The sequence below is a fragment of the Bos indicus x Bos taurus genome, chromosome 25 (genome assembly GCF_003369695.1).
Source record: "Bos indicus x Bos taurus breed Angus x Brahman F1 hybrid chromosome 25, Bos_hybrid_MaternalHap_v2.0, whole genome shotgun sequence".
Taxonomy (NCBI): domain Eukaryota; kingdom Metazoa; phylum Chordata; class Mammalia; order Artiodactyla; family Bovidae; genus Bos; species Bos indicus x Bos taurus.
This window is the reverse complement of record NC_040100.1, coordinates 41488939-41624269: the sequence shown is the minus strand read 5'-3', so window position 1 is coordinate 41624269 and position 135331 is coordinate 41488939. Positions and strand designations below refer to the sequence as shown.

Sequence of the window (135331 nt, the reverse complement as noted above, 5' to 3'; positions counted from 1 at the left end):
GTCTGCACCCACTCACCCCTCCTGCCATGTCCTATGCTCTGGGGTTGCCCTGCTGAGGGCATTCAGGTCATTTCCAGTGTTGGGCTTGAGTTTGCAGTCTGGATGTTTGTTCAGTCGCTAAGTCGCATCCGACTCTTTGTGACCCCGCGGACTGCAGCACGCCAGGCTCCCCTCTCCCTCACCATCTCCCGGAGTTTGCTCAAACTCATATCGGTTGAATTAGTGATGCCATCCAACCATCTCATCCTCTGTCGTCCCCTTCTCCTTCTGCCTTCAATCATATTTGTGTCCCCCTAAATTCACACACTTACACCTGATCCCAGTAATGGTGTTAGGATGTGGGGCCTTCGGGAGGTGATCAGTCAGAAGGGCGGGTTAGAGACTAGGCAGAGAAATGGAAATGACCAGTGAACCTGAAGACAGGTATATGAGGCTTGAACTGTGGTGCTGGAGAAGACTCTTGAGAGTCCCTTGGACAGCGAAGAGATCCAACCAGTCAACCCTAAAGGAAATCAACCTTGAATATTCATTGAAAGGATTGATGCTAAAGCTGAAGCTCCTATACTTTGGACACTTGATGCAAAGAACCAACTCATTAGAAAAGACCCTGATGATAGAGGATGAGATGGTTGGATGGCATCACCGACCCAATGGAGATGAGCCTGAGCAAACTCCAGGAGATGGTGAAGGACAAGGAAGCTGCAGTCCATGGGGCCGCAGTCAGAGACAACTGAGCGACTGAACAACAGCACATGAGACTCTGGAGAGCTCCCTCACCACCTCCACCCGAGGACACCGTGTGAAGCTGCCCCACCAGACACGGAAAACCACGCGTGCTGAGGTCTCGGGCTCTCGGCCTCCAGACAGTGGGCAGTAATTATGTCTGCTGTTAGTAAATGGCCCAGATCATGGTAGTTTTGTTCTGGAGGCCTGGGCCAACGGGGACTGGGAATTACGAGGAAGCTGCTGTGAACCTTCAGGCAAATCTTGGTAAGACTCACACTTCCATCTCTCTGGGGTAAATAGCAGCTGCAGAAAGATCAGACTACACAGTGTGAGCGCATTTAAGGAACAGCCAAAATCCCCCCGAGTGGTCCCGCCGCTTTCTGATCCCACCAGCAGTGTGAGAGCTCGGACCCTGCTCACCAGCCAACACCTGGTACCGCAGCCCACCTGACAGGGGAGGGTCTCTGCTGTGGCCGGTGGGTTGAGGCCGCATCCCCCCAGTGACCTGTGATGCTGGGCTTCTCCACCACATGCATGTCTTCCTTGGTGACGTATGTATTCCAGCCTTTGACCATTTCCAAATCGGGTTGTTGGTGTTGGCGTTTCTTCATCCATCCTGGGCTCGAGACTTTCCTGTGGACCACGCGAATGTCCTTGCCCAGTCTGCATCTTCCCTTGACTTCCTTTTGATGGACAGGTTTTAACTGATGCAGCTCAGTGTATCAACATTTTTAAAAACATTTATTTACTTGGCTGCGCCGGGTCTTAGCTTCAACATGCAGACACTTAGTTGGGGTGTGTGAGATCAAGTTCCCTGACCAGGGATTGAACCTGGGTCCCCTGCACTCGGGACGCGGAGTCCTAGCCACTGGACCACCAGGGAAGTCCCTCGACGTATCAGTTTTTCCTGTTATGGTTGTTTTTGTGTTTTATTTGAGAAATATTTGCCCACTTCAAAGTTGCATAGATACTCACCCAGAACTTCTACAGACAATCACAGTTTTAGTTTTTACTCAGGGGTCTCTGCTTCATTTCTGAGGTGGTGCTAGTGGTAAGCAACCCAACTGCCGGTGCAGGAGACCTAAGAGATGTGGGTTCAGTCCCTGGGTCTGGAAGATCCCCTGGAAGAGGGCACAGCAACCCACTCCAGTATTCTTGCCTGGAGAATTCCATGGACAGAGGAGCCTGGTACAGTCCACAGGATCACTAAAAGTCGGACACGAGTGACGCGACTTAGCACGCAGACACGCGTGCTTTGTTTCAGACCACCATGTGTGGGGGGTGAGGGAGGGTTGGAATGGTCTTCCTGCTGAGTCTGCTGGTTTTCCCGGCACCATTTGTCAGAGCGAGTTCCTTCGTCCCACTGAACCCACTCCCTGGCCCGGCTCCGTCGGGGCCACGTGCGCCCTCAGCTCTGCTGCCGGCTGTCAAGGTGCCCACACTGTGTCGATCGCTGAGGCTTCCCGGCCGACTGCGGGCGGCGAGTGTGAGTCCTCCAGCTCTGCTCGCCTTTGCCAGGATGGTTTCAGCCCTTTACTCTCTGCTTGTCCACGTGCATCTTGGATTCAGCTGGTTAACTGCTACCAAAAAAAAAAAAAGCCTCGGGGTTCATTTGGGGATCCCTGAATCTCACAGAGGGGCGTGGGAGGGGTGATGTCTTGGTGACGCCAAGGCTCCTGGTCCCTGACTGAAGATCAAGTCTGAGCCTCTGCCAGCTGAGGTCTGGACCTCTCGCATCAAATTTCTGCTACACTCAGTTCACTCCAGAGGTCGGCACATCTTCTGTTAAATTCCTTTCCATATATTTTATGTTTTGTGATATATATGTTTTAAAGTTTATTTATTTATTTTGACCACACTGCACGGCATGTGGAATCTTAGCTCCCCAAACTGGGGTCGAACTCCCGCCCCCTGCATTGGAAGCATGGAGTCTTAACCCCTGGACTGCCAGGGAAGTCCCTGTTTCATGATACTTTAAATGGAAATGTTTCCAACATTCCTCTGCCGTTTGGTGCTGGAGCACACTTCTGCCTGTGGTCCTGCGCTCTCGCTAAGCTCCATATTGGTTCTGGCTGATTTGGGGCGGATTCTGCAAGATTTCCAGACAGTCCTCATGTCTGTGTGTAAACAGTTTTGCTCTTTCCTTCCCAAACTTTCAGCCTTCTATTTCTTGTTCTTGCCTAAACGGGCTAGGCCTCCAGCACTGTACTGAGTGGCAGTGGCCAGGGTGGGTGTCCTCATCTCGGCTCTGATCTTAGGGGGAAATCTTCCAGCCTTTCGTCGCTGAGCGTGAGGTCAGCGAGGGGTTATAGACACCTCGGTCAGGTGGATGCATTCCCACTGTTCTGGCCCCAGTGGGAGGACGCCGAGCACCCGAGACTCCTGGAGGCCCAGGGTCCCCCGACCTCTGCGTGGGAGGCAGAGCGTCAGTGCTGGCCCGCCGGGCAGCTGCACACCCGAGAGGAGCCTGACGGGGACGAGTTCCATCCTCATCTCGTGATGAAGTCGCAGAAGACGCTATAAATCCAGGAAATTAAAGCAGCGGCATCTCCTGTCTCCTGCAGCCACTCCCCTGCCAGGTGAGGGGCAGGAGCCGGAGGAGGTTCCTGGCAGCCAGGCAGGGGGCTTGGCGAGGCCGTGTGGTCATTGCCCCATGCCCCTCCTTGGTAAGCCTAGCTGTGGGAGCCTCCTGGGTCCAGGGCCCTGTCCCAAGGCCCTGCCTGTGGAGGGAGGGCTTGCACAGGGCCTTGGGGATCAGAGAGGCACCCCGAGGGGCCGAGCTGCCAGCACAGGCGCGAAGCTCAGTCCTGGAGTCAGGCCCCGCTACACCCAGCACAAGCCCAGATGTGCAGACGCCCCTCCCCGCAGCGCAGGGAGTGGGCCGCTCTCAGCTCAGGGACCTTCCATTTCACACAGAGAGGCCCCTGGAGCCCCCTCCTTGGGTAGCCTGGCCCACCCCTGCTGCCCCTAAGCCCTCATCCCCTAAAAGCATCCGCAGGAGGCCTGATCCATTGGCTCTGTGGACCCGCTCTGCACCCCTGAAACAACCCTGCCTCCAAGCTGTCATGGGTCTCCCCTGGGGCCCAGACCTACGCCAATCCCGCCCTGCTGAGCCCCCAGGTCCCTCTCAGGCCAGCAGCACCTTCATGCCCTTTCCCACCTCATCTCGCCTCTGCTCCCCACCATTGTCGATGGGGAAGGATTGCAGGAACTCATTCATACTAAAATGTGAATGGTTGCTACAGCTCAAGACATAGCCCCTCCCAGACAATGTGGTCTTTGAAAAGATGAGCCCAAGGAGGGGCAGGCAATGCTTAACCTGATGCTGAAGCTCTGGGGGAAAGGCTCTCCAATGATCCTCTCACTCACATGAGTCCCTTTCTCCAGAGAGGATGAGACGCCCCTGAGTCCCGCAGGCTGGTGGCCTATGGGGGTTGGGTCGGATCAACTTCTCAGGGCCCGCTGCACGGCGGCCGGCCGAGTGAGGGACTGAGCCAGCTTGATGACAGACGTCCGCCTTATCACAGATGCTGCCAGAACACACTTGTTATAATGGCAAATGATACTGTTTTCCTTCACCTTCACCTGCTCTGACAACAGAGGATGATTTACTAGTAAACACAGGAGGAGAAAGCCTTGGTTCTCTCCTTGCTGTGACTAAAGGGCCAGCTGGAACCATAGCTTGGACCGCGTGGCTCCCCATCAGGGGCTGGCCACGTGGTGGGAGGGAACCCCTGACGCCCTGGCAGCCTTTTGGTCCCACCCCCCTGCCCTGGGCTCACGGCGCTCCCAGCTGAGGACCTGCTGGGTGCTGGGGAGGAAGGCAGGGCTCCGACCCCCCTCCCGAAGCCCTGGGTGCAGAGGGGGCACCGGGCAGGGTCACCAGCACTGACGTCTGCACTCAGAGGAGGCCCCGGGGCCAGGGCAGGGACACGAGAGCACCTGCTCAAGAAACAGGTGGGAGAGACAACCCAGGCTCGGCCGAGCAAGGCCTCAGCCAGCTCTTCAGGGAGGGGCCCCCGGGGGTGACAGGAGCGGGTGGACGACACCACCCTCCCCCGTCCCCCAGCGGATGATGCTGGCTGTGGTCTGCCTGACCTGCCGAGAGTCCCAGCAGGACTGAAGCCTGGCTGCCCGGGAGCAAACCCTCCTTTCAGCGTGGAGGCCAACTCATGGAAGAACCTGTCATTTCACGTGGCTTATTCTCAGCCCCTTCAGGCTTCAGGCCTGCCTCATCCACCCCGCACCGCCTTCGGCTCAGGGCTGCCCGCCCTTCCTCAGCTGCCCTGCGGCCTTGCTCACCAGGCCCGCCCTCCCTGCGCAAGTGCGCTTTCCAGGAAACAGACCAGGCCCCACACACACACAGCCTGAGTGGCCCCATTTCTCTGGAGGTACAAGACTCATTTGGGGCTTCCCAGATGGCGCTAATGGTAAAGAATTTCCCTGGCAATGCAGGAGATGTAACAGACGGGGTTTGATCCCTGGGTCGGAAAGATCCCCTGGAGGAGAAAATGGCAATCCACTCCAGTATTCTGGCCTGGAAAATCCCATGGACAGAGGAGCCTGAAGGGCTACAGTTCGTGGGGTTGCCAAGAGTTGGACACGAGTGAGCAACTGAACACACACACACACACACACACACAAGACTAACCTGGGCTTGCAGAACACGTCTGGGGACCCAGGCGAGCTGTATGGCCACCATCCATCCTGCTTAGGAACCCCTCGGGGAATAGCGGGGACCCGCCACCCCAAGCAGACTCTGGAGTCGGGGACCCTGGTGCCTTTCAGCTGAGCTGGGGTGGGGGAGGGGCCGGTGCTCCCATGGATAGATGGGGACACACACGTTGAGGGGGATGCTGCCCGCGGGCCCTGGGGCCACTCTGGACCTGGCTCACCCTCTCACCCTGGGGCCTGTGGCCGCCCAGTCTCCGGCGGCCCTCCCCAGCCTCCAGGTCGTGGCCGAGAGGCCTGCCTGGCTGGGCCTCCACCCCCACCCACGACCACTAAATCCCCTGCCCTGTACCAAGAAGGCAGGTCCCTGGGTCAGCAGCAAAGCGTCAAGGCTGTGGACGTGACTGGGGTTTGGCCCAGCCGGGCCTGTGCAGACCCATGTCTGGAAGCCAGAGAGTTCCAAAGTGCCCTCTTGGGGCTGGAGTCCTCTGGCTGCCGGCCTGTCCACTTCTGCTTCAAGGGCCCAGATTTGCAGAAGTTGATGTTGGGGAATTCAAGGTGCCCCTGGGGCCCACGGAGACACTTCCTGGCCCTGGTGGGTCCTGGCAGGTCAGCCTGCTCCTGGAGCAGAGAGGCCGGCCTGGTGGTTCTTCCTCCTACCCCCACTTCTGGGCAGAAATGGACCAAATGGGCCTTTCCACACTGTCCGCTTGTGTTTTCTCAGCCCCATCTGAGGGGCTGGCCCAGGCCCACTCAGCCCAGACGGCCACGCCGTGTGCCCCTGTGTGTCCCGGGCTGTCTCCTCGGGCCCTGGGTCCCCATGCAAGGGACCCGACAGCCATTTGCCAGGAGTTAGCGCTCTGCCACCGGGTCTGGGCACCAGGTTGGGAGCCCGGGCAATCTGAAACTCCTCCCGGGGGAGGCAGGGTGCCCTGTGCAGGGAGGGAGGCTGGGCATGCTGTGTGGCACAGGCGGCATGACTGCTCAGTCTCCCTGCTGGGCATGTCTCCCCGTCTCTGAAAACGTGAACTTCCTGCAGCATCTGGTGGCAGCCATGGAGAAGCTAGTATTAAGTGGAATCAAAGGAGCGTTAAACAAAGTGGGAGTAATTTACAATAAATTATGTAAATGCTGTCAGAGCCTCCACCTCTGTCAGGCCTGCTGGCGCCCAGGGCGCTACCTCTGCTGTAGGGTCCCCTGATGCTCAGCTGGGCGGCCCTGCACAGACCCCACAGCTGGGAGGGGCGTCCCTTGGAAGAGGCTGCTCCGTACGTGACACCTGACAACTTAATCCATTTAACCCAAAAGATGACATGGCCAGTGAAGGAACTAGTGGTACCTCCCTCCTCGCTGGGCTCCCTGAGGCCCGCTGACTGCTGACCACTGACCACCTGACCTGGGTTGACGCCTGATTTTCTCCAGCGAAGAACAGGTGCAAAGTCAGGGCTGCCGCAGTGCACAGGGCAGCCTGGCCCCCAGGAAGCGCTTCGAGGGCAGGCTCAGATGTCACACTGACACCCCCTCCATTTGCTCACCTGTCGGTTCAAGGGTCTCTGCCCTGCTGCGTCCAAGCTCCAGCGCTGGCACATGGGGGAGGGAGGGGGCGGGTCAGGGAAGAGGCCCCTGGCACCCAGTGGGCGGCCTTGTCTGGGTTTCAGGGAGAACGGGAGCCCCCCGGGGAGTCACCAGTGGGCAGGGAGGCCGTCTGAGGACGAACTCAGGGTCTGTGGGCCAGCAGATTCAGCCTTTCAGGGCCTTCCTCTGATAAAGGCCCTGGGAAGCCCCCGTGAGCAACCGCCTGCAGGAGGGGGTGGTGGAGCTGGGGGGCTGTGCAGAAAACTGGGTTGTGGGGAGATGCGCTGACATCTGCCTCGGGCTTCTGGCTTGCCCATGGCCCCTCCAAAGTGCTCAGGACCACTGACCGGCTCACAGCCTGCTTCCTCCCCAGGTCAGCCTCCCTCCGGGGGAGCGTTCTCCGTGGGGGACATTCAACGGCTCAGGCAGGGGGAGCCTGCATCCCTGGATTCAAGGCTGAGACACCCCACTTGGAGGAGGTCCTGGAGGCCTCCCTGACTTATTGGGCAGAGGCTGCACTCCTGTATGTGACCCTGTGCCTGGCTGGCCATGATGCTGTTGCAAGGTGGCCGCCCTGGGCCCTTGATACCTGAGGACCCTGGGGGGCAGACGAGCTCCCTGAAGGCCACCAAATCCGCTCCCCCAGGCCCCCCATCCTGGGGCAGCTCCCCTCCTGCCCCCAGGCCCGGGGGTCATTATACACGGCCGCAGTCGTGGGAGTTCACCCAGCACCACGCCCTCCCTGTGGGCTCCCAGCTCACCAGGATGGGCTTCCCACACCACAGGGTTCCCAGATGCGCGAGGGTCTCAGGAGATTCAGGGTGGGCCACCACCCCAGTCAACGTTTAGGACATTCTCGTCATCCCAGAGGACACCCGCTGCGTTCCCCTCCTCCCCCCGTGGCAACCTGGGGCCTCCCAGGTGTGGACACCCCGCGTCTGTGCTTGTCTGGCCGCTGTCACTCAGCATCACGGTTTCAAGACTCGTCTGTGTTTCGCTCACTCCTCTCTGTGGCCGAGTGGACTCCGCCGTGCGCACGCACCACGTGCAGCTCGCCCACATGTCTGCCGACACTGGGTGGCCTCGCCGTTTGGCTGCAGCGAATCTGGCTGCTGTGAACGTTCGGGTAAGTGTCTGGATGTGGATCCTCACTTCTCTGGGTCATGTACCCGGGAGTGGAATTGCTGGTTCCTTGGTAACGCTGTCCTTAGCCGTTTGACAGGAGCAGCCAATTCAATATCACTTTTCACCTGATGCAGGTTTTATTTTTCAGAGGAGACCACTTAAGGCTAAGTTGCCCAAAGCCACACTGCCAGTGTGTGGCAGGCCTGGGATCAGAACCCAGGCCCTGTGGTTGCAGAGCCCAAGAAAGGCCCTGTGATAAGGTGGGAGGATTCTGCACTCAGCACCACTAAGGCTTAGGCACTTCATGCTAAAACTTTCAAAGTGCATTGCTGCTCAGTTAAGATTCCAGGCAATACCTGAGGTCCCCGGAAAAGGGCAGCCCCCTCTGTGAGCTGGGGGCCGGGTGCCCACCACTCGGCCGTCACAAGGCCCCTGTCTGTGGTGAGGTTACCCCTCCCAATACAACCTGAGCAGCTGTGGTTCCCCAAATAACTTCAAGGCAAGCACAAGCCCCTGCATGACATGTCAGCACACACTCATTTAGCACCTACTGTATGCCAGGCACTGAGCAAAGAAGACCCCCAACTCCTGCCCTTGTGGGCCTTGTGTCCAAGGCCCCATGGAGTCATGCAGTTGGAGATGAAGGTCAAGAAGCCTGCGTGTTCCACGGTGACCCACCACACTCTCTTCTGCTTTTGGAGTCCAGGGCTCGAAGGCCCCAGTCCTCAGGCCCTTTTCCTTCCCACATTGACCCGAGGGAAGCTGAGCTGGCTGTCCTCTGGTGGGGACTGAACCCTCCGACCCTCATGGGGAGAGGGCAGCCTGCAGGGTGCTGGCCACACAGACATACACACTCGGGGTGCTCCCACCCCAGTTTAAGACCCACCCCCCCCCGGGAACCTGGCTCAGCTGGAACCGGCCCCTTTCCTCCCCTGCTCCCTTCCTCCCAGCCCTTTATAGACCCACCATGCTGCCCGAAGAAGGGGCCCTGAATAGGATATAATGCATGCAGTTAAATTTGAATTTCAGATACAAACAAATGTGTTAAGTATAAATACATCCCAACTATCGCACTGGACCATAAAGACGGTTGCTGTTGTTCAGTCACTAAGTTGTGTCTGACTCTGCCATCCCATGAACTGCTGCACACCAGGCTTCCCTGTTCTTCACTGTCTCCCAGAGTTTCCACAAAGTCATGTCCATTGAATCAGTGATGCCATCCAACCATCTCATCCTCTGTTGCCCCCTCCTCCCCTGCCCTCAATCTTTCCAAGCATCAGGGTCTTTTCCAATAAGTTGGCTCTTCGTGTCAGAAGGCTGAGTGCAGAAGAATTGATGCTTTTGAACTGTGATGCTGGAGAAGACTCTTGAGAGTCCCTTGGACTGGAAGAAGATCAAACCAGTCAATCCTAAAGGAAATCAGTCCTGAATATTCACTGGAAGGACAGATACTGAAGCTGAAGCTCCACTACTTTGGCCACATGATGTGAAGAGCCGACTTATTGGAAAAGACTGTAATGCTGGGAAAGATTGAGGGCAGGAGGAGAAGGGGATGACAGAGATGAGATGGTTGGATGGCATCACAAACTCAATGGACATGAGTTTGAGCAAACTTCGGGAGATGGTGAAGGACAAGGAAGCCTGGCATGCTGCAGTCCATGGGGTTGCAAAAAGTCAGACACAACTTAGCAACTGGTATTGCCATGGGATATACTTCCACTAAACATTATTCGTGTTTGTCTGAAATTCAAAGTTAACTAAGCAAGCTGTGTCTTTATCTGCTAAATCAGAGGCTTCTGTGAGTAGAGTGAACAGTGCCCATTCTGTGGCCAGAGACCAGAGGGAGCCCAGAGGCCCAGGACACCTGCTCCTCCTGGTCCCTGCCCTGTGGGGACCCAGAGGCGGAGGAGCCGGGGGGACATGGGGGGCCACAGAGCAGCTTGTCTGAGTGGGCTGATTCCACAGGCACAGCTCGAGAAATAAACAGGACGCTAAAGTGCAAAGGAGACCACTGAGCGTTACACAAACAGCATCTCCTGGACACCTGTGTCGACCAGAGCTGTGAGTACCAAGTAAGAATTTAGAAAAGCCTGGCCTTTAGCTGCCGCCTTGTGCTGGGGCCGGGGGTGGCACTGTCCACGGGGCAGGCAGCCCCCAAATCGCCCTTGAGCTGGGATGATGGCCCAGGATGCTTGGGCCCGGGCAGGCGTATGGGCCTGTCACTGGAGGCATTCCAGCCGGGCAGGGGTCCAGGCCTGTGCTGGCCCTGCTGCCTGCCCTGAAGGCCACTCCCTGCAGAGCCTGGCCTCCAGCCCCACGCACACCGAGGGAGGCATCTCTGGGTTCAGTTTCCAGGCAGCGGGGCGCTGGGTCCTGCTCCTCGGAGACGGTGGCTAGTCCAGGCGTGTTGGGTGGGGGGCTCAGCGCAACTGGGGGTGGCTGAGGGGGATCGGCCACCTGCAGAAGGCCCAGGACCTCTCCTGTGCAGCGTGAGCCCCCACAGTGGTGGGGGCAATCAGGGCTCAGCCTCCGCCCCTCCGGTGACCAGCACCTCACCTCTCCCCACCCCTGCTCAGGTCACCACTCTGCCACTCCATGCCAGCCAAGTGTCTCCTGGCCTCCCCACCCCCAGCTGCTAGGCACCACAGGCACATCAGACATGATGCAGTGGCTGCCCCAGGAGCCCCAGGCCGGCCTGAGTACCGAGAGGTGAGTGCTGTGGGGGAGGTGTCATGGTCAGAGAGGCCCTGGAGTGGCCACCACTGGCAGGAGGGCACTGCTAAGTTCGGGCCAGGCGAAGCGTCCCAGCAACAGGCAAGGCAGGGCCAGGGCTGGGCCTGGAGGGGCGCTTGGATGGTGGGTCTGCAGTCCGAAAGGACAGTGGGGCAGGACAGGCTGGACACAGAGGCTGGAGGCAGCTCCTGCTGACTCGAGGTGGCTTGACCTGGGGCCAGTGGGGGCTTCTGGACGGAAGGGAGTGTGTGGCGGGGTGGGGGGGAACCTTTGGAGAGGAAGGAGGCCACGTGACAGGTAAGAGAAGGGACCAGTGTGGTGTGACGGGCCCTGGGGGCTTCAGCCAGCCTGAAGGTGGACAGGGTGCCTGGACACGGGGCAGAGTGGCCGGGTGGGGGTGGTGAGCTCTCAGGCACTCATAGGTTAGACGGAGGTGACCCTGCTGCCCACTGCCCAACACCCAGCCTGCCAAGGTGGAGGGCCCCCAAGGCAGCCTGATGGCCATAGTCGAAGCCATGTGCCCCCAGGGTGCGAGTCCTCTCCTCGGGGGAGATCTGGTTTCTACCTCCCACTGGCTGAACCAATAGGCGGTTCATTTCCCCCCATCTTTGTCAAGAAAAAGCTTCGCCCTTAAAAAAAAAAGGAAATAACAAAAAGCAGAACTAAATTTTCCAGAGGCCAAAAGGATTAAAAAAAAACCTGAACACTCTGTACGATTTAATTAAATACTTTTAATGCCAATTTCCAAATTGTCCTGTGTTTCATCTCTCCAACATTCCTTTCTAGCGATGTGAATGTATTACGGCCTCATTGTTTCTAATGCTATTTTCTCATCTCCTATCACTCCACGATCTGTTCTTCATTTCCTGGCTGCGGGGCGAAGTTGTCCCCCACGCTGTGCAGTCCCCCCTCTGGCTGGAGAGCTCAGAGTCAATACCATCAAACGCCACGCACATGGTCAGTGAGTATCATCAGCTCAGGGGACTCGGAGCCCTCGAGGACAAGGCTCTCGGAGGTGCTGGAGGGAGCCGGATGTGGCGGGAGGAGGTCTTCTTCTGAGACCTTGAGGTGGTCGCTGCCTGTCCAGTGTCTGTGCAGCCTCACCTATCTATAAATGGGCCACGGGGCTCCTGAAGGCTACAGGCTTTGTCAGCTTAGAGATGCTGTCTTTAAAAAATAATGCCTACTTAAAAAAAATCCATGCCCTGTCCCTTCTGTGGACGTCTGAAGGACAGAGTGTGCAGACGAGGGTGACAGTCTGTCACATTAAAATTCCCTGCTCCTTGGGGCCCCGTGGGAATGCCTGCCCTGCCCTGCCCTTGCCCACCACCCGCCCCCACCACGTCACAGCAGGGCCCCTGCATGGGCATGCTAGGCTGTCTCTGGTTCTTCCTGCTCAGCACTCTCTGCCTGCCACAGTGCCTTTGCACAGTCTGCTCTTGCAGCTGGGAAGATCACCCTCCACCCTGCCCCTTCCAGCTGCTTTCTTGTCCTCAGATGTATCTTCTGCCCCCTACCTGCCCCTCACAGCTCTTAACACAGCCTGTAACTGTTCGCTTCCTCTATCCACCAGTTTCTTTGTGGCTGCCTCCCCACTGGAATGAAGTTCCAAGGGACAAGGATAAGGCCTGGACCGGTCACCACCACTGCCTCCCTGGTTCCACACTGTGGGCCTCCCACTGACTTTTGTTCAGCAAATCACTCACAGTTCCCCAGCCAGAGCCAATCTTCAGCTTCACCTTGACCTTTGATGATCCGGCCAGTGTGAAAGGATCAGGAGGTCCAGGTGACCCCTGCCCAGGATGCTGCTGAGGCTTTCAAGTCTGCCCCACCCTTGCAAGCTCCCCTCAGGGCTCTCCCAGGCCCTCTCCTAGGTAACTGGGGCACTAATTGCTCTTTGAGGGCCTTAATTACTGGTCATGGCCCTCCATCCCTAAGTAGCAGCATTAAAATAGAGTAAATGTTTTCATTTTCTTGAAAAGTTCACATATACAAGAGGAAGTGCTGCTGAGCAGGGACAGGCCGCGCTGGACACCCCCTGGGCCTTGCCTGGGAACTGCCATGGTCCTGCCTTCCTGCGTCTTCCTTCCCCCAAGGCCCAGCGGTGGAGCAGGGCGCGGGGCCTCCCGGGCTTTCCCTACCCCCGCACGGCCACCCCATTCTGGTTGCATCTCTGCAGTGCCATCGCGCAGCGCAGGTGGGGAAGCCCTGGTTGAGTGACCTTGCCAGGGTCGCTCCAGATCTGGGGGTCCCCACGTGGGTCCTCTCACCCACTCGAGTAACTGCTGAGGCCCAAGGCCGCTGGAGCCGCCCGTGTGGACCAGCCACCCCGCTCTTTGTCCAGCGCTGAGTGTGGGCTTGGAAGAAGGGAGGTCGCACCCGGAGCCACCAGACTGGTGGTCGTGGAAAAGTGAAAAGCTCGTGAGGTTTTCAGTTACCAAGGGGTCCGAGTGGGACCTCGGAGCACAGGGGGCAGTGTGTCTCAGTGTGAGGCTGGGGGGCTGCGGGAGGGCCTGGGCGCTTCCCCGAGGTCCCACGCGGCTCGCTCGGTCCAGGAGGAGGCTGGGCGAGGGACAAGTTCGCAGAAAGCCGTAGGTGCGCTTGTGCGCGCGCGCGCGTGTGTGTGTGTGTGTGCGGGGGTGCGGATGCACGCGCACCCAGAATCCCACCCACGGATACAGCAGCGCATCACACGCGCGGTCACACCCAGGACACACATGCAGAGGGGGAGGGGCGCGCCCGCCGCCGTCCCGGCCGCCGCGCGCCGCCCACGCCCGCAGCCCCGCCCCTTCGCCGACCCCCGCCCGCGGCGCCGAAGGGCTGGGTGCGCGCCCCGGCGGGGAGGGAGGGCCCGCCTCCGCGGCTCCGGCCGCCCCCGCAGTTGGGGGCGGGGAAGACGCCGGCGCCGCCGCCCCGCCCCCGCCAGGCCTCCACGCGAGCGCCCCCTGGCGCCCCGCGCCCCGAGCGAGAGGGTAGGGGCGCGATGGGGGGCGCGGGCGGGCCCTGCTCCGCCTTCCCGGCGGGGGCGGGGCGCCCTCCGCGAAGGAGGAGGGGCGGCGCGCGCGCCCCGGGGCGGGAACGGCCCCCCGGCGCCCCGGCGCCCCGGCCCGGCCCCGCCCCCGCCGCCGCGCCCCGCCCCCGCCCCGCCCGCCGCTCACTCCGAAGTTTCCTGCGCGGAGCGCGGACGGGATCCGCGATCGCTCGCCGCCTCGCCGCCCCGCCGCCCGGTCCGCGCCCCCCGCGCCCGGCGCCCCGCGCCCGTCCGCCTCGCGGAGCCCTCTGCTCCCGGCGGCCGCCGCCGTCGCTGCCGGGCCAGCCGGAGCGGGAGCCGGAGCGGGAGCCGGCGGGCCGGGGGCGCGGGCTGGGGGCGCGGGCCGGGGGCGGCGGGGCTCCAGCCGGGGCCAGTCGCCGCGCCGGGTCCGCGGTGACCGCACCGCCCGGGCGATGCCCGCGGGGACGCCGCCGGCAGCCGGAGCGAGGTGAGACGCGGCGAGGACGCGCGCCCCGCTGCTCGCCGGGACCCTCTTCAACTTGAGGCGGCCGGCGGGGGAGCCCCTCGGGCGCCGGCCCCCGCCCCGGCGGTGGGGGAGGGGCCGCCCAGCCCTCGCCGGCGGGAGGGGGCGGGGGGCGCATTTGTCTCTAATGAGAAAAGACAAAGACATCCCGGCGGCCGTGGCTGTTTCCGCGGATCCCGCTTCGCCTGAGGCGGGCGAGGGTGTCGTTCCCGGAACCTGGTCACCGCCTGTCCCCTGCAGGTGCTGCCAGCCGCTACCATGACCGAGGGCGTGCAGGCGGCCGACGAGGTCCGCGTGCCCCTGGGCGCGCCAGCCCCGGGCCCGGCGGCGGCGGCGGCGTCCCCGGCGAGCCCTGGGGCCCCGGGGCCAGAGGCGGAGCGGGGGTCGGGGCCCAGTGCGTCGCCCCCCGAGAGTCCGGCGGCCGAGCGCGGCGCCGAGCTGGGCGCCGACGAGGAGCAGCCCGTCCCGTACCCGGCGCTGGCGGCCACCGTCTTCTTCTGTCTCGGGCAGACCACGCGGCCGCGCAGCTGGTGTCTCCGGCTGGTCTGTAACCCATATCCTTCCCGGGCCTCCGGGGGTGCGGGGATCCTGGGCATGGGACTCCGAGGCGCGGGACCCCCTCCCGCGTGTGCCTCCCACGCCGGGGCTCTTTGGCCCTGGCGCGGTCTGGGTGCGCGGAGGACGCGGTACAGGGGCGCGAGGGGAGCGCTCCTCCGAGAGAGGCGGCCCCGGGCTGCGCTTTGTCGGGCAGCGGCCGCGGCTCTCTTGATCCAAAACGGGGTGTCCCCGCTCCAGAGCCAGCTCCGGACAAGAGAGGGTGGAATAGAAGCGGCGAGGCCATCGCGGGCTTGGTGGCCGGGAGGGAAGTGGGCACTGCCTGCGCCCCCATGGGTGCCGGTCAGGACGGGAATTCCTCCCTCCGGGTTTACAGGACCTCCGGCCTGAGGCAGGATCCTCACTGCGGTGGGGGATAGGGGGGGCCGGCGGGACCTCAATAAGGGATCAAAGTTTTCTCCCTGTCCCTTGCGCTTGGGAGAGTCTGGGAGACCCTGGGGGCCGGGAAGCCCTGCTCTCTCGCTGGTCCTTTTCCGTGGGGAGAGGCGGTGACGTCGGTTGTGAACTCGCCTTTCCAGGCTGAACTCGGTGTTGGGGCCGATTTAAGTCATGCGCAGCTGGGGGTGGGGGGCAGGGAGGCAGCTGGCACGCGCTCCGCACCCTGGTGTCCCTTCTCCCGGTGCTTCCCTGACCCAAGAGGAAGGGGCCTCTCTTTTTGCTCTTGGTGAGAGCGACACAGACTTTCAGAGAAGGTTCTAGAGCAGAGCTGGGTCAGGCAGGGGGCATTTCTGGGACACAGGTAGCAGAGCTGGGGACCCCCAGCAGGTGGCCTTTGGGGACTGTCAGTGGGCCCTGGCTCGCTGTGTCCCGGCCAGTTCTCCTGCGGGCCCCTGGCTGCCAGGTGGCTGGGCTGTGGGCACCAGGCATTCCCTCCCCTTGGCCTGGAGGGATTGGGTGACAGCAGGGTGGGGGACTGAGGAAAGGAGGCTGGTGGAGGGGAGACCTTGCACGTGAACTTTCCCTGTCCACGTGAAGGAGACAGGCCGCATGAGCGATGCGTGTATATATTTTTCCTACCTTGTGTGTCTAACTGTACAAACATCACATAGGAAAGAGGAATGTGTAGCAGGAAAGTAACAAACCCTGTCTTTTTTTCTTTCCTGAAATCCAAACGTGGGCTGAGTCAGAGTAGCCAACACCCGCCGCCCCCCCCCCCCCCGCCTCCAATGCCGGTTGTGCAAGGGGTCCGTCGTGGCCTGTGTTGAGGGCCGTGGCCACTTGCCGCCCTAGCATGGCAGCAGGCTCCCCTGCCTGCCTTTGTCCCACAGCTCCTGGGTGGGCTTGGGGCCCCCCTCAGCCCCCAGCAGCTGCCAGGCTGAGCTTGCAGAGGAGCTGTAGGCTGGTCTTCCCTCCAAAACCCTGGGCATCTCCAGGCCACCTGGTTTGGGTGGGAAGGTGGCCCGGCTGGGTGGGGTGCTGGGGGATACAGTGGGCACCATGAGGCCCTGGGAGGGGAGGCAGCCCCCCTGCCGTGTCCTTCATCTGCAGGCACACGTGGGGACCAGTCAGGGAAGGATGGGAGCAGGGCCTGCACTTTCTCTCTCCTGACAGCCCCCGCGTCTGGCCGCCCTGTCCCTGTCCCGCCTGACCCTGTGTTCTGGATGTTCCGGGCGGGCTGCGTCCTTCGGGACGTCTGACAAGGTTGTTTGTGTTCCTCAGTGCAGGGGAGGGGGGGTGCTCCATGCGGGTGGGGGGGGCCCCAGGGGGTGGGGGGTGGGGCTGGCAGGACCACCTGCCCGTGTGTCTGTCCCTGGGCTCCTGGGGACTCCAGGAGCAGGAGGGTGTCAAGAGGCGAGGAGGAGCCCTCCGCCGGGTCAGGGGCAGGGAATCTGGGAGTACCCTTCCGACTGGCAGGGTGTGGGGGAGCTCAGGTCCTGGTATCGTCTTTCCCAGCCTGGCTGTGGAGAGGCTGCCTGTGTTGAGTGGGGTGGGCTTGTCAGGCCCCTAGCGAGTAGGGATGGCTGTGACGTCCTGCAGGTGCCAGGCCCTGGTGCAGGGGTGCCTCAGTGCGCCCGGACTGGGGGGCCCGGTCCCCTCGGGGAAGCCCCTGGGCCTCAGCGAGCCTTTTCCGAGCGCTTCAGGTTCCTTGTGAGAGGCTGGGGTTCGGTGGGTGGCCTGCTGTCTGCCAGAGCCCACGTGGTGTCCATCCTGGGGCCAGAGGACACCCCTTGGCCTTGGTTCCCTGCCCTGTAGGTGGGTGTTATGCTGGCGGCTCCCAGCGTCCTTTCCTGGAACCTCTTCTGCTGCGGAGGGTAAACTTGGAGAGGGAGATGGGGTGACTGGGTTTGCTCTGGGAACCCACATGCCATGAAGCCACTCGATGCTCCCCAGAGGCAGGCAGAACCCCAGCCAGTCTGCCGAACTCAGCCCCGCGTGGGGACGAGACCAGCAGTGGGAACACAGGCAGGGGCCTTCCTCAAGCCTGGACTTTCGGGAGCCCCTGCGTGGCGTGAACGGCCCCCCACACAGACGAGCACGTGTGTCCTGTCTGCCTTGAAGGATGTTGGGTCCACAGCAGAGGAGCTCCCAAGGGCGGCCGGTGTCCTTATTAATTTCCTTCGCTTTTTGAAAATATAATGGTGCTGGAACTTTTGGGTCGAGTGCTGTGTCTCCTACACAGGTTTATTTATAGCGGAAGGTGGGTGGGATCTGTGTTGCAGCCCGCGCCGTGGGGCTGTGTTCCGCCCGGGCTCCCCCGGGGTTCCTGACTCGCACTGCCTGTGCTGTGGCTGCCGCGTCCCAGCACCCAGGCCAGGCGGGGCCTCCCAGGGGTGCTCGTCGGCTGGGAAGGGGGCCCTGCCACCACCTCCCCGGGAGCTGCGGAAGCCGGCGCCGAGGCGCTGGGGGGTGGCCGCGGGGGCACCTGGGGGCTCAGGGCCGGTGGACGTGCCCAGGAGGTGTGTCCCAGGGGCCCGGCAGCGGACGCCCCAGGCGCAGGGCTCAGAGGAGACAGAGGACGAGGCAAGGTCACAGGGCTGGCTGAGGACGGTGCTGGGTGAGCCCGGCCTGGCTCCCGCGTCCGCGGGTTTGGCAGGGCGCTGCCCAGCAGGGAGGTGAGGCCCAGCGTCCAGGCCCTTGACGGTGTCTTGTGGACACCGCTGTCGCAGGCGTCCTGCCGCTCCCCTGTGCTCACTGCCAGCACCTTGGCTCCCCGCGGGCATCCCAGCGAGACACGCGGGGCGTGGGGATGCGGATGGGAGGGGACAGGCCCCCGTCTGCCCCCTCTGGCCCCACGGACTGGCCGTGAGTGGACGGTCTGTGTCCTCCCCTTCCTGAGCCCGTGGCCGCTGAGCGCTTTGTGGCGCCCAGGCCGGGGGGCACTCCGGCTTCTGAGCACCCCCACCCCAGCCCCTGGTCCTGGGTCCTCATCCTGATGCCGCCGTGTGTTATTTTCCCGGGGCCTGCTGCCCCTCGGCCGGTGGGGCCCGGGCTGACGGAGCTGCCCCAACTTTCTCTGACTTGGAAGGAGCCGCCATGTGTGTGTCCGAGTGTCTCTGGGTCTGCCCAGCACCCCACCCCGGGCTCTGAGGCCATGTGTCCTGGGGTGGGGAGGGCAGTGGAAATAGAGACCTTGGTGGCAGAGATAGGGCTTCGTGGTAGGGGGGTTTCCTGGGGAAGGACATTTCCCTGAGAGCCGGTGGAGGGGGGCGCAGTGGAGAGGCAATCTCAGAGAACCTGCAGGAGGTTGGGAGGGGAGCCCTGTCCCTGGGTGCCTGCTCCTGGGACCCCTGGACACGGGCCTGAGCTCCCGTGGGACCCTGAGTTTAGAGCCGAGGTGTGATAGTCTGTCTCTTGGCTGGTGTGTTGAGGAGGGCTTCCTGGAGGAGGTGAGGCTGGGCTGGGCTCTTCAGGTGAGTGCAAGGTCCAGGAAGGCAGGGGGCTATAGAAGGGGAAATTGGGGTGAGCTGAGGCATGTCTGCCCAGGAGGGCCTGGCTTGTGTCTGTGTCACTCAGTGCCGTGAGACTGTGCGGGAAGGGTCCTGGCTGACCCCCAGCCTGAAGGGGCCTAGACTTCTAGGCTCGCCCTGTTCCCCACCTGGGCTCCTTCGGGGCCCTGACGCGGGCAGACGGTTGGTGTCGCTTCAGCTTCTGGCGGCCTGATTAGTCGGCAGACGCCAGGAGCACTGATGAAGTGCCCGTGTGTGGCACGGTGACACATGGTGACGTGAGCACGGCCCCCGCCCCCACACCTGCTTCCCAGCTGGGCCTGGGGGTGCCCTGGGGGGTGGGGCTAGGCGGCCTCACTGTGCAGACCCCCCTGGGCCCTGTGCTGGGCCCCGGGCCCTCCCGGCAGGCCACTTCCACTGCGTGTCGGCCTCTGGCCTGATCGTGCTGCAGGTCCTGGGGCAGGCGGAGTCAGGGAGCCCCCTGCTCACGGGGACCTTGTGGGGAGGAGGGGAGGGTGGACGAGGAGCAGGGATGGCCCAGGCAGCCGAGTGACACGTGCAAAGGCCCCGAGGCGGACCGCACACAGCCCTCAACAGGAGGGGTGGCGGGTGTGCTGAGGTGGGGCAGGAGGGGCCGGGCAGCCAGAGAAGCCTGTGAGCGTGGAGGGTGGGTGTGAGCTGGCCCAGGGTCTCAGGCTGTGTCTTGTTCTTGGGCAGGGGCCGTGTTGGGACCACTCTGGGGAGAAGTGGAGCACAGGGCAGGTGGAGGGCGGTCTGGGGTTCGAGGGGAGGCCATGGGCGCCCCATGGTGACCACCCAGATTCCGTCCTGCTGCAGGAGGCTGCGGGCACCCTTCCTGGCATGGTGCAGTGCTCAGAGGTGGTCCGGGTACCCCCCTCACCCTCCTGGAGCTGGCGAGACGCCCAGCTCCAGGGTCAGGATGGGAAGGAATGCGGGGGATGGGCCGGCCTGTCAAACATCCACAGGGTGAGTCCGTGCAGCCTGTGTGCAGCTTGGAGTCCAGACCTTAGCCCGGCCGTCAAGGTCGGGTGGAAACGCGTTATCTCCTTTCACGCGCGTGTGCCCGCCCTCCCAGGCAGCAGTGGCCGCCCTCCCAGCTAGCCAAGTGGGCCAGTTTCCCTTTCTCTCCTCCTCGCAAGGGGCATGGAGGACCAGTTGCTTCCTCCTCCCCGCAGCGGTTCGCTTTGACAGAAGCGGGAACACCTCTGAGTCACGTGGGGCCCCGCTGAGTTTCCAGGCGGGCGCCCATCCTGGCAGCCACGTGGTGATTTAGGGCCCAGCTCCCCGGCAGGGATGGGGGGAGCCGGGCAGGACGGGTCTGGGAGGCAAGCAGCCCGGCCCTGGCGAGCTGGCAACGAGTTTGGGCAGTGTCCCCAGAGCCTGCGCGCCGCGCCCGCCTTGGATGACAGATGGGGCTGTGTGGCTGTGCTGTCTTCACGGAGTGAGTAGCGGCTTGTCGTTTCGTCAGGAGGGGCCCCGCCGAACGCACACGCGCACACACGCCGCTGGGGAGGCGAGGCCGTGCTGCTCTGCATGGCCTCTCGGGCGCCAGGGCACCCGTGCTCCCAGCCCCGGGGCGTGGGCTCCTCTGGTGCCGGGGCGGGGCAGAGTGTCGCCGGTGCTGGCCGAGCCCAGAGCTCCGATCAGTGGGGACAGCTGATGGATGTGCTCAATTAGAGCGTTCCAGCGCGGACGCTGCTCCTTCTGTGCCCCCAGGACCAGAGCGGGCAGGGAGCCTCACGGTGGGGGCCGCCCGCCTCTGTGGCCCCCAGGGGCTCCCAGATGTGAGGGGGGCTTCAGGGGTCCCGGGAGCACCCCCTTTCCTGAGCGTGATGCCGACAGGAGCCAGGGCCGTGTCCTGGGCAGCCTGTGTCAGCCTCACTCTCGGCCGGAGTTGGAGGCAGACGTGGTAGAGGGCCGAGGCCTCCCACAGGGGCTGTCTGGCTGCCACCAGCCCACCTGCCCCGCTGGGTCTGGGACGGTCCAGGTGGCCCAGCCCTGTCTGGTGTCAGCTCTCCCTCCCGCGTGGAGCTGCCTGAACCGTCATAGGGAGCCGATGTTAGTGAGACGCTTGCATTCTGGAAGGGGGAGTGGGGCTGGGGGACAAGCCAGTCCTGCTGGGTGGGCACAGCCCCCGTCCGCTGCCTGAATTGGGCATAGCCCAACCTGACGCTGGTGCCAAGAGGCCTGGCAGGCGGTGGCTGGCCCGCTTGCTCATGCTGGCCCCTCCCCGCTGCCCCCAGGTGGGGTCAGGGCACTGGGGCAGCGGGGACAGCACCCCTTTTCCGGGCTGCAGGGGCCTCTCTGCTGCCCACCTGCTCACTGGCACCCAGCAGGGGCCCTGGCCACGGTGGTCACGTTTCGGGCTGTCGCTCTCCTGGGGATGCTTGTGGGGGCACCCTGACACCTCTTCAGGGGCCACAGCCCCTGACATCCCCACGGCTAGGCTGGGGCCTCTGGGACCCTGGGGAGGAGGGTCTGGGGACCCCTCCATCAGCTGGGGTGCTGGCCTCTCACGGTTCCTCTTTCTTCTCCCGTCACTGACAGAGTGGGGTTTGTGGAGCACCTTGGTGTAGGGGGTGAAGGCTTCGTCCAGCTCAGAGCAGCTGCTCAGAGGGCTGAGCCACAGAGGCTTCGGAGGCCTGACCGGAGGCACAGCCACCTCCCTGCTCTGAGCGTGCCGGGGTCCCCCGGCCGCAGCCTGCAGGGAGAGTGGGCAGCATTGGGCGTTGAAGCGGGGAGGGGCTGGGTGACGTCCGGGAGGCGGTGGGGCCTCTCAGGGGGCCAGGTCTGTGTCAGTGAAGGCCGATGCAGTGAGGGCTGTGGGCTCGGGCCTGGGGGCCGGGGCTGCCTCCTGGACCTGGCCTTTCTGTGCTGAGGGGCAGGCGTGTGCTGGAGGGGTGCTCCAGCCCCACCTGCCTGGGGAGGTCAGGTAGCCGGGGCCCATCTGCTGGGCTGGCTTCAGTGCCGGCCACTCCCCTGGGAGCAGGCCTGAGGAGCCGAGCGGGCGGGCCTGGGCTCACGGTGGGGCCTTCTCGGCCCCCCTGGCCAGGGAAGGCCTCTTGGGCAGGGCCTGTGGGGCCTCCCCACAGGTTTCAGGTGCCAGGCCCAGGCCGCCCACTTGGCGCCACCAGGTTGAACTTTGAGCCGCTTGTGGGCACCCCGGGGGGTCTGGGGCAAGCCCAGCTCATCCTGGGACTCAGTGCTTCCTGTGACTATGCAGGTGGCCACCTGTCAGTTGGGACACGCATGTCCCCCAAGCCCCATGTGGAGCTGTGTGCATGTTCCGGGATCTGCCCTCTGTGCTGGCCGTGGGCAGAGGGAGGGCAGGCCCTTGAGGGCCCCACGGAGCCTGCAACAGGGGTGGAGAAAAGCAGACGGGAGGGCAGCAGGGTTGGGGGCCCCTGCCCTAAGCTGGGAGCGTCGCTGCAGGCCCAGACAGAGTGACTGGGCCAGTGGGGGTGCTGGGGCGGTCGGAGTGGGCAGGCTGGGCGTCAGCGTGGCTGTGGGCGTGCCCTTCATCCACAGACCGACACGGGTAGGCGAGTGCACTGGCTGGAACGTATCCCTGAATTCATGTCCACCTGAATCTCAGAAAGGGACTTCGTGGGGAAGTGGGGTCTTTGGAGACACGGTTGTGTTAGGATGAGGTCAGACTGGGCTGGGGTGCACTGGACCCACTGACGGGTGTCCTCTAAGAGGAGTGGACAGAGATGCTAGGAGATGCCACATGAGGCTGGAAGCAGTCGCTGCGTGAGGCGGCCACACGCCCAGGATCGAGGTTCCTGCAGCCTCCAGGGTCTGGGAGGGGCCTGGACAGGTCCCCATGCGGCCTGCTGACCCCTCATTGCAGACCCCCGGCCCCTGGACTGTGAGAATTCCTGCAGTGTGAGCCCAGGGCTGTGGTGCTTTGTTTGGGAGGCCCTCCCCAGCTCGTGCACCTGGGCTCACGCACCTGGGCTCACGCACCTGGGCTTGGCTCTGGAGGCAGAGGCAGGTGGTGGGGACAGGCCGGTGGGAGGTGGCCCTGCCAGGTACATCGCACCATCCACCCCAGGTCAGCCTCCCCTCTCCACGAGGAGCTTGGCCACCCGGGGAAAACCAGCCGTGAAATCGGTCATTTGGAGGCCTCGTCACCAGGGAGGCCCGGTCAGACCTCGAACGGTTGTGTCTCTGGGGTTCTTGGGAGGTCGCCTGCCCGGGGCGGGGGGGTGTCCTTGAGGAGGTGTCCATCCGGGATGTTAGGCCTTTAGCTGCGTTTCCACCAGATGGAGCCTGCAGAGATCCTGTGGGCGTCTGGGACCCTCGCTCAGCGAGTGACCTGTGTTTTGGGCTTTCCACTGCCCGCTGTGGCTGGAGTACAGTGGCCGTGGTGGGAACCCCGGTGTCCAGCCTCGCCTGGCTCCCTCCTGAGACTATGGCCGCCGTGGGTGTCCCAAGGAATGCAGTGTGGACGGCTGGCTTCCGGCTGGGGTCCCACTCTAGCTGCAGGGGCTCCGGGGGGCGTCTGGCTCTGGCTACTGCCACACCCTCTCCTGCCAGGCGCTGCCCCAGGTAGCCAGGAAAGAGGCAGCCTCAGTCCTGGAGCTGGACTCCCCCGATGCCCCCCACCTGGAGCCCAGCCCTGGGCTTCCTCAGCCGGGGCCAGGGCCCTGCCCCAGGCCTGGCTCTCCCGGTCCCCAGGGCTCTGGCTCAGGCCAGCTGGGCTCCCTCGAGGCTGTGAGGCTCTTTCCCAGTGGGCCGGGGCTCAGGGGCTGTGCTCAGCTGAGGGGGGCAGGCCAGGGCAGGAGGCAGAGGACACACTGACAGATGAGACCCAGGCCTCGCTGAGGCTGAGGACGACCACGGCTGGTCCTGGGTGGACAGTGTTTGGGGTGGACCTGTGGGGTAGTCTACCAGGACTAGGGTGTGAAGGCCTGAACAGTGGGTGTCCCAGGGCTGCTGGGGGTAGCTGAGGCTGGGTGGGGGGGTCCCTGGGTGCCCGGCTGGAGGCCAGGCTCCTGGCGTGGAGGCGAGGAGACAGGTGTGGGGACATCTGACAGTCAGGAACCTCAGGGCCGGGGGGCCTCCGTGCTCTCCTTAGAAGGGGCGGCTGGGACGGCCCACTGAACGTTGATCTGTGTCCACTGCTTTTTGAAGCTGCCACTGGCACACGTGCCTCGGGGCTGAGCGAGCCGGGGGGGAAGTGTGAGGGGGTGACCGGGAGGTGCGGGGGTGACCCCTCTCCTGGCCAGGTGGCGGCACGCTGCTCGCCCTGCGCGTCCCTTTGTCTTTCAAGCAGTCTCCTGGCCACAGTCTGATGAGTCAGCCTGCATCAGCGCCTCATCGAGATGGATGAGGACGCGTCCCGAGTCCTGCTGGCAGGGGAGCCACCCGGCTCTGGCCCCAGAATGGGACCTGGCCTGCTGCGCCCCCGTGACTCTGCACGGGCCGCCGTGTTTAGCTGGCGCGTGCTGTGCCTTGGGTGTGGCGGGCCAGGCGCTTGGTTCAGGCAGCTTGTGTTCCGTGGACACATGGGCTCGGTCGTGTGGCTCAGTGGGCTCCAGGACGTGAAGCACACCTCTTGCGGGGTGCAGACGCTGGGAGAGGCAGAGTGGGCCCCCAGCAGGGGCACAAGGCTGCGGGTGGACCGCCTGGGGTGCATTGGAGGCGGAAGGAGATTGGTTGAGCGTGGAGCCTCGGGGTCCCTGGGAAGGACCCCAGCAGCCCCTCAACGCCCCAAGGGGCACTCTAGGAGCCAGGGGCAGCGTCAGGATTGCCAGCCAGCGGGGCCTGGGGCGGGAGGCTCAGGCAGCGCGTCCCTGGTGTGGGTCTGCGTGTCAGACACTGGGCTTCCCGGAACTCCTCAGTGTGGTTCCAGAGCCACTGAAATCTGGGTCAAGGGGACAGGACGGAGAGGTGAGGAGAACCAGCTTGGAGCCTGAGGGGAAGGAGACCCTGCGGCCGCCCCTCAGCCACCCTGCAGACACCACTGGGCCACGTGTGCACATGTCCACTTGGCCCGTTTGTAGATTCACATCCAGCCACCCGGACGGAGTGGCAGGGCCTCTGCATTTGTGTTTTCTCACTCGGGTGTCACCAGGACGTGGGCGGGCAGGGGGCAGGCCGCTCAGTGTGCCGGGTCCTTCCCGGGGTGTCCCTCGGCCTGGAAGGCCGTGCTGGGCTCTGTCTGGGTCACGTTGCTACATGTCCCTGTGGTCCAGGCACCTGCTCACCTCTGACCTCAGGGCGGAGGAACAACGGTAACCAGGCTCACCTTTGCCGCGGGGTGACCCTCACTGTGTCTCAGGCCTGGGGGCACTTCTCACCCAAGTCCTGTCGGCCGATGAGGAAACAGAGGGTCAGAGTGGGTCCCTGCACGTCCCCAGGATTCAGAGCTCAGACAGCCCCACCCAGGTGCCTGCTTTCTCTCAGCATCGTTGCGACGTAAGGCCACGCGCTGTGCTAGTCACACACGGTGGACTGCTCTCTGCTGTAGTCACAGTTGTGCAGCCATCGCTGCAGTCAGTTCTGGGGCTTTGTTGCAGGAGACCCTGTCCCTGTCAGCAGTCAGCACCCGCACTCCTGGGGCCCCCTGCCCCGCCCCCGGCCTGTGTTTTATCTCCGAATGTGCCTCCTCTGGGCATTTCATAGGAGCGGAACCGCACGGAAGTGACCCATGTGTCTGGCGTCTCTCTGAACACGTGTTCTCTGGGCTCATCCAGGCCATAGCAGGAGAGTGCGCCGCTCCTTTCGGGGCTGACATGGTGGGACATTGTCTCCTCGTTCACCACCGGTGGGCCTGGCTGTTTGCATCTTTCCACTGTGAGCGGTGCTGCCGTGAGCGCTTGTGTCTGAGTTGGGCATGCGCCCTGGAGCGGAATTGTCCGCGTACAGGGAGCTGTGTCAGAGTGCACTGTGAGCGGTGCTGCCGTGAGCGCTTGTGTCTGAGTTGAGCATGCGCCCCGGAGCGGAATTGTCCGCGTACAGGGAGCTGTGTCAGAGTGCCTGAGGTGCCAAAACATCTTCCGAAGCAGCGCCTATCTCCTACCCCCTTGTGCCCTGGACCTGGTCTCGGAGCCTGTGGATCTGCAGCAGTCTCGGCCGTAGTCCCTAGAGAGAAGGCTGGAGAGCAGCAGAGACCACACCGCGCCCCGCCCCGAGCCTGAGCCCACCGAGGAGCAGGGCTTGCCCACCTGCCCTCCTGCAGATGCTTCTGGGGTGTCTCCTGGGTGGTGGGCAGCACTGTCTGGTCAGGGTGAAAGAGGGTCTTGGTAGCCTCCAGGGTCGGGCAGCCCTTCTGACCCGGGTCTCCCTTCAATGGACCTTCCAGGCGCAGCCGTCGGAAGCGTGCGGCCTGCCAGGCACCGCACCCTGGCGCACAGGCAGGCACATGGGTGGGGTGGTGCCAGGCTGTGGGGGGAGTAGCTGGCGTGTGTTTGCCCGGATCTGTGCCTCCATCAGCCCTCTGGAGGATTTCAACACCCACACTAGGAATAAAAAAAAATTATTAATGAGCTTGGCGCGGTTGCCATGGGAACCTGTTGCTAATGAATCTCTGGGGTTTCCTTTTACCTCTGCAGAGCAGCGCCAGGCCCTAGGACGACACGTTTCCGACTAATCAGGTTGCCGTGGCAACGCCTGTCACTAATCCCCAGCCGGGCTCCTGGTTTACCGGCCTGGCCCGAGTTACATAAAGCGATTTAGCACGCCGAGGACTGCTCCAGGCCTGGCGACCCCGGGGCTCCTTGGCCAGTTTGCCTGTGACCAGGGCGTCCCCACCACTGGCCGTCCCACCTCCTTCCACGGGCCACACCTCGGGCTCCCCAGACTCAGGAATCGGAGGCGCTGGGGCCCTTGGAGTGTGGCCTTTTGTTGGAAAGACAAGCCCTGAGGGTTGCCTCTTTGCTCGGTCCAGCGTGTGTGGTGCCTGGGGCGGGGGTGAGATGGAGGCTGGCACCAGCCGGGGCTCAGTGCCCACGGGGACCAGCGGGTGGAGCGCTTGGGGCGGGAGCTGGCGCGTTCCCGGGCAGCCTGGGGCCTCTGTCCCTGGCCTGTAGCTGCTGTCTTCCTGTGGGGCCGCTGTGTGTGTGTCTGTCCTGGTCTTTTCTTATAAGGACGTGGTCTGTATGAGGGTCCAGCCCGGCGACCTCATTTTACCCTCTGTACCCCTTTAAAGGCACCGTCTGCAAACACCACACAGCCGCGTTCTGAGGTCCAGGGTCTGAGCCACTCAGCCCATGGCACCTCCCCAGAGCTGTTGGATCCCAGGGTTGTCCCCTGGAATCCGTGGCTACCTGGGCCTGTCACACAGTGGCCCTCTGACCACATGCTCCTGCCCTGCTCCCCGAAGTCACCAGGCTGGACAGGTTAATGCCCGGGGTGACCTCAGCTCTGCACAAAGCCAGGAGTCGTGGGCCACCAACACCCACTACCCAGCAGTGCTTTGGGTGTGCGGGGCCCCACTCCTCTGTGTGGCCACTGAGGTCTTAGTCCAGCCCGTCCAGCAGTATCAGGCTTCCCTCTGGAAGACTGTCCTCTCATCCTGCTGGAGACAATGACCAGAGGTAGAAGGGCTGGACAGCCCTGCGTCCTCATGGCCAGAGTGTCCAGGCAGAGACATTGTGCGAACGGCATGTGAAGCGGTGTCTGCAGGGGGCTCCATGGGTCCTCCCAGCCCCCCGGGGGACAGGTCAGAGGCGGCTGGGCTGTGTTTGTGATCAGATACCAGTGTACACTCTGGCCATCTGGGCTCCGTGGGTCAGCCCCCCAGGCCCTTTCTCTCTCTGTCTCAGTGGCCATGGCCTGAGGTATGGTCAGACTTGTGTCTGTTGACTCTTTGTGGCTGGGATTTGTGACTTGGGGGCTGACAGGTCCAAGGTGCCCCCACGCCCAGCCAGTGGCTTCCTCTATAAGCTGCTAGAGTAGGCTCATCTCAGCCACCATCCCCCAGAGTCGTGGTCCATGTGGGGGTGTCAGTGCAGGGGTCAGAACAGGGCCCCCAGGACAGCTGACACCCCGAGACTCATCTCCTTCCAGCCTGGGGCAGCCCCAGATGGCAGCCGTGCAGGGGGCCCTGTGGGGGGAGGGGCTCTCGGGGGGCCCCCTGTGTTGCTGATTCAGCCTTCCCAGCGCCCAACGCACCACCCTCTCCCATCTGCACCGTGGTCCTGAATCATCTCCCCACGCCCCCCAGCGGTGGCATCCTCTGGACCAGCCTGGCGGCCCATGGGCTGATCCGTGGTGGAGCAGGCATCCTCCAGCCGGAATTCAGGGATGACCCTCCAGTTCGTTGACGCCTGGAATTCCTCCACCAAGTGCTCACTCCCAGGGCTGTGCCCTGTTCCAGGCCGCCCCCTGCTCCCCTGGGAGTGAGAGGGCAGGAAGCTGGGGGAGGGTGGGCCCTGGAGCCCGGAGAGGAGGAGCTACAGCCCCATGGGGCCCAGGACAGTGCCTGAGGGCGGACATCCTTGCCCAGCACCCACGGAAGCCTCTCCTGGGGCGGGGCGGGGGGGGGGGGCAGGGGGGAGTCGGAAGGGCATTCCCAGTGCCACCCCCGCCCCCGTCATTGATGCCTGTGGGGGTTCCCGGCCTCCTCAGAGCCTCTTGGGAGGCCCCAGCAGAGCGCGTGACTCTACGGTGGGCTGGGGTCCCGGCCCTGCTCTGAGCCTGCCGGCTTGGGGAGGCCCCCGTCGGGCCCCAGCCGGGGTGGAGCAGGCTGTGCTGTGCTCGACCTTGACCTTGACCTCTGCCTGCCGACCCTGCAGACCCACACTGGGAAGTCTGGGGCTCCGGGAGGGGCCGGGGTGTTTCTTGCACGTTTGAAATACGGCTGGCCTGCCTGCTGGTGGGAGCGAACGATGTTTTAATTCCTAATTTAGACTGTTTATCTGCAGAGTTCTGGAGGCCGGGCGAGGAGAGTCAGTGCCCCCCCGCGCCCCTCCCAGGCGCCTCCCACCTCCACTGTGCTCCAGCTGCCTGGTGGGCACCGCTGGGGGCTTGCCTCCGGACCCCCAGCCCTGCCAGCCCCGCAGTGGCCTCCTGGATGGGCGTCTCTGGGCTGCCAGCTGGCTGCCACCCGCCCTCCATAGGGGGCGGCCCCCTCCCCACGCCTTCCGGGCCTTTCTCTGGGCCAGCACGGTGTGGAATCTGAAGCTGGGTAGACTCAGCTGTGGCCTGGTCTGAGTTTTACCTTAAAAGAGGGACTGGAGAAGGCAGGGAGGCTCAGGGGGCGGGGGAAGAGCCTGGTGGGAAAAACAGGCCTGCATCGGCCCCCTGCAGGTCCCCCGCCTCATTAAGGACCGACCCAGGATCAATGTCGCCTCTCCCACTTTAATTAGAAAATACGCCTCGCTCTCTAGCCATAATGGTCTGGCTGAGGTCGGGCTGGCTTCCTGGTTGCCATGCCAACCGGGTATGCCCCCGTTTTGCCACCCCTTCCTGAATGTCCTCTGGAGGGGGCTGGGCAGGGTGTCGGCAGGCCAGGACCCTCTGCTGGCCGGGACCCTCATCAGCACCCGCTTCTGTGTGAACCTGTGTACTTCATCTTCGTCCCCTGATGCCCCCTTGCCTTTAGGGCGACATGCTTTGAATTGCTGGCCAGGAGGGAACTGGGCTGAGTGTAGCCCTCACGCCACAAGAGGCAGCGTTTGGTCACTCTGGGGGCCTGTGGAGCTGTGTGAGCGTGTTTGGGGCGTCAGGCATCCGGGGGGCCCCCAGGGGGTATGAAGGTGAGGCCCAACCTGGGAGGCTGGTGGCAGCTTTCCTTGGCAGAGCCACCTGGGCTGGGGGGCTGGTCCTGGCCGGCTGGTGGCTTTGCAGACCCCACGACCCCCCTCTGGGGAGCAAGCCCCCCTCAACTCATCTGCTGGCCCAGGCCCAGGTCCAGGAGGGGCCATCGGTGGGAAGGGTGGGCTTTGTTCCTCAGAAAGGGTCCTGCTGAGCCCCGAGTGACCCCCAGTCAGGGCCTTGTGGGGCAGAGGTACATCCGGCCCGGCCAGCCCAGGGGTGGTCCCCTCAGGCCTTGGCAGATGCGGGAAGGGGGCATCTGGGAACACATAACATGGGGACCCCCGGCCAGCACTGGGTGTGGGAACCATGTTTGTGTGGCCAGAAGTGCTTTGGTCCCCTGGGGGTGTTGGGGTGTGTCCACTGGAACCCAGGGGGACCTGGGGAGGCACTGGCTGCGGACTGGGGGTTCTTGAATCGGGCCCAGGAGGAAGGCCCCTGGGGGTGGGGCCTCGGGCGTCCGGCAGGGCAGGGAGGGGTCATCCTTCTGAGGCTGGGAGCCCTGGCACAGTTGAGCACCCAGACCCTGTTCTGCCACCTCTGAAACAGGTTCCCGAACCCCAGGGCATGATGGATTGAGGCCCCAGGAGGTCTCTGCAATGGGCCTCTGTTCTGTTGTTTATCTCCTTGGAGTTTAAGTTGAAGAAATTTAGAAATCGTTCTTTAGTCATTAATTTAAAACAATAATAAACTCATTAGGTGTTGCCATAGCATTGTCTTTTATGAAAAACGTTTGTATTTTCCAAACCATAAAAATTCAGCTGGAAAAGGGGCATTGTGGGGTTTTGCCAGTCTATCGCCCTGGCCTGATGGAAGAGCTGGAGACAGCAGGGCCCTTGGGCGCCAGTGAGGGTGGGGTGGGTCCTGTTCCCCGCCAGGACCGCCAGCCTGGGACAGTAGCACTCGCCTGCCGGAGAATTCTCCAGGCTCCCCCTAGGGAGGGAGTGCCGCTGGGGTCGCTGCTTTGCAGATGAGATGGTGCTCCCGGGCCCTGGCCGCCTGCCCTGGCCCATTTGCTCAGCCTGCTTGGAGGCTGGGCCCGAGGTCTGCTGGTCACCCTGGCCCTGTGGGGGCTGCACCCCAGAGGGCATGTGCTTTGAGGAGCTGGGAGCCCGGGAGACTCGGGTGTAAATTCAGCTTCTGTCCATTGCTGGGGTGGGGGGTGGACGGTCTCCCTCCCAGAGTACCAGCGAGTGACTCCTCCACGAGGGCCCACATCCCGGGCCGGGCTGGACTCGAGGGGAGAGCTGGACGGGGCCTAGAGCCCTGGGAGGGACGGTGCAGCTCTGGCCAGGCCGTCGGGGCCCCTTCCCCACGAGGGGCACAGCGAGGGTGGACAGCCCGCGACAGTGGCGAGGGGAGAGGCACCCTATTGTTAGTTTAAAAAAAACGACTCAGACCGTTCGCAGAAGCCTTCCTTTTCCTGCCGGTTTCCAAGAATCCTGCTCCGGCATAATGGATCGAGTTATTAGGGGATCGATGCAAAGGCAGGCGGCTGGAGGGGAGCCAGCATGGCTGCGAGCTCCCCGGGGCCCAGGGCTGCGGACAGGGGGCTGCCGGGCGGGTGGCGGCCAGGAGAGGTGCCCTCCCTCAGCAGCGGGCCTGCAGGTCCCGCCTGGTCCCACGCGTGTCCTGATGAGGCTGCCCTTCATTCGTGACTTGGGACAGGACACAGTTGTGCACACAGGCCAAATTCCCAGCCACACATAATTTGAGGCCTTGTAAATGGGTGACCTCATTTGAAGTGTGGCCCTACTGTGTGCACCGGTGTACCTACCAAGCGAAGACTGCTGCGTGCAGGGGTCCCCCAAGGGGCTGCCCTTATGCTGCGGGGGTAGGATGAGCAGTGCTCTGAGAAGGTCTGGCAGCCTGCGTTCTGCGCCTGGGTCCTGTCTACACCTGGCTGGGGCTCCCAGGCTTCAGGGGTGCCCTGGTGGCCATGCTGGGGGTGCCGCCCCCGGGGCCGGGCCGCTGCCCCTCTGGTCATGGGAAGTGCCCCGCTAGTCGGCTCCCATGCGGTGTTCTCCGCGTCCTGCAAATCGGCCGCATAATGGCTCAGCTGGGCTCTCAGCTTAAAGAATTTCAGCCCATTAAGCGCAAATTCTGTGTCATTTGAAATGTTTGTGCCGGCCGCCCCTCTGTTGCTGTTGAGCACGCACCACACGGGGCTCTAATTAGCGTCTGATGGAGCCCGAGGCGCCTCTGGAGTGTCTCCCTCCCTGGTCCTGGGCATGGGGGTCGTGGGCGGAGTACATGCGTGTGTTTTGGACACTCCCTGGCCCCCACCCACCTGTGGGGGACATTTCCTGGAAGCTCCAAGGGCCCAGCTCTGTGCTGCTTGCCTGGGTTGGGTCTCTGTTGGGTCTGGGGGCCCGTACCTGCCAGGCTGGCGGCTGGCCGCCCCAGCCCCCTGAAGCGCGGGGAGCCTGCTTCTGCGCGTGTGAGCCCAGCTGCTGAGACTTCCTGTGGGACGTGGCACCGGGAAGGGGCGGGGAGGGGTGAGACAGAGCCATGCCAGAGACAGCGGGCTGGCTGCTCCGGGAGGGCGGGGTCTGCGCTGGGGCAGCAGGAGGCAGGGGCTCCTGGGGGCCATCGGGCCATGTCGGATTCCCAGAGAGCGCGGGACCAGGGGCACAAGGGTGAGTGTCCATTGGAGTGTGGCCTGGCAGGCCATGTGCCCTGGGCCTTGGTTTATCCAGCAGGTAAACTGTGGTCTCAGGAGGAAAATGGGACCCCCGCACACACAGGGGAGTCACCAGTGTCCATCCAGCTGTACATCTGTCTGGGCAGCCAGACCCCTCCCCCCGAGCCACTCCCCCAAATCTCTTCACCCAACTGACAGGGCCCATGGGACAGGGCACTGGGGCCGTGCCGGCCCCTGGGAGTCCTAGCCCGGGTAAGGCGGGACTGAGCTGGGGGCAGGAAGGGTCCCCCAAGGACCTGGTGGCACTTGGGTGTGTTTGCACGGGGTGGCTGTGACAGCACCGCAGACGAGGCAGCTCAAACAGCAGATGTTTGTTTCCTCAACAGATGTTTATTCCCCCCCAGTCCTGTAGACTGGACGTCCGCAGTCAGGGCTGGTCTCTCCCGAGGCCACTGTCTGTCCTCACGTGCCCCCCAGTGTATGTCCGTGTTCTGATCCCCTGCGTCACAAGGCATTAGAGCCCGCCGTAGCCTCTCACTTGACCTTCAGCACTTCTTTAAAGGCCTGTCTCCAGATGCAGTCACATCCGAGGTCCGCGGGGTAGGGCTTCAGCATAGGACTTGGAGGGACACAGTTCAGTCCACACCCGGGAGGACGTGTCCGTGGGGGGCGGGCAGGGGGCCCCGGCCCGGGCCAGAGCATGACCCTCGCACTTGAGGAAGGCGTGGTCCTGGGCCGCGGTCTAAGCTGCGCTCCCACCTGCCCACTCCGCACTCCAGGCAGCAGGGCACCACCGGCCCTGAACCTCGGGCAAGACGTCCGAGCGGCGTCAGTGCTGAAATGTCAGGGGCACTGTCTGTGGCGGGGGTTGGGGAGCGGTGGCCGTGGGGGTGCGGGGAGACGGCGGTCCCGGGACGCGAGTCCAGGGCCAGCAAGTTTCACCTTGAAACTGGCATCCTGAGGGTCTGGACCATCCTTTTAAAATGTCACTGCTACTATTAACACAGGCAGGGCCGAGGTCATACCCGGCCAGAGGGCCTCGGGGGTGCGGAGGGGCCTGGGGGAGCAAGTGCGGCTGCCCAGACCTTCCAGAGGGCTGGGGCCTGGGGCCTAGTGCCCGGCTCAGCTCAGCAGTGTGGGCAGGGGGTCTGCTTGGGTGCGGGGGTCGCATCCCTGGGGGCTGCGAAGAGGAGACGAGGGGCTCCCGCAGGCCTTGAACTTGCTGCCCAACCGGGAGCTTCCTTCTCCAAGCCCTGGTGTGACATCTGTAAGGGGTGGGGGGGCATCCGAATGTGTGGCCTCCTGCCCCCCAGATGGGCTGAGTCCTTCCAGAGGCTCCTTGGCAGCCCCGGGGGCAGGCCCTAGGCCATCCGCACCCCCAGGCAGGGGGAGTGGGGGTGGGCAGAGGAAGAAGGATGCTCGGGCTGGAGAAGCCAGTGGTTCCAGAGGTGGGATCAGCACAGGGGTGAGGAGTACCCACCCAGGGGCTTCTAGGGCCCGCCTTAAGCCCCAAGGCCCTGAGAGGCTGAGGCTCTCCCACAGTGGCCTGGAGATTACCCTGTGCGGGGTGGTTGGGTCTAGGGTGCAGGAGGGGTGCCAGAGAGGAGGCCTGGACCCTCCCTGGGCAGAGGGCCCCATCCCCCGGTGGCTTCATCACTGTTGGAGCCGCATCCCTGATGGGGTCCCACCCCCTGTGCAGGGTCTTTCCTGAGAAGCCCACGGAGCCCTGGGGCTGCTCTGCTCTGGAGGGGGGAGGTCACCTTAGCTCCCAGTGCCTGCGACTCATCTGGAAGGTTCTGGACACTGCCTCTATTTTCCTCAGGACCCCCCCCCCCTTCCTGGGGCCCCTGCCTGGTGGTTCTGCTGCTGCGTCCTGGGGGCTGGCAGAGTGGAGGCAGTGGATGGCGCTCGACCCCTGAGGCTGGGCTCCCCAAACCTGCCTGGGGCATCAAAACAGCTGTGCGGGCCCCCAGCTGCTGTCCCCACCCCAGGGTGGGGCTCTGTCTTTACCCAGTGTCCGGGGGACTGATGGGGAAGGGGTGTGGCTCCTCTGGTGGAGGCTGGACTCTGGGGTCCCTGACCTCAGCCTCGAGCTGCCCTTCTCCTTTCCCCCATCCCAGGAGGGGGCCCGGCTGAGTCAGCCCTTGGGGTGGGGAGGCCTGACTGCGCGGGGATGCCCCGGGTGCCGTGGGAGGGCAGGCCGCCCCTGGCGGGCGGGCAGGCGAGGCCTGGCCTTTCTCCATCTGTTTAATAAATGCCCGGTTGCCCAGCAACACTCGTAGGGAAGCTGGGTTGCAGGGAGCCGCCCACGTAGGGCGAGGGCAAGGGGACAGTGCCCCTTGCGAGTTGCTGGCCCATGTCCCTGCCGTCTGGGTGACCAGGTCTCTCCTGTGCAGAGATGTACATGCACGTGTAAGCCTGTTCCCACCACAGTGGCTATGTGTCCCAGGTGTGAGCTGGGCCTTACCTAACACACGCAAGAGCTTGAGACCAGGTGTACCAAGGCCTGAAGAACTCCCCGCCTGGGCCCTGCACTTGGGGGACGCGGGTCTGGGCGCGGGGGGAGGCCCTGCGGGGGGCCCCAGGTGGGCTAACCCCAGTCTCCTGTGGGAAGGAGCCCCCTGCAGCCAGCCTTCTGAAGACCCTGGGCCCCTTCTCTGGGGACAGCCTGCCGGCTGTGGGGGGCGGGGCGGGCCACTCCAGGCTGCGTTCCCATGGAAGGAGTGAGCAGTCCCCTGGGGTCGCTAATTCAGGCCGCGGGCAGCTGTGCAGTGTCGCGGAGGCGGTTATTTCTGGCCTGGAGAATTCCTGCCCGGAGCGGGCCCCACGCTGGGCTGTCATCTTCCCGAGGGGCCCCTCTTGGCTCTGTGCCGCCTCATCCTCCAAGGTCCAGGGCTGTGAGGAGCCCCCCAGGAAGGACCAAGATGGGCAGAAGTGTGGCTGGAAGGAGGCCTCACCTGGGAAGGCTGGGCCCTCCTGGGCCCAGGACAGAGCCAGCGGGGCGGACTGTTCCAAGGCCTCCACTGCTCCCCGCGGGAGCCAAGACAGAGCTGTGACAGAAAGCTCTGTCGGGAAAGCTGGAAATAAGGGAGGGAAATAAGGCTGGAAGGGTTTTGGAGGGGCAGCTTGGGTGGCTTTACTTGCAGGCAGGAACATTCCTGGGCGGGGGCTATGGGCCACCAAGTGACTGGCGGGATCTCCACAAGGCTTGGTGGCCTAGACGTGGTGGCTTCTTGCGGGTGTGGTGATCGGCAGTGGAGACCAGGCACTTTTCCCTCAGTTATGCCTTGAAAAAAATCCCAAATCAAGCTCTTTATTAGGAGTTGAAGGGAACCATTAGCACCCTTCGTAATTAGCACAGTCTTCTGAATTGGGTGCTGGTACCAGGAGCTGTGGGCATGTGGTATGGTTCTTTGGTGTCCTGCAGTCCTGGGGGGGGTCTTCCTCCCGAGAAAGAGGAGTGCCAGGCCCCCCCAAGGCCACCACCTGCAAGATGCACACGTGGCAATTTGCACGAGCTTGTGTGTGTGCAAGAGTGCATGTGCGCGTGATGGGGTGTGTGTGCATGATGGCGTGTGTGTGCATGATGGGGTGTGTATACATGATGGCATGCACGCAAGAGTGCATGTGTGTGTGATGGTGTGTGTGTGCATGATGTGTGTGTGTGACGGGGTGTGCATGATGTGTGCGTGATGGTGTGTGTGCGTGACGGGGTGTGTATGCATGACGTGTGCGTGGTGGTGTGTTTGGTGTACAGATGTGTGAGCATGTGTGTGCACAGTCTTGCTTGGATGCACGCCTGGGGTGTGGATGGCTCTCAGGAACAAGCAGAGCACAGACTCGCACGTGCCTGGCACGCGCGTGCCAGGGGCGCAGGCCCGCTCTTGCAGGGATCTGGCTGCCCACCCCCTGGCCCCGCCTGGCTGGAGGCCAGGGGCTGCCTCTGCTCCTGTCCCCCTCCTCCATGGCACATGGGTGTGGACTGCCAGCGTGAGAACGGCGCTCTCCCGATGAGCTGAGTGAGAACTCTCACAGGCGGGGCGGGGGCGTCGGTGCCCCAGGCTGCTCAGGGTCTGGGCGCCAGCCCACATCATGCGGCCCCAGGGCGCTGGGGGAGGGGTGTGGAGCAGACTGGGGTCAGAGCGGGCTTCCGGGGAGCCTCTAGACTCAGCTCCGGAAGTCTTTCGGGGCCGCCGGCACAGGGAGGGGCTCTGAGGACACAAAGTTGGGTCCAGGGGGAGAAAGAACGTTCCGGCAGCCTCAGCAAGCCGCTTGTGGGGCGATAAGCACCCATCACTGGGCTGGGTGGGTAGTGGGCTCGCAGGCGCCCGGGAATGCGCTCTACCTGGGACAGTCCAGCACCCCAGTACCCCCCGCGTGACCTCAAGCCTCTCTGAGAACAAACAGCTCCATGTTTGGCCGGCTCTCGCTCCCCACCCAGCCGGCCGAGCAGACTGAGTGAGTCACACGGGCCCAGGCTGGGGCGGGGGTGGGAAGACCGGCCCCGTGCGCCGGGGTCTGAGCAGGCGGACAGTCGGGGAGGTCAGTGGGCACCATCCGGGCACCGGGACAGGGAGAGCTCACAGGTGCTTGCGGTAGGCTCCTGATCCAGACCCCTGCCCCGTGTGACCACAGCAGGCACCCGGGACGGAGCAGGAAGGAAATGGAGTACTGCTGCACCCCCGATGGCCAGGACAGGTCCTGCCACCCTGATGCTGGGTGAGCGCGTCCAGGGAGCTCTAGACAGGTGGGCATACCTGTGGCTCCAAGGGGTACAGGTGACCTGTGGGGACTGGTGGCCACTTGTCCCCACAGACGTGGACAACGGGCAACTTGGAGCTGCCCACAGAAGACAGGGCCCTGCCACAGGCAGAGCCGCTGGGGGCAGGGAGGGGGCCAGCGGGGCCTTTTTCTCTCTGCTGCTGCTGCTGCTAAGTTGCTTCAGGTGTGTCCGACTCTGTGCGACCCCAGAGACGGCAGCCCACCAGGCTTCCCCATACCCGGGATTCTCCAGGCAAGAACACTGGAGTGGGTTGCCATTTCCTTCTCCAATGCATGAAAGTGAAAAGTGAAAGTGAAGTCGTTCAGTCATATCAGACTCTAGCGACCCCATGGACTGCAGCCTAGCCTGCCTGCACCCGCCAGAGGCCGAGGCCACACACCCAGCTCCTCCCTGGTCTTGGGTCCCCCTCCTGCCTGCCCCACTTCTCAGACACCAACAGGATCCTCTGGGCTCCACCCCCTCCCCCAGTTAAAACTTGTGGAGCCTTCCTGTGGGGGAGACTGGGGGCAGCCCCTCCGTGGCCTCCTACACCTGTCAGCAGCTTGTCGCCTTGGCAATGGCCTGGGGGAAAGAATGGCTTCCTAAAAACATGGTCTCCATCGGCACCCTCCCTGAAGAGCCCCCCAGATGAACCCCCTTGCTCTTCCCTGGCATCAGGACGGCCGTGCTCAAGCCCCGCTCTGGGAGCCCCATGGGCACCGTGTGCTCCTGCGCTTTGTGGGGTTTCTCTCGCCTCCCCTTGAGATGGCTCTTGACGGCAGTGGGCTCGGGTCCCGGGCAGCCGGCTTTGCCCTGAGCCCTTGCGGGTGGACCTCTGCCCCACCTGGGCCCCAGGCCAGAGCCCGTCCATGCTGGATCAGCACACCCTCGGAGACAGGCCCTGCCCCCATGTCCCCGCTGGCAGTGGCCTGGGCACCCCTTGGGAAAGGGGGCATTTGGCATGATGTGGCTGAGGGTATAGCTACATAAATGTCTGGGTCCCCTTGGGGGGCTCCCTCACCACGTGGTTCCATTTTCAGCTTCCTGGTCTTGGCCACGGTGGCCTGTCTCCTCTGTCTGCAGCCCCGTGTGAGCAAGCACGTGCCAGGGGACCCACTTTGTCCCTCTGCCTGGAGGCCCCCAAGTCTGTAGAGCATTCCGTTCCTGGCTGGGCCCCGTCACCACAGTGGGAACCTTAATTAATGAATTACCTTGCTAATTAATTAATTATCCAAGAGTGCTTGTGGAAGAGGCATCTCCAGCCTCCAGGGAAGGTGCATCTGCCCGGGGTTGGGGGGGGCGCTGAATGGGGGCTGCAGGTGAGCCCAGACCCCCGAAGGAGGGGCCGGAGTGTTCGTTTTCAGGGGTCTGTCTCTGCCTAGACCCTCTGGCTGCACGTGGAGGCTGGCAGCCAGAAACTGGGCTGAAACTCACCCCACCCCAGGGGCAGGCGGGTCTACACAGGCCTCCGTCCACACCTTCTGCCTGCTCAGTGCTGCAGGGGGTCAGCCCCTGGCTCCCAAGCTGCTGCACACCAGAGTCCCTGCCAGGGCCCCAAAACCAGGGAGAAGACCCCTACCTGAGGGTCCAGCCCAAGTCCCTGGAGGTGTGGGCGTCACTCACAGAGGGGAGGATCAGGGCCTTGAGGCCATGGAGAGCGGGCCTGGAGCCCTGGACCCTGACAGAACCTGGGGGTGCACGGGGGCCAGGCCCAGCTCTGGGGGTACCCATGCTGAAGCCAGGGTGGATGCCACATAGCATGGCCTGAGTGCCACGTGTGTGGCTGCTGCCCGGCCTTTGAAGGATGCTGCCTGGCCTTTGAAGGGCACTGCCCATGCCCAGGGGCCCGGCTCTCATTTGGTGAGGCTCAGCCCCTGCCTGCTGGGTGTTACTGTACCCCCAGCCCATCTCACCCACACCCCCGAGCTGCTGAGGCCCTGGGAGCCATCACTGGATACCCCACCCCGCCCAGCCCCTCACACTGGCCCGCCCGCCCGAGGGAGGCTCATTTCAAATGGCATCTTCCAAGGTGAAGTTCACGTACTGTAATACAATCAGCATTTTTATAGCGAACGGTTCAGCGGCATTTAGTACATTCACGGCCTGACCGACCACACCTGCCTAATTCTGGAGCTTTACCTCACCCCAAAGGGACCCCGCCCTCTCTGCCAGCCCCTGGTGCCCAGTGGGTCACTGCCTGTGGATCTGCCAGTTCAGCACGTCTCGTAAACTGTAGATGGGATTGTACTGACGTGGCCCTGGTGTCTGGCCGCCCGCGCGTCGCGTGTTCAGGCTCGTCGGTGCGTGGCGGCAGGTGCTGCTCCACTCCTTTCCATGACCCAGTAGCGGTCCGGTGCTCGGGTGGACCATGTGCTGCCTGTCCATTTATCTGGTGCACGTTGGGGTTGTCCCCGGTTTTCGGGTGCTGTGAATGCGTGTATGAGCATGTGCTAAAGTCACTTCAGTTGTGCCCAACTCTTTGCGACCCCATGAACTGTATAGCCTACCAGGCTCCTCTGTCCATGGAGCTCTCCAGGCAAGAACACTGGAGTGGATTGTTGTGCCCTCCTCCAGGGGATCTTCCTGGCCTGCGGATCGAACCCGCATCTCCTGCGACATCTGCATTACAGGCAGATTCTTTACCACTGAGCCACCGGGAAAACCCTGAATGCATGTATGTATTAAGCTCCGGGTTTTGGGTCTTTTGGGTGTGACCCTGCGCTGCGTGGGGACTCGGGTTAACACTCTGAGGAATTTCCAGACAGCACCTCTTCATCTTCCTGCTTCCTGGGGGTCTGGAGTAGGGGCTGCACTTGGACGGTGTCCGTGGGTCCTGCCAGGAGCCCTCTGAGTTCCTTGTAGAGCTGGTGCTCCACAGATGGCGCTGCTGGCCAGCTTAGTCTCACCAGCATGCTGGCCCCTGAGTGGGGGCCACTCTCATGGCGTGTGAGCCACCGGCCCTTCTGCGGGGACGCTGCCAGGGCGAGGCTGGCGAGGGAGGCCCCCCTTGTTAGTGACGTGTGTCTGATCAGATGCTGGCAAGGGAGGAAGCTGCTCTGAGTCTGTGGCAACCTTGGGAAGTGCTGGTCACCAGCTGGGGGGCCGGGCAGGAGGCCTATGGGTTCTGGCTGCCCCACAAACACTGGGCTAGGTGTGTCTGCTCGGGTGGGTGGCTGGGGAGCCAGGAGTGGGGACCCCTCCCCAGCCTCACTTAGCCAGCAGCCCTTGTGGATCGCGGTGTCTGCACTTCCTAACACCCCAGCTTGGTCACTGCACCAGCGATGCAGCTCCAGTGACGCTCACGTCATGTGTGGATCGGACTTCCCACCTGGGCCCAGCCCTCTTGCCCGCCTGCCGGCGCGCCTGCACACGCGTTCTCTGTAACGGGGTTGCTCTGTTCCCCACCGCAGACTTTTCCCACTCAGCCGCACAGGACATGTTTGGAGCAGTTCACGCACCCGTCAGTGGTCTCAGGGTTGCAGACACTGCTGTCCAGTGGGGCTTGGGCCCCTGCACCCAGACCGAGAACGTCAGGGTGCCTCGCCGCCGTAGCGGGTCCTGGAACAGAGCACTCGGTTCCAGACGCTGTGCTGCGCGGAGCGGGGCGGGCCCTGGGGTCTCCGTGCTGCCCTGAGCCCTGCCCATGGGGTCTCCAGCGGGCTCTGGGGAGGCGCGCTCCCTCCCAGGCCTCAGGGCCCAGGTTGTTCTTCCGCAGGGCGAGGCTTCCGCCCCCATGAATAAACATATGCTTTTCTCCTCTGGCAAATAGGAAGCGCAAGGTTGAGTGCTCCGGGACTGGAGGAGACAGAGATGAAGGCCGGCTTGCGTGGGCGGCGTGCAGCTACGGGTGGGGCAGGAGCAGAGCCTTGGGGAAGGGGCGGCCGCCCCCGGGCCCCCCACCCCGCGGCAGAGAGGGGTTTCCCACCAGGGGCCGCCCAGAGGCGGTGCGTCTGGGCAGGTCCAGAGCCTCAGTAACAGCTTGGCGTCCACCCTTCAAGTCCGTCTTCAGCCGTTCATCTTCCTGCCCATCGGGCGGCTCTTCCACACCACACGGGACGGCCCGATGCTGGACCCTGGGGGCAGGGTCTGGAGGCCCCCGCACACTCCCCACCGCCGCAGGACAGCCTTGAGGGCTTCCCTACAGGGGTCTGCCTGCTAGGGGTCACAATCAGCTAGGGCCTGCTCTTGCATCTGTGTGTCCTGGACCCTGGCGTAGTGGAAGGACGGGGCTCCGGGGGCTGCCGCAGGTACAGGGCAGGCAGCAGGGGGGAGTTGGTCCCGGCGCGAGCAAGAGTGGCCTGGCCTGGGTGGTGGCCTCAGCCATGGTGAGGAGGGCACAGATGCTGACCCGGATGTCTGGCGTGGGCAGCTCTGGGCCACCCCAACCCAGGTTCCTTTTCCTGGTGCTGGAGCCCCTCTGCCTGGGCACGTGGACGTTCACGCTGAACAGTTGTGGGCTGGGCCTAAGAGGGTGAGTGAGCCCAGCAGATTGCTCTGGGGGCAGCCAGCTCAGGCCTTCTCATCCTCCTGGGAGCTTTGCATCTCTGTCCACGTGATCTCAACGTGGCCTGGGGGGTCAGGGCTTAGACCCCACATAGCAGCCACACCCGGGGACTCCGCCCTACAGCCCTTGAGTCCTGTGTTCCCCGTGGGTTTGTGTCTCTGGGGTCTGGAGCCCGGTTCTGCTGTCTGACCCCTGGTGATGGCGTCCCTCACCCTGACCCTCCCCCACAGGCCCCGCCCTACAGCCTCAGATCCTTGGTGGGGGGCAGGCATGATGTCCCCTCCCTCCGCATGTCCCAGGCGGCAGGGGAGGGGCCGTGGCAGCCTTCATCAGGATGAGGGACAGGATGGGGGGATCTGAGTGACTGTCCTCATCTGGAAAGTAGCTATCGTCACCACTGCTGTACAGGTGGGGAAATAGGCTAAGAAAACGTGAGAGGTGGGTGGTGGTGCTCAGTCGCTCAGTCCTGTCTGACTCTTGGCAACCCCATGGACTGCAGCACGCCAGACTGCCCTGTCCTTCATCATCTCCTAGAGCTTGCTCAAATTCATGTTCATTGAATCAGTGATGCCATCCAATTATCTCATCCCTGGTCATCCCCTTCTCCTCCTGCCCTTGGTCTTTCCCAGCGTCAGGGTCTTTTCCAGTGAGTCGGCTCTTTGCATCAGGTGGCCAAAATATTGGAGTTTCAGCCTCAGCATCAGTCCTTCATTCAGGGTTGATTTCCTTTAGGATTGACTGGTATGATCTGAGGCTAAAAAAAGGTGAGAGGTGGGTGGGGGTCATGAAGAGAACCTGGCAGTCAGGTTCTTGTCCCCAGACTCGTGGAACCAGCAGGTCTGGGTGGGCTGTGGGCAGCTGCATAATGCTGAGGATTTGGCTCAGGGGTCCGGGACCACACCATCCTGCGCCACCCAGGCCTCAGGGACCCCCACCCTGTGCCAGGACCCTGGAGACCTGTGTCCCTGGTGATGGGCATGGTGAGTCAGTACCCCCATGGCGTGGCTGCTGGTGGGTGGGCTGGCTGCCTCTGGTGTGTGCTGATCAAGCCTCTCCTGACCTCCCCAAACCCCAGCTCCCTACCTTGCAGCATCCTAGCACCTTTGGGGGTCACCCTGCTCCCCAGTTGTCTTCCAAGCAGCCCTTGATGTGCTTTTCTTAACCAGCTGGGAGTCTGGGAATGAGAAGGGACATGGAGCTAGACATTCTGAAGTGGCTCCACAGAGCCCGGCCCTGGGTGAGCCCAGCCTCTCAGCCCTCAGCTCCCCAGATGTGGACTCTTCAGCACCATGGACAGCGACTGCTGTCCACCTTGCCCTCCTTGCCCTCTGGGCCTGTCATTGGGTTTGTGTTGGGCGCTTTGCAGCTGTGGGCTGGGAGACCATGGATCCAGCACCAAGAGTCTTCACGACAAGACTGACTTCCTGCACTGCACCGGCTGGGGGAGGCGAAGCCTGTGGGCATGGCTGCAGGGGTGGGAAGGTGGTCCCCACCAAGGCTGCAGAGACAGAAGGGAGGAGCAGGGAGGAGGCTGATGCAGGGCCGGTGGATGCAAGGAGAGCTTCCAGACGGAGTGTGCGGCCCGTGGGGCAGGGTGGGGGCAGGGTATGGCACTTGAGGGGGTCCCAGGACAGACCAGATCCCTGCCCCCTTTGCTGACTGGGTCTCCGGGCCTGGCTCTGGGCCCCTCTTTGAGCCTCTCTGGAAACCCATTTCTCATTGCAAGCCCCCAGCCTGGGTGTGGGACAGGCTTCCCCAGGGAATGTCAGTCCAGGCCCCACCCTGCCCAGGCTGGACAGCAGGGCTCTGTCAGGCCAAGGCCCAGGGGGGGTCCGGGAGCATGGGTCAGCAGTCTGTCTGCCTTTGTTTCAGCCTCCAGGCCTGGACAGAACCTTCCTGGCTGTGGGGTCCCGTGCAAAAGACCCAGGCCCCAGCCCCTCTGCATGTGGCCAGGCCTCTTGCCGGGCTGGCGCAGCCGTCTCTGCCTAGCCACACGTCAGCCTGGCTTCCTTGGACCCGCAGTGGAAATTGACTCTGATTTGTAGAATTTGGTTCAAAACCTACAGGATTTTTAATTAAAACCCGGAAAATCCATCTGTGTAATTAAGCCTCCGGAAGTCAGCGGCTGTGAGATGAGAGTCCGGTTGGCACCGCCTGTCGTCAGCTGCCCACTGAGGCGCGACTCGGGGATGGCTGGCCTAGGGGGCTGATGGAGCCTCCCTCCAGCGGGTCTCCTCTCTGGACTGGGCCAGGGGGACCCTGTGCGTGGAGAGCCCTCCCCAGGCAGGGCGGCTTGCGTCTCCTGGGTGCGGGTTGCAGGACCCCGGGACCTCATCCCTCACATGGTGTTTAGGTGGGGGTGGGGAGGGTGTATCATAGGATGGTAACCACCAAGGGCTGTGCTTGTGGGGATGGGTGGGGGCCATACTGGCCAGGTAGGTCACCCCAGCTACACAGACCGTGTCTCCGCTGCTCACGTGAGCCTGTGCTCATCCCTCAGGGTCATTGCAGCCATGGAAGCTGTGCTGAGCCCCTGGGGCAGGCCCCAAGGTTGAGGGAGGCAGGCAGGGTCAGGGGAAGCTGAGGTTGGGGGTTTGTCTACGGTTTGGGAAGGTATCGAGGTAGGACCGCAGCCCAGGACCTTGAGCGGGACTGTCTTTACAACTTGCTGGGGACCTGGCTTGAAGCACCGGCGGGGGACTGTGACCCCCAGTGCCTGCCCAAGAGCTCTTCATGGGTCCCAGTCCAGACCAGCCTGGGGCTCCAGATGTACACGGCACTGTCGAGTGCCAAGGTCCTCAGCTCTGCCCTATGCCAGCTCCAGGGTCTGGGGTGACCTCAGAGCGAGAGTGGGTGCAGGCCCTGGAGGAATCAGGCTGGTGACATCAGTCTGAGAAGAGGGATGTGGTGATGGTGGAAGATGGGAGGGGCTGAGGGCTCAGGGGTGGGCTGGGCTGGGCACTTTGCTGCTCCTGGAGCAGGACGTTCACCACGTGGGAGGCAGGGCCAGCCAGGCAGAAACCGTTGGGGTAGAGGAAGAGCTAGGGGAATTGGGGCAGGGAAGAGGTGTCGCGCGAGACGGGTGCGCAGTCCCCACACCCCTGCTGCTGGGGACAGGCAAACCGAGGGCGCAGGCTGCTCTGCACTGCCTCCCTGCAGGGGTGGGGGCGGGAAGCCTGCAAAACCAAGGGACCAGCCAGGTCTGGGGAGCATCTGACCATCACCCACCAGGCCCAGCGCTGCCTGCTCGCGGTGGCCCGCCATTGCGGACCTGGGGGCCGGGCCCTCTGAGCTATCTTAGCGGGATGCTGATTTCTGTTTCTCTGCAGCCAGATCACAGCAGAGGCACTTGTTACTGCTGAACCCATTAAGTGTAATTATGGCGCTCTCAGCGGGAACGGGTAATTACATCGGTGGCCCAGTGCCACACTGCGAGGGGCGCCAGGGACCAGGGGCTTCAGAGAGGCCACTGTTGGCCCTGTCCCTGTGGGGCACCGGGGGAGAAGGGTCTGCCCCTTGTCCCGGTGGGGCAGGCTGCCAGCTCCACGATGGAAGGGCAGACAGACACAGCCCGGCCTTCTGCCCATCCGCCTGAATTAACACACAGGCCCTGAACATCCCCACGCCTTGTCCCTCCCTGACCCCGGTCACGCATAGCCTCTGCCAGTGTATCAGGTGACCTCAGGGTCAGAGACCCGCATAGGCGGGGCCACATGGACCCCGAGCCTAGCACCCACGTGCAGAGGGGCGTAGAGTGGGCTCTCAGGTCCCTGGAGACCGACCCACTTTGTGGAGCCAGGCCCTACTGCTATGGTCACCTTGTTGAACTGTGCAATGCGCCCTCCCCCAACTGGCGGACACTGAGGGGGCACAGAGGGGCACCAAGGCTCCAGGGCACACAGCCCGCATGTGCTGCAGGCGGTCCAGCCCATCATCCTGTCCAGCCCCCTGGGCGCCGGGGGTGGGGCTAGGGGCCTCGGTACTGAATTTCCCAGGCTGTCTTCCAACAAGCAGTGTGTTCCAAGTGCTGACTCTCTCTCTTTAGTAGGAGGCCCTTTCCACCCCACAGAGCTTGGGAAGGCTTCTCGGGTCCCCTGCTATCCAGCCCAGGGCGGCACAGGCGGGCAGCCCCACGAGAAGCCCACCCCGGGGTTGGCTATGTGTCCTGGTGGGAGGCGAGGTACAAGGAGTGCCCCAGGGCCCTCCCATCTGAGGGACACCTGCCTACACCCACGGGCTTGAGTGAAGCCCCACTGCCCCCACCGGGGAACCCCCTTCCTCAGGCCTGGCACTGCTGGCCCACCACTTGGCTGCCTTCCGGAGGAGCAGAGGGGGAACTTGGCGGTGCACTGTGGCTTCTGTGGAGCCGAGGCGCCACCTGGTGGCCACTCTTAGAATGTGCGTCCTCATTGAGGTGGCCGGTGGCCTTCCATCCTGAGGGCCAGCAACCCTGCAGGTGACCAGGTTCACACAGCACGGGTTGGTACAGCACTGGCTGCTGGCCAGGCACCCTAATGTCCTGACTGGACACCCTTCTGCCAAAGGGAGAGTCTCCTGGACGGGACCCTTCACGAGCCGACTAACTTGGGGGGTGGTCCTCACTCACCTGTCCTTCGTCCATGTCCCATCCCCCTTCATCCAGGTTCACAGTAGGACTGCAGGTCCCCTGGGCACAGGCACTGAGCTGGGCTAAAGTTCGCATCCCTCTTGCCTGTCGCTGTGGTCAGGGCATCCTCTGGGGTTACAGGAGGGACTCTTGCAGGGCCACGGAGAGGGTCTTTGAGGCTGCCTTTATGGCACCCGTAACAATTAGTGGGCATTTGTAGTACCTGGGGTCCCAGCTGGGCAGCAGTGGTGAGCCTGGCCACAGTTTAGGGAGCCTGGTGGAGGGGCAGTGTCTGGCCCCGCGCCTCGGTCCAGGGTCCTGCTGTACACGAGAGGTTGGTAGCGGTGTCCAGAGGCCGGTATTGGGGTCTGTTCCTCACTGCCCAGCTGATGGGCCGGGCACGGAATGGGGAGATTTTGAGACCCCTGTGGCATCTGGGGGGGTGCTGGGGGAGCGACCTGGGGCTCCTTAACTGTTACGTGGACCCTTAACTCGGCACCTGCCCCACGTGGTTCGAGCATGTCAGCATGCTGGTCATCATGCTCAACTGCGTGACCCTGGGCATGTTCCGGCCCTGCGAGGACGTCGAGTGCCGCTCGGAGCGCTGTGGCATCCTCGAGGTGGGCGGGGCTGGAGGGGCGGGGCCTGGGGTGGGAGGGGCGAGGCCTGGGTGGGGTCGGAGGGCAGAGTTGGGTGTGGGCGGAGCCTGGAGGGAGGGGGGCGGGGCCAGTCACCGGCGGCCCGGGCCGTGTGAGGGGCGCAGGCCCCACTCTCAGGCCCCCCTCCTGCAGGCCTTTGACGACTTCATCTTCGCCTTCTTCGCGGTGGAGATGGTCATCAAGATGATCGCCCTGGGGCTGTTTGGGCAGAAGTGCTACTTGGGTGACACGTGGAACAGGCTGGACTTCTTCATCGTCATGGCGGGGTAAGGCCCCTCTCCCAAGGGCCAGCCTGGAGCGACCCCAGTGCCTGGTCAGGCCCGCCTGGGAGCGGCCCCGCGGGCCCCCAGGATGAGAGATGGGGAGGTGCACTCAGGCGGGACGGGGCCCGGGGAGTGGCTGGGGGTGGGTGCCAGGAGCGGGACCTATCTGGGGCTCCCTGTGCCAGCACCAGGGACCGTGGGACAGGCACAGGGTGTCCGGGGTGGCCTGTGAGCGGCGAGGGTCCTCCAGTGCTGAGCGGAGGCTGTGCTTTCCCTGCCTCCGGGCAGCTGGGCTGGGCAAACGACATGGGGATCATGTCTCTAGCAAGTGCTCACCTCCTGGCCTCAGCCGCCAGGGTACCCTGGAGAGAGCCGGGTGCCTGCTGGCCTAGCTCTGATCTCCCCTCCCAGCACCTGCCCCCGCTGAGCATGCCCCTGCTCTGCCCCCAGTATGATGGAGTACTCCTTGGACGGACACAACGTGAGCCTCTCGGCCATCCGAACCGTGCGCGTGCTGCGGCCCCTTCGTGCCATCAACCGTGTGCCCAGTAAGTGACCCCCACCTGGGGCTGGGGTAAGTGTGGCCAGACAGCCCTGCTGAGAGCTCCTGAGGCCCCACTGGGCACAAGACCCAGAGGCCGTACCGCCTGTCTGGCTGCTGGGTACTGGGGTCCCAGCCCAGACCATGGTGCAGGCCTCCTGCCACTTACATAGCAGCTGAGGATTTGCCACTGCTTTTCGGGGTGGCGGGGGGCGGGTGGAGACGAGCAACCCTGTACCAAGCCGGGGTGTGATGGGCAGTCAGGCTGAATGGCAGCCCCATGTCCCCCAGGGCTGCTGAGTGTCAGGCCATTCGGAACCTCAGACTCATCATCCACACAGCATTTGGGATCATGTCCTGGAGCCATGCAGGACGTGGTGGCTTCCTTGTTTGGCCCGCCCCAGCAATCTTCCTATCTGAGCCCTGCCAAGGGGCCTGGTGCTCAGGGAAGCATGGAGAAACTTCTGGGCAGTCGTGTGGGTTTGGACGGTGTAGGTTTGGAAGCTTGTTTGGAAGGTGGTCTGTGCTGACCTTGGTCATGCCCACATGGGTCTGTGTGGGGATCTCCGTGTCTTCAGAGTTTCCAGTGTTCTGACTGAATTCAGCTGTTAGTTTTCCTGAGGGTATAGTGGGGGGCATTCCCCACATGACTGTCAAGTGTGTGTACGCACGCATACAGGTGGGTCTCGTGTACCACCTTGGTGTGCACAGCCTTTCTGGCTGCCTATCCTGGGTCCTGGTGGCTTCAGCACCGTGGCCCAGGGGATCAGGGCTTGTCCTGCAGCTCCTCCAAGAAGTATCCCCCCCAGGATGGGTCACTGTCTCCCCCTGAAGCTGTCAGCTCCACCAAAGAGCAGGAGGGTGAAGGGTTATGCTGTGGGACTCCTAGGCATTCCATCTAGCTGCCACTTGGCTCTACCCCTGGGAATCAGACAGGGTTCAGATGCTGTGTGACCTTGGGCAAGTAACTGTGCCTCTCTGAGCCTTGCTTTACCCACCTGTGAACATGGTACTCCTCAAGGACGGCTGTGAGGTGAGGTGGTTCTTGGCTCTGGGCCCAGCACCACCACACACTGGCATTGTTCACCTGGGTCCCCTTTCAGTGCCTGAAGTGACAACCCCTTTCACAGTACAGATCACTTTTCAGGCCAAATGCTGCCTTCAGCCTAGTTTCCCTGTGGGGTCAGGCCCTGGTCCCAAACAGGGTGCCTCCCCCACACTGGACCATGTTCCCCTCACTGTGAGCCCCCAGTGGGCATGTTCCAGGCTGCGTCTCACTCTGGCTGCCTGGGGTCCACTCTGAACCCTGGATCATCTGTGGCCTTGGAGCCAGTTGCAGTCTGGCAACGGTGGTGCTCTCAGACTTTGTCCCTGGTGAATCTTCCTCTTGGCCATTTCTGAAACTGCAGTGCCCCTCCCAGCTGTGATTACTCCTGTACCCCCAGGGGCCCCTCTGTCACCCAGCAGCCCCTGGGCGCTCTCCAGGGGGCCTTGGCATCTGCCCCAGGCTCTGCCTGCACCCTTAGCCTGGCCCTTGCTTGTTTCTGGAAGTGAGACATGTCCTTGCTGAGGTCTGGGAGCAGGGCAGAGCCAGGACCAAGCGAAGGGCTGGTGGGGCTGGCTGACCCACTCCCTGGATTAATCTGTGTTCATACACTCCATCGCACCCAGGAACGAAAGCTTCCAAACGCTTTCTCAAAAGCTGCCTCCTGGGACTTCCCTGGTGGTCCAGTGGTTGGGACTTCACCTTCCAATGTAGGGCATGTGAGTTCGAGCCCAGGTCTGCGGGCTAAGATGCCACATGCCTCGTGACCAAAAGTCCAAAACATAATGCAGATGCAGTATTGTAACAAATTCAATAAAGACTTTCAAAATGGTCCACATTAAAAAGAAAAAAATCTGTAAAAAACAAAAAACTGCCTCCTGTCCTGGGGTGCACACAGCCCCTACCTCCCCTCCAGGGCTCTGCTTCACATGATTCACATAGAGAGTGGGAAGAAACACTGGTCCCCAAACACAGTACCTGCTTCAAGACCCGTGGCTCCTGCATGCAGGAGGCAGCCCAGAGTCTGAGCTGCTGGGGCTCCCCCAGGCTGCTGCTCCCATGATGAGCTTGGGGCTGCGGGACTCCTGAACTGTCACGCTAGGGGCCCGCCTGGATACAGTGTGGTCCGGGCTGGCGTTCCTGAGGAGCAAGGACCACCTACCCTGAGCCTTTCCAGTCGGTGGCCTTATTTACTGCCCTCCGTGGGGTCTAACAGAATGTACAGGGGCCTGGGTCGTGTCCCCCGCAGAGGTACTGATGCCCACCTGTGAATGGCAGAGAGCTCAGGAGGGGCTGGGGCCTCAGGGATGCCCAGGAGGGCTCTGTTGCGCTGACCGGCTGCGTGATGCCTGCAGGCATGCGGATCCTGGTCACGCTGCTGCTGGACACACTGCCCATGCTCGGCAACGTTCTCCTGCTCTGCTTCTTTGTCTTCTTCATCTTCGGCATCGTGGGCGTCCAGCTTTGGGCCGGCCTGCTGCGCAACCGCTGCTTCCTGGACAGCACCTTCGCCAGGTGCGCAGGCCCTGCCCCTAACCTGCTCTTCCTGGGCCTACCTCTGGAGTCACCACCCCAACAGGCCCCTCCCTCCAGGCCCCGCCCCGGAGGCTCCACCCCAACAGGCTCCTCCCTCCAGGCCCCGCCCCGGAGGCCCCTCCCTCCAGACCCCGCCCCTGGAGGCTCCACCCCCAAACAGGCTCCGCCCTCCAGGTTCCTGCTCTCCAAGCCCGGTTTCCCCAGACAAGACCTGACCTTCCGAGAGCGGCACTAGCACTAGCGGACTTAGGTCTGCCTCTTACCTTTTGTTTTTTGTGTGTGTATACCTCTGTGTGTGTCTGTCTCGCCGTCTCTACTCCAGGAACAGCAACCTCAGCTTCCTGCGGCCGTACTACCAGCCGGAGGAGGGCGAAGAAAACCCGTTCATCTGCTCCTCCCGCCGGGACAACGGCATGCAGAAGTGCTCGCACATCCCCAGCCGCCGCGAGCTGCGCGTGGAGTGCACGCTGGGCTGGGAGGCCTACGGGCAGCCGCAGGCCGAGGGCGCAGGTGGCACGGGTCACCACACCTGCATCAACTGGAACCAGTACTACAATGTGTGCCGCTCGGGCGACTCCAACCCGCACAACGGGGCCATCAGCTTCGACAACATCGGCTACGCCTGGATCGCCATCTTCCAGGTGGGCTCCGGGTCTCTCCGGTACCCCACGCCCAGCGTGTAGGGCTGGGGGCTAGTGCCAGGCAGGGCTTTCCTGCCCCGCCAGCCATGCCACCCTCCCCAGGACAGGCGAGGAGGGCCCACTGCCTTCTCAGGGCCGTCCATGTGTCCAGCGTCCTGCCCGCCCCCCCTCAGGTGATCACGCTGGAGGGCTGGGTGGACATCATGTACTACGTCATGGACGCCCACTCTTTCTACAACTTCATCTACTTCATCTTGCTTATCATCGTGAGTGTGGGGACGTGGTGGGACATCCGCTGCAAGGGGTGGTGGGGTGTCCCTGCATTGTGACAGACCTGTCTCAGATCCTGAACTCCTCTGTTACTGACTGTGGCCCTGCCCCCGGGATCCATGGAGGTCCTGTGCCATCCTGGCCCTCCACAGGGAGTGTGATCCCCAAAGGTGGCACTCAGTTGGTTCTCTCAGTGGCCCTGGGGTCTGAGGCAGGGTCTGCATAGACCAGAGGTGAGTTGAGCCAGGAACCTGCCCTTTGTTGCTGCTGCTAAGTCACTTCAGTCGTGTCCGACTCTGAGCGGCCCCATAGACGGCAGCCCACCAGGCTCCCCCGTCCCTGGGATTCTCCGGGCAAGAACACTGGAGTGGGTTGCCATTTCCTTCTCCAGTGCATGAAAGTGAAAAGTGAAAGTGAAGTTGCTCAGTCGTGTCCGACTCCTAGCGACCCCATGGACTGCAGCCTACTAGGCTCCTCCGTCCATGGGATTTTCCAGGCAAGAGTACTGGAGTGGGGTGCCATCTCAGACCATAAACCCAAGCACAGGAGAGTGTCATCTGCTGACCCTGCCACAGAGGACAGTGCAGCCTTGGGGGCTGGGGGAGGCCTGACCCAAGCATGAGGATCCAGTTGAAGAATATATCTTCAGGAGGAGGGAATGAACCATACAAATGACAGGAAGGCGTCTCCCTACACGTCCTCCAATTGTCCACAATTGATAGCAGCCACTGCCCACCACCCATTCCAGATGCTGGGGCTTAGTATCGAATCAGCAGGGATCCCGCCTGTCCCAGGGTGCCCCGTCAGCCCCTAGATCGGGAAGCCCACAGTAGGGCTCAGTGTATTTCTCATCAGAGGCTTGATTGTGGTGTAGAAATCACAGCTGTTGTCCTGGCCTCCTGCCCCACCCAAGATGGATCCCAGTGCTCCCCACTTCCCCACCTCCCAGGAGCACATGGCCAGCAAGCTCACGGCTGGCTGCCCACCACAGGTGGGCTCCTTCTTCATGATCAACCTGTGCCTGGTGGTCATCGCCACGCAGTTCTCAGAGACGAAGCAGCGGGAGAACCAGCTGATGCGGGAGCAGCGGGCCCGTTATCTGTCCAATGACAGCACGCTAGCCAGCTTCTCTGAGCCGGGCAGCTGCTATGAGGAGCTTCTCCGGTACGTGGGCCACGTGTGCCGCAAGCTAAAGCGCCGTGGCCTGCGCCTCTACGCCCGCTGGCAGAGCCGCTGGCGCAAGAAGGTGGAGCCCGGTGGCGCCACGCATGGCCAGGGCTCAGGGCGGCGGCCGCGGCGGGCAGGCGGGCGCGCTGCCTCCATCCACCACCTCGTGTACCACCACCACCACCATCACCACCACCACTACCACTTCAGCCACGGCAGCCCCCGCCGGCCAGGCCCCGAGCCAGGAGCCGGCGACACTAGGCTGGTGCGGGCCGGAGCGCCAGCCTCACCCGGGCGCGGGCCCCCTGACGCCGAGTCGGTGCACAGTGTGTACCACGCTGACTGCCACGTGGAGGGGCCACAGGAGAGGGCGCGCGTGGCACACGCCGCAGCCACTGCCGCTGCTGGGCTCAAGCTGGCCACCGGGCTGGGAGCCATGAACTACCCCACCATCCTGCCCTCGGCTGCGGGCAGTGGCAAAAGCGGCCTCGGGCCCAAGGGGAAGCGGCCTGGTGGCCCCCCGGGAGCCGGGGGGCACAGCCCCCTGAGGCTGAGCAGCCCGGACCCCTGCGAGAAGATCCAGCACCTGGTTGGGGAGCATGGTAAGGACCTGCCCCTGTGGGGAGCGGTGGGGGGTGGGGCACAGGGCTCCTGGGACATCCACACCTATGAGCCCAGCCTTCTTTGGAGTCCTGGACAAGGGAGAGAAAGGGGGCCTGGGGGCCTCAGATGGGAGGAGGTGCCCCCCCACCTCCACCCATCCTGTGTTGTTGAGCAGCTGATGGCTCAGTGGGGTGCCAGTGTTTGCCACCGGGAAATGAGAATTCTGAAGCTAGCAAGCAAAAAAGAAGCCCCGGGGCCATGTCCCATGGCCAGTCTGGCCCCGAGCAGGGCGGCCAGTTGTTTCTCAGGAGGAGCACTTGGCCTGCACTCTTGGTGGGGAGACTGTGGCTGGGGCCGGGGCGAGAGGAAGCCAAGGTCGCAGAGCTCCCAGAGGCTGAGCAGAGGAGCCAGGGTGCCCCTCGGTACACCCGGTCCTCCCACCTGGGCCCCCGGCCTAACCCACCTGGCTCATGCAGGACCCTGGGGTCACACCAGGCTGAGGCCTCCAGGTGGCCTGCACTGGCAGGGGCACCTGGGGCAGGGAGAGGTGTGTGTGCCGGGGCCGCCCTGTGTGCTCACGTGGTGCCCGGGGTGTCACCGCACACGTGCCTGCAGCTCTGCACTGCGCCCTGGGGGAGCATGGCCCTGCGGGGCTCCTGGCTGCAGCGAGTCTAAGCCTCTGTGGGTGCAGAGTCACCTGGGCCCCAGAAACTCAGCCGGGGAGGCAGTGTAGAGTGACGATGGCTCAGGGCATCATGAGCCAGAACATTCACGGTCATGGCATCCCTTTACTGGAAAGTGGCTCACGTCATATTTCTGTGGGTGGTATGGCTCCTGCGGGGATGAGCCTCTGCCTCTTTTCACCCCTGAGTGAACAGAGAGCAGCTCTGCAGGGCGTATGAGTGTGCAAGTGTGTGCGTCTCTTCCTGTGCATGTGTTCAGCTGTGTGCCCAGGTGTGTATGAGAGTGCCCAGATGTGCACCCGTGCTCAGGTGTATGCAGGCATGCATGGTATGCTCAGGTGTGTACAATGTGCTCAGCTGTGTGCCCAAGTGTATATGAGTGTGCCCAGGTGTGTGCAGGTGTGCACATGGACACCATTCACCCCACAGCAGCCTCCGTGAGCGCCTGCTTCCTGGGCACCAGCTGAGCAACCTGAGGCTGCCTGCGTCCTTCTCCCCGCAGGACTGGGCCAGGCCCCCAGCCGCCTGTCAGGCCTGAGTGTGCCCTGCCCCCTGCCCAGCCCCCAGGCGGGCACGCTGACCTGTGAGCTGAGCAGCTGCCCGTACTGCACCAGTGCCCTGGAGGGCCCCGAGCTGGAGTTCAGCGACTCAGACAGTGGAGACTCAGACAGCAATGGGGTCTACGAGTTCACGCAGGATGTGCGGCACGGGGACCACCGCGACCCCATGCAGTCGCCCCCCGTGGCAGAGGCGCCAGGCGTGGGCGGCACACGGCGGAGGGGGCCGCAGCGGGCGGTGGCAGGCGAGCAGGGTGGGCTGGGCCACGTCTGGGCCTCCTTCAGTGGCAAGCTGCGCCGCATCGTGGACAGCAAGTACTTCAACCGGGGCATCATGGTGGCCATCCTCACTAACACGCTGAGCATGGGTGTCGAGTACCACGAGCAGGTGGGTGCCCCACACAGACAGCCCTCAGAGTGGCCCTGGGGCACGTCCCGCCCGCCTGTGTCTCCTGCAGGCTTTAGCCTCTCATGGGCTCCACAGAGGGCTCTCTCAGGTTGGGGAATAGGCGTGGCAGTGGGGCTGAAGGTCGATTGTGAGGGAGTTTTTACCGTTCACTCAGCGGATGCTCCTGCTGCTCATTGGTGGGCCTCTGCTGAGTGGAGACAGAGAGACTGTGGCTCCATCCGGAGGTCCTCTGTCTGGGCTGGGGCGTTGAGATCACAGACCCAGAGGCAGCAGGGAGCCGAGGGCACTTGCCAGGCCATCTGGTGCTTTTCAAGGTGGGACTCCCAGAGCCCAGCTTTCATGGACGGAGCCCCCCATATGAGCTGGGCCTTCAGGCTGGGATTCCCTGGGCGGCCCCAGAGGGGAATGTGGCAGTGGCACATGGTGCTGGCACGCGGCCCCTGCCCTGGACTGGGGCTTCCCCAAGGAGCAGCGGCTGGGCTGGCAGGGAGAGGTCGTCTTCCCTGGGGACCGAGGCCAGTTCACTCTTAATGACCAAACTGCCTTCCTCCTTTTCTGCCTTCTGGGCTTTTTAAGTCCCTTAAGCTCTGGTCTTTCATCCTTTAGCAATTTCAGGGAAAATGCAAGTGATATTAGCCTCCAGCTGGCGGCTGAGAGGTGCTGTCTGTGAGGGTGAGATCCAGGGCAGGAGCAACAGCAGGCTCGGGGATCCCTGGCCAGGAGGAGCCTCTGCACACACACACATGCACACACGCACGTACGCAAAGGTTATCTGTGCAGATGTGGGCTTGTGCACAGACACACACGTGGGTGGCGATGCGTGCACACAACACATGCGGGTACATGCAGACTCACGTGCACACAAGCAGACCACACACTGGCACACACACACCAGCATTTACACTGGCACAGGTGTGCACTTGCACACATAGGCGCCTGGACCAGCATATCCCCAGTAAGAAAAGGGCCTCTGGGGCCTTCTGCTGACAAGGAAGGGTGTGTGGGGCCACCAGGGCCGGGGCAGCTGCTGGGGGAACCACACTGTACTGTCTGCACCCCGGGTACCCACACGCCCACCCTGGAACAGATGCTCTAGGCTCTGTTCCCAAGGCCTGTGCTGTTGGGGTCTGGGAAGTGTCTGGAGCCCTGTTTCTCAGACATGCTGCTGGGAAGGTCAGGTGGGGCCTGGGGGAGCCAGGGACAGTCAGGGTGGGAGGGCCAGGCAGGCTGGGGTGCAGCTGGAGGGGACACCCCTGCGGTCCCTGTTTCCTCCTCTGGACAGCAGCCGATGGGGCTCCTCCTGAGATGTTGCCACAGCCCCTTGATGCAGCCTTACCTGCTCCCAGCGCAGTGGAGTGGTGCCCCACCCTGCCATGACAGGCAGTGGGGGCTGGGGGTGGGCCCTGACAACCACTCTGCCACCCGCAGCCCGATGAGCTGACCAACGCCCTGGAGATCAGCAACATTGTGTTCACAAGCATGTTTGCTCTGGAGATGCTGTTGAAGCTGCTGGCCTGCGGCCCACTGGGCTACATCCGGAACCCTTACAACATCTTTGACGGCATCATCGTAGTCATCAGGTAGGTCCCCTCCTCCCCTGGGGCCTGGGGAGGCTCCCATGTCCACCGCAGCCCCCGCAGATGGCAGAGCCCCTGCCACTGGGAAAGGCCCTGCCATCAGGGTGCAGAGGTGGGGTCTCCTGGGGCGGAACCCTCGCCCCTCCTCAAAGGCAGAGTCGGGTGCACACGACAAAGTCAGCTGCAGCTCAGGCGGGAGTTTCTAGAAGCTAGTGGAGCTGTTCCCTGCGGGAACAGAGCAGGCACTCAGTGGCTGTTAAGCCTTGCAGCCGGCCTCCACTGAGGGCTCAGCCCCTGCAAGAAAGGCCAGCTTGCTGCAGCAAAATCAGCACAGAAAGAACCAGGGGGATCTGGGGAAATTCCCTCCCCCAGGACAAAGCAGGGCCCTTGGGAGTCAAGGGGGCCCCCAGCCTAAGGAGAGCAGACAAGCCAGGCACATTGGAAAGGCGCTCAGTCGAGTCTTCAGAGACACCACCACCCCTCAGCCCCTCCGATGCTTTGATGCAGCCGAACCTGCTCCCAGGTGGGGTTGAGCAGAGGCCGAGGTGGCTCCAGGCTGTCGTTCCTGCCTCTGGGAAGAGAGTGTCCCAGAATCAGGGCGGGAGTAGGCCATCCTAACCCCGCCCACCCCACCCCACCCCCGACCCCCAGCGTGTGGGAGATCATCGGGCAGGCGGACGGCGGGCTGTCGGTGCTGCGCACCTTCCGGCTGCTGCGGGTGCTCAAGCTGGTGCGCTTCATGCCCGCACTGCGGCGCCAGCTGGTGGTGCTCATGAAGACCATGGACAACGTGGCCACCTTCTGCATGCTGCTCATGCTTTTCATCTTCATCTTCAGGTGTGTGCGCCGCGCCCTGCCCCGGGTGGCTGCAAGGGGAAGGCCTGTGGCAAGGAGCCCGCACGGGCGCTGGACGGGAGGCCCCGCTCCCAGCCGGGCCCGCCCACTGCTCCGGCCCTGGCTTCGGGGCCTTGGGTGCCCTGAGCCTCAAAGAGGAAGACAAATTCAGTTACTGTGGGTTTTGCTGCCAGGCGCCAGCACGCAGTGGGGGACTTGGAACTGTGCTCAAGAGCCAAGGGCGAAAGGGGCGGAGGAGGGAGGGGCAGGCAGGCAACCTGGGGCTCCTGGACCCCTGCTGCTGTCACTGATCCCAGGCCTCGGGGAGGGGTCTGGGGCAGAGAGCAGCCCACATAGGCCGGGTGAGACAGACACCCAGTCCTGGCTGCCTCCTGAAGCCAGAGTGGCCTCCCGTGTTTCCCGCGTTCTTGGCTTTGGTCTTACCACCTATAGAATGGAAACAGTTTGGCCATCGACCCTGGGCAGTCCTGCCCACAAGGAAGCCAGAGTTCAGGAAGGTGTAGAGGAGTGGATGGTGGGCGTGGGGTGACCAGGCTGGGTCCCCAGCCCCACACCTGGCCCTCTGCACCAGTCACTCACTGTACCCCTGCCTGTCGACCCCCCTAGCATCCTTGGCATGCATCTCTTTGGCTGCAAATTCAGTCTGAAAACAGATACCGGAGACACAATCCCCGACCGGAAGAACTTTGATTCCCTACTGTGGGCCATCGTCACCGTGTTCCAGGTACAGCTGGGCAGGCCGTCCCCTGCTGTGCACGGGTGGTTCCTGGAGGGCCATAGCCCTGCTCAGAGCTGGCTGAGGCCCCTCCGAGGCCACTGGGGGTGAAGAACGGTGGCCGGGACGTTGAGGTGGTGGGCCTGGTCTCACTCGTCCTTCTGGTCCTGAGACCTGGCGGCATTCCCCCAGCCAGGACCCCATCCTGGTGCCCCCTCGGCCCACACGTTGGGCCCACTCTGCCCGCCGCCCCTCCCCCAGATCCTCACCCAGGAGGACTGGAACGTCGTCCTGTACAACGGCATGGCCTCCACGTCCTCCTGGGCCGCCCTGTACTTCGTGGCCCTCATGACCTTTGGCAACTACGTGCTCTTCAACCTGCTGGTGGCCATCCTGGTGGAGGGTTTCCAGGCCGAGGTGAGGGGGAGCTTCCAGGGGAAGTGAGGGGGCTTCCAGGGGAGGTGAGGGTGCTTCCAGGGGAGTAAGAGATTCCAGGGGAGGTGCGGGGCTTCCAGGGGAGGTGAGGGGGCTTCCAGGGGATGTGAGGGGCTTCTGGGGGAGGTGAGGGGGCTTCCAGGGGAGGTGAGGGGGCTTACAGGGGAGTAAGAGATTCCAGGGGAGGTGCGGGGCTTCCGGGGGAGGTGAGGGGCTTCCGGGGGAGGTGAGGGGCTTCCGGGGGAGGTGAGGGGGCTTCCAGGGGAGGTGAGGGGGCTTACAGGGGAGTAAGAGATTCCAGGGGAGGTGCGGGGCTTCCAGGGGAGGTGAGGGGGCTTCCAGGGGATGTGAGGGGCTTCTGGGGGAGGTGAGGGGGCTTCCAGGGGAGGTGAGGGGGCTTACAGGGGAGTAAGAGATTCCAGGGGAGGTGCGGGGCTTCCGGGGGAGGTGAGGGGCTTCCGGGGGAGGTGAGGGGCTTCCGGGGGAGGTGAGGGGGCTTCCAGGGGAGGTGAGGGGGCTTACAGGGGAGTAAGAGATTCCAGGGGAGGTGCGGGGCTTCCGGGGTAGGTGAGGGGCTTCCGGGGGAGGTGAGGGGGCTTCCAGGGGAGGTGAGGAGCTTCCGGGGGAGGTGAGGGGGCTTCCAGGGGATGTGAGGGGCTTCTGGGGGAGGTGAGGGGGCTTCCAGGGGAGGTGAGGGGGCTTACAGGGGAGTAAGAGATTCCAGGGGAGGTGCGGGGCTTCCGGGGGAGGTGAGGGGCTTCCGGGGGAGGTGAGGGGCTTCCAGGGGAGGTGAGGGGGCTTCCAGGGGAGGTGAGGGGCTTCCAGGGGAGGTGAGGGGGCTTCCAGGGGAGTGAGGGGTTCCAGAGGAGGTGAGGGGCTTCCAGGGGAGGCGGTGGGAACCAGGAGTGTGGGGCAGACCTCGTCCTCGCCCTGCTGGGCTCTTCTGTCTACGCCCACCCCTTGTGGGCCTGACCTTTACATTGGGGGTCACCCCCCCACGGGGAGCTTCACGTTTGCTGTGTGCTCGTCGGGCACAGGGTGATGCCACCAGGTCCGACACAGATGAAGACAAGACATCCACCCACTTGGAGGAGGACTTGGACAAGTTCCGAGACCTCAGGGCCACAGGTGCGTGTGTGGATGGGGGGCAGGGATGGGGCGGAGGGGACACTGCCTCTAGGGTCTGGGCACAGCTGGGACTCCGGAGGGGGATCCTAGGCGGACAGGCGCTCCTTCCTGGGAGCCCTGCAGGCTCGAGTGGCCTCCCCTCTCCCCCCTCCCCTAGAGATGAAGATGTACTCGCTGGCAGTGACACCCAACGGGCACCTGGAGGGCCGGGGCAGCCTGCCCCCTCCCCTTATCATGCGCACAGCGGCCACGCCCATGCCCACCCCCAAGAGCTCCCCACACCTGGACGAGGCCCCTGGCCCCCTGGACTCGCGCCGTGGCAGCAGCAGCTCCATGGACCCTCAGCTAGGAGACCAGAAATCTCTGGTAGGGGACCCTGCCTTGGCCTCAGGGCACCTTCAGGCTCACCCCCTCAACACAGCTCCTTAGACCTTTCCCAGAGATGAGTGAGGGTCCCAAATGTGCCCCCTCCTCCCCAGAAATCCGTCAGGCCCGAGCGCTTTGTTTTCTATAAATGGAACTAGAAACCGCTGTTCTGATGGGAGGTGTATGAATAAGCAAGTAGAATAGCAGGCCAGAAGTTTATCTTCCAATTTGCACAATGTAAGATAAAAGCTGGCAGAATGTACAGAATGTACAAGAACACAGAATGTACAAGAAGGGAAAACAGAGAAGGATGGCAAAAAGGTGTAAAAGCTGAGCACACGAAACAGGTGATGGAAGCCGGGCGGAGGCTTCCATGCGTCACAACCAGCACCGCCCTGCGGAGCTGGGGCCCACGGTCTTTCCAGACAAACCCAGGAAGCACCACCCCAGACAGACGCAGCTAGGGCCGGCTCTGTGCATCTCAGAAGGGCCAGAAGGGGTGGGTGGAGCAGGACAGGCTAACTTGGGGTGGGGTGGGGGGTGAACCTGGAGGAAAGTCCAGGTGAACCATCGAGAGGGGGAGGGGACATCGAGTGTCAGTCACAGAACAGCTGTGGCCAAGCACATCACAGCTAAGCTGCTAGAGCCCCCAGGAGGAGGATGGAGCTGTTGGGCCAGATTCCAGCTCAGCTCCTGCTGACCCAGGAGGTGAAAACGGCGAAGGGCAGAGAGCATAGGCACAGCAAAGGTGAAGTCCTGGAGCACAGCTGAGTTTCTCTCCTGAGGGGGCGTGTGGCTTCTCCTGGAAGTCCAGAGCCTGCTAGCCAGAAGTTGATGAGCGGTCCCTCCCCTGAGATCCAGGTCAGCTGCTGGGCCGCATCTGAGGATGCCTGGTCTGTAGCTGGTCCCTGGCCCGTTGATGACCTTCGCCCACCCTCTGGTCTTCAAGCTGGCATGCGAGGCCCCCTCAGGGATCTGACACTTGCTGGCGGTGTCTCCAGCTCACCGTTGACCCACTGTGTGCCACAGGCATCTCGCTGAAGGCTCAGTGCCCCTAGCAGCTCCCTAGAGGAGAGGCCCTGTTTAGTTTACACATGCATATTAGTTGCTCAGTCATGTCCAACTCTTTGTGGCCCCATGGACTGTAGCCCGCCAGGCTCCTCTGTCCATGGGATTCTTCAGGCAAGAATACTGGAGTGGGTAGCCATTTCCTTCTCTGGGGGATCTTCCCAACCCAGGGATCGAACCCAGGTCTTCTGCATTGCAAGCAGATTCTTTACCATCCGAGCCACCAGGGAAGCCCATTAAAGGAGATGATCCATGTACGAATGTCACCCACGGGTGTCACTGGAGATCCTTTCACCAGGGAAAGGCCCGTGAGCCAGGTGCCCTGAGGCCAGCGTGTTGGGGGTGACTTGGGAGGGGTGTGACCTGCTCATTCCTGCCCTCACCCCACAGTCCAGCCTCCGCAGCTCGCCCTGCGCCCCCTGGGGGCCCAACAGCGCCTGGAGCAGCCGGCGCTCCAGCTGGAACAGCCTGGGCCGTGCACCCAGCCTCAAGCGCAGGAGCCAGTGTGGGGAGCGCGAGTCGCTGCTGTCCGGTGAGGGCAGGGGCAGCGGCAGCACTGACGAGGAGGCCGAGGATGGCCGGCCCGGGGCGGGGGCCTCGCCGGGTACGCGTGCCACGCCGCTGCGGCGCACCGAGTCCCTGGACCACCGTAGCACGCTGGACCTGCGGCCCCCACGGCCAGCCACCCTGCTGCCCACCAAGGTCCACGACTGCAACGGGCAGGTGCTGGCCCTGCCGAGCGAGTTCTTCCTGCGCATCGACAGCCACAAGGAGGATCCGGCCGAGTTTGACGACGATGTGGAGGACGTGAGTGGGGGTGGGCCTCACGTTGGCCCCTTGCCTCCCCGCAGTCGTGGGGGCAGTGTTCATGGGAGGCCCTGGGGGCGGGAGGGGCTGGGAAGCAGGACAGTCTGGGCCAGAGCGAATCCACAGGGAGCTCTGGAGTGGGATTCGCCCCAGGGTCAGCCCCACCTCAGGCTGAGGGCTGGTTCTGGGTTGGAGTCGGTCAGCCAGTGAGACGTCCGTGGGGGGAGGGTAAGTGCCTTCTTAGCTGGGCACCCTGCTGCCCAGGACTGCTGGGGCCACCTGGGTGTGGATCTGAGGGTGGCCACTCACTGGTCCCCCGGACCCCAGTGTAGCTCCCTGGCCCCGTGCCTGGGTGGGTGGACAGGGCTGAGCCTGAAGGTGGGAGGGGCTGGGGTTGGTCAGGCTGGGAGGGGCCCTGAACACCCCCCCCTCCTCCCCAGAGCTGCTGCTCAAGGCTGCAGAAGGTGCTGGAGCCGCATAAGCCGGAGTGCTGCCGGAGCCGCGAGCCCTGGGCCCTGTACCTCTTCTCCCCACAGAACAGGTGAGGGGCGCACCTGGGAACGCTGACCCTGCCCTGGGGGCCCCCTTCGTCCCTACCGGACGGTGAGCTCTGTGGACAGAAGCCAGGGCTTGGCCAGGACTGTCCTCAAAACCCCACTCCCGGCTCCCAGGTTCCGCATCTCCTGCCAAAAGATCATTGCTCACAAGATGTTCGATCATGTCGTCCTCGTCTTCATCTTCCTCAACTGCATCACCATCGCCCTGGAGAGGCCCGACATCGACCCCGGCAGCACTGTGAGGCTCTCTCCTCACCGGGGAGGGGTGGGTCCCATGGCCACGGCCGGCCTCTCCCATGTTCCTGTCTCCTGCAGGAGCGCGTCTTCCTCAGCGTCTCCAACTACATCTTCACAGCGATCTTCGTGGCGGAGATGATGGTGAAGGTACACCGTGTCCTGGGGGACCCAGGGGTCTGTCCATCTGGCCTTGCGGCCATGGCCACGTATACAGGGCGTAGGTCCACGAGCCCATCGTCTGTACTCACCAGGTGGTGGCCCTGGGTCTCATCTCGGGTGAGCATGCCTACCTGCAGAGCAGCTGGAACATACTGGATGGGGTGCTGGTCCTGGTGTCCCTGGTGGACATCATCGTGGCCATGGCCTCGGCTGGCGGCGCCAAGATCCTGGGCATCCTGCGTGTGCTGCGCCTGCTGCGGACCCTGCGGCCGCTAAGGTGGACTGGGCCGTGGGGCGGGGCCAAAGGAGGGGATGGATACAGGAGGGTGGGCCCACTCGTGGGGCGGGATCCGGGAGGGAGAGGGGCCCGGGCTGCAGGTGCAGGGCGGCAAGGTGTTTGCAGTGCTGGGCGCTCCTCCTGATGGCAGCTCCCTTGGGCGTGCCCAGCAACGCGTTCCTTCTGGCCCTCTTCCAGGGTCATCAGCCGTGCGCCGGGACTCAAGCTGGTGGTGGAGACTCTGATATCGTCCCTCAGGCCCATCGGGAACATCGTCCTCATCTGCTGCGCCTTCTTCATCATCTTCGGCATCCTCGGGGTGCAGGTGCGTGGCCTGCCTGCCTGAGAGACAGTGGGTGGAGTCGCCTGGGAGGGCCGCGGCCCAAGCAGGCAGGGGGAGGGCGGGGCCCGTGAAGGGGCGGGGAATGGCAGGGCAGGGCCTGGCCCTCTGAGTGACCGCCCCTCCCGGTCAGCTCTTCAAGGGGAAGTTTTACTACTGCGAGGGCGCCGACACCAGGAACATTTCCACTAAGGCCGAGTGCAGGGCCGCGCACTACCGCTGGGTGCGACGCAAGTACAACTTCGACAACCTGGGCCAGGTGGGCGGGGCTGGGGCGGGGCGGGCGGGGCTGGCGGGTGACTCACCCAGCTCAGCCCTGATCTAGAGGGCGGGAGCCACAGGGTCTCAGCAAGTTAGGAGGGTTCGAGGTGATCGAGCCGCGGCCGCGCGTGTGGCCCTGCAGGGCGCGCCCGGCAGGAGGCCACGCCCAGAGGTGCCCGCCTTGCTCTGGCCTCGCAGGCGCTGATGTCGCTGTTCGTGCTCTCGTCCAAGGACGGCTGGGTGAATATCATGTACGACGGGCTGGACGCCGTGGGCGTGGACCAGCAGGTGCGGCGGGCAGCCCTGCTGCTCTGCGCGGGCCTTCTCCCTTGGTCTCTGCTTATCTCAGAGAGCGCAAGGCCCCCAGAGACAAGGCTGCGTTTGGCCTCTGGGGACGTCCGCAGAGGTCCACATCGGGGGTCAGCGCCCATGGGCGGGGCTCAGCGCGTGTGGGCGGGGTCAGTGCCCGTGGGCGGACCGGCACCCACGCGCTCTCCTGTGCCGCAGCCCGTGCCCAACCACAACCCCTGGATGCTGCTCTACTTCATCTCCTTCCTGCTCATCGTCAGCTTCTTCGTGCTCAACATGTTCGTGGGCGTCGTGGTGGAGAACTTCCACAAGTGCCGGCAGCACCAGGAGGCCGAGGAGGCGCGGCGGCGCGAGGAAAAGCGGCAGCGTCGCCTGGAGAGGAAGCGCAGGAGTAAGGCCCTCCGGGTGGCAGTGGCCGGTGGCTACCTGCGCGTCGCCCAGCCCCCCCCCCCCTCCACCTGAGCCCCACTTTTCGCCTATAGGAGGGTGGCTGGGGATGGGAGGCCAGCCAGGGGCAGCTCCGAGACCGGGCTGCTGCCGCCGGAAACGAGGTCCGCCTCGCCCCCGGCCCAGGGCTGTGAGGACTGCATCTGGGCAGCGGCTCAGCACCCTGGCCCCGGAGCCCCCCGCCTGGCCCCACTCCTCTCGGCCCTGGCCTCTCCAGATGGCTCTGCACGCTCTGCCCTTTATGTTCTCAGAAAAGAATGGCTGCGGAGGAGGCAGGGGGCCCTTCCCAGGAGGCACAGGGATGAGACCCCAGCCCCCACACCCACCACTGCAGGGGCAGGCTCACGCCGCTTTTGTGTTCTCACGCCTCGGTGGGGGGAGCAAGCAGAGCCATTCAAGACAGAGAGAGGGTCTTAGGACACCCCTGCCCAAGCTGGGGAGCAGAGTGGGCTTCTTCCAGGAGGGGTCCTGGCCCCGCCCACCGGCCAGCTCAGACCATCTCCTTGTCTTTCCAGGCACTTTCCCTAACCCAGGTACCTGCCCCCACCCCGCATGCCTCAGCCCCGCTTCTGCCAGCCACTGCATGGGCCTGTGAACTGGCCTGATCTCTGCTCCTCTGCCCCTGCCACAGGGAAGGGTGGACATTGCAGGAAGGTGCCAGGCCCCCTGGGGTCCACCGCAGGGTCAGCACGGGATGGCTGTAGGGCGCCAGGTGCCAGTGGGAGGAGGAGGGATTGCTGGCTGGCCTGCCTGGTGTTCACGCTGCTGCCTCTGAGCCCGTGTGTACCTCTGCCTGGCTTGCACGCCTGCCTGCTGTGCTGGGACGCCTGCTGGCTGGTCGCTACCCCATGTCCTCAGTGCTGGCCGGGCCTCACTGGCTTCTGGCCCCCTTGGCTGCTGCACTGAGCTCTCTAGTGACCGCATGCCAGACCGAGGAGCATGTGGGCCCAGGGAGGGGTTGGTTCCCATTGGCCCCTGCTGTCCCTGGTCCCTGCCCACAGGTTCTGAGGCCAAGGAGGGCCCCTGTGCAGTGGGGGCAGCTGTGCCTTCACCTAGCAGGCACTGGTGTGCCCTAGGGAGTTACTGCAGGCAGAGCGTTTAGTGCAGACAGAGCTGCTGGGAGATGTACCCCCTCCCATCCCCCAGGTCATGGCCCCCAACCTCAGATGGACCAGAGGGCAAGCAGACCCCAGACAGCAGGCACATGGCCACAGGCCTCCTGGAGGACAGGGAGTGGAGGGACTCTGGGCTTGGTGGCCAGAATGCAGCACATGCCCAGCTGGGGAGATGGGGGTGTGGTGGGCCACCCTGCCCTGCCCTGCCTTGGGACTGTCCCTGCCCAAAAGCTCCCATTTGCCACTCCCTTCATCGCTGAGGTATCTCTGAACCCTGATGCCAGTCCAGGAGAGTAGACGACACAGGCCCTGGCTTGAGACCTTCTGGCAGGGTGAGGGTTCCAGACAGGGCTCCAGGGCAGGGCCCAGGTGGAGTCTCAGCTTCTATACCCACTCCAGGGATCTGCTCTGAGGCTGAGGCCCTCTTGGAGGAGGAGGTCAGTGGGTGACCTGCCTCGAGGCCCATGCGCGAGCCTGGCCCCTCCCCCAGCCCCCTGACTCCCCAGCACCTGGGAGGCAGCCCTCTCATGCCGCCCCACCTGCCTGCTCACCACTGTGCTCTCCCTGCAGAGGCCCAGCGACGGCCCTACTATGCGGACTACTCGCCCACCCGCCGCTCCATCCACACTCTGTGCACCAGCCACTACCTGGACCTCTTCATCACCTTCATCATTGGCGTCAACGTCATCACCATGTCCATGGAGCACTACAACCAGCCCAAGGTGGGGCTCGCTGCCTTGACACACCGGCCCTCCTGCCTCCAGGCCTGAACACTGGGGGCAGGGGTGGGGGGGTGTCGGTCACCAAGGGTGGGGTCTGTTGCCAGCCGGGTGGTGCTACCCTGAGAGCTGGAGGCCCCAGGTCTGCAACCTTGCCTGAGCCCTCGTAGGGGCTTGTGGGATACATGGAGGTGTGGCTTGAACAAAGGGCCCTCCTTCCTTTAAAGCCAGTGGACACTCCCTGGGCCACCTGTCCCAAGGGCATCCTTGACCCCGTGACAGGTTCCATCCAAAAACACTGGCTGGGGGATGTCCCCAAGTCCAGAAAGGTCAGACTGAGAGGGTGATGCTCTCAGATCCCATCTCCATTATTTCATCAAAGACGGGACGCCCCCTCCTCCCAGAACAGCTGAGAGTCTCTGATTCTGTAGCTGAAGCTGAGCCCGTCTGGCTGGCTGGCTTCTGCCCTGGGCTGTGGGTGGGACTGGTCCAGCCAGGGCTGGGAGTCTGGGTTCCCAGCAGCAGGTTCCCCGAACTGAGGGTCGTGCTGAGAATCCTGTGAGGGTTAGGCCAGGCAGGCCTCCCTAAGCCAGCATAGACCTCCATCCAGTAATAGCTGAGGCCTGTCCGTGGGCGGGCCTGGGGTGCCCCGGTCGGTCAGCAGAGCAGAGAGGTGGGGCAGGGTGGGCAGCGTTGCAGGGGGCCTGATGTTCAGGAGCCTGGTGCTCGCCCCCAGGCTCTGGACGAGGCCCTCAAGTACTGCAATTACGTGTTCACCATCGTCTTTGTCGTCGAGGCCGTGCTGAAGCTGGTGGCCTTTGGGTTCCGGAGGTTCTTCAAGGACAGGTGTGTAGGGCGGGGCAGATGGGCACCGTGGCCGGAGCCTGCAGAGGCAACGGTGCTGAGCAGGGGTGCCCCTGGCGATACCAGGACATTCCCAGGGGACAGGGAAGGGACTGCAGGTGCTCCGAAGGGCCGGGGTGCTGGGGGGAGGCACTGGCTGGCGCTGAGCCATGCCTGCCCGCCCACCCAGGTGGAACCAGCTGGACCTGGCCATCGTTCTGCTGTCCATCATGGGCATCACGTTGGAGGAGATCGAGATGAATGCAGCGCTGCCCATCAACCCCACCATCATCCGAATCATGCGTGTCCTCCGTATCGCCCGCGGTAGGCCACCACCCACCTGAGCCTCGCGCTGTTCAAGGGCCCGCCCCCCACCTCCTGCCTCACCTGCCCCAGTGGACCGCCTGGGGACCGGGGGGTGGGGGTATGCGCAGTTCGGGTCAGACCAGCCCCACCCCCCACTAATGCTCGGCTCCCCGTCCTAGTCCTGAAGCTGCTCAAGATGGCCACGGGCATGCGGGCCCTGCTGGACACGGTGGTCCAGGCGCTGCCCCAGGTACGTCGGCCGCTCAGGGGCCTGGCCTGGGTCTGGCTCCCCTGCTCCCAGGGTGGGCATCACAGATGCCCCCAAGAGGACAAGACTGCAGGAGGGCCTGGCTCACTGGTCAGGCATCATTCGTTCACGTGGTCTTTCTAGTCTCTAGACAAACACAATTATTCAAGCCCCTCCCCGCCACCTACAGGGAGTAATGGGCTGCTGAGCTGTGCTGTGAGGGGCGGCCCACCTGCTTTCCGGCCTCACTCTAGTCTCTCTGGGGAACACCAGGGCCCACTGCCTGGTGCAGTTCTGCGCTCAGTGGGCTTTGGGCAGAGGGCAGAGCCCGTGGCTGCAGCGGGCTTGTCGAGTTTGGAGGCCCACACCCGGGGCTCGGGTGTTGGCCAGAGGCCTGTCTCTCCTGAAGCCAGCTCAGGCCCTGTCCTCACATCCTGTGTCCACAGCCCCAACCCTGACCCTGTATGGCTTCTTGAGTTGAAAGTCTCATTACCCCATCTGTGTAGTATTCAGCCCCTGAGCCAGTCCACCCGGGCATCCATGTGTCCATCTGACCGTGACTCCAGCCCTCTTAACAAGCCATCCAGCCACCCAGGCTTCTATCCATCCATTCAGACAGTTGTCTGTCCCCCATCTACCAGATGCCCAGCTGTCCATCATCCAGCCCTCCTGGCCACTGTCCACCGGCCCAGCATATATCTATCCATCCGGCTGCCTTCCCAGCCGTCCACACCCTGCATCTTCAGCTGGCCTCCACTGGTCCCCAGCAGCCTTCCTCAGCCCCGAGTTATGCCCTTAGTGCTCCAGTGTAGCCACCCCCTGTCTGGGAGCGGCTGGATGGGGCGGTGGGAGGGAAGCCCAGGCCCCGGCCACCCCCGGTGCAATGTCTCTGGGGGCTGGTGAAGAGAGGGACCAGCCACATCAGAGTCAGGCAGGTGTGGAGGAAGGGCGGCAAGTTCATGGAAGAGCCACGGGCAGGGGTTGGGCAAGACCTGGCAGCCTGCAGAGCTTCCTCCTTCACCTCGCCGTGGGGACCCTGAGGCTGGAGTCCACCCAAGCCGCTGGGAGGTCTCAGGAGCAGAGGAACTGGATGCAGCCCCCTGGAGTGCAGGGCAGGAGTGAGAGCCAAGGAGGGGCCCTGGGCACCAGGCAGCCCTGGGGCCACAGGAGCCTCGAGGCCAGGAGGCCTGGAGCAAGAACAGGGCTCAAGGCAGGCCTGGGAACTGCTGGGCAGGTCGCGGGTGGGGGACGGGACGGGCTGAGCCCCCTGACCTCGCTCCGCTTCTCTCTTGTGTAGGTAGGGAACCTCGGCCTGCTTTTCATGCTCCTGTTTTTTATCTATGCTGCCCTGGGAGTGGAGCTGTTCGGGAGGCTAGGTGAGTGCGGCAACGCGGCGTTCCACTCCCCAGACTCCCCGAGGAGGCGCAGCTTCACGCATGCGCATGCGTTCAGGCTGCTGGCCCGGCCTCCAGCCCGGCCCCTGCCCCGCGGCCCTTCACTGTGAGGTAACTGTGGACGTGGCGCATGTAGACGCGCTGTGCAGACCCGCACACGTGTTAACACCCAGGCCAGGCCGACGGAGCCGCACATCAGTGTGAGTGCACGCACACACACACAGGTGTGGCCCCAAGTCTACCGGCCCCAGGGTTGTGCTGTAGCCAGCCCTTCCTATCACCCAGGGTCTCCTCAGACCTCCCGCACGTGCGGCTCTGTCCAGTCTAGGTAGGGGCCTGTGGGGACCTTTTGTGGCGGCCCAGGTCCTATGGGTGCCCCCTCCCACTGGGTGTCACTGAACGAACACTTAATGGGTTCCAGGAGCCACCAGTGGGCCTGTGTGGGAGGGGGTTGAGGTGGCTGTCACCTTTGAGGGTCTGCCCGGACCCCGAAGTTGGTGCCCCGACCCTGGACCTGGCGACTCCCAGGCCTGACCCCGCATCTGGGGCTCTCCAGTGCCAGGGCCTCCCGGTCATTCCGCAGAGCAGGGGACTTGCTGGGCCACCACCCTGCACCCCGAGGAGCATGGCTTTCTCCCGGGCGAGGGCAGGCCCGTGTGTGCCCTGGCCCCGTGGGGCGGGCTGACCCGGTCGCTCCCGGCAGAATGCAGTGAGGACAACCCCTGCGAGGGCCTGAGCAGACACGCCACCTTCTCTAACTTCGGCATGGCCTTCCTCACGCTGTTCCGCGTGTCCACCGGGGACAACTGGAACGGGATCATGAAGGTACAGGCTGGCGCAGTGGGCGGGGCGATGGGAGCCCCCAGAGTAGGGGGCTGCCGGCGGAGGTGGGAGCCTGCCCGCCGCCCTCTGCCCGCAGGACACGCTGCGCGAGTGCGCCCGCGAGGACAAGCACTGCCTCACCTACCTGCCGGCCATCTCGCCCATCTACTTCGTCACCTTCGTGCTGGTGGCCCAGTTCGTGCTTGTCAACGTGGTGGTGGCCGTGCTCATGAAGCACCTGGAGGAGAGCAACAAGGAGGCCCGCGAGGACGCCGAGCTGGACGCAGAGCTTGAGATGGAAATGGCGCAGGGGTCCCCCGCCCGTCCCAGGCCGGCGGCCCCTCAGAGCCCCGGCGCCTCGCCGGACTCCCCCAACGTGCTGGTCGTGCGCAAGGTGTCGGTGTCCAGGATGCTATCCCTGCCCAACGACAGCTACATGTTCCGGCCCGTGGCGCCTGCGGCAGCCGCTCACCCCCACCCGCTACAGGAGGTGGAGATGGAGACCTACGCGGGCGCGGCCGCCGGTACAGCCTCTGGCGGATGCAGCCTGGCCCTGGGCGGGCGGGGCCGACGCGGGGTGGCGGGGGGCCGGGGCGGAGCCAAAGGGGGGGATGGGTGAGGGCAGGGGCCAGGGCGGAGCCAGGGGGCGATGGGGGCGGAGTCAGGTGGGGCAGAGGGGCCGGGGCGGGGCCAGAGGGGCGATGGGGCAGGGCGGGCGGGGCTCAGAAGGGCAGTCGGGGCAGGGGTCAGAGGGGCGTGTGTTGTCGGGCAGGGCCCGCTGGGGGTGGATACACATTTCTGGCGTTTTCCTGCCGCAGGCCAGGTCACCGCTGCCCACTCGCCGCCTGTGGAGTCCTGCGCCTCCCTCCAGGTTCCGTCCGCCGTGTCCTCCCCGTCCAGGGGCGGCGACACCCTCCGTGCCCTGCCCCCACGGGGTGCAGCCCGGTCGCCTAATGTCGGCCGACTTCTCTGCAGACAGGTAGGAGGCGCTTTCGGGTCCTCAGCCGAGCCCTGGGGTCTCTGGGATTCCCTCCCCATTTGAAGCGTGAGAGACGTGGGCGCTGGGCCCTTGGAGTGTGTAATGACCACACCCGGCCACGGGGACCCATGGCCCCTTAAACAGCAGCCTGCTGCTAAGTCACTTCAGTCGTGTCCGACTCTGTGCGACCCCATAGACGGCAGCCCACCAGGCTCCCCCATTCCTGGGATTCTCCAGGCAAGAACACCGGAGTGGGTTGCCATTTTCTTCTCCAGTGCATGAAAGTGAAAAGTGAAAGTGAAGTCGCTCAGTCGTGTCTGACTTTTAGCGACCCCATGGACTGCAGCCCATCAGGCTCCATGGGATTTTCCAGGCAAGAGTACTGGAGTGGGGTGCCATTATCTTCTCCGAAACAGCAGCCTAAGCCCCCCAGAACCCCCCTCCCCAGAAACCGTGCCCACGAGCCTGGCTGCAGCCAGAGATCCTCTCCTGCCTGAGCCTTTGGTCCCCCTCCCTTCCCCCTCCCTGCTTGGGGAACCAAGCTGATCTAGTACCGCAGTCCAGCAGCGGCTGCAGCCGGGGTCTGTGCCCCTCAGGGTTTCCAGGGCCCTGGGAAGGCTCTGCCCACAGGAGCTTGGCCTCCATTCCTCCCCATACGACCAGAATTGGTGAGGGCTCCTCTGCTCCAGTTGCGGGGCAAGTGCATCCACACCAGCATCTTGCAGCCTCGTCTCACCCTGGCCCATAGCCTTGGGGGGTCACAAGGTCACCTGGCCTGGAGTGGGGAGGGGGTCCCTCTGGCTGGTCTCACCTGACTCCCTGCCTTTGCAGGAGGCCGTCCACACGGAGTCCCTGGAAGGGCATGTCGATGGCACTGAGGACAGCAGCCCATTCTGGGGAGAGCCTGGCGGGAAGACCCCCGTGAGACAGGCATCCCTGGGGCCCTCCTTGCGGTCCCCATCCCGGTCCCCGCGACCCTCCAGCATCCGCACCCGCAAGCACACTTCTGGACAGCACTGCATCTCCAGCCGGCCTCCTGCCCCAGGCGGGGAGGAGTCCGAAGCCCCAGACCCAGCTGACGAGGAGGTCAGCCACATCACCAGCTCTGCCCGCAGCCCTTTGGCCTCGCCCACTGCCTGTGGGATCGTGGGCGGCGAGCCAGACGTGCACAGGCTCTACAGCGTGGACGCCCGGGGCTTCCTGGACCAGCCGGGCCGGGTGGATGAGCAGAGGCGGCCCTTGGGGGAGCCAGGAGTTGGGGACAGCCGTCCAGAGGCCGGGGAGGCGAAGCCCCGGGTCCTGGAGGCCGAGCTGGCCCTAGGGGCGCGCAGGAAGAAGAAGATGAGCCCCCCCTGCATTTCCATAGAGCCCCCCGCTGAGGACGAGGGTGCGGCCAGGGCCCCTGCGGCAGAAGGCGGCAGCACCACCCTGCGGCGGCGAACCCCATCCTGCGAGGCTGTGCCCCATAGGGACCCCCTGGAGCCCGCAGACAGCACAGGGCTGGACGCTGCTGCCAAGGGGGAGCGGCGGGGCCAGGGCCCCTGCCGTACAGAACACCTGACTGTCCCGAACTTCACCTTTGAGCCACTGGACGTGGGGAGCCCCAGTGGGGACCTGTTCACAGATGCGGGCCATGGGGCCACCCCAGAACCCAGACCCTCCTCCTCAGGCACCGCGGCCCCTCCAGAACCCCGGGAGATGGAGTCCACAGTGCCCTCAGGAGACCCCCTAGAGGAGGGGCGGGGGGTGCACCTCACTGTCCCGGAGAGCCCACCGAAGAGAGCGTCCCCCCCGGCTGTGCCAGTCCCGGGTGACGACGTGGATGAGCCCGTGTAGCTTGGGTGCAGTGCCCACAGGCTTTGGCACGGGGGTTGAGGTGCGCCCAGCAGGGTGGCGGCCAGGACAGAGCTGTGTGTGGATCCTGGCTTGGGCCCCCCGAGGGCAGAGGAGCCAGAAGGATGTCAGTGCAGGGAAGGGGAGGCCCATGCCATTCTGGGCACGTGGAGCAGCGGAGGCCACAGCCAGAGGCCTCCGTCCTGTCGATTCAGGTTTGGGGTTTCCCAGTGTGCCGAGGTGGTCCCAGGCCGTGTTGGCGGCCCGCCCAGGAGTCCCAGGGACACGGGCCAGGAGGAGGAAGGCAGAGGCCACCCAGCAGAGCCCCATCCTCTTCTTTCTATAGGGAACACGCTTGGGGCTGCTCGCGCCCTCTGGTGGCGGCTTCCTGCCAAAGGCCGCCGTGGCCACGCTTTCCGTCATTCACAGTCTCGAGTTCTCATCCATGTCTCCACCACTCATCGCTGTCTCATCTCCCCTCCACACCCACTCCCTGCCGTTCCAACCCCTCAGGATTCCAGAGAGCACCTTGACTCTGGTCCCTGGGAAATGACCGGTCGCCAGGGAGTGGGGACCGTGCAATAAGCCCCCCACTGCCCGTGGGGCCTGGTTCAAGACTTTGAGCTGATGGCCCCATCGTTTCACTTTCTTTTATAAATTCAGGTTAAACGTTTGCAATAATCCGATGTGGAAAACTCGGCTTCTCAAGTCAAGGGGAGGGGAGGGGGGTTGCAAAGCAGAGCAGAATAAATATTAACTTATTTAAGAAACACGTTGGATTTCCACTGCCAGAATTGGTACGCCCCTCCCCCACGGGAGGGTGGCCAGCCTGTGGCCTTAGCAAGGGCAGACGTGGGTGATGCCACCACCAGGGCCACAGGGCTCCACAAAGCCCCCCTGCCCCTGTAGGTCCTCACCACTCCCCAGTTCCCCACCCCACCCTCACCACACTCCCCGGCAGATCTCAGATAGAAAGTTCTGCTGGGAAAAAGCCAAGCTCACCTTGGCAGCCAGAACCATATGGCTGGAGTCTGATCCGACCGGGAAGATTTTGCAAGGGCTCCCGGCAGGGGTGGAAGCAGGGGCGTGGGCCCCTGTGAGACAGCTTCCTAGCTGGGCAGTCGCTTGGGGCTGTGGAGGGCACTGACCCCCGCCTGCTGTCTCTCTACCTGTGTCCCTGCCTGAAGGCTCTGACCCCAGACCTGCCCCATGTCTTGCTGGCCTCAGCTGCAGCCCCAGTGCAGAGACCCTCTCCCCCCACGATCCCTTACCCCTGAGAGCAGGAACAGAGGGCGGCCAGGTCAGCTTAGAACCTGTGATCCTCCATGGTGGGCTGTGGCTGTGGCCATGGTGTGGGCCTGTACCCCGTGCAGGGTTGGCTCCCTGATAGCATTCAGGCACTGCCTTCCACTCAGCAAAGCAGGTGCCCATGGCAGCAGGACAGTGGCTGCCTCCAGGCTAGTCCAGGTGGTGGGAGGTGGCATCTGGGACTTACCTGGCTGAGGCCGGGACCTATTTGCTCCAACCCAGGTGGGCAGCGAGTCTCCAGTATGGGGGCCCTGGGCTGCAGCCGGCCCCTCCCCCGCTTCCCCACCTGCCTGGCCCTGCCCAGCCCAGATGTGGTAGGGTCTCCTTCTGGTGGAGATTCGAAGAACTGCAGGACTCCAGAGAGCAAGCAGCCCCCCAAGTTGGACAGAGGTGGACCCGGGGTGCTAGGGTCTGTGATCTTCCTGCCTATGATGTTGGCCTCAGTTCCCACAAGGAGAAGACGCTGAGCTGGGTCGGACCCAGGGCTGCTACAGTAGTTCTTGCCCCAGGCCCAGGCAGTGGCCCCCACTCTCTGTGCCAAGGACGGGTCGTGGGTCAAGGGTTAGAGGACAGGAGGGCGGGACAGTTGACCAGGCTGTGTGCAGAAGCAGGGACGTGGACCACAGTCCTCACCCAGCTCACCTGGGTGATGTATTGGCCCCTGGGGAACAGAGGTTCTCCAGGTCACCCTGGGGGACGGGGTGGGGTGGGGACCAGCGTGCCAGGGAGTCCGCATCCTCTGGCGAGAGTCTGGGGTCACTGGGCAGGCCTCCTAGGGGCTGCCTGCCAGGCTGGGTAGTCTGGATTGTTAGGACAGGGCCCTGGGGCGGGGACAGGCTATAGGGGATGATAATCTGATTCTTGACTCATTGCTGGGTACCTGGGGCCCCGAGAATCATCTCAATGACTGTGTTGCTTTACCTGTCGTGAAAGGTACTTTTTACCTCACCAAAAACACAAGCCAGTGTGCAGAGAGTGGCCCTGGGCTCGAGGGGCAGGGCAGGGCCACCCCCACAGCCAGGTGGGTGCCCAGGGGTGGGGGAACCCACAGAGATGGTGGCTGCACCCAGCTGGGCCCTGAGGCCCTCCCCTCCCTCGGCGACACCGTAACCAGAGACAGGCAGGACCACGTCTGCTCTCCATGCTCTTTAATGAGTGTCAGCAGCCCCTGCCGGCGCCCTGAGCTGAGTGGGGAGAGGGGTCAGCCAGGAGTGGGGTCATCAGGGGTGGGCACTGGGACAGGGGGCCGGGGAAGGTGGGGGAAGGTCTCCTCCTCGGCCGGAAGCAGCGCTGAGGGGACAGAGGGGGCCAGCTCCTCCGCTGACCCAGGGGGCGGCCTGGGGACCAGGCTCAGGGCCCCTGGGGGACGTACTGGTGGATCCAGTCCAGGTAGGAGGTGACGCGGGTGTAGATGCCGGGCCGGTTGGGCTTCGCGCAACCATCGCCCCAGCTGACCACCCCCGCCTGCAGCCAGGTGCCATTCACCTTGCAGACCAGGGGCCCTCCAGAGTCGCCCTGCGGGGTGGGTTGGGGGAGTCAGTGCGGCTGCAAAGCTGGGCGGTGGGGGCTGGGGGCGGGTGCTGACCCACCTGGCAGAAGTTCCTCCCGCTGTCCCCAGCACACAGCATGTCCTCCCGCACGATGGGGACGTTGTCCCCCGTGGACAGGCCAGAGTGGTACTTCCTGTCACAGACACTGTTCTCCACGACGGGCACCTTCACCTGCTTCAGGGGGAATGGGGGCGGCAGGCGCCCTGGGGGGAGGGGGCAGAGGGAGGCAGCATCAGGGGGAAGCAGGCGGTGGGGACCCTGGTCCCCAGAGGAAACACCAGAGCCTGGAGCCTGGCCCCGCCCCATCCTGGGGGCCCCGACACTCACTTCCATTGTCCACGTTGCCCCAGCCCGTCACCCAGCACTGCGTCCCCGGGGGAAAGGTCTCCGACTCAGGGGGCAGGGTGACCGGCTGGACGTGCCAGGAGATATTCACAAGCTTGTCCAGCTCCAGCAGGGCGATGTCCGCCCCGTTCTTAACGCTGTAGTAGTTGGGGTGGGGGATGATCCTGCTGATGGGCAGCAGCTGGTCCTGGTAATACAGGTGCTGCTCACGCAGCTGCACCCTGAAGTATGAGGGGCCATGGACTTCCCTGGGGACAGAGACGGGCCCCTACTCAGAGCTGAGCCACCCTCGGGACACCCAGGAGCCTGGGTGGAGCCCCAGGCGCACCCCGCCCGCAGACCCCCTGGAGACTCACGGTCCGACGCAGTGGGCTGCGGTCAGCACCCACTGGGGGTGGATCAGGGAGCCCCCGCAGTGGTGCCTCCAGTACCGACGGCTGACTCTCAGGCTCACCTGCCAGGGCCATCTGCTCCCAGGGGCCTCCTGCCCCCCGACGATGCCCGCGCGCTGCAGGGCCTGGCCTGGGGCCGGAGCAGGAAGCCTTCAACCTTGGGCTCCTCTGAACCCACCACCCGCCCCTGGGCTTGTGGGGGTGGGGGAGGGCAGAGACCCCGAGGGCCCGGGGTCAGGACTCACCAGGGGCTGCGGAGACCAGGCTCAGCAGGAGGGCGAGCGCCAGGAGATGGAGCATCTGGAAGGAGCAGGGAGGGGTCTGGGGGTAGATTCTGGGGGTGTGTGGTCTGGGGGTGTGCGGTCTGGGGGTGTGCGGTCTGGGGGTGTGGCGTCTGTGGTGAGGGGTCTGGGGGTGTGGAATCTGAGGGTGCAGGGGTCTGAGGGTGTGTTGTCTGGGGAAATGGGTGTGGGGTCTGGGTCTGGATCTGGGGTCTGGGGGTGTGGGGTGGGGTCTGGGGTCTAAGGGTGTGGGGTGTGGGGTCTGGGGTCTGGGGTGTGGGGTCCGGTGGCATTTGGCCCTTGATCAGGGGGTCTGTCCATGCCGGGGTTCTGGGGCCTCAGTGCTCGGCCAGCCAGCTGCACAGTGACACCCGGTGTCAGGGTCCTGCTGGGGGGCTCACCTTGGCAGGTCCAGGCTGCTCTTGCCCAGCCTGCTCTCTCTGCCCCTTTATCCTCACAGACAACGACAGGGTCAGAGGAGGGGGCGGGTCCTCCAATCCAGGGGAGTGGGGGAGGAAGTGGATGACTCAGACCAGAGCGAGTCCATCTGGTCAGGAAGGGGCCCTGCCGCCCCCGTTCACACCAGCAGACCCGATTCCTCCATGTGGTCCCATGTCCATCTCTGGCTGTTATCTGAGAACTTAACTCTACCATCAGGGGAGCCTTGTTATCTGGGGATCTGAGTGCCATCGCAGAGGGACAGGCCGAGGGATGTGACGGGGAGGGGACAGGAGAGGCCAGAGCCACCTTCCCTGGACGCTCCCCCACCAGGCCCAGCACCCCTGTCCCCCGCCTGCAGGCCGGGGTGAGCCCCATCCCTGTCCACCCACCCCACCTCCTCACTCTCCCCTGGGCCTGCTGCTCACCCGGTTCTGCAGCCCATCCGCCCTCCTCACCTCATGGCCTCCTGACCCCTGCCTCCCCTTCCCTACCATCCATGTGGCACCTCCTGTCCTGCTGGGACACCAGCCTGGCTCTGGGGCCCTCCTGTCCCTGGCTGGCTTTCTTGCACGCCTTAGGGGTGTACTCAGCTGGATTTCTCAGGTGAGCACCCCTCAAAACAGGCAGGGGCTGCCCAGGCCCCATCTCGGGCGTCCCTCCAGCAGACCCTGGTCATTGATTCTCCTGCCCCCACACCAGGCCTCCTGGGCCCTGGGAGGGGTGGCCTGGGCTCCAGTTCTCACCACCCCGGTGCCTCCCCGAAGGCCACCTTCCTAGGTGTATAGTCCCCGTGGGCTCAGAGCGTAGGTAGAGCCTCTATCGTCCTGATTTGTCAGCTGATCAAACGCGGAGTGCACACTGTTGGGCCAGGGCTCTGAGCCCAGGATTGGCGGGGAGGAGACAAGTCTGCCCCCCACTGCCTCTGTCCCCCACCGCCGTGGATCATCAAGCAGCTCCCCACCCAACCCCATGCCTCAGCTCCCCGACACCTAAGAAGGGGCCGCTGAGCTTTCTGGAGGACCCGCAGCCTGTGCTTAGGAGCTGGGCAGGGGGCTGGGGCAAGAAGGAGGGGCAGGAAGGTACCAGCCCCTCCCAGGGGCCTAATCAGCTCAGTCATCAGGCCCAGGCCAGGCAGAGGACGGTTAGGAAGGGGCTGCCCCAGGCTGGGCAGCTGGGGCTGTGCCCATCTGATCTGCGGTGGGGCCCACGGGACCCAGGGACGGGTGGGCACAGAGACGCCAGTCACAGGGCTGAGCTGAGCCTCAAACTCTATTCTGTATTTCTTTTTTTTAATGTAATTTTTTAGAACACGTTTAGATTTACAGAAAACTTTCCAAAGCGGTGTTGACGCACCCGTGAACTCCAGGGACAGTGACAGTGAGGCTCCTGGGTGCTCCCAGGGACACAGCTAGGGAACTGCACAGGGTCTCACACATGAGCACACACAGGCACACACATGCACACACGGACTGGCATGTGAACACAGACATGTACACACGTGCGCAAGGGATCACACACATGCACACAGGGGCTGATGCATGAGCACACACACGGGCTCACACCCCCTGTATTTACTGAACTGTATGGTTCAGTGTCTACACTGAAGCCACCAGCTTTCCCCAATCCCAGCTCCACACCTCGGGGTTTACTGCAGCCCCGTCTCCTATCTCCTGCCTTCTCCAGTGGGTAAAACCCAGTTCTGCCCCTAATCCATCGACTTATTTGGCCAATGCCCACATGTCCATCACCCTCCCATCTCCATTAGCCTTGCCTGAACACAAGCCCTTTTGCTCTGCTGGCACCCTCCTCTCTTTTCTGCAACACTGATCCCCTCTCGAGTGAGCGCCCACCCAACTGCCCAGCTCAGAGGAAGGGACACGGGGAGGCAGTGGGCAGAGCCCGGGGTGTCCCTGCGTTTCAGAGGGTGAGTGGCGGCATCTCCTCTGTGCACTTTCCTGATGAGGAAGAAGGTGCTTCACCTTTGAGGAAGCATCTACACAAGCTGTTGCCCCTTTAAATCAGTGGGGTGTCGTCTGAGGGGTTGTAAGCCTCCTCCTCTCCCCGCTTTACCTGGCCCTTGCCTCACAGATATCCTTCTCAGTGGGTGGGTTACACTTTCACTTTCTTAATGGTGTCTCTCAGAGTGTAAGTTTTCAATTTGGCAAGGTCCAGTTTCTTTTGACTCAGAAACTCACCAGCTCTTCTGTTTCTCTTGGTGGTTTCCGAGTCTCCTCGCCTTCCTCCAGGTCAGGGTTTCCCGCTATAGTTTCTCTCCCGTGTTTTACAGTTTTATTGTCTACACTGAGGCCTAGTGGCCACTGTGAACAGTTTCTCTGTGTGTGTTACAAGGCGAGCACCAAGGCTCACCTCTCTTCCCACACAGATGACACAGTTGTTCCAAACATGTGCTAGGAAGGTCCCCATCTCTGTCTCCTGAAAACAGGGGACTGTGTTTCTGAGTCTCTTTCCAGGCTACTGTCCTAACACTCTGGACATCACCCTGCACTGGTAACACCCTCTCGCGGCCACTGTGGGTGCCTGGCATCCCGTGTGTGGGTGACTCAGCAGCTCAGGGCTGCTGCCACTTTTCCCTGTAGAGCTCCCCCCGACCCGAGCCTCCCCCGCTGCCCTGCAGACCACCAGCCAGGATGACCTGACCCAGAAGGCAGCCCCTATAGACCGGCTGGACATGCTGCGTCCCCTGGACCCCCAGGAAGGTCGGGCAGGTGAGCCCAGGCTTGGGAAGTGGAGGACAGGGACTCCTCGGCTCTCTGGCCTCCTGGTCCTCACCCCATTCTGCCCACAGGACAACCTAGTGGACCTCTGGTCAGCCAGTACCTTACTGCAGGTGAGCTGGGTGAGGGCTGTGGCTGTCCTGACTGGCCCACATCACGGGCTCTCCAGGCTTCCTGCTCTCTGACCCTCGACCCATGACCCCTCCCTGGCAGGGAGAGCACAGGCCATAGGCTGGGCCTGGGGCAAGAAGCACTGGGTCCAGTCCACCTCAGCGTTTCCTCCTTGTGGGAACTAAGGCCACGGTCACAGACAGGAGAGTCCGTAGACCCCAGTGCTCCAGGTCCAGCTGTGCTCCCCACGCCCTCCTCAGAGGTCCCAGCCCAGAGCCACAGCTGCAGTCAGACCTCCACTCTGAGACCGCGAACTGGTAGGCAGGTCAGGGATGGCTGGTCAGCTGGTCCCTCCTGACACACACTCCCCAACTCCAATCTCCTCCACACTGCCCTGTCACTCCCAAGGACCACCCCCGGGGAGACCTGCCCCCAGGTCCATCATCCCCGGGGCAACAGGCCTCTCACCCGGGGTGGCCCAGCCCCACTTTCTCTGCATCACCCTGTCCTTAGCAGACTGAGGCTCTCAGGGCATCCCCCAGGCTCCTCCCTGGAGCCTGCCTCCTCCTGTCCTTTCTCACTTCAGGTCCCACCTCAGGCCAGTGGCTTGCGATAACTGGGGAGGCAGGACCCCCATCCCTGGCCCCAAAGACCACAGCCTCAGACAGAGACTTCCCCTGGGGCTACCCTAGGGGCTGAATGCACTGACCAGCTTCACTCATCTCTTATTCATTCCGCAGTTAGAAATCCACAGGAAGCTCAAGAGGCCACTGGTTTAGGGCTCTTGAGGACAGGATGCCATCAGCCAACAGCATCGCTTCTCCAGCTGGTGGGACACATGGGATGCATCCTTGCAACACCGGGAAGTGCATCTCAGAACCTTGCAAACTTGACCCCCAACATGATCGCCCAATTTATATCGCATTTTCGTTATTGCTGCTGCTGCTGTTGCTAAGTCACTTCAGTTGTGTCCGACTCTGTGCGACCCCAGAGACGGCAGCCCACCAGGCTTTCCCGTCCCTGGGATTCTCCAGGCAAGAACACTGGAGTGGGTTGCCATTTCCTTCTCCAATGCATGAAAGTGAAAAGTGAAAGTGAAGTCACTCAGTCGTGTCCGACTCTTCGCCACCCCATGGACTGCAGCCTACCAGGCTCCTCCGTCCATGGGATTCTCCAGGCAAGAGTACTGGAGTGGGGTACCATTGCCTTCTCCGATTTTCGTTATTAACTAGGTAGAATCTCTTTAGGTTAAAAATTAAACATTTCTTCATTGAATTATTTATTTATTTGGTTATTACTGATTTTGTACAAGGGGCTTAAACTTATTGCTGAGTTTCAAGAGGAGGAGGTGGTCTTTATGAACTAAGGATACTCAGTTCAGAAGGTCTTCGGGAGGACTCACGTGGGGTCTGTCCACACCTTCCCATCACCTAGCCTCGCCCACATCCCAGGCCTGACCAGGTATTGGTCCAATGTTAGCCAATCAGAGTAAGCACATGCTTAAGCTGCTGATTGGCCCTCTTCCCAGGGCTAAGCCAATCAGAGCCTCCTTTGCAGGTAAGGCTCTCCGGGGCTCCCTAAGCCTTGCCTGGTCCCCTAGCAGGCCCTGGGCACCAGCATGTCACTGTTGTCCCTGCTTCCCCCCCTCCCCTACCCCTGACCGTGGGCTCCTAGAGTTCCTTCTCCATTAACCTGCTGCATGGACCCGGATGCAGCACCTGGAAGCCCTGGAATGAATTGTTGACAGAATAAGTGACCAGGGTCGGCTGGAGGGACGCCTGAGATGGGGCACGGGCAGCCTGTCTTCCTGCCTGTCTCCAGGGGTGCCGACCCCCAGAAATCCAGCTGAGTACACCCCTAGGGCGTGCAAGAGAGCCAGCCAGGGACAGGAGGGCCCCAGAGCCAGGCTGGTGTCCCAGCAGGACAGGAGGTGCCACCTGGATGGTGGGGAAGGGGAGGCAGGGGTCAGGAGGCCATGAGGTGAGGAGGGCGGATGGGCTGCAGAACCGGGTGACCAGCAGGCCCAGGGGAGAGTGAGGAGGTGGGGTGGGTGGACAGGGATGGGGCTCACCCCGGCCTGCAGGAGGGGGACAGGGGTGCTGGGCCTGGTGGGGGAGCGTCCAGGGAAGGTGGCTCTGGCCTCTCCTGTCCCCTCCCCGTCACATCCCTCGGCCTGTCCCTCTGCGATGGCACTCAGATCCCCAGATAACAAGGCTCCCCTGATGGTAGAGTTAAGTTCTCAGATAACAGCCAGAGATGGATATGGGACCACATGGAGGAATCGGGTCTGCTGGTGTGAACGGGGGCGGCAGGGCCCCTTCCTGACCAGATGGACTCGCTCTGGTCTGAGTCATCCACTTCCTCCCCCACTCCCCTGGATTGGAGGACCCGCCCCCTCCTCTGACCCTGTCGTTGTCTGTGAGGATAAAGGGGCAGAGAGAGCAGGCTGGGCAAGAGCAGCCTGGACCTGCCAAGGTGAGCCCCCCAGCAGGACCCTGACACCAGGTGTCACTGTGCAGCTGGCTGGCGGAGCACTGAGGCCCCAGAACCCCGGCAGGGACAGACCCCCTGATCAAGGGCCAAATGCCACCGGACCCCACACCCCAGACACCACACCCCACACCTGCAGACTCGCACCCCAAGACCCCTCCCTGCTCCTTCCAGATGCTCCATCTGCTGGCGCTCGCCCTCCTGCTGAGCCTGGTCTCCGCAGCCCCTGGTGAGTCCTGACCCCGGGCCCTCGGGGTCTCTGCCCTCCCCCACCCCCACAAGCCCAGGGGCGGGTGGTGGGTTCAGAGGAGCCCAAGGTTGAAGGCTTCCTGCTCCGGCCCCAGGCCAGGCCCTGCAGCGCGCGGGCATCGTCGGGGGGCAGGAGGCCCCTGGGAGCAGATGGCCCTGGCAGGTGAGCCTGAGAGTCAGCCACCAGTACTGGAGGCACCACTGCGGGGGCTCCCTGATCCACCCCCAGTGGGTGCTGACCGCAGCCCACTGCGTCGGACCGTGAGTCCCAGGGGGCCTGTGGGTGGGGTGCGCCTGGGGCTCCACCCAGGCTCCTGGGTGTCCCGAGGGTGGCTCAGCTCTGAGTAGGGGCCCGTCTCTGTCCCCAGGGAAGTCCATGGCCCCTCATACTTCAGGGTGCAGCTGCGTGAGCAGCACCTGTATTACCAGGACCAGCTGCTGCCCATCAGCAGGATCATCCCCCACCCCAACTACTACAGCGTTGAGAACGGGGCGGACATCGCCCTGCTGGAGCTGGACGAGCCCGTGAGCATCTCTTGTCATGTCCAGCCGGTCACCCTGCCCCCTGAGTCGGAGACCTTCCCCCCGGGGACGCAGTGCTGGGTGACGGGCTGGGGCAACGTGGACAATGGAAGTGAGTGTCGGGGCCCCCAGGATGGGGCGGGGCCAGGCTCCAGGCTCTGGTGTTTCCTCTGGGGACCAGGGTCCCCACCGCCTGCTTCCCCCTGATGCTGCCTCCCTCTGCCCCCTCCCCCCAGGGCGCCTGCCGCCCCCATTCCCCCTGAAGCAGGTGAAGGTGCCCGTCGTGGAGAACAGTGTCTGTGACAGGAAGTACCACTCTGGCCTGTCCACAGGGGACAACGTACCCATAGTGCAGGAGGATAACTTGTGTGCTGGGGACAGCGGGAGGGACTCCTGCCAGGTGGGTCAGCGCCCGCCCCCAGCCCCCACCGCCCAGCTTTGCAGCCGCACTGACTCCCCCAACCCACCCCGCAGGGCGACTCTGGAGGGCCCCTGGTCTGCAAGGTGAATGGCACCTGGCTGCAGGCGGGGGTGGTCAGCTGGGGCGATGGTTGCGCGAAGCCCAACCGGCCCGGCATCTACACCCGCGTCACCTCCTACCTGGACTGGATCCACCAGTACGTCCCCCAGGGGCCCTGAGCCTGGTCCCCAGGCCGCCCCCTGGGTCAGCGGAGGAGCTGGCCCCCTCTGTCCCCTCAGCGCTGCTTCCGGCCGAGGAGGAGACCTTCCCCCACCTTCCCTGGCCCCCTGCCCCAATGCCCACCCCCGATGACCCCCCTCCTGGCTGACCCCTCTCTGCTGACCCCTCCCTGCCCTGAACCCCTGCCCCAGCCCCCTCCCCACTCAGCTCAGGGCGCTGGCAGGGGCTGCTGACACTCATAAAAAGCATGGAGAGCAGACGTGGTCCTGCCTGTCTCTGGCTGCGATGTCGCCGTGGGAGGGGAGGGCCCCAGGGCCCGGCTGGGTGCAGCCACCATCTCTGTGGGTCCCCCATCCCTGGGCACCCACCTGGCTGTGGGGGTGGCCCTGCCCTGCCCCTCGAGCCCAGGGCCTCTTCTCTGCTCCCTGGCTCATGCCATAGAGCACATGTGTCTTGCGGGGCAGAGGGTCCGCTGCTGTTGTCAGGTAGCCCCCAGGGGACCGCCCCCACAACTGTCCCGGTTCATCTCGGAGACATGCCTGGGCCCCTGCCTCCCAACTGTCTTCACTGGGACTGTGTTCCTGCTTACGCACAGGCTGCTCTTGCTGTCAGCATCCTAGCGCTGTCTCCTCATTGGCTGTTGTGTCTGGAGCAGATTCCCTACAACCCCTTGGCAACGCTATATCATCTCCAGAAAGGCTGGTCCCCTGTCTCCTCCCACCTGTGGGCATCACAGCGCTTCCCTCATCACTGCAGCCCCTGAACCTTCTCCTGGCCCAGCGGCGCCCTTCCTGGTTACACCCTACTTTACCAGGAACCTTGCTGATTCAGCAAGATCCCTGCCCTTAGTACCTGATCACCCTTGATATCTGATCAGAACCCTCACTCCCCACCCAAGGTTTCATCTCCCTGGGCTGTGTCAGGAGCCTCTTTAGGTTGGTTTAACCAGAATTCCCCCAGACATGCTGTCTCTGCCTAGAAATGCTCCATCCATCAACCCCTTGCTCCCTGACCCTCAATCCCCACTTGCTTCCTTCAGACTGGAGCCCAGTCTGTACTGGGGTCTCTGCTCCCTTGTTGCTCTGGTTTTCTTTGAATCCAACATCTTGACACAATGTGAGACATACCCTGGAAACAAACTTGAGACCTAACCTATCATGTCATTGAAGTGTAATAATGTAAACATGATGCAAGATACATAATATAATATATGTGATACACAAGATATAAAAGAAAATGTATCATACACTACATTGTGAGGCTTGCCCACAATGTAAGGGGTTTGCCTTAGGGCAGGTCTGCGCTTAGGTGGCGCTAGTGGTAAAGAATCTGCCTGCCGATGCAGAACGTAAGGGACACAGGTCCCATCCCCGGGTTGGGAAGATCCCCTGGAGGAGGGCATGGCAACCTACTCTAGTATTCTTGCCTGGAGAATCCCATGGACAGAGGAGCCTGGTGGGCTGCAGTCTGTGGGGTCACAGAGGGTCAGACACAACTGGAGCCACCTAGCACGCATGCACGCATACTACGTCGAGGGAGTAAAGGCATAATCAATACTCAGTGTTTTAAATCATTGTAAGGAGTAGCATTCTTTGACTGCTTCATTTTGTAGATAGCATTTATTTCATTGCTGGGGTGCAGGTTTTGCCTTAGGGCAGCTCTGTGTTTCCCTGGCAGGGAGGCTTGGAGTCCTTAGGTTCTTCCCGTCATTTTGAGGTTTTTGATGAAATGACTGCATTAACACTTTCGCAGTTGCTGAAAATTGTTTTCGTTGGCTTTGTACAGTTGAAGGTGTTTGTATTTACACATTGAAGATTTGAACTGTCACACATGCACACACATACACGCACGCACATACGTGTGTGTACTCACACATGCGGACATACTTTGACATTAATCCTCTAGGACTGATTTCCACATCAGGTGAGGTTCCAGAACCACGGTGACAAGACTGCCTTTGCATTTTCCAGTCCTTTCCTGCCCTGCCAGCCTCGGGCCCTGCAGCTCCGCCAAGGCTTGGGGGCCTAGGGGCACTGGGGTCCACCTTGCAGAGCCCCAGAGGTCAGGCCCTGGTCTGCAGCCAGACTCCCAACTTCTGACTCTGACTTGAAGCCACACACTGGGGGAGGTGCCAAAGCTGCTCATTCTCCATCTTAGTCTCAAATCATTTTTAATCATAAATGTAGCACGTCTATGTCTCAGCTCCCCAACACCTAAGAAGGGGCCGCTGACCTCAAGCATCTTGGAGGACCGACAGCCTGCACTTAGGAGCTGGGCAGGGGGCTGGGGCAAGAAGGTGGGCAGGAAAGTCCTGGCCCTTCCCAGGGTCCTAATCAGCTAAGTCATCAGGCCCTGTCCGGACAGAAGACAGTTAGGAAGAGGCTTCCCCAGGCCGGGTAGCTGGGGTTGTGCCAATCTGATCTGTGGTGGGGCCCACGGGACCCAGGGACGGGTGGGCACAGAGACACCAGTCACAGGGCTTGAGCTGTCTCCATGGGGCTCAGTCTGGGCCTCAAAACTACACCTTCCTGAGGAACCCCAAAGACTAGGGTCCTGGAGGATAGAGAAGGGGAGACAGTGTGCCCTGCAGGAACCAGAAGGGCTTCCTGGAGGGGGTGGCACTGGCTCCAATCCCTGCCCAGTTGGAGAAAAAATTCTTTGCAGCCAAGATGCTTGGGGTCTGACCTAGCCCTGCTGAGTCGGCCACTTGCTGCCACGTGACAGTGTCCACATGGGGACAAAGGGAGGTGACAGGTCCTCCCTGCCTCCCTGCAGGAGGAGGGAGCTCCCCAGGCCACACGGCAGACAGCAGAGATGTGGGCTCTCAGGGCCTTTTTCCAGGGATGGGACGCCAAGGGCAGGCCAGCTGTGCAGCTGCAGGAATCCAGGCTCTCCGCCACAGGTTTTAGGTTTGCTAGGGGATGGGGTCCTGGCAGGCTTTCGGCAATAACCCTGGACCCCTCCAGTGAGGAGACAGGCCTTCCCAGACCGGGACAGGCAGCAGCAGCGGAGCCTGCCCTCCACACAGGCGGCCTCTGAGACGCGGACAGGAAGCAGGGTTCCACCAGGCAACTCCAGGGCCACAAGACGCCCTCCAGGCCCCTTCCGGCCGTGTCTGCACCCAGAAGCTGGGGCCCTGCCTGCTCCTCCCCCTCTCCGGACAGAGGGAAGTCCCCTCGGACCCTCTTCCTAGCCAGGGCGTGGTTGGAGGGCAGGCAGGAGGAGGGGCTGGGAGCGCCTTCCCAGCTGGGCTCCCTGGACCCAGTCTGCGCCAGGAGCCACTCAGGGCCACCCCCTCCTTTGCCGACGGCCAGGACGGGAGGGTCTGGGGCATGGACGTAGGTCCGCTGGGCTCTCTGCTCCCTCCTTCTGGCTGGACAGTGAGACTTGGACTGGGGGTCTAGGGCACGGGTGACTTGGAGTCACATCACTGCTCACACCCTGCAGCCTGGATGGGCCAAGCCGTTGATGGGCTCACTCTGTGGGTGTCCCTGTGCAGAGAAGGGCCTGACTCATGCAGAGACTCAAAAAGAATGAAAAAGTCATTACCTGCCTTTTAAACGAGACACTGCCAGTTATGTAGCCTTCCCAGACCAGGGTGAGCCTCAGGCCACTGCTCTGAGACCAAACACTATCCACAGCCTTCCCCACCTCCCCCACCTCAGACACCCCCAAACCAGGGGTGCAGAGCCCCCCTGGGGATGTCCGCTTAGGACATGTGGTCCTGCAGCCCCCACTGCCATGACTGTTCAAATGAACAGGCCAGAGGAGCAGGCTACCAAGCATTTGGTGTTAGCATCAGGGTGTTGGCCGCCCCCAGTCCCCCAGGCCCCCAGGGCCCCCGAGGCCACCCGCAGGGCCCAGCAACTTTGTGCTTCCCTCCTGACCCAGCTCTTTGCTTTAAACAAGTCAAGCCGGCTGCATGCCCCGGCTGTCTTCCATCCTGGTCACGTGGGGGTCAGGGTGGAGAGCGGGACAGGCGGGGACAGGCGGGACAGGGAGCCAGAGCAGGGAAGGGCCCCACAGAAATGGGCAGCTCGGAGGAGATGATGGGAGAAGGGCAGGCCATGCCCCGGGGAGGGGTCAGCCCCCGAGCAGGTGTCTCGGCAGGAGGCCGAGGCGCGGATCCAGGGCTGGCAGGTAGAGACATTGGCGCACACGCCCGGGTGGCTGGGCTCAGCGCAGACCCCACTGAAGCTCACCACTGCCACCTGTGCCCAGCGCTGGTCCTGGAGCGGGCAGACCAGGGGACCTCCAGAGTCACCCTGGTAGAAGCAAGAAGAGCAGACAGGTCCGGGGGCTCTCTGGCCGAGGCTGACTTCAGGGAGTACAGGGACCGAGAGGGGCTGGGTGCCGGGGCAGGGGACGGGGGCACACAAGCAAGCTCTTTGGGGCTCCAGGTGTCCATGCAGCAGCTTCATCCTTGATCTGTCCTGTTGGCAGCCCTGCGTATCAGCTCTATCTGCCTCTTTTTTTTTTTTTTTTTTTGAGGCCTCTGAGGCTCAGAGAGGTTAAGAAACTCCCTAAAGATCACACAGCTAGGTTACAGCATCACTGAGATTCAGTTACTTTATTATTATTCCAAGCCTGGATGCTTCCCCTGATGCATGCTGCCTCCCTTACAAGTCACATGGCCTCTCTGAGCCTGGATTCTGACCCTCTGCGTCTTTGCAGCACCCGCTCACCTCCCTGCGGCAGCTGGAGCTCGAGTTCTCTGGCTGTTTATTGTCAGGTTGACTCCAGACTCATTCTTGTAACAAGCATCCATCGAGCTCCAGCTGCACCAGACGCCGTTCCACCTCGGGGGCGAGGCAAAGCCCTCCACCTCGTGGAGCGAGATGATGATGTCTCTCCCTGCCCCAAGTCCAGGACCCAGCCTGCCTCTTGGGGTCACTTAGGATAAAAGGGGACCTGGGGAGCCTGGCTAAGCACGGAGCAGGCATGTCACAGACTCCCTACGAACGGGGCTCTGCTTCCTCACCTCACTGTGCTGAGCAGGAAACAGGCCCGGAGGGGTCCGGTGGCTCCCCAGGCCCAATGAAGGACCAGGGCAGGAGTGCCAATGGGGGTCTGAGCTTGCAGAAGCCCTTCTGGCCCTGGCAGTGGCCAGCACCCAGCATCTCCTTGGTGACGGGCTCCAAGCAGGAGAGCCTGCGGCAGCTCTGCAGGCTGACAATGTGCACGTCCACCTCCTGAAGCCTATGGGGCTCTGGCAGGGCCACTGCAGGAGGCTGGGCATCAGGGAGGGAGGAGGGGCCCGTGGGTGGGGAGTACAGCCATGCCTGCCCTCGGGGGTGAGCCCCGCCCCGCACGGTGAGGCCGATACCTGACCCAAGTGGTCAGCGAGGTGAGTGGTGTGCAGGACCAGGTGCTCAGGGACAGGGATGCCAAGAGAGGCCACGAGTGACCCGTCACCCCTGCACGTGGCCTGCTCCACCTCGGGGCCGCCCCTTCCACCCCCGCCCCTGGTTCCTCACCCACCATCCTGCCTGATGTCCCCCCAGCCGGTGAGCCAGCAGAGGGTGCCCGGTGGGAAGGAGGAGCCTGCCGAGGCCAGAGGGATGGGCCTGACGGTTTGGGAGACGGGCACAGCGGAGCCAGCTTCAGCAGGCACATTCCCGTTGAAGGAGGGGTGTCAGATGACGCAGAGCACAGCCACGAAGACAGCCTGGGGGGCTGGTGTGCAGGACAGATGCTCCCAGCTGGACGGTCAGGCTCACAGAGCTGTGCGGGAAGTGGGGGCACATGATGGGGCGTGAGGAGGGAGAGTCTGGTGGCGTTGGCGCCATCAGAACTGGCTTCTGGGGGTGAGGGCCATGTGCTTGGGGGCTTCGTTCAGACCCTCTCTGCTCAGCCCTGACCCACGGGGCTGGCCACATCTGGGAGGAGACAAAGACTCCAGGGTCCACTCCAGCCATGAGGTTAGATGATTCATCTTTGTGCAGAGCCCCACATGAGGCGGGGCCTTGCTGCCAGGGGCAGAAAGGACTGGCCCCCACTCTTCCCAGGCCAGGCGGACAGCGAGGCAAGTGGTGCCCAGACGGCAGAAGCTGAGGCTGGCAGTGGGCGGCACACAGGTTCTGTGCCAGGAGGCAGGCAGGCGGCTGGCCGGAGCTCAGGGGCTCCAGGTGCAGCTGCGGGGCGGGGGGTGGCGGATGGCCCCTTCCCAGTGTTTGAGGACAGCTGAGCTGAGCCCTCTGGCAGGTAAGACACTGACCTGAAACGGGTCAGGACAGGGTCCCCTGAGGAGAGCAGTGTGCAAAAGCACACACAGGCAGGAATTTTTTTTATATATACACTCATTTTTGTTTATGTGGCTGCGCTGGGTCCTAGCTGCAGCGTGTGGGATCTAGTCCCCTGACCAGGGACAGAACCCGGAGTAACAGGGGCGGAGGCATCACGCAGCCCCAGTGAGAGGGAAGCAGGACTCACCTGCAGACGCAGTGGGCGGCGGGCAGCACCCACGGAGGCTGATGAGGCTGCCCCCGCAGACGTGGCGGCCCTGCTCTCTCGGGCTGACCTGCCAGGGCCACTGCGGGGGGACTCCTCGGTGCTCCTGACAACCCGGGCCTACGGGACGAAGCTGCTCGCTGGTCGAGGGGTGGGTGAGAACGCTCACAGTCAGCCCAGCAGCCCCCAGGTGGCCCCTCTGCAATAACAGGGCCTGGGGTGGGGCCAAGGTGGCTGCCCTCCTGAGTAGCTCTAGACTCCTGCCTGTGACCAACTTTCTGAACCACAAGCAGCCGCCCCCTGAAACTTTCCACGGTAAAGGGCTCAGTACTTCAGTTTGTGTGACTAAACTTTTCACCTAATTTTAATCAATTTAGACATAAGTGGGCCCCGTGGGTAGTGAGTGGCTCCCAGGCTGGAGACTGGGGAGGCCTCAGTCCCCCTGCTGGGACGAGAGGAGGGTCTCCTGGGTGTTGTTCTGAGGTTTCAGTGAGAAGGCCTGGGGGTGAGAATGGCTCCACTGGGTTCTGCGTCTCTCTGCTCCTGAGCCAGCTGAGCAGCCTCAGGGAAGGACTTCGAAAGTTATCAAAGCGGCAGGACCTGAGTGTTCTCACACAGACCCACCAGGCACAGGTGACGGCCTTCAAGAACCAGTGGGCGTGGGGGAGAAGGGCTAGTTAAGGACTTTGGGAAGGTCACGTGCACACTGCTATCTTTAAAATGGATAACCAACAAAGACCTACTGTAGAGCACAGGGAGCTCCGCTCATGTTGCATGCCAGCCTGATGGGAAGCGGGGTTTGGGGAAGGATGGATACATGAGTCCCTTCACTGTCCACCTGAAATTATCACAACAGTGTTAATTGGCTACATCTTAATACAAAATGCTTCTTGGTGTTAAAAAAAATAAAATTGGAAAAAAAAAACTGGTGGTCTTGGAAGTGACCCCACACATATCTCCCAGGGGTGGAGCCAGGAAGAAAAGCTAGATGTTGTGAGGGCCCAGGACAGACCTCAGAGCGAGCGGGATGCGTGTGGCCGGAGCCCTGCCTCGCTGCTGGGGAACACCCAGCCCACAGGAGCCGCAGCCTGCCCAGAGGGCCGGGGCCTGGGCTCTAGGGCGGCAGGACGCCTGCCTGGGCTCTCACCCCTGTCTCCCAGGAAGGGAAGCCCCAGGAGTGCCAGACGGAGCCACACCTGCGGGTGGAGGCAGGGGGACTGAGCGCCAGCACCTGGGAGGGCAGGGGCGGCCCCGGCCTCTCCCCGAGGCCACCGCCCGGGGTGCTGCCCAGGGCCTGGGCGCCGCCGCTCACGAACCCCCACCAGAAAGACCAGGGGTGCTGGAGAGCCCGGCCCAGAGACCTGCTGTGGGGCCACAGCACCACAGTCCCAAGAGGCCTGCGCCCCTTGCCCTCTTGAGACCCCCTCACCTGGAGGGACGCCTGCCAAGGGCCAGCAGCAGCTCCAGCCTCTCCTTCTGCCCTGGCCCCATCTGACACGGGCTTCGGGGCACGGGGTCTGGCAGCCAGCGGCAGCCAGGACTGATTCTGGGCAAGCCTCCCTCCCTGCCAGGCTGGGTTGTAGATAAGAAACATGCTCCCCGCCCCCCTGCCCGCTGCTGCGTGGGCCCTGCGGCAGGGTGAGGGGGAATCCAGGAGAATCCCAGGCATGACCTTAAGGGTCTGCCTGGTCCGGGCGCCAAGCAAACCGGAGGAGGAGGGCGCGTTCTGGGAGCACCTGGCCCAGAAGCCGCATCCCTGACAACTTGAGCAGGCGCCTGTGACTCAAGAGCCTCCCTCATCTCTGGGCGCCTTGGCCTTCGCTGCCCTGCCTGGACTTGCCCTTGCGGCCCTTCAGCCAAGAAGACAGTGGGCAAGACGGGGAAGGGGCCCTGTCCCTGTCCCTGGCCACTTCCCACCGCTGCCAAGGGGGAGAGAGGAGGTGCAGGCTGAGGACCACGTCTGCCAGGACCCGCAGCTCCCCTAGGGGGCCGTGGGACCTGCTCTGGGCACCCCAGGAAAGCATGCCAACCTTTGCCCCTTCCCACTGCTTGGGTCTTGCTCCCACCTGCCCCCACTACTGTCCCGGGGTCGAAGGGTCACCTCCGTTGAGACCCTGGTGCTTTGCTCGCCTACAGGCAGCTGGGACTGGTTCCCACCCAGAGACAGACCCTGCGGGAGCCAGTCCCTCACCTGAGCGATCCCCAGGGGAGCTAACATCTCCCCAGAGAAAAGGCAGTCATGTCATACCCGGGTCACATTCACATGGCGACTGGCTAATTCAGAGAACAGAGGCTGCCTCACAGGAGAAAGGGGTGGGTGGATGGGTGTCCGGGGGTGGGTGTGACACCAAGTCAAAATCGTTTGACTTGGATAAATTCCCTTTGGAACCACGCACAGTGTCATGTGGTGAATTCTGGGACAGGTGGACCAAGCTGGGGGCTGTGGCTTCAAGGTAGAGCTGACGCTGAGATCCCTGCTGTTCTCTGCCAAGCCAGGGTGGGCATTGGTCCCAGGAAGGGCACTGGTCCCAGCTCAGCCCTCTGCCCTCAGGGCTCGGGACACCTCCCCCAGGGGAAGCCATGCCATCCTGGTCAGTCCCAGCACCCCCGGTCACTCCTCGTGGCCTTCAATCAAGTAGAGGCCTGGGGCCCTCTCCCTTGCCCCCTCCACCACCACCAGCATCTCCCTGCTGCCTCCTCCAGGGTCAGGGGAGCCCTGGACACTGAAAGACCAGAATAGAAGGTCAAGGGCAGGGCCCAAGCGGCGAGTCTGGGAAGAAGAGGAGGAGGTCAGGTCCTCCAGGCTGGCCTAGGTTGAGGCCAGGGGACTGAGTCAGGGGAAACTCAGGATTTGCTGCTAGGTGCTCCAGGGTGCTAGGTCCCCAGAGTGTCACACGGGGCCCAGCCAGAGCCCCAGCTGGGCACCCCTGCAACTGCTGGAAGTCTCTCACCCTGCAGATGGGAGGCCGTGGGGTCACCCTGAGACAGGAAGGGTGGCTGTGTGGTGCAGCTGCAACAGAGTGGGCAGGACCGGGTGGGTATCTCACAACAGGAGACAGGAAACAGACCAGCGAGTGCCCGGTCGGGCACCTGGGAGGGAGTCTTACTGCGGAAGGAGCACCAGCATTCAGAGCCCCAGGAAGGGAGGCGTTTACTTTCCTTAATTCTGACCAATGCGCCCTTTTCTTTAATAATTAAAGCAGGTGCACAATGTGTGTTTGATGGCCACAAACAGCCTGAGAGTTAAGTTAGCATAAGATCGAGTTCAATCATGTATAAGACAGAACGACTTCCCCAGACCCCAATAAGTGAATACTTCTTCCATCCTGGGTCAACAAAATGTATTCCACTTGAGGATTTGGTTGTAAATCCTACAGCACCTTACAACCAACTGTTAGTTCACTTTTTTAAGCGTCAAAGAGTTTAGTGATCACTTTTTATTCCCTCAGCCTGTCATCAAGACATTCAGATCAGCTTGTCCTGCTGACACCTATGGTGATCACCACTTAGGCGCATCGACCTTGGACCCAATTTCACCGATCAGGCTCCTGTCATTGCTGCTACAAAAATGGGCAGGTCCTCCAATTGGCACAGAGTCTAAACAGTCAGCTGTCTGCCCAGTTTGTTTTCAAGGACTAGGAATCAGCTGTGTCCAGTTTGAGCTCAAGCCAGTTAAAACTAATTAGGACCCAGAACACTGTAACTGGGCCCCAAACTTCATCCTCAGAGCCCTTGGGTCCCACAGGGAGAGGGGCCAGAATCCATTCTGGACAGACGCCTCATTCTGTTCAGGAGAAGCTGGCTCTTCACATGGGTCCTGAGAGGCCTGGCCGGGGGGAGTCAGCTGGAGGCTGAGCAGCGTGAAGACGTGGACCTGGACACCCCTCCCGCTGGGCCCCCCTGCCGGGGCTGTCTCCGCACCCCAGGCCCCTTACTCCTCCAGTGTCACCTAGACGCACCTCCGAACCCCAGAGACCAGCTGTCCAAGGGGGCCCACAGGACACATCCCGTAAGAAACAGCTGTAGTCGTGAGAGATGCCAGCGGGGACCCCATTCTCCTGGCGCGGGTGTCAGGTGAGGAGGGGTAGGGAGGGGTGGGGAGGGACGTGTGGACTGAGGCCGCAGGGTCTCAGAGAAGCAGGCAACAGACGGCGGTGGCGGGAGGGGGAGAAGCCGAGGATACCTCCCCAGGAGGTGGGCCCACCCTGCTCCCCGCCAGCTGTGCCCAGGGAGCCCACCCAGAGATCCCCCACCCCCACCCCGGTCAGATCAAGCACACACAGCCTGGGAGCAGCTCTGCACAGTTTAATGAGGCTCACGTCACAGACAGCTGACTGCCGGCCTCTCCCTTCTACACGGTGCCCCCTTCTGGAGCCCCTGCCTTCTCCCCAGGACCACCAGGGGCCCCTGAGCGAAGAAGATTGGGGGTCTCCAGGTCTAGGGCCCTGGGGACAGTGGGACATACTGGCGGATCCAGGACATGTAGCTGGTCACCCGGGTGTATACCCCAGGGAAGTCGGGGAGCGCACACTTGTGGCCCCAGCTGACAACTCCCACCTGGACCCAGGAGCATTTCCAGAGGCACACCAGGGCCCCCCCGGAGTCACCCTGTGGGAAAACACCACTCAGTAAGCACTTCCCATGTCCCTAGGCAGTGGGGCTGGCGGGTCCCCTGCTCAGGGGTTGGGGGGACAGATTAGAGGGTGAGTCCGGGATCCCACCTTGCAGGAATCCTGGCCCTTGCTCCCGGCACACAGCATGTCATCCTTGATTGGCTTGGTGCTGTTTTCAAGTTTCTGATAGTGTTGGTTACAAACCTGGTTCCCCACGATGGGCACCTCCACCTCCTGCAGGTGGTAGGGAGGGGGCAGGGGCGCTGCGGGGAGAGGCTGGGTGAGCTCCGTGCTGGGGAGGGGCTCCCCTCGGTCTGCGGGGGGCCTGGGGACCCACTGCCAGTCCGACCCTGGGATCTAGACCCAGCGCCCCTGATCTTGGACTCAGTGTCCCCACAGCCATGAATTCGGGGTCTGATCACATGATTCTCAAACGTCTAGGTGCCCCTGCAGCATGGAGGAACCCTGACCTTGGCGGGTCGCCCACGCTCAGTGACCCAGACCTCCTCCCCATGACCTGATGACCTCCTTGTGTGCTCAGGCTGAGAGGGTCAGAGCCCAGGACAGCTGGGGCAGAGTCTGACCAGAACCCAGAGTTAGTGGCCCACCCCTGAGATTGTTCCAAAAGGTTCCCGTCCAGAACCACACAGAATACCCCTCCCTGGGGTCCAAAGGTCTGCAGAGTGAGCTGCTTTCCCTGAAGACCCAGCCTCCCCAGTTCCTCATCCTTCGCCTCAAGTCTCCCCAAACCTACAGTGAACCGTGACTTTGCCCCAGCCGGACACCCAGCACATCTTCCTCTCAGGGACCGTCAGTGAGGCAGGCGGGAGAGAGACCACCTGGACGTGAGAGGAGAGGCTCACAGGGGCCTCCAGCCTCAGCAGGGCGATGTCCGCCCCACCCTCAGCAGACAGGATTTGGTCGTAATCGGGGTGTTGGACAATCTTGGACACTTTGGTCAGCTCGTCATGGTCATAGAGTCTCAGCTGCCCAACTTGGACCCTGATGGTAGAAGCCTTCTGGCTTTTCCTGGGGAGAGGGACCGGGAGCCACTCAGAGGAGGCTGGGGACCCCCAGAGCTGGGGAGGGGCCCCTGGACACCCACACACACCTCCCCCAGCCCCCTCTGCTCCCCACCCTCCTTGCAGCCAGCCACAGGGACAGGGACATAGAATACTCACGGCTTAACACAGTGGGCAGCAGTCAGCACCCACTGGGGGTGAATGAGGGAACCCCCACAAAAGTGTATCCATAGGCCAGCTGTCCTATTGTAGAACCTCAGGCTCACCTGCCACAGGTAGCTCCTGGCCGAGACATCGCACCCCCCCACGATGCCTACCAGCTCACGTCCTGAGCCGGGGCCTGGGGAAGCAATGTAAGGAGCCATCAGGGACCCAGACAATGGCCTTCCCAGGCAAAGCTGTTCAGAAGCGGGGAGGCCCCTGCCCCCCAGATGGGCTAACCCTGGGTGCAGAAATGGGTCCTGGGATCCTCAGGGCACTACGTGGGGTGTGAACTCACCCAGGGTCACGGGCACGGAGTGCCCCAGGCAGGGGAGGGTCATGACCAGAAGCCACAGCATGTGCAGGTGGTCTTGAGGGGCAGCTGGACCCCCAGCACCAACTTCGGGAAGGGTGGCCTGAGGCTCCAGCTGGTCTGGACAGGAGGGTGGCCTCCTCCAAGCTGCTTCCACGTCTCTGCCCCCGGTTCCCCCAGGGCCCCATTTATCCCCCTCAAACAGGAAGTGGGCACAGGGCTGTGTGCTGTGGCCAGGTCGGTCCTCTACCCGTGGGGGCCAGGGACCGGGGCCAGTTCAACTCAGCCTCCTCCAGCAGGGGGTGGGGGCAGGGGCCCGGGCAGGGGAAGAAGCGAGAGCCCGGAGCCCCCGGCCCAGGTGGGCCCCGTTGGGAGGGACACTCGGTGGGCAGGGAGGAGGGAGACGACTGAGGGGCGCTGGCCGGCTGCTGCCCCAGGGGGTCCTTAATCGGAGGCGGGGTGGTGAGGCCAGGCCCTGCTCTTCTGGGTACCGGCCACCCCCAGGGACCGAGGGCTGCTCTCCAGCCTGGAGCCCAGCGCCTGGGCTGATGACCCTCCTGACGTCTCTCCCAGACCCTGAGGGCTAACAGTTACTGATGCCCATGGAGGCTCCAGAGCCAGGACAAAGGAGCATTCCAGCACTGAGAGTGTGGGCCGGGCGCCCATGGGAACCCTGGGGACCCGGGCATCTCCGGGGGTATGTGGTCTCAGTGCTGCCCTGACCATAGCCTCTGAAGGCAGGATGGGTCTTGGGGCATGGTGGGTAGAGGGTCAGCTCAGGGCCTGTTTGTTCTCAGGTTTGAGATCGGGAAAGAATTGGAGGATGAGGGGTGAGGGTTTCCCTGGGCCCCTCCCTGGTCCCGGTTCCCAACCCCTTGGAAGCTGGCACCTCTCTGCCTGGACCCACTTGCGAGGTGTCTTCTAGGAGAGTCTGGGGTCCAGAGGGACCCCTGTGTGTGGGGAGGGGTGTGCATTTGAGAGAAGTCAGCCAGACTCAGGAGGGCCGGAGGTGTTTCTCCCAGTTCTCCAGGGAGCCCGGGTCCCCTTTGTGGCCTGAGTGATATCCCCTGCATTCCTGTGTTAAAGCCCTGGCCCCCATTCCTCAGGATGTGACTGTATTTGGAGAGGGGGTTGTTAGAGAGGTCATCAGGGGGACGGTCTAATCAACATGGCAGGTGTCCTTAGGAGAAGGACACAGACACGCATGGAGAGACCTCGGAGGACCCGGGCAGAAGGTGCCGTGTGTAGGCCGAGGACAGAGGTCCCCGGAGGACCAGCCTTGCCCCAGCAGGTCTCCACATCCAGCACCGGGACTGGGAGGAGACACGCTCCTGCCTGATCTGCGGGGCTTTGCCCAGCCCGGGTTGCCTCACAGCCGAGCCCAGGATCCCCAGGCCTGGAGGAGGGAGATGGTGGGTTCTCGCCTGCAGGCTCTTCTCTGCTCACGCAGGTCTTCAGCAGGGAGGGTCGGGGAAGGGCAGCAAGGCCTAGGGTTGGGGGAGTGCTGTGTTCATTTCAGATGTACAGCAAAGTGACTCAGTTACACACATACACACATATTCTTTTTTGTATTCTTCATTATACATTATTAAAAGACATTGAATGTAATTCCCTGTGCCATACAGGAGATCCTTATTGGCTGTCTAGACACAGTAAAGTGGATCTGTTAATCCCAAACTCATAACTGATCCCTCCCTTCCCTGGTCCTCTTTGGTCACCAAAAGTTTGTTTTCCATATCTGTGAGTGTGTCTGTTTTATAAATAAGTTTATTTGAATCATATTTTAGATTCCATATAAAAGTGATATCATATGGTATTTGTCTTTTTCTAACATGTCACTTAGTATGATATTTCTAAATCCATTATGTTGCTGCAGATGGCATTATTTTATTCTTTTTCATGCTTGAGTAATATTCCGTCATGTATATGCGCCACATCTTTATCCAGTCATCTGTTCACGGACATTTAGTTTGCTTCCAAGTCTTTGCTATTGTGTTAGTGCTGCTATGAACATTGGGGTGCGTGTATCTTTTCAAACTAGAATTTTGTCTGGACACATGCCCAGGAGTGGGGTTGCTAGGTCATATGGTAGCACTGGGGCTTCCCAGGTGGCTTAGTGGTAAAGAACCCACCTGCTCTTGGCAGGAGACACAAGGGATGTGGGTTCAATCCCTGGGTTGGGACGATACCCTGGAGAAGGGCATGGCAACCCACTCCACTATTCTTGCCTGGAGAATCTCCATGGACAGAGGAGCCTGGCAGGCTGGGGTTGCAAAGAGTGGGACATGACTAGAGCGACCTAGTGCACGTGCATGGTGGTAGCTCTGTTTTCAGTTCTCTAAGGAACCTTCATACTGTCTTCTACAGTTGCTGACCAGCTTACATTCCCACCGACTACAGGAGGCTCCCCTTCCCTTCACGGCCTCCCCAGCACGCGCTATTGTAGACTTCATCATGATGGCCGTCAACCAGGCGTCTCTGCCCTGAACACGCTTGCACATGCTGCAGAGGAGCCCACCTCCCTGTCTGAAGCCCGCAGGCCGCGCCCTCACCACTGCAAGCGCTGCTTCGCCTGCGTGGTGTTTCCAGTGGATGACCCCGCAGCTCATCCCCGCTCTGCGGTGACACCAGCATCGCGGCCTCCAGGGTCTGCCTGCTTGCCTGGATGGCGACAGGGCCCACACACAGTCATTCATCTCCAGCAGAAGGGCTTTCAGGTCGCGTACAGATTCTGCCTACACGAACATAAACAGTGTTTCCATTTGAATCCATTGCTGGTGTGCTCTTTTACCACCTCCCCTCCCCACCCCGAGGGACAAGGGCAGCAGCCTGGCTCCCGAGCCACCCTGCAGGGCAGAGGGACCTGCCATCAGCCCTAGAGCGTCTGCTCCCTGCTGCTGCCACCTCCAGGCACTGTCTCCTCAGTCTTCACCCATCTGGGGTGCAAACGGCCCCTTCTAGATGCCCTCAAAAGGGCTTCCTGGGGACTTGGTGGGAACCAGCTTTCAAATGCTCGCCTTCCATCTCTTAGTCTGTAACCCGCCCCCGTGGTGCCTGTGGTCTGTCTCTCAGGCTGAGGTTCCCGGCCTGTTTCCAGCAGCACATGGCAGCACGCGGCCTGGGTTTGGCACCCCCCGCTCCCCATCACTCCCCCTCCTCACCTGGTCCTCAACCTGAAAGCACCTCAAACCCCCATTCTCCGGCATAAATCCCATCCAGACAATGGGAAGCAGCTCAAAACTTGGCTCCTGTCAAACACTCCCGGTGAGACCAGAGGCACGCGACCCATCTTCCTCTCCACCCTTGAGGACGGAGCCCTGCATCAGCCACTAAATCCACTGATGAGTGGAGACTCATCCCAGCAGAAAGCCTCACGCCTGGCCCTGCCATCGGTGCGGCTTCACAGCAGGACCGATGTCAGGCGGGTCCACCCACCAACGGCTCCCTAGTCCCTCTGGAGGGATGTCACAGGACGATATGTTCTCCTGACTCCAGAAGAGCCTCGGCAGAGAAAGCTCCTGAACCCACAGTGGGAAGCCTCTCCACACCTATGTCACCAGCTCTTGTCCCCTCCCTGCCAGGATTCCCTCCCCTTCCACAGGGAGCCTCCCCTAAATCTTCATCTCAGGGCAGAACCGAAGCCAAAACAGCAGGCGGCACCCCCAGGGGCAGGCTGGGCAGGTGGAGGGGATCCTGACCATGTCTAACAGTCTGAGGAGTCACAGCTCATTTGAAAAATCAGTAGTTGTATCAGATGATCCCACAACAACAGCAGATGCAAGTTGACAGGCAAGTCATCTTTCAGAGTGGTGAAGAAGACAATTTAGAAGCAAGCGAACAGCCATTTGAGGAAGAGGGCAACACAAGCATATTCTCAGAAACACCACATCCCAGACCTTTGAATCGATTACAGTAAAGCTCAATAAAAGGCAAATGTCCCAAAAGATACACTCAGCAAAGGAAATCAAATCTCATCATCAAAGACCATCATCATTCTTATCTTTTTAAAAGAGATGCCGTCAAAGAGAACGATGAGATAGGCAGCCACAGTGACCCAGAATTAACAGTCTAGATGCTGTCCAGATGGCCGATTCAGGGCACGTGAGACAGGAGATGAACGGCCGATCAACGTCTTCTCTTATCGGGGTTGTGCACACATGTCTGTTCTAGAAGAAAAAGGGGAGAAGGTAGAGAAATGCTGCTGCTGCTGCTGCTAAGTCGCCTCAGTCGTGTCTGAATCTGGGCTACCCCATAGACGGCAGCCCACCAGGCTCCGCCGTCCCTGGGATTCTCCAGGCAAGAACACTGCAGTGGGTTGCCATTTCCTTCTCCAATGCATGAAAGTGAAAAGTGAAAGTGAAGTCACTCAGTCGTGTCCGACTCTTAGCGACCCCATGGACTGCAGCCTACCAGGCTCCTCTGTCCCTGGGATTTTCCAGGCAAGAATACTGGAGTGGGGTGCTATTTCCTTCTCTGAGAAATGCTGGGACAATGCAAATTAGTAAGTTAAGGAGGTAGAAGCCAGTCTGAGGACGTCAGTGATTATATGACATCAAGGCGATGACAGTGAGCTCACCAGTTTACACACCAGCACGGAAGGAGGGCATCGGAAATACCCCGGACACAGGCCACTCACGAGAGTGTGGGATGGAAAAGACGCTACAGGCAAAAGCCGGCCAAAGGGGAGCGTGGGCCACAGACAGAACCTCGGGGACATGCTGGATGGCATCAAAACCAGAAACCTACGCTCCCCAAAAAACACTCCCGAGAAAATGGGGTGAGGAGTCCCAGGGAGAAAGTAATTGCAAAGCATGAAGTACTTGTATCCAGAACAGATAAAGAATTCCCCAGACACCATCCTGAGAAACAAAAACGTGTTGAGTCCTGCCCGAAGGCCACAGGTTCAAGGCTTTGTCCCAAGGTCACGTCCCAAGGCCATAGAAGTGGAGCCCAGAGCCAAGGTCCCCTCCGAAGCTGACTGAGCCCCTTTGTAACCATTGCCAAAAGACACCCCCCCAGCCCAGTCACCACCAGCAAATTTCCTCACCCCAAATTAGGCAAAGATGCCCACCCCAATAGTCAACCTACAGTGCCCTAAAATAAAAAGTGTTAGTCACTCATCTGTGTCTGACTCTTTGTGACCCCATGGATTGCAGCCTGCCAGGCTCCTCTGTCCATGGGATTCTCCAGGCAAGAACACTGGAGTGGGTTGCCATGTCCTTCTCCAGGGGATCTTCCCGACCCAGGGATCGAACCCGGGTCTCCTTCATTGCAGGCAGATTCTTTACCACCTGAACTTAACCAATTACCTAATGCCAATCTTCCAGCAGGAATTTTCTCTGTCTTGAGGCTGTAAAAGATGGCTACTAACCCATGAAAACTGTCGACTCTCCCTGGCCTGTGAGGAGGTTGACCCAAGGTGCTCGCAGCACCTGCATTATCTCTGCTTTTTATTCTTAATGAGTTCCCTCCCTACTGCAGTACTCTGTGTCTGGAAATTGTCTTCCAACCTGCGGTCGTACTGCCCCAACAAAGCCCAAGTAGAGAAAGCGTTTACAAGAGAAGCTAGCAGGGTGCCAAGGAAGCACATGAAAACGCACAGCAGACTGAGTCATTAGCAAAATGCAGGTTAAAATAAGCGCTAACCTGTTAAAATGGCATTTCAAGGCCAATGACAAAGTCAAGGGCTACAGAGCAAAACGCAGGCTTTCCGAGAAGAGAAATGGACACACATTCCCACGCAAACCAGTGTGAAAGATTAGCCTGATACACACTCACCAGAGACCTGGAACAGCACCAATATCCTGAGCAGGTAAATTCAGGTTGAAAAAAAAAAAAGGAAATTAAGTTCAAATAAAAATAAACAGGTAGGTGACTTCCGTGGTAGTCCAGTGGTTGAGACTCCAAGGTGCCAAAGCAGGGGCGCAGGTTCAATCCCTGGTCGAGGGACTAAGACTCCATATGCGGTGCAGCCAATACATTAATTAAACAACATAGAAACAAACAGCGGTGCGTTCACGCAGTGGAGAGTGTTGGACGACAGACGCAACCTGGAAGCCAGAGGCTGCGGCTGAGAGCTGGGCGGGGAGGGGGCGGCAGGAAAGGGCACACAGAGAGTATTGGAGGTGTCGGGATGGCCAAGGGTGGCCCGGCCAAGCCATCCCCCTGAGGACCACAGCCCAGGACGACTGTATCAGAGGGGGTACAGCTCCCGGCCTTGGGAAGCCAGTGTCACGGTCCTTTTCCCTCTGGGAACCACCTGCTCCCAATGGTGGTGGTCTCCACCCACTGTCCAGCCTCGTCTGAGGCTGCCCACCATGGTGTTAGGCCCTCCACAGTCTCGTAGGGTCTTTCCCTGGGGTTTCAAGGTGCCCACGGGAGCCCTCCGAGCTGGGGAGGGCCTCACTCTGCCCACTAGGGGAGCCATGCGCCCACTTCATAGAGGGGGCCGCTCCCTACCCCACGTGTCCCGCCCCGTCTCAGCCCTGACCCCTTGGAACACCCTGAGCCTCAGGCCTCGAGTCCCCAGGACACATGCTGGGTGCTTCCTGCCCCCAGGACCCAGGCCTGGACACAGATGTGTAGGGGGGCGCCCTAGTGTCTCCAGGGGGACCTCGCCGGGGCTGGGGGCCCACCCGCTGCCAGACCCCAGACTTGTACATGCTACGGAAAGGGGCAGGATCCATGTGTCCCCGGGCACCTCCAGGTCCCACGTGGGAGTGATTTTCCAGGCTGAGTATCAGCTTCAGGGAGAGAAAGGGGGACAGGCAGAAGGGCTCATGGGCCAGTCCCTGGGGAACCCTCCACAGGTACTGGCAGCTCTGATCTCACCTGCGTCCCTGAAATGCACAGGGTGGGATCAGGGCCACCCCTTCACTTACTGGGTTAAAGCCCCTCCTAAGATCTTCATGACCAACATAATTACAGTGGTGTGATCACTGACCTAGAGCCAGACATCCTGGAATATGAAGTCAAGTGGGACTTAGAAAGCATCACTACAAACAAAGCTAGTGGAGGTGATGGAATTCCAGTTGAGCTCTTTCAAATCCTGAAAGATGATGCTGTGAAAGTGCTGCACTCAATATGCCAGCACATTTGGAAAACTCAGCAGTGGCCACAGGACTGGAAAAGGTCAGTTTTCATTCCAATCCCAAAGAAAGGCAATGCCAAAGAATGCTCAAACTACCGCACAATTGCACTCATCTCACACGCTAGTAAAGTAATGCGCAAAACTCTCCAAGCCAGGCTTCAGCAATACGTCAACCGTGAACTTCCAGATGTTCAAGCTGGTTTTAGAAAAGGCAGAGGAACCAGAGATCAAATTGCCAACATCCACTGGATCATGGAAAAAGCAAGAGAGTTCCAGAAAAACATCTATTTCTGCTTTATTGACTATGCCAAAGCCTTTGACTGTGTGGATCACAATAAATTGTGGAAAATTCTGAAAGAGATGGGAATACCAGACCAACTGACCTGCCTCTTGAGAAACCTATATGCAGGTCAGGAAGCAACAGTTAGAACTGGACATGGAACAACAGACTGGTTCCAAATAGGAAAAGGAGTACATCAAGGCTGTATATTGTCACCCTGCTTATTTAACTTATATGCAGAGTACATCATGAGAAACGCTGGGCTGGAAGAAGCACAAGCTGGAATCAAGATTGCCGGAAGAAATATCAATAACCTCAGATATACAGATGACACCACCCTTATGGGAGAAAGTGAAGAGGAATTTAAAAGCCTCTTGATGAAAGTGAAAGAGAAGAGTGAAAAAGTCGGCTTAAAGCTCAACATTCAGAAAATGAAGATCATGGCATCTGGTCCCATCACTTCATGGCAAATAGATGGGGAAACAGTGGAAACAGTGCAGACTTTATTTTTGGGGGCTCCAAAATCACTGCAGATGGTGACTGCAGTCATGAAATTAAAAGACGCTTACTCCTTGGAAGGAAAGTTATGACCAACCTAGATAGCATATTGAAAAGCAGAGACATTACTTTGTCAACAAAGGTCCATCTAGTCAAGGCTATGGTTTTTCCAGTGGTCATGTATGGATGTGAGAGTTGGACTGTGAAGAAAGCTGAGCGCCGAAGAATTGATGCTTTTGAACTGTGGTGTTGGAGAAGACTCTTGAGAGTCCCTTGGACTGCAAGGAGATCCAACCAGTCCATTCTGAAGATCAGCCCTGGGATTTCTTTGGAAGGAATGATGCTAAAGCTGAAACTCCAGTACTTTGGCCACCTCATGCAAAGAGTTGACTCATTGGAAAAGACTCTGACGCTGGGAGGGATTAGGGACAGGAGGAGAAGGGGACGACAGAGGGTGAGATGGCTGGATGGCATCACCTACTCAATGGACGTGAGTCTGGGTGAACTCCGGGAGTTGGTAATGGACAGGGAGGCCTGGCGTGCTGCAATTCATGGGGTCGCAAAGAGTCGGACACGACTGAGCGACTGAACTGAACTGAACATGCTCCAGAGACCCCTCCTGGGGGTGAGAGTCCTGAACCAACGTCACGGGAGGCGTGGGGCTGGGCAAGCGGGATGTGATCAGAACAAAGTCACTGCCCTGCACTCACTGGAAAGGGACACACCCAGGGGCAAGGTTAACCCTCCCCCGCAAGCTCCCAGAAAGCTTTCCCAGAAATGTCCCCACCCCCAGACCATGGCAACCCAGCCTAGCGCCAGAGTCCAGGGACCCCTTCAGGGTCCCCCGCACGGCTCCCTCCAGCAAGCACAACGCCACGATCCCAAACCACAGTCGGGGGCTGGCTTTTCTGAGTTTAATGGGAGACAGAGGGTGAGCAGCAGGCCAGGGGCCACCACACTGCCGGGAGACAACAGCGCACGGGGCTTCTCGCTGTCTCTCCCTCCCAGGGCGAGGGGAAGGGGGATTGGGAGGGCAAGGCTGGCCCTGGGAAAGAAGCGGGGTGTTGGCCAGAAGGGGTGGCAGTCTTCTCATCGTGCAGACCCCACCCCCACCCCATCTAGTGTCCGGGGGACAGGACGTACTGGTGGATCCAGGACACGTAGCTGGTCACCCGGGTGTACACCCCAGGGAGGTCGCGATGGCCACAGATGTCTCCCCAGCTGACAATGCCCACCTGGACCCAGGTGTCATTCCAGCTGCACACCAGGGGGCCCCCGGAGTCACCCTGCGGGAGAGGCGGCCCTCAGAGCCCTGCAGTGCCCCCTCGTGGGCGAGGAGGGGCGGGAGGATGGAGCGGGCCTGGGTCCCACCTGGCAGGAGTCCCGGCCCTCGCTGCCCGCACACAACATGTCGTCCTTGAAGATCTGACGGGCGGCGTCTGCAGAGGAGTTCTGATAGTGCCGGTTACAGACCTCATTCCCCACGACGGGCACCTCCGCCTCCTGCAGGTGGTGGGGTGGGCGCAGCGGCCCTGTCGGGGGTCGGGGGCCAGGTGAGGGCAGGCACTCACTCTGCTCCACGCTGGGGCGTCAGCAGTGGGCTCCAGGTCCCCACTGCCAACCCTAACCCTGGGTCCAGACCCAGCACCCTGGGGCCCTGGGGCTCAGCTTCCCCACGGCCACTAAATCCACCCAGCACCAGGACGCAGGGCTCTATAAGCCTAAGGACAGGATGACCCAGGACGGCATTCTTTCGGGAGTTCTTTTTCCCTGGAGAAGGCATGTAGCAAGCCCTTGTCCTGACAAGGTGCTCTGAGCCACATGGGTTCAAGTTTGCACCTTCTGACATCTGAGACCACGGCAGACCCCAGCTTCTCTTTTTCTGTTTGTTTATTTTAATTATTTTTTATTGAAGAATCGTTAATTTACAATGTTGTATCAGTTTCAGGTGTACAGCAAAGTGGTTCGGTTACACCTGTATGTAGATAGTTGTGGAGAGGCACTGGCACCCCACGCCAGCACTCTTGCCTGGGAAATCCCATGGGCGGAGGAGCCTGGTGGGCTGCAGTCCATGGGGTCGCACAGAGTTGGACACGACTGAGCGACTTCACTTTCACTTTTCCTTTCATGCATTGGAGAAGGCAATGGCAACCCACTCCAGTGCTCTTGCCTGGAGAATCCCAGGGACGGGGGAGCCTGGTGGGCTGCCGTCTATGGGGTCGCACAGAGTCTGACACGACTGAAGCGACTTAGCAGCAGCAGTGAGTTTTATCCCTCCCCAGCCTTTTCTCTCCTGGCAACCATGTTTGTTTTCTATATCTGTGACGATTCCTGTCTTGTAAATCATTTGTACAATTTTTTCGTATTCCACATATAAGCAATATCACAAGATATTTGTCTTTTTCTGTCCTGACTTCACTCAGTATGACAATCTCTAGGTCCGTCCGTGTGGTTGCACATGACATTATTTCATTCTTTTTTATGGCTGAGTAATATTCCATGGTGTACCTGTACCACATCTTCTTTATCCACTCATGTGTTGATGCACATCTAGACTGTCTCTATGTCTTGGCTACTGTGAACAGTGCTGCAGTGAATATCAGGGCACAGGTATCTTTTTGAATTTTGGCTTCTTCAGGTACATGCCCAGGAGCAGGCCCTAGCTTCTCGATCCCAGGTTTGCTTCTATGCAGGAGGACAGTCAAGGCCCACCCCAGCGGTCATGGTGAGGACCCATGAGAACCATGGGTGTAATTGCTGGGACCTGGCAGAGAATAAAGGCCCTGAGTCCCCAGTATCCCACACACATGCCCATCTGAGACCTAGGTCTCAAATACATTCAGCTCAAAGGGGAATCCCCTTCAAAAGATCAAACATAGAATTAAAGGATGACCTGGAAATTCCATACCTGATCTAGACCCAGAAGAATTGAAAATAGATGCTCTAATAGGTGCTGGCAGCCTCAGGCTCATAGCAGCTTGACTCACAGGAGCCAAAAACTGGCAAACACTCAGGCATCCATCAACTGGTGCAGATACACAGAATGTGGTTCATCCACGCAGTGGAATATTCAGTTTAGTTCAGTTCAGTCATTCAGTCGTGTCCGACTCTTCGCAACCCCATGAATCACAGCACGCCAGGCCTCCCTGTCCATCACCAACTCCTGGAGTTCACCCAGATTCACGTCCATCGAGTCAGTGATGCCATCCAGCCATCTCATCCTCTGTCATCCCCTTCTCCTCCTGCCCCCAATCCCTCCCAGCATCAGAGTCTTTTCTAATGAGTCAACTCTTCTCATGAGGTGGCCAAAGTATTGGAATTTCAGCTTCAGCATCATTCCTTCCAAAGAAATCCCAGGGCTGATCTCCTTCAGAATGGACTGGTTGGATCTCCTTGCAGTCCAAGGGACTCTCAAGAGTCTTCTCCAACACCACAGTTCAAAAGCATCAATTCTTCGGCGCTCAGCTTTCTTCACAGTCCAACTCTCACATCCATACATGACCACAGGAAAAACCATAGCCTCGACTAGACGGACCTTTGTTGGCAAAGTAATGTCTCTGCTTTTCAATATGCTATCTAGGTTGGTCATAACTTTCCTTCCAAGGAGTAAGCGTCTTTTAATTTCATGACTGCAGTCACCATCTGCAGTGATTTTGGAGCCCCAGAAAATAAAGTCTGCACTGTTTCCACTGTTTCCCCATCTATTTGCCATGAAGTGATGGGACCGGATGCCATGATCTTCATTTTCTGAATGTTGAGCTTTAAGCCAACTTTTTCACTCTCCTTTTTCACTTTCATCAAGAGGCTTTTTAGTTCCTCTTCACTTTCTGCCATAAGGGTGGTGTCATCTGCATATCTGAGGTTATTGATATTCTTCCGGCAATCTTGATTCCAGCTTGTGCTTCTTCCAGCCCAGCGTTTCTCATGATGTACTCTGCATATAAGTTAAATAAACAGCGTGACAATATACAGCCTTGACGAACTCTCCTTTTCCTATTTGGAACCAGTCTGTTGTTCCATGTCCAGTTCTAACTGTTGCTTCCTGACCTGCATACAAATTTCTCAAGAGGCAGATCAGGTGGTCTGGTATTCCCATCTCTTTCAGAATTTTCCACAGTTTATTGTGATCCACACAGTCAAAGGCTTTGGCATAGTCAATAAAGCAGAAATAGATGTTTTTCTGGAACTCTCTTGCTTTTTCCATGATCCAGTGGATGTTGGCAATTTGATCTCTGGTTCCTCTGCCTTTTCTAAAACCAGCTTGAACATCTGGAAGTTCACGGTTGACGTATTGCTGGAGAATTTTGAGTATTACTGTACTAGCGTGTGAGATGAGTGCAATTGTGCGGTAGTTTGAGCTTAGCCGTAAAAAAGGAACGAAGTGCTGAGACTCACTACAATGTGGATGAGCCTTAAAAACATGCTCAATGAGATGAGCCAGACACAAAAGACCATACATTGTATGATTCCATTTACAGGAAGCTTCCAGAACAGGCAAATCCCCAGAGACAGAGAGCTGGTGGTGGCACCAGAGGCTGGGGGAGGGGAGCCAGTGCTTGAGGGGGATGGCGCTTCTGTGTGGGGGGACGTTCTGATGGCCAATGGCGGTGATGGTTGTACAATCATGTGAATGTACTTCATGTACAGTTAAAAGTGGTTAAGATGGCAAAACTTTGTTAGATGTGCTGTGCTTAGTCGCTCAGTTGTTTCCGACTCTTTGTGACCCTATGGACTGTAGCCCACCAGGCTCCTCTGTCTGTGGGATTTCCCAGGCAAGAATACTGGAGTGGGTTGCCATTCCCTCCTCCAGGGGGATCTTCCCAAGCCCGGGACTGAACCCAGGTCTCCCACATTGCAGGAGGATTCTTTACTGACTGAGCCACCCAGGAAGCCCAAGAATACTGGAGTGGGTTGCCGTTCCCTTCTCCAGGGGATCTTACCAACCCAGGAATCAAACTCGAGTCTCCTGCACTGCAGGTGGATTCTTTACCAGCTGAGCTACCAGGGAAGCCCTTGTTAGGTATATTTCACCCCACTAAACAAGGAGAGGATTCCCCCACATCACAGAGAATAAAGGGTTTCTGTGCATGCCCACTGGGTCTCCCAGAACCTTACCTCCGAGTCTGACGTCACCCCAGCCGGTCACCCAGCACATCTTCTTTTCGGGGACCCTCAGTGAGGCAGGTGGGAGGGAGACCACCTGGACGTGAGGGGAGAGGGTCACAGGGGCCTCCAGTCTCAGCAGGGCGATGTCCGCACCCCCTTTGGCAGACAGGAGGTGGTTGTAATCAGGGTGTGGGATGATCTCAGTCACCTTCATCAGCCGGTCTGGGTCATAGAGCCTCAGCTGCCCGACTTGCACCCTGAAGGCAGAAGCCTGCCGGCTTTCCCTGAGGGAGAGGGGTCGGAAGCCACTCAGAGGCCTGGGCTGGGGCAGGGCCAGGCTCGTCTTGCAGCAGGAACAGGGCTGGCTGCTGGCAGAGCCATGGCTTTCTGTGTGGCCCAGCACCTGGCCCCCAGCCCACACCCACACCCCCCTGTGCCCCCCACCCCCGCTCCCCTCCCCAGCCAAGGGGGCATCGAGCAGAGTGACCCACCGTCCAGTGCAGTGGGCCGCGGTGAGCACCCACTGCAGGTGAACGAGGAAGCCCCCGCACACGTGCTCCCACTGCTCACGCTCCTTGCTGTGCCTTCTGAGGCTGGCCTGCCATGGCCACCGGCCGGGAGGGGCATCGTGCACCCCCACTGTGCCATGCTGCTCCCTCCCCAGGTTGGGATCTGGGAAGCCGAGAAAGGGCGCCATCAGGGACCCCTGCCCGGCTGCACACACTCAGTCCCTCCCGGGGGTCGACTGACCAGTCCCCTCTGCACTGGTACAGGGGCATCTGGGTGGCCGGGGCAGGGGACAGGGACAGGGACTCAGGACTCACCGAGGGACATAGGCACGAAGCCCCCCGGGCCCGGAAGGGTCAGGAAGAGCAGCCACAGCATCTGCGGGGGAGGGCAGGGCCCCTGATGAGGCACCCAGGGCCAGGACCCGGGGGGAGGGTAGACAAGCAGGCTGAGTGGGGGGCTTCCTCACGGGGGTGCACCTCTCACTCCCCTCCAGCCCCTCTGAGCCCCTTTACCCCCAAGGTGGGCGTCCAGGGAGCTGTGAAGCACCTCCTTTCTCGGGCCCCATGGGGACTGAGCTTGGTGAGTCGATCAACAGTCATTGAGGAGCTCCTGCCCCTATCCAGATAATCACGATGGTGTGATCACTGACCTAGAGCCAGACATCCTGGAATGTGAAGTCAAGTGGGCCTTAGAAAGCATCACTACGAACAAAGCTAGTGGAGGTGATGGAATTCCAGTTGAGCTATTCCAAATCCTGAAAGATGATGCTGTGAAAGTGCTGCACTCAATATGCCAGCACATTTGGAAAACTCAGCAGTGGCCACAGGACTGGAAAAGGTCAGTTTTCATTCCAATCCCAAAGAAAGGCAATGCCAAAGAATGCTCAAACTACCGCACAATTGCACTCATCTCACACGCTAGTAAAATAATGTGCAAAACTCTCCAAGCCAGGCTTCAGCAATACGTCAACCGTGAACTTCCAGATGTTCAAGCTGGTTTAAGAAAAGGCAGAGGAACCAGAGATCAAATTGCCAACATCCACTGGATCATGGAAAAAGCAAGAGAGTTCCAGAAAAACATCTATTTCTGCTTTATTGACTATGCCAAAGCCTTTGACTGTGTGGATCACAATAAACTGTGGAAAATTCTGAAAGAGATGGGAATACCAGACCACCTGACCTGCCTCTTGAGAAACCTATATGCAGGTCAGGAAGCAACAGTTAGAACTGGACATGGAACAACAGACTGGTTCCAAATTGGAAAAGGAGTACATCAAGGCTGTATATTGTCACCCTGCTTATTTAACTTATATGCAGAGTACATCATGAGAAACGCTGGACTGGAAGAAGCATAAGCTGGAATCAAGATTGCTGGGAGAAATATCAATAACCTCAGATATGCAGATGACACCACCCTTATGGCAGAAAGTGAAGAGGAACTAAAAAGCCTCTTGATGAAAGTGAAAAAGGAGAGTGAAAAAGTTGGCTTAAAGCTCAACATTCAGAAAACGAAGATCATGGCATCTGGTCCCATCACTTCATGGGAAATAGATGGGGAAACAGTGGAAACTGTGTCAGACTTTAGTTTTTGGGGCTCCAAAATCACTGCAGATGGTGACTGCAGTCATGAAATTAAAAGATGCTTACTCCTTGGAAGGAAAGTTATGACCAACCTAGATAGCATATTGAAAAGCAGAGACATTACTTTGCCAACAAAGGTCCGTCTAGTCAAGGCTATGGTTTTTCCTGTGGTCATGTATGGATGTGAGAGTTGGACTGTGAAGAAAGCTGAGCACCGAAGAATTGATGCTTTTGAACTGTGGTGTTGGAGAAGACTCTTGAGAGTCCCTTGGACTGCAAGGAGATCCAACCAGTCCATTCTGAAGGAGATCAGCCCTGGGATTTCTTTGGAAGGAATGATGCTGAAGCTGAAATTCCAATACTTTGGCCACCTCATGCGAAGAGTTGACTCATTAGAAAAGACTCTGATGCTGGGAGGGATTGGGGGCAGGAGGAGAAGGGGATGACAGAGGATGAGATGGCTGGATGGCATCACTGACTCGATGGACGTGAGTCTGGGTGAACTCCGGGAGTTGGTGATAGACAAGGAGGCCTGGCGTGCTGCGATTCATGGGGTCGCAGAGAGTCAGACATGACTGAGCGACTGAACTGCCCCTATTCACACTTTGCTGTGGATGCACTCTTTCCTGTCCGACTCTGTGAGACCCCAGGGACTGCAGCCCGCCAGGCTCCTCTGCCCATGGGATTCTCCATGCAAGAATACTGGAGTGGGTTGCCATGTCCTCCTCCAGGGGATCTTCCCGACCTCGGGATTGAACCCGTGTCTCTTTTGTCTCCTGCACTGGCAGGCGGGATCTTTACCACTAGTGCCACCTGGGAAGCCCGACATCCAAAACCTCACCTGCCAACCCACAACCAGGCCGGAGGAAACAGGCCCAGAAGAACGTGAAGAGGATGCAGGCTTGCTGGATGAAGTCCTGGAACACTGGCCCAGGCTGGCAGGATGAGGGGCAGCATTCGCCAGTGACCGGGCCGCTTGAGCCGCGGGGCAGCCCCTGAGGCCACTGAGCTCGGCGGGGCAGCTGGAGCACACCACCATCTGCCTGGCGCACAGCTGGCCGCCACCCTCACCACCACCAGCGGAGGGACATGGCACCCTGTCTGCTCTGAGGCTGGGGTTCTCAGAAGCTGTTGCTGAGACAGTGTGACCCACTGGGCCGTGGAAGGCAGGTGGATGGAGCCAGGCTGGGTGGAGGGTGATGCAGGGCTGACCACCGCCCGCAAGGAGGCCCAGGGCATGCACAGCCCTCGTGGGGAAAAAATGCCAGCCCTTACACCACCCTAGATTAGCCAGGGGGCCGACGGGAGTGAGGCAGCCACAAAGGAGCTGCCAGCCCCCCGGACACTGGTCAGCAAGTGCTCCCCAGAAGGGGGACATGGCAGCCCACCCTGTCCAGCACCGTCCACTGTGTGTGAGGATGGCAGCTGCAGGACAGGGGAGAGCGGGGCTCAGGGTCCAGCCCACAGCCACTGCGGCCATGCCGGGGGCCAGAAGGGCCCCCCACTGTCCACTAGACCCCCTTTGGCGATGACCCGCAGATTCACCCCATCCCTGAGGTGTCTGAGCTCCGTCTGGCCACGTGGACGTCTGGGCCGGGGCTGTAGTCCCAGGCCGTCACAACTGAGGTGAGCCAGGGGCGTGCTCTGCATGTGCCCTGCCCTCCATTGTGACACAACAGCCCTCCTCCCGGTGGTCAGTCACTGTCCTACCAACAGGATGCCCCTCGTTCTTGACCAGGGGCCTCTGGACACAAAGCCCAGCACGGCCAGGCATCAACTGCGACTTTGCTTTCAACACCCTTATGACACTGGGACCCTTTGAGGGGCCATGACCCTTGACCCTGCACAGTGCAGACTTGTGGGCTCCGGGAGCACCAGTCCCCACTGAGCATAACAGTGAGCAAGCCCTGCTCCCCTTGCGCCCTCTCGCACCCCGCGTGGCCCCCGCACTCCCCTGGGGAAACCCTGCTCCCCCCGTGGCACCCTGCTTCCCTCCGGGGGCCCTGTTTCCCCATGACCCCACTCCCCTCGTGAGCCCTGCTCCCTCCCGCCCCCATGGGCCCTGACTCCCTCCATGGCCCCTGCACCCTGATTCCACAGTTGGAGACACAGCTCCAGAGAAGGCCTGCAATTCTGCCTGGGATTCATCCTGGAGGACAGCCTGACCCATGACGTGTCACTGCCCAGCTGGGCCACCAGCCAGTGGCTCCCAGGTGTGCCCAGCTGGCGCCTGGCCGTGGGCCTCTCTCTCGCCTCCTAAGGTGCCATGGGACGGGATTCAGACACCCAAGCTCCCAGATAGTGGTGCCAGCCAAGTTCCTGCAAAACCCCAGGTGGACATGCCTCCATCACCACAGGAACAAACCTCTGGTCCTTCCAGGAGCAGAAGCACCGACATGGGGCTCTGTCCACAGGGCCAGTTGCTCCCTGGCAGAATTGTGCCATCGGAGTGGGCACTGGTGTCCTTTGCTGGGAGGCTAAAACAGCCCTGTTGAGAATGCCCCCGGCCGTGACCACTTTTCCACCAGCCGCCTAGCCGGCTGGGCAGCAACCAGTGCGCTTCACTCCCAACAGGAAGAAGCCGCCGCCCACTGCTACTTTGAAGGCATTGTTGCCCACCCCCAGCTTGGGACCCCTAAGTATTCGACTGATACCACCCTGTCCCTCCAGATCAGACTGGAGCTAGGTGGTCCCTCAATCCAGTGGTGGGTGTCCTTGTAAGAAGAGGTGAGGGCGCTGGGAGACACACGGAGGAGACAGCCATGGAGGTGACAGAGGCAGAGACAGGAGGACGTGGCCACCACCAAGGATGCAGGTGACCCTGGATGCTGGGCGGTCCTCCCGGAGCCCCCAGGACACCCTGAGCTGGACCCCCGGCCTGCAGCCTTCCACTGCTGTAAGCCCCCACCTCCCCTACCCTTGGCAGCCCACCAGGAAGAGTCTACCCAGCAGCTGCTTGGCCACAGCCTCAGGCAGGGACACCCAGAGCCGGCTCTCCTGGGTTCAGTGAGCTGCACAGAGAGGAGGCGAGGAGGCCGTGACCCTGGCCCCACCTGAGGGCATGGTCCGGCTGCTCCCTGAGCCAAGGACAGGGGCCCGGCAGGAAGGTCTCAGAGCAGGGGGTGGTGGAGGACGAAGCTGAGTGAAGAGTGGGCATCGGGGAAGGAGCAGTGAGGGCCCCCTCCTCAAACACCCGGGAGGGTCCAATACCAGCCCGTGCTGCCAGCACCCTGGCTCCTGCCAGGGGCTGAGGGGCTGAAGAGCCGCAGTGGCGGCTGTGGCACAGGCAGGAGGTCATTCCAGGAAAGCTGGGGCCACAGCAGTGCCCTACAACACACCACCCCAGCTGGAACCAGGTTCCCCTCTGGTCACAGCACCACACTTGGCGAGCTCAGGTCTCCAGGGACCCATCACTCCCTCTGGGGGTGAGAGTCACCAGCATCCTTCCTCCTCCTCCGGGGGCCCCAGAACCCCAGGAGATGTTCAGATCTCTACAGAGAACAACCCAGATCCCAAGTGGCCAGGGTGCCATCAGGGGGAGAGAGTCTGCACACAGGAGGGGAGGGGTCCTACAGGCCCCGGGCACAAGCTCTGGGTGAGGGGCCTCCTCCCGACCCCCCACCATCCATCCACCCACGGTGGTGGGTGTGGGTGAGGAGTTGGCTCCCAAGGCCCAGCTGACGGGGACACATCACAGAGGTGACAGCCAGGAGCCCCAGGCCCCCAGGGCCGAGCCTGAGCCTGGGCCCTGACTTTCCGACCCCACCAAGCCCAGATCAGGTGAAACGGGCTGGAGTGGAGCCGGGGAGAGAGGGGGGGCCACCGCTTCCGAAAAGAACCCCGAGGGAGAACACTGGGGGCAAAGACATGGTCTGAACACAGCCATCGGATCAGCCAGAACCAGAAGCAAGAGGTTTGAGGTTTATGGGGGAAAAGCCTCCTGACTATTATTGGCAGATAATGTGATTTTCTTCCCGGAAAAGCCAAAAGCTTCAACTGAAGAGGTTTTTAAATTAAGTTTCTTAAAGTGTTGAGATGGAAGATAAATATTTTAAACACAAATAAGTAGAGAAAGAAAGAAAGTCGTCCCTGCCTCCCAGGGATAACTGTGGGAGGGGCCAGTCTAGAGCCGCATCGGTGCCCCCACCCCCTCTAATAGCTGCACAAGGAATGTTTGCAGGTCTGTGATGACTGCAAAACTCTCCAGAGAAGGGAAACAAAATGCCATTCGAGGTGGCTGTCATCAAACATCAACCCTTCTGACCCCACTGTGACGTGCTGCTGCTGCTGCTAAGTCGCTTCAGTCGTGTCCAACTCTGTGCAACCCCATTGACGGCAGCCCACTAGGCTCCTCTGTCCCTGGGATTCTCCAGGCAAGAACACTGGAGTGGGTTGCCATTTCCTTCTCCAATGCATGAAAGTGAAAAGTGAAAGTGAAGTCGCTCAGTTGTGCCCGACTCTTAACGACCTCATGGACTGGAGCCTACCAGGCTCCTCCGTCCATGGGATTTTCCAGGCAAGAGTACTGGAGCGGGGTACTGCAGGCAAATCTGCTCATTTTCCCGAGGGTGTCTGGAGGGAAATTCAGGGGAGGGCGGCCACGCAGTGTTGTCACCATGCAGACGGGGCTCCAAACTCACAGCGGAAGGCCCGCCGGCTTTCAGCGCTCACTCCCTAAACCCCGGCCACAGAGACGGCCAAGAAGCCGCAAGTAACTGGCATCAACTCGGAGGCGAAGAAAGAGGCCACAGTGTCGTGTCCGTGTCTGATGGGCAAGTGTTTGGACACTGGACGGAGGAGACAGAGAGAGCGGGCAGCAACGGGCAGAGGGAGAAGATGGGCTGACTCACAGGGCTGCTGGAGGGCAAGTGCACAGGCCGACCAGCAACATTCTTCGCCATTACAAGTGTCCACAAGAACCACGCATGCAGAGGTGGGGCTTCATAACCTCAATCTCGAGTCCCTGGTCACCCTCCTCTTCCCTCCTGCTGGCCTGGGCACCGCTGTGGGGCCACAAGAAGTAACGGCAGGCCCATCATTTAAAGCATCTTCAGTTCAGTGCAGTTCAGTCACTCAGTCGTGTCTGACTCTGCCACCCCATGGACTGCAGCATGCCAGGCCTCCCTGTCCATCACCAAATCCCAGAGCTTACTCAAACTCATGTCCATCGAGTCAGTGATGCCATCCAAACATCTCATCCTCTGTTGCCCCCTTCTCCTCCTGCCTTCAATCTTTGCTATCATCAGGGTCTTTTCAAATGAGCCAGTTCTTTGCATCAGGTGGCCAAAATATTGGAGTTTCAACTTCATCATTAATCCGGCAGATGAATATTCAGGACTGATTTCCTTTAGGCTTGACTGGTTTGATTTCTTTGCAATCCAAGGGACTCTCAAGACTCTTCCCCAACACCACAGTTCAAAAGCATCAATTCTTTGTCACTCAGCTTTATGGTTCAATTCTCACATCCATACAAGACTACTGTAAAAACCATAGCTTTGACTAGGTGGACCTTTGTTGGCAAAGTAATGTCTCTGCTTTTTAATACGCTGTCTAGGTTTGTCACAGATTTTCTTCCAAGGAACAAGCATCTTTTAATTTCATGGCTGCAGTGATTTTGGAGCCCAAGGAAATAAAGTCTCTCACGGTTTTCATTGTTTCCCCATCTATTTGCCATGAAGTGATGGGGCCGGATGCCATGATCTTAGTTTTTTGAATGTTGAGCTTTAAGCCAGTTTTTTCACTCTCCTCTTCCACTTTCATCAGGAGTCTCTTTAGTTCTTCGCTTTCTGCCATAAGGGTGGTGTCATCTGCATATCTGAAGTTATTGGTACTTCTCCCCGCAATCTTGATTCCAGCTCATGCTTCCTCCAGCCCAGCGTTTTGCATGACGTACTCTGCGCATACGTTAAATCAGCAGGGTGACAGCAGACTGCCTTGACGCACTCCTTTCCCAATTTGGAACCAGTCCATTGCTCCATCTCCGGTTCTAACTGTTGCTTCTTGGCCTGCACACAGACTTTTCCGGAGGCAGGTTAGATGGTCTGGTATTCCCATCTCTTGAAGAATTTTCCAGTTTGTTGTGATCCACACAAAGTCTTTAGCATAGTCAATGAAACAGATGTTTTTCTGGAATTGTGTTGCTTTTTCGATGATCCAACAGATGTTGGCAATTTGATCTCTGGTTCCCCTGCCTTTTCTAAACCCAACTTGAACATCTGGAAGTTCACAGTTCACGTACTGTTGAAGCCTGGCTTGGAGAATTGGCAGCAATGGTCAGTGGGTGGTGGTCAGGGCCTCACGATCTCCACGGAAGTTTGTCTCCTTGTTCCCCCACCACAACCCACCTGCTGGCATCACTCTGGGCTCAGGGCCCAGTGCCCTGGGAGGGGTCCCCACAGCTCAGTGTTGAGCACAGCCCCTGTCCGGCCATTTCTCCCAGAGCACCAGGCATCCCGGGAGTCCTTAGGGGCAGGGCATGTCTTCAATTTGTCTCTGGCCCCCTGAGGCCATGGTGGGCAGGGGCAGGGGATGGAGTGGACACAGTTTGCAACCCCCAGATGCCAACAGAAAAGTTCCCAGGGGAGGGCATCTGGCAGGATGCAGCCACCAAGGAGAGGCAAGGAGCAAAGACCTCTGTTTCTGGGATCCCAACCCTCTCACATCTGTGTTCCATGTTTTGTCTTTAAATTTGTTCAAATGTTTAACTAAGATCCAGATTAAAAACAAAAACCATAGCACTGTATAGGAAGAGAAAGCACTGTCACTCGTCACAAACAGAACTGCAATACAAACTCTCCTGCTCACACACCCTCCCTGCAAGGCTGAGGCCCATCGGGACCCAGAACCTTGGTGGGGGCGCTCATCAGGTCCTGCCTGGTGGCCTCACCCCGAGGGCCCAGCTACACCTGGGCAGTCTCCCCTCTGTCTCCCCTGATCTCATTCCTCTGCTGTGAGTCACTGGCCTCTGGTCCTCCTTGGACAACCAGCTCTTCAGGTTTGGCTGTCTGTCTCATTGGTTTGGTGCGTGTGCTCTGCCAGGCGCCCACGGACCTCCACGCGTGCTCCGGTCTGGCCCATGTGTGCTGGCGACCTGCTGTCCTGACCCGTCTGGACTGAGGGGGTTACCAGAAGGCGAGATTTTAGGACATTCATTACCATTAGCACCGTTATTATTGTAAAGCACATATAAACTACGAATGTGCTGTTGTAACCATTTAAAGTGAAGGATTCGGTGGCATTTAGTACATTCACAATGTTACTCAACTCCCACCTCTTGCTGATTCCAGAACATTTCCAAGGGATGAAAGGAAACCCATCCCCATGAAGGCACAGCTCCCCGTTCCTCCCCGCACCACCACCCCCTACCCCGGGTGACCGCCCATCCACTTTCCATCTGCCTGTGGATTTCCTCATTCTGAACATCTTGTACAGAGGGGGAGACAAGCTCCATGGTCTTCAGTGTCTGGCTTCCCTCGCTGGCTCAGCACGTTGCCGGGTGCGTCCACGTGGTGTGGGGTGTGGGCCGGACGCCATGCCCTGTCTGGATGGAAGGGTCTCCTGACCCATCTTCCCCTGAGGAGCCTGTGGGGTGCTCCTGTTTCTTGCCTGCCGTGAACAGGGATGCTGTGAACACGTGTGGACACGTCTCAGTGTGAATGCCTGGTTTCAGTTCCTGCATATTCGCCTAAGTGGGGGGTGCTGGGTCACATAGCAGGGAGCTTTCCATGTTAAACCCAACCTGCAGGGGTGGGCCGCCCCCTTATCACCTGACCTTACAGCCACCCTCACCCTGCTGCTCTGGCTCCTTGACAAGTAGCTTCCACCACCCGGCTCCACGTCCACTCCTCCACAGGCTCCTCTGCTCGAGCCCCACGAGCCCTACCAGGTGGAGAGCTGCAGACAAGGCCCAGGCTGTGAGCCTGGCAGAGGCCCTGGATATGGGTGGTGGGCCACACAGGGAAGGAGGCGGGCTGCCCTCCCTGCCCCAGGGCTCTGGCACCGCCCCTCTTAGACTGTCCCCCTGCTCGAGGACAGGCTTCCAGGGACAGAGCAGCTTCAGGGACACACACTCGGTCCTGAGCGCCACTGGGGCCTGGAGTCCTCCAGGACGTGGAGTCTGAGCTCCAGGAAGCTGGGAGGGACTGTCACAGTGGCCTCGGAGCACGCTGGTGTTGGCTCTAAGCTCATCTCTCAGAGTGGGGACAGAGAACACCTGCCCACAGATAGTTCCCAGGCTGGAGGAGCCTGCAGTAAAAACACATCAAATTAGAGGATGAAGGAGACATGCCAGGTGCTTGTAGAATCCCTCAGTTTAAAGCCAAGAGAAAGGCTTGCCTTTGAGCCGCTGTGGCTACTTCAACACCTCTCCACGTCTTGGTATCCTTGTTCCCTCCCATCCCCACCCCACTTTAACAAGAAAGGACAAGTGAGGCCAGAATCTGGGCAGGTTAGGGTCAGGTAAGGCCATCAGGCTTCAAACTCAGAGCGTGGTTCAGTTTGCACTGTTACTTAAGTGCAAGGCACAGGGACACCCCCTATCCAGCTGTGTAGGAAGCCTCCTTTCAGCAGCTGCTAAGTGTGCAAACACACGGCTGGTCTAGTCTGGACTGGCAATACGGCGGGCCGGGGTCGAACCTGCCTTACCTGCCGCCGAGCTGGGGCGGTGGCGGCGCTTTGCTGCCACCTGGCGGCCAAGCTCAGGGCGAGGCGCCGCGGTCACATTGCCGCCCGCCGAGCCAGGTGAGCGCCGCGGGTCTCCCCGTTCTTCCGCTTGGCACCCTGAAAGCTCCTCCCCCAAGCTGGGCGCAGGTTGCGGGGGAGCGCCCCCGTATCGAGGGCTGTACATCCTGCGGGTTCGGCCTTCTGACGCTGGGAGAGGACCGGGAGGGGGCTGGGACTTAAAGCAGGCAGGAGGGGACGCAGGAGGGGAAGGCCTGGCTGCGGTGCTGGGGGAGGGAAGGGGAGGGGCGCAGGGGTACAGCAGCGACCCAGGCCTCAGCCTCGCCCTTGAGGCAGAGCTGGCTGAGCGCGGGGAGGGGAGGGCCGAGTGCAGGGGACTTGACCTGGCCAGCGGCTCTGGGGTCCTCAGAATGCCTACTGAGATGTTGGGGGCTGAGTCTGATAGGGTGCCAGGGGGAGACGCTGAATCATGGCTCACGCGGAGGGGAGGGCTCTGAAAACGTTCGCAGGCGTGCCCACCTGCAGGGCATGGGAGCCCGGAACCTCCGGGGTGTGCCCAGCTCACCCCTGAGCACCCTTTCTCTCTCATTGTCTTGTATAGCAAACATGTTCTCCCATCTTAAGATAAAATAAAAACCAACCAATCCTTTCTTAACCCTGGACTCAATGACAAGGCAGGGAGTGAACGAACCTATGACCAGGTAGGAAGGCACCCTCACTGCATGTCCTCTGTTTCATGGGGGTTGGGAGCCAGGCTCTGTTGGGGCCACTTTCTTTCTGCACTGAGAGGAATGTCCAGCTGCCCCAGGTGACGTTATCCTCCACTCGTAGAAAGGCTCGTGACAATCAAATATTTCTAACCCTGGTGGCTCAGCTTTCTGCAGGACACATGGGAGCATAAATAAAGACCCACCCTTTCCCAGTTGGTAGGCATCCATCCTATGCCTCCCCAGCACGCTTTGCAACCCACAGATACCCCCAGAGTGGGAAGTCCAGAAGTTTGGTTCTCTGAGGACGGCTCCCAAGCTCAGGGAGAGAGATGCAGTCCTTGCAAGCCCTAGACCTTCCCACCTTCCAGATTTTTCCATGGCAATTGAACCCAAACCATTTTATGTAACCACCATCTTGTACAAGCCTTCTCCATATTCCAGCCAACGCTCTTTAATTTGCATTTCTTTAGTGACTAGTGGTGTTGAGCATCTTTTCACGTGGTCATTGGCCATTTGTATGTCTTCTTTGGAGAAGTCTTTTCAGACCCTTTGCTTGTTTTTGAACTGGGTTTGTTCTGTTGATGTTGAATTGTAGGTGTTCTTTATGTATTCTAAATGCTAACCCCTTATCAGATATGTAATCTGTGTTTTCTCCTATTCTGTGGGTCACCATTTCACCCTGGTAATAATGTCCTCTGATGCACAATCTTGACATTTGATTCATTTATTTTTTTCCTTTTTAGCTGCCTGTGCTTTTGGTGTCACATCCAAGAAATGATTGTCAAACCGTGTCATGAAGATTTTTCCATTTTCTTCTAAGAGTTTTACAGTTTGAGCTCTTCTGTTTAGGTCTTCGAGTTGGTTCTGTATGCAGTGTGAGGTCGGGGTCCAATTTCATTCCGTTGCTTGTGGATTTGCTTCCTTTTTAACTCAGCCCCTGAAACAGCAGCCCCTGCACATAGACCTCCCACGGCCTGACCCTCAACAGCCACCTGAGGGAGCTAGCGGTGCTACCCCTACTCTAGGCAGCTGCCAATCACACCTACTACCCCTTCCCCCCACAGTGGGCACATGACCAGGCTCAGTCCACCAGGATCCTCCCCCAGCAATGACCACCACTTTTCACCGGCAAATGTTACTGGTCTGGGTGACTTCCCCATGCAGCCCTGTGCAAACCTCCCCAGTACCCTCACAAAAAAGATGGTGCTGGCACTGAGCCCATGCTCCTGGGGTTCTTAAAACTGTAGCTCAGTGGTCAAGTGCTGCATGGAGGGCCCACATGAGACACTTGTTAAAACGCACACTTCTACTCAGAGCCAGCGAACCAAGGCTGGGGACCCAGAGAACAGATGTCTCAGATAAGCCCCTGAACCTGGCATCTGCCCCGGTGAAGAGACAGGGGAGGCAGTGTCCCAGAACAGGCCCACGCTGGGTCACTGTGGGGACACAGGAGCCGGCAGCCCCTTTGGACTTCTCTGAAGTCCTCAGAGAGGCCTCAGAGAGACCTGGAATGCTCACCTGCTGCTCAAGGGGTCTGGGCCCTCTGGTCTTCGTTACCTGGGACCCCAGGCACTATAACCAGGCCCTCTGGGCCACGGCTGACCCAGAGGTAACCTAGGCAGACTACCTCCCCAGCCCAGCGGAGCTACCAGCCCCAGGAGACGCCCCCACCCCAACCCCACGCCCGGCCCGGGGCCTTCTCAGGGCTAGTGACCGTCTTCATTGTAACAGACGGGCTGGGAGCGCTGAACACCTGCTGAGAGCTCTGGGCCAGACGTGGGCCTTGGGACACCAGTCTTGCGGGGGTGGGGGGCGGGGGCCGGGGCGGTCTGCCCTGGAGGCCAACAGTCTCAGTACAGTGCCAAATAGGGGGCTGCCGAGGGTGGGTTGGATGGAAGGAAACGGAGGAAGGAGGAGACCCAGGGCGCAGGGGTGAATGAATGCAAGCCGGGGGTGGGGGGTCACCTCCCTCCACTTGACCCCAAAGAGCCCACGGGCGGAGGGGCTGACCTTGGAACGCTCCCTCTTTCCCACTCTGGGCCAGGGGACAGGGGTCGGGGGCCGCCCGACAGGGAGGCGCCCAGCGTGGTCGGGAAGCACAGGCGTTCGCGCCTGGGTTCGGGGAGGACCTGAGATCCCGGCCGCAGGGGCCCAGCCCTGCCCCTGCTCCTCCCCCACCCTCCCGGACCACCCCCCCAGGCGCCCCTCCCCCCAGGCCAGCTCCTGGGTTAGGGAGCGTCTGCACTTCTCCTCCCGTCGGTCGGGCCCGCACTTGGTCTTGTGTACGGGGCCTGCTCATTGGGCACATTAGACGGATGCCCCGCCCAGGGCCCCGAGTTGGCCAATCGCAAGGGGTTTCACAGCATGCCGTAGGCGAGGGATTGTCACCTTACTACGACGCTTGGGGGATCCCTAGGCCTCAGTGGTCGTTGCTCCTCCGCCCGGGGCCCTAGCCTCAAGGAGACCTCCGGGACCACTGCCCGGGGAGGTGCCCGCGGGGCATCCGGAGAGCCCGGGGAGATCTCGGCCGCCCTGCTTCCCCGCCGCTCGCCGGCCCGTCCTCGCGAGGAACAGTGCCCCACTAAGGGGAGTTTGCAGACGCTCCCTGACACCCGGGACGCGGCCCCTTTAAGGACACAGGTGTCCATGGCGCCGCCTGACTGGAAAGCCGCCTCCAGGCCGGGCTCCCGAGCGGGGCCCGAGGCGCGAGCGCGCGGCGGCGGGACACGGGCAGCGGGCGGCGCTCGGCGGCGCGGGTGGCGCGGGGCTGGCGGTGGCGGCGGCGGGGTGCGAGGCAGGCGCGCGGCGGGCAGGCCCCGCAGGCCCCGCCCCGCCCCGCCCGCTCCGGGGTCCTCGAGCGCTCGGGCTGCGCGCGGAGCGGGCTCGGGAGGGAAGTCCCGAGACAAAGGGAACGCAGACGCCGCCGCCGTCGCCGCCGCCGCCTAGTACGCCTCGCTCGCCGGGCCGGGCCGCCCGAGGTGAGCGCCGCGGGGCGGGCGCCGGGTCGCGGGGGCCCGAGCCTCCGCTGCCGGCGGGCCCGGCCGGGCAGGCGCCCTCCGCGCGCGGCCCGGCCCGTTCCCGGGGACCGGCCCGCCCCGGGCTGCTGACGCCGAGGCGGGGGCCAGCCCGCCGGGCTCCCCTCGGGCGGCCCGGCCCCCGGCCCACCGCGGCCTCGGCCCGCGAGGTGGGGGCGTCCTCTCCCCCGGGCGCGCGCTCGGGGCGAGTCGCGTCCGGGGCGACCGACGGCGCGCTCCGCTCGGGCCGCGCTGACAGGAGCGCCGAGTCCTCCGCTCAGGCGGAGCGTTTCCGGGGTCACGGTCTGCGCGCGAACCTGTGGCGCGTTCCAGCCTGGGAGAGGACGCGCAGCACAAAGAGTGCAAAGCCGCGCGCTGCAGGAGCGCCGGCGCGTTTGGGGGTGGCGTGTGATGCCTGGAAACGAAAACAAGCCAGAGCTCTTGCGCCTCTGAGCTCCGCCCGCCGTTGGGGGGACCCACCGAGTGTTCGCGCTTCCCTTGACGGGGAGGTCTCGTCCCAAGACCGCTTTATATCAATTGCACGGAGGCTGGAGCTGGTAGTTTTCGCGAGTAAGAGGAAGGCGAGGGAATGATTAGCTGGGCTGATGGTAACGGCCAGCAGCTGTCCTTGAATCATAGAAGTAGCTGGTTTGGTTTGTACGGTTTGAAAACAAGCTCCGTTCGCAGAGTTACTCCTCTATTTGCGGAGTTGGCTTTCGTTGGTCTGCTCTTAAGCCCGTGGTCCTCTGTGTTTCTTGCTCCCAAGGAAACCCTGCCTTTGGACGGAGAACCTACCGAGCAGCAGGGGAAGAAGGATCCCATGTTTGTCCTGACTTGCTTTTGGGTGGGTTAGGGGTGAATTCTGCATCGTGCTGCACGTGAGTCTGGCTGGGGGTGCCGGGCTTGCTTTGGAAACAGCCGGGCGTCCTGGGAGGCGTGTCAGGAAAGACCAGGGAAGTGCACCTGGGCTGGAGGGTCTCCTGAGCGCAGGTGAAGCCAGTGCCTTCCTTCTCCTGGCGAGTTTACGGTTGGGTGGGAAAGCCCACCAAGGGCCGCGAGCCTTCATCGGTTTTATCCTGGGCCGACCCCTGGGCTGACCCCTGGGCTCACAGTGCTATCGCCCATTTTACCCGTGAGAAGGTTGAGGTGGGAGAGGGAAGCCGCTGGCCCTCACCTGCAGCCAGTAAGTGGCTTCACAGAGCGTGATCTGAGAAGCGTGGGTTCAAGCACAGCCCATGCTGGAGAAGGGTGGCTGCAGACTTCAAGGGTCTGCCCCAGACTCGGATCCTGTGCTTCAGGCTGTCTCTAGCAGGTCATGGATATCCGATCTTTTCCTCTCAGTGATTTTGCTGCTCTGAGGACTCTCCTCACACTTAACAGCTCCTTAAGTGCCTCCCTGTCAGTTGGGAAAAGCTGATTCGATTCTAAGTGGGATGCTGAAGGAGTGGTTCCGTGTTGTAATTAAAATGTAGCAAATTGGCTGCTTTCTCCTGGGGAGCCAGAGGCCAGCCTCTCTCTGGGCTGGTGCAGGTATGCGCCTGTGACTCTGCTCTGCCTGCAGCATCTATCTGGTGCCCGGTTTGGTTGTCACCCCCAAGGACGGGGTTGCAACAGCTCTTGTGGGACACCCCCCCTCCCCCATTACTTTTTGCACCTGAGACAATCACAGCTGGCACCCCGACAGGGTCTGCTGAGGCGGCTTTGTTCCTTGTCAGCAGAAGAGGTGGCCTGTGGCGGGGTCCTGGCATGTGGTCAGCAGGCATGCGGCACTCAGGATCACCCCACCGGCCTTCTCTACATCCTGGCCCAGCCCTGCCGCTCCAGAGCCCTGGAGTGCCAGCTTGCCCATTCCAGAACCCGTGTGCCGCCCAGGTTCCAGGAACCAGTCTTGACACCTTGCTGAGCGCAGACTCAACAGGAACCTCGCAGTGCACGGGGAGCCAGGCTGCTTGTCTCTGCCGCTGAGCTTCTGTGTGGGACAGTTTAGAGGCGGCCGCAGCCGGTGCCCTGTGCTCTGCCCTGGCCCGTGAGGGGCTCGTGTAGGACATCCTGCACCTCCCTAAGCCCCCACTGGGGGAGGGAGAGGTGTTCCCATCGGCCCTGGGGATGTGCGGGGGGCGAGTTCTGTTTAGAAGGGTCGTGTGAAGTGAAGGGTTTCAGGCTTCAGGATTACTGCCCTCATGTCTTAACCAGAGAGGACCTTAAAGACGAAAGCTGGCCGGCGCTCCCCTCTGCTCTGCTGGCTCCCCGCCTGAGGGAAGTGACTCCACCACCTCCCCCTCTGTCCTGTTTCTGGATAGCCCAGTGCTGCAGGCAGTGCCCAGGTGGCCAGCCAACCACCAGTAGAACCCAGGGGCACCAGTATACCCATGTCAGCCTTCGGGCCGCTGCGCTTGTGGTCTTCAACTTACATCGCATGAATGAATGAAAATACATGATGGGTGTGTATGTGTAGGGAAGGAGACCCCAGATGGGGTCCTGTCCGTCAGGTCCATGGATGAGGAGGAGGTGGGCGGGCCAGGACTGGAGGGTTGCGGGTGGCAAAGAGAAATTCTGTTTGGGGTCCGGGCTTACTTGGGATTAAGGCCTTCTTGTTTGGAACTTGAGGTTGGGCAGGGTTAGAGCCTTGGAGAGTGTCCTCGGTGGTCAGAGCCGGGCCTCCTGCGTGGGAGCTAGAGTTTCGACGCTTGCTTTTCCTTGTGTTGACACAAGTCTCCGTGTTTCTTGACAACTCACGGCACCCAGTTGTCTGGTGTCTGCAGTAAATCACCCCACTTCCTGGACCCTGGGATCCTGGGTGAGGCTGTGATGGCAATCCCAGTTCCACCTCCCATATGCTTACTTATTGGGGAGTGGTCCAAGAGCCAGACCCCTGCAGAGTTCTGGCTCCTTGAGGCCATTGGGTCTGGGAACAAGCAGCCGCCCAGGGCCAGGCTCTACTGCCGACCTGCTGACCTGACCCCGCTCCCCTGCACAGACGTGGGCACACCAGAGTGGCCACCAGCAGCCGGTGCTGGGACAAGGTCACCATTTGGCTTGCTGGAGAAGTTGGGGGTCAGCTTGAGCCAAGTGATGGTGGGCCAGGGGCCTCGGTGAGAAGTGGCCCTTCTACCCCTGGGTTTGACTTGAGGCTTCTCCCCCAGTGGGCAGGTTACTTTCTGGGTCTTTCCGTCTCAGCTCTGAGCTGGGCTTGGTCCCCTGCTCTGGGGCAGGGCCAGCACCACTGGGAGGCATGGCCGGTTTCTTGTCCTGTCTTCAGCGGAAGTTTGTTTTGTGGCTGTGGAAGGCACGGCTTGTTGTCCTAGGACACTCCAGGTGCTGGGCCTCTCCCCTGCCAGAGGCGCGAGGTGGGGTGAGCCGGCCACCCGGCGGATGTGCCCAGCTCGGAGACCCTCCCCTCAGTATGGTTAAAGTCGTGCTTGTGGAGGTACTTGATTCGTGGTACTCTCCAATGTTGCCATGGACTTGAACACCAGTGAACACACTAGGTTCTGTGTGGCCCAGCAGGTTCTGTGGCCTCTGGGGCCGGGTTCCTGTGGGCGGAAGGGTGGCGAGGGCAGTGGGGTTCTGACCTGGGCCCGTTCCTGGTCTGGTCGGCGTGCGGGATCAGCTGCCCTGGGACGTGACCCAACAGCGTCAGGCAATGGATCTGTGTGCTGATGGCCCAGCCTTGAAGGTCTGGGGTCCAGAGGTGGTGGGGGGAGGGCATTCAGAAGTGACCGGGGGCCCCAGCAGCCTGGCTACAGGGCCCACTGAGCCTTTTGCTGACTTCCCCAAAGTCCAGGGGACAGGCGGCGTGGCGGCGGGTCCTTGGGTGGGGTGTCAGGTGAGGAAGTGGCGGGGCTGTGGATGGCCTGGTGGTGGGGTTTGCTGGAGGCTGGGCTTGTGTGGCCCCTGCCCCTCCTGTGATTGAGCTGCTCTCTGCCCGGGGCCGCCTTCCAGAACACAGGCTCCCCTCCTGGCTGGGCCCAGGCATGGATTCTGGCAGCACCCTCATGTCCCTCTGCTTAGTGACTGCCCCCTAGGTCTCAGGCCGGCCCTCTGGATGTCCCCGTCTTGCTCCTGCCCCTCCTAGTGATATCGGGGTCCCTGTCACTCCAGCCAGGGTTGCAGGACAAAGAGGGCAGGGCTGCTACTGGGCACAGGGGGCGCCCCAGGGAGCACGACCCCCATGCACACCCCAGGCGGAAGCATGCCCAGAGAGCCTGTGAGGCCACTGGGACCCTTCGTTTGCTTGCTCCTCGGAATCAAGTCTCAGGCTGGGCCAGGTGCGGGGTGAGGGGCGAAGGGCCTGCAGCTACCTTTGCTCATCACACATTCTGCCCGGCTCTTCCAGGGACGCGAACATGTCGGGGATCGCCCTCAGCAGACTCGCCCAGGAGAGGAAAGCTTGGAGAAAAGACCACCCGTTTGTAAGGAAAGCTTTATTTCTGCATGTGGCAGGGTGACGGCATCCCCTGACTGGAATGCCTGCTCCCTGTGGGTCCTTGCTTGGCCTGGGCTGTGCTGGAGGGCTGGTCCTGGGGCAGGCCCACTGCCCGGTGCCGATATGCTGATGCTCTTCCCTTGCAGGGTTTCGTGGCCGTCCCAACAAAGAACCCTGACGGCACGATGAACCTCATGAATTGGGAGTGTGCCATTCCTGGGAAGAAGGGGGTAAGAGGGGCCACCCCTTCAGAAGGACCCAGGCCAGCCCTGGTCCCGTCCCCTGGCCAGGGGACAAGGTTAGAGTGACACGTGCCCCCCGGGCAGCCTTACTTCAGAAAGGAGCTGGGCTGCAGCAGGTGGGGAGTGCACCGTGGGGCCCCACGTCCGGGAGCAGGGGGAGCCCTTGAGGGGTGGAGTGGAACGGACGTGCTGAGGCTGAAGCGGTGCTCCCAAGGCCAGGGCGGAGGGGCTTTGGGTCTCAGACCCTGGCAGATCCTTAGACGCAGAAGCGACCTCTGCCACCTGGGATGGTCTTGTCGGCCTGGTGTCCTTCACTTGGCGCCGTGGCGCCACTGGGTACACTGGAACTGGCACGTTGGAAGCTTTTGTGGGCTTCAGGGGCGGAAGGAAGAGACCCCTGAGGTGCCCGGGTGGTGACAGGGCTTCGTCCCTGCACCCCTCCTGGTTGGCACGAAGCTGCAGCAGGAGTGGACGCTGGCAGTGGGGCTGCGCCGTGGAGCTGGGAGGCTGCCTGGGCCCGCAGGGTGTCTGGGGACGGCTTCGCAGAATGTCCCTCCCAGGGAGCCCCCTCCCTGAGTCCTCACCACACCTGCTGGTGTGGGTCCAGGGCCACGTACTCCTCCAGGGAAGGCCCTTTCCATGTCCCCTTGGGGTCCTCCTCCTGGGGGTGCTCTGGGGAAGGCCCCTTGCCCCTCTTGGGCCTGGCCACCAGCACTCCTGACCAGTTTCATTGCCCAACAGACCCCATGGGAAGGAGGCTTGTTTAAACTACGGATGCTGTTCAAAGACGATTACCCATCCTCACCACCAAAATGTAAGTAGGACGAGGTCCTCAGGAGTCAGCCGCTCCCACGGTGTTCAGCGGGTGGTCCAGGTCCCCCTGGAGAGCCTGGGCCCGGGGAGCCGAGCTCGTGTTCCCATCTGCTCCCGGCGGCTCCACTAGAGCCTCTGCTCCCTGAGGTGGGCGGTGGGCGTGAGTCTGTTTCCACCCCAGTGGCGGGAGTGCATGGAACAGGCTGAGATCTCAGAACCCGACTCATCCCTGGGGCCCCTGGACCCTTGGTGCCCAGCAGGGACCAGCTGCCACCAGCTTCCAGCCCTGGAGGGAGGCAGGTGTGCGTAAGGGCTGCAGTCTGGAGCCTCCCCCGCTTCGGGTTTTGTCGCCTGTTGGGATTTTGTACCTGGTGGTGCTGTGTGTCGCCCCTGCGTGGGTGGTGCACTGGCGCCTCCAGAGAAGGCGCGGGAGGAGCCGGCCCGGCTGCGTCTGAGGTGGTGCTGAGGCAGACTTCCACAAGCAGGTCCGCAGGGCTCAGGCAGGGCCAGGCCCCTCCTCTTGGTAGCTGGAAATCAGCAAATGCTGTGGCTGGTTCGTTGAGCGCATTAGCTCATACCCAGCGCGTGGGGCAAGACTGTGTCGGCGTTCACTCTGGTGCTTGGTGATTCAGGAGTGTTGTCTGTTACAAAGGCAGGACTGGAAGAATTTCTGAAAGGATAGTCAGCCCCCGGGAGGGAGATTGACTTCATTTGCCTTGTTCTTTGCTGTTTCAATTTTTTGCCACAAAGTTACTACCTTAAAGAACATCTTTAAGAAATGAGATAAATTGTAGCAGCTTTCTTTATCTGTCCCACCCTGAATTGGAATTCCAAGCTGATCCAGCCAGAGAGGAAGAGGAAACCCCAGTGGAATTGGAGGACAAGCCTACAACCAGTATCTCTCCAAGTCTAAGGCTGCTGAATGAAAGAGCAATTCACAAAAGTCTGTTTTCATGTGATTACAAGAGATGGCGTCTTCTAAAGTATACTACGGACATCAAATATAGCAGGGTAAATCCAACAGATGTAAGGCCTCACTGCTGGGGAAAAAAAACAGAAAATAATTTTAAAGGGAATTCCCTGGCAGTCCAGTGGTTAGGACTCCACGCTTTCACCACTGCAGGCAGGGGTTCAATCCCTGGTTGGGGGACTAAGATCCCACAAGCCCTGCAGTGTGGCCAAAATAAAGACGTCTCAGCAAGGATCCCGGCCGCCTCCAGCCCTGGCAGGACGAGTGCGTGCGTGGTTCAGGGGGCCGCGGGTGGCCGCGCCTGCTCTCAGCTCTGCTTGCAAGTCCAGTGTGATTAGGCAGACTTCTGTAAGCTGTCGCCCTGGCTGAGACGCAGGGGAGGCAAGTGCTGAGAATAGTCACGTCCTTGGCACTCTGGCTGGGACCGGGGGGGTCCTGAGGCCCAGGCCGAGGCTCATCAGGCAGGCCTGAGGAGCAGAGGCCAGGAAGGCCAGCCGTGTGCGATTGGTCGGGGGGCGGGGGTGGGAGAAGAGGGACGGGTGCTCCTGGGGATCCTGGCGCCCAGAGGGAGAGGAACTGCTGGGGAGATGGCCTCCCTCATGTTGGCGGACCAGAGCCCTTAACTGGAAATACCAGGGGGAAAGTGAGCTGGGCGGCCCTGGAGTCAGGACCGTGCCCTCCCCCGGGGCAGTACGCGTGAGGAGGAGAGAAAGATGTGTCTGTCGTCGGTTCTTTCCCCACGTTCATCGGAGCCCCTGCACGCTGGTGAGGAGAAGCAAGCGGCCATCAGCTCGGACGGCCCTTCGCGGAAGAGGCTCTCCAACTGGCCGGCGGCCCGGGAGGGCACCCAGCTCCTCGTGGACGCTGCGGGGGGCAACCCGGCAGCCCTGAATGCTCCCTGGAGAGCGCTCGGCGGGCCTCCTGAGGCCGCACGCGACGCCTGTCCCTGGACTGGCGCTCCCTGAGGAGGGGCCCAGTGCACTTGTGCCCAGCAGAAGGCCAGGGAGACCTGGGGCAGCCCTCGAGTCTGCACAGCGGGCAGAGGACGGTCTGCGCAGAGGAAAGAAGGGCCCCCACGTGCCGGAGACAGGAGGTGCTGACTGTGTTCAGTTGGGGTCAGCCGCGCCCATGAGGCGGGGTAAGGTCATGGCGGGGCTCAGGGTGCTGGTGCTGGGCCAGCGTCTTCCTGCACAAGAAGCAAGATTCAGTTAAAGATGGGAAGCAACATCTACCAAAAAGTAAAATTAAAGGAGCAAAGAGACAGACTCGAAGTGGGGGACAAATGCCTGACAGCGGGCCTGTGTCCTGCGTGTGTGTGTATAAAGAGCGTCTGCAAGTCAGCAAGAACACCGTGCCAGAGATGGAAGAAGAGCTGCCCAGAGGAGCAGCCCTGACCAGGCATGGCGGGCCGCACGTCGGCACCGTGGGTGGCAGGCACCACTGGGCTGGCACAGTCGTGAAGCCTGGGAGCCTGAAGACCCGCTGGCAGTGTGTGAATTGTTGCAGCCGCCATGCGAACCAGCAGCATCTGCTCAAGTGGTGGTTTCATGCTGAGAAGGCCTTGTGGCTCCATTCGTAGTGGCTGAGCTGTGCCCTGGGGTTTGTAGGCCAGCGCCCAGGCCTGCCAGCGAGGCCTGCGTGGTTAGTGGGGTGGGCTGAGCCCCGGGCAGAGCCGGAGCCCCGGGCCGGGGCAGATTTCTCAAAGCTGTTTGGTAATTCATCAACCACACTGCTGTGCTTGCTGCCCTCTTCTGGGTATGATGCGTTTAGACAGAGGAGAAAGGGTCCAGGTGAGAAAAACTGGCCAAAGCAGCAGATGAGTGAAAGGTCTGCGGTGGGGCTCAGGGTGGCAGGCTTTTCCTGCTGTTTTTATAGTTTCAAGTTTTGTATGTGTATATTTTTCCTTAAAGAAGGTGAACTGTGTTTTTTGTTTTTGAAGAAAGAGCCTGTGATCCTAAAAGCCTCTGGTTGTGAAGCAGGATGAATCTGAAAATGGCCACTGGTGGGGAAGGGTCCCTGTGTTTCTGCCCGGTGCCCCCCAGGCCCCCCGTCTCCCGCTGCAGGGTTTCCTTGCCTTCTTCCTGAGCCAGGCCACTGGGAGGCCATAGGGCAGGGGTCCCGTTCAGGGCACGGTACTCTGATCACACACACACACACCCCCCAGCCCCCTGCCACCGCGGGGCCTGCCCTCTGGGCCTGTCGGCTCGGCCTGCTCGCTCCCCCTGCCGCCTCCCCCTGAGGCCAGTTTGTTTTCCCGCTTGGTGTGGGGGAGGGGTGGCAGGCCCTGGGCAGAGGGACACCTGCCTACAGAAACATCTCCCTCCCTGTGCTCCAGGCAAGTTTGAACCGCCGCTGTTCCACCCAAACGTGTACCCCTCAGGCACAGTGTGCCTGTCCATCCTGGAGGAGGACAAGGACTGGCGGCCAGCCATCACCATCAAGCAGGTACGCGCCCATGCCCACCCTCCCCAGTGGAGCCCAGCCCGCGGCCGGAGAGCCTGCCCTTCCCACCACTCTGTTCTCTCTCATGCAGATCTTATTAGGAATACAGGAACTTCTAAACGAACCAAATATCCAAGACCCAGCTCAAGCAGAGGCCTACACGATCTACTGGTCAGTAGTGACCCGCTCGCTCGCTGCACCCTCTCCTTGGCCTCCCTGAAGGCCAGTCTAGGCCGCCCCTGGCGGGCGGGAGAGCGGGTGATGGGGTGTCAGGAGGCGGAGGTCGGGGGCTGACCGCTTTGTGTCTGAGCCCTGATCCGGCTCAGTGGGAACGTTTCTCTGGGTGTGGGCCCTGGAGGAGGGGTGACCAGCAGCCCACTCAACCAGGGACGCCAGCCTCCTGCCTTGGCCTTGCTGCGGCCCCCGGGTCTCCCAGCCCCTCTTCCCTGTCCCGCCCGGGCTTGGTGCCTCTCCAGGGGGCGGGGGCAGCAGTAGGGTACGAAGCCAGGTGTCTGCTTCACGCCCAGCCGTTTGCTGTGTGTCCCTCGGGGCCTGTGTCCAGGGTCGGCACTGAGGGAGGAGGCTGGGGTGATGGAGTCTGGAAGCACCCATTACACCTGGTGCTCTGGTCCTTCCCAGGCTGGCCTGGGCAGGGCGTTTAGCCAGGCTGGGGGCCCCGGCACCCCAGCCCCACCCTTCCCTCGGGACTGGGGGAAGGGAGCCCCAGTGCCGTGATGGCTTGGCACCCAGGGCCTGTCCTTCCTGGAGAGCATGGGGAGGTGGTGAAGCCAAGACTGCGGCTGTTCTCAGGCCCCGCTGAGTGGCCAGCACCCCAGCTGCCTGAGTTCCGTGAGAGAAGCACCAAGTTGCTTCCCCAGAACGGCTCAGGTCCCCGGGTGGAGGCCCAGTACTGGCCAAGGGCAGCATGGTGCCCACCCCCGGCAGGGCAGAGGTCCAGTCCCTGAGCCCCCGGCCCACTCACCTCCAGCCTTCAGTCCCCCTGCCTCCTTGGGTCCCCATTGGGAGCATCACTCGTGGTTCTAGCGAGCACGTTCTCACTGCCAGGTTGGTTGTACACTGACTTCTGCCTGACCCCAAGCTGGGTGCTGGGTGCTCAGTTCTGCAGCCTTAGTAGGTAAGGCCAGCGGGTATGCACCCGAGCTGAGCCCTGCAACAGGAGCATGGCCCACGAAGTCAGGGAGTCTCCTGTACCCGTGAGCTTGGGGAGCAGTGCCTCAGGCCGGTTTTCCTGGGTTTCTGTGTTGGTGGTGGTGTGCGGCCGGGTGCTGTGGGGACACCACTCCGCAGCATCTGCGCCCAAGGTCTCCCCAGTGGTGTGGCTGGTGCTGGCCCACACGCCCACGTCCCCTGGGGTGCAGTCAGTCTGCTGCAGGCTCTGGTTGCTCTGCCTCGTTCCCGGCTTGCAGGGCAGCTCGAGCTCTCCCTCTGCGGGTGCTGCAGCCGTTCCCTAGGGAGGCTGCAGGCAGGGTGCCAGGGCTCAGCAGGGCAGCTTCTGCCACCCCACGCCTGGCTGGAGGTGACCACTGGGCCTCAGGCTGGGGTCGGCACTCTGAGGGGCCACGCTTGTTGTGAGCACAGCTTGAGGGGCCCTGGCTTCCTTTCTTTCACACACCTGTGTGCGCGTCCCTGATGAGCCTCAGTTGTAAGTGTCGTCTCCCCCCTGGGGCACAGCGCCCCTTTCATCAATAGCGGTTCTCACTCTGGAGCCCCCGGCTGTAAGCTTCCCACGGGCAGCGCTGAGAGCCAGGGGCAGACCCCCGGGGCTTGTCTGGTTTTGAGGCAGGTGTGCGGACGCTCTGTCTCCTCCACTGACCAGGGTGGTGGAGGCTGCCTCAGAGACAGAGGAGCTGTTGCTCCTGCTGACCGGTGAGTGCGCGGGCTGCCGCAGGCTCCCGGTACAGCTCGGGCGGCAGCTGCACCTTCTAACATGTCTCTCTTTTGACCTCCTCAGCCAAAACAGAGTGGAATACGAGAAAAGGGTTCGAGCACAAGCCAAGAAGTTTGCTCCCTCATAAGCAGCGACCTGTGGCATCGTAAAAGGAAGGGATTGGTTTGGCAAGAACTTGTTTACAACATTTTTGCAAATCTAACGTTGCTCTACAATTACTGGTCACCTGGGGAGGGTGGGCGGGCGCCATTTTCCATTTCCGCCACTGGTACAGTCTCGACTCGCTGAATCGCCCAGTTTTTCATACAGGGTCTCTTCCTTCAGTCTTTTGTATTTTTGATTGTTATGTAAAACTTGCTTTTATTTTAATATTGATGTCAGTATTTCAACTGCTGTAAAATTATAAACTTTTATACTTGGATGAGTCCCGAGGAGCGCGTTCCCTTCGCTCGCGGACGCAGGCATGCTCCACGCCGCCCAGAGCTGCACTTAGCCTCCCGCTGGCCGCACGACGCCGGAAAGCAGAGCCGCCCGCCCCCAGAGCCCCAGAGCCCCAGAGCCCCAGCCAGCCAGCGTCGCGTTTCCACATCACTTCCTTTGTGTTTATATGGCGTTTGTCTGTGTTGCTGTTTAGAGTAAATAAACTGTTTATATAAAGGTTTTTGTTGCATTATCATCATTAAAAGTGAGGAGGTGGCCTCCATGTGCCCCCGGCCCCGTCCTCTGTTAACAGTGGCAGGCATTCTCTCCCCGCCACTCTGGGCTCGGGGCTGCGGGCGCCGGAGGGTCAGGTCTGGTCAGGCCGGAACTGGCATCCAGAGGCTTGTCAAGCTCGCAGGCCCAGGCATCAGGAGCAGGAGACGCTGACCCAGGCCAGGCAGGCGGGAAGACCATGGTCCAGGCGGCTCACCCCCAGTGCCGACGTGTGGCTGAGGGCTGCCGGGCCGGGCAATGGGGCCCAGACTGCAGTGAGGCCTGCGTGGTGAGCGGAGCCCCCACACACCCCACACACAATCCCCCCACCCCCACCCCCGCCCCTGCCCCGCGAGCGCAGGCGGGCAGGCCTCGCTGCAGGCCG

General features: G+C 61.5%; 6 protein-coding genes across 11 annotated transcripts; 3 read left to right on the top strand and 3 right to left on the bottom strand.

Annotated features, from left to right (window-relative positions):
- Positions 1-14219: 14219 nt before the first annotated feature.
- On the top strand, positions 14220-73093 carry CACNA1H (calcium voltage-gated channel subunit alpha1 H). 5 transcript variants are annotated; one of them, XM_027528168.1, is made up of 35 exons: positions 14220-14309; positions 14586-14899; positions 46660-46771; positions 46943-47076; positions 47524-47621; positions 50015-50174; positions 50518-50836; positions 51010-51102; positions 52098-52875; positions 54062-54504; positions 55954-56105; positions 56754-56939; positions 57564-57681; positions 57934-58089; positions 59145-59235; positions 59393-59601; positions 61060-61476; positions 61917-62017; positions 62148-62271; positions 62349-62417; positions 62522-62706; positions 62905-63031; positions 63180-63305; positions 63539-63595; positions 63815-64007; positions 64579-64596; positions 65749-65900; positions 66634-66743; positions 66931-67064; positions 67226-67296; positions 68591-68669; positions 69391-69512; positions 69607-70033; positions 70328-70488; positions 71320-73093. In XM_027528168.1, the coding sequence occupies exons 2-35, from the start codon at positions 14604-14606 to the stop codon at positions 72322-72324; spliced, it is 7023 nt and encodes a 2340-aa protein (XP_027383969.1). In that variant the 5' UTR covers positions 14220-14309; positions 14586-14603; the 3' UTR covers positions 72325-73093. The 5 variants fall into 5 exon arrangements, with proteins under 5 accessions (XP_027383969.1, XP_027383970.1, XP_027383967.1 ...); XM_027528169.1 differs by having other exon boundaries at positions 14221-14309; positions 46982-47076; positions 63506-63595; XM_027528166.1 differs by having other exon boundaries at positions 14221-14309; positions 63506-63595.
- A 1667-nt stretch (positions 73094-74760) lies between these two features.
- Positions 74761-76617, bottom strand: LOC113883727 (tryptase-2-like). Its single transcript, XM_027527670.1, has 6 exons — positions 76599-76617; positions 76162-76216; positions 75881-76046; positions 75507-75772; positions 75219-75382; positions 74761-75144 (listed from the first exon to the last, which is right to left on the bottom strand). The coding sequence occupies exons 2-6, from the start codon at positions 76214-76216 to the stop codon at positions 74980-74982; spliced, it is 816 nt and encodes a 271-aa protein (XP_027383471.1). The 5' UTR covers positions 76599-76617; the 3' UTR covers positions 74761-74979.
- Positions 76618-81898: 5281 nt separating this feature from the next.
- On the top strand, positions 81899-83648 carry LOC113883734 (tryptase-2). Of its 2 annotated transcripts, none has more exons than XM_027527676.1 (6): positions 81899-81959; positions 82149-82203; positions 82313-82484; positions 82592-82857; positions 82982-83145; positions 83220-83648. In XM_027527676.1, the coding sequence occupies exons 2-6, from the start codon at positions 82149-82151 to the stop codon at positions 83382-83384; spliced, it is 822 nt and encodes a 273-aa protein (XP_027383477.1). In that variant the 5' UTR covers positions 81899-81959; the 3' UTR covers positions 83385-83648. The 2 variants fall into 2 exon arrangements, with proteins under 2 accessions (XP_027383477.1, XP_027383478.1); XM_027527677.1 differs by having other exon boundaries at positions 81903-81959; positions 82319-82484; positions 83220-83644.
- Positions 83649-94139: 10491 nt separating this feature from the next.
- On the bottom strand, positions 94140-96030 carry LOC113884026 (mastin-like). The gene is made up of 5 exons (XM_027528327.1): positions 95970-96030; positions 95630-95810; positions 95203-95477; positions 94557-94711; positions 94140-94443 (listed from the first exon to the last, which is right to left on the bottom strand). Exons 1-5 carry the CDS (start codon positions 96028-96030, stop codon positions 94273-94275), a joined length of 843 nt encoding a protein of 280 aa, XP_027384128.1. The 3' UTR covers positions 94140-94272.
- Positions 96031-104970: 8940 nt separating this feature from the next.
- On the bottom strand, positions 104971-109843 carry LOC113883405 (mastin-like). The gene is made up of 5 exons (XM_027527076.1): positions 109783-109843; positions 109450-109630; positions 108968-109242; positions 105224-105384; positions 104971-105138 (listed from the first exon to the last, which is right to left on the bottom strand). Exons 1-5 carry the CDS (start codon positions 109841-109843, stop codon positions 104971-104973), a joined length of 846 nt encoding a protein of 281 aa, XP_027382877.1.
- A 13445-nt stretch (positions 109844-123288) lies between these two features.
- On the top strand, positions 123289-134914 carry UBE2I (ubiquitin conjugating enzyme E2 I). The gene is made up of 7 exons (XM_027526763.1): positions 123289-123415; positions 127788-127863; positions 128024-128107; positions 128861-128933; positions 132238-132347; positions 132436-132515; positions 134317-134914. Exons 2-7 carry the CDS (start codon positions 127798-127800, stop codon positions 134378-134380), a joined length of 477 nt encoding a protein of 158 aa, XP_027382564.1. The 5' UTR covers positions 123289-123415; positions 127788-127797; the 3' UTR covers positions 134381-134914.
- Positions 134915-135331: the final 417 nt, after the last annotated feature.

Bases quoted from the DNA above. Each gene is read 5' to 3' on its own strand.
- CACNA1H (XM_027528166.1), top strand. From the start codon at position 14,604: ATGACCGAGGGCGTGCAGGCGGCCGACGAGGTCCGCGTGCCCCTGGGC. The intron at 52,876-54,061 runs GTAAGGACCTGC...TTCTCCCCGCAG, and splicing joins GCACCTGGTTGGGGAGCATG to GACTGGGCCAGGCCCCCAGC. The intron at 59,236-59,392 runs GTGCGTGTGTGG...CCCCTCCCCTAG, and splicing joins CCGAGACCTCAGGGCCACAG to AGATGAAGATGTACTCGCTG.
- LOC113883734 (XM_027527676.1), top strand. From the start codon at position 82,149: ATGCTCCATCTGCTGGCGCTCGCCCTCCTGCTGAGCCTGGTCTCCGCA. The intron at 82,485-82,591 runs GTGAGTCCCAGG...CTCTGTCCCCAG, and splicing joins GCAGCCCACTGCGTCGGACC to GGAAGTCCATGGCCCCTCAT. The intron at 83,146-83,219 runs GTGGGTCAGCGC...CCCACCCCGCAG, and splicing joins GCGGGAGGGACTCCTGCCAG to GGCGACTCTGGAGGGCCCCT.
- LOC113884026 (XM_027528327.1), bottom strand. From the start codon at position 96,030: ATGCTGTGGCTTCTGGTCATGACCCTCCCCTGCCTGGGGCACTCCGTG. The intron at 95,478-95,629 runs GTGAGTATTCTA...CCCTCTCCCCAG, and splicing joins GCTGCCCACTGTGTTAAGCC to GAAAAGCCAGAAGGCTTCTA. The intron at 94,444-94,556 runs GTGGGATCCCGG...GTTTTCCCACAG, and splicing joins AGGGCCAGGATTCCTGCAAG to GGTGACTCCGGGGGGGCCCT.
- LOC113883727 (XM_027527670.1), bottom strand. From the start codon at position 76,216: ATGCTCCATCTCCTGGCGCTCGCCCTCCTGCTGAGCCTGGTCTCCGCA. The intron at 76,047-76,161 runs GTGAGTCCTGAC...CTCCGGCCCCAG, and splicing joins CCTGGTCTCCGCAGCCCCTG to GCCAGGCCCTGCAGCGCGCG. The intron at 75,145-75,218 runs GTGGGTCAGCAC...CCCACCCCGCAG, and splicing joins GCGGGAGGAACTTCTGCCAG to GGCGACTCTGGAGGGCCCCT.
- LOC113883405 (XM_027527076.1), bottom strand. From the start codon at position 109,843: ATGCTGTGGCTGCTCTTCCTGACCCTTCCGGGCCCGGGGGGCTTCGTG. The intron at 109,631-109,782 runs GTGAGTCCTGAG...TCGGCTTCCCAG, and splicing joins CTTCGTGCCTATGTCCCTCG to ATCCCAACCTGGGGAGGGAG. The intron at 105,139-105,223 runs GTGGGACCCAGG...CCTCTCCCGCAG, and splicing joins AGGGCCGGGACTCCTGCCAG to GGTGACTCCGGGGGCCCCCT.
- UBE2I (XM_027526763.1), top strand. From the start codon at position 127,798: ATGTCGGGGATCGCCCTCAGCAGACTCGCCCAGGAGAGGAAAGCTTGG. The intron at 127,864-128,023 runs GTAAGGAAAGCT...CTTCCCTTGCAG, and splicing joins GGAGAAAAGACCACCCGTTT to GGTTTCGTGGCCGTCCCAAC. The intron at 128,108-128,860 runs GTAAGAGGGGCC...ATTGCCCAACAG, and splicing joins CCATTCCTGGGAAGAAGGGG to ACCCCATGGGAAGGAGGCTT.